Genomic DNA, 134545 nt, shown 5'->3' on the forward strand with positions numbered 1-134545 from the left:
CATCCTGAGTATCACAGCTGTGAGAGAGGGGTGCTGGTCTCTGATGTGGAGGCTTGGCTCATGTGGTCCCACTGGTCCAGCTGTCACTGGCACTTCCTGGCTCCTGCACAGGGCTCAGGACAACATAAAGTGCAATGCTGACAGCTGGACTGTGACAAGTCTGGCTCTCCCCATCACTGCAAATCTAACGTCATGATTTCCATCAGGAGAATCATCACAATGATAACTGCAAGCTGGAGTTACAGGGTATTGTCATGAACCAGTCACTGAAAGCAGAATACACCTATCAGTTTGAATTCTGAATCAACAAGCAAAAAGACTATCCTTGCTTAAGATAAAAGACTGACATCACGAGAGCTATTCTACACCATTTGACAGATTTTTCTTTATATTTGTGCAACCTTTTCCTTTCTTGAATTTTTTGCTTTTGCATCCAAAAGCAGAATTTTATAAAAGTTCTATTAAAGATGACTTTGAGTGAAAATGATTAATTTGTTTTGGAGCACTGTTAAGACCCATTTTCAGAAAGAATGGAATACAGTCATGACAAAAGAACTTTGAATGAAGACAAAGGTAAGCTCTTTGGGAGTGCAGCCAAAGCTCTGGGTGTGGGAATCACGTTCCCAGAAGTTCCTGCTTGACAGCTGGCTGCAAAAGACTGGAGCATGGGGAAAAACCAAAGACTAGTGTGCAAGAGCAACTAAAGGTCAGAGCAGCAAAGAAGGAATATGAAAATATGAGATCAATCTGTTGGGAGTTGTGTATTTATCAACGAAAGGCTTTGAGAAGGATTGTCAGGAAGATGAGGCATGCAGGGGAATTTGCTTGAGAGAGAAACAGGAAGAATCTTGTATTGAATTCGGAAAGAGTAGCACCACCATGTTGGTGACCATTTGGGTGGCAAAATGCTGGTGCATTCCCTACTACACTTATGCAGATAAAGGAGAAAAGCTGCTGCTATTATGATGACTGTTTTTATATTGGACACCTGAAATATTTATAAAAATGCAATCTTAGTTGCACTTCTTGTGGCATAGTTGATGTAAATTCTCTATAATGCCCTAAGTACTCAAAAAATACATAGGTTTGAGCTTAACCAGACATGATTTGGCCAGCATTACATCTGACCTCATTTCAATTAGAATAAGAGAAATTTCACAATAGAACCTTTCCTCTGTGTCTCACACTTACCAGTATTTAAAAATACAAGCAAAGCTCTCCATATGCACTAACAAGCAACAGAGTGGAAAAGACTACAAGATAAATATCTATAATAAAGAACTTGGTGCCTTCTCTCCAAAGTGTCTAATCAATCAAAATGTATTTTGCTCTTCATATTTGCCTATTATATTTGCTGACCTGTGTGAGTAAAGCTTATAAATATTGACAATCTTGTGCTTTTTGGGAAAGAAGGTTTCAAGTAAGGAGCCATCCATCATAGCATCAGCGCTTTTAGGAGCTGTTTAGAAATAAACTAGGACTTCTTGGGTTGTTCTGGGGGCCCTCAGTTATCACTTATCATTGTTATAGGCGATTACTGGATGTTTACCCTCAGTAAAAGAGTTTCTATCCCAGCACATGTAGCTTGGACATGATGCCAATAATTTGTCTATTCCCCATGCCCATCTTCCTTTATTTGCCTTTTTTGTGTGTTTGTTTGAGTTTGTTGCTTGGGTGTTTTTTTTTCATTGAATGCTAGCTTGTTAGAAAGCTGCACTCACAGGAAGCAGACAGGTTAAACACTAGTGGGAAGAGCTTATGTGGAGAGACTTGATTAAGGTCCGTCAGGAGCTGAAGTTGATACCCAGGCTGATTCCAAGTACCAGCAAGAGCCTCAGCTTTCCCTGAAGTTCATTTGCTGTTTGTCAGCAGCTGGTAGGATCAGGCCACGTTCCCGCAAGCTCTATTAACGTATAATTGGATATGTTCAATGGTGCTCCCAAAGAGCATTGTTTTATCTCTTGCCTTAGTTATCTTCCACGCATTTAACAGCTGGTTAAATGGCAGATACAGGCAAGAGGGAGCAATTCTGCTGGGGCCTGCCTGTGCTCTGCCCAGCTGCATGGCAGCAATCTGCCACCCACCGGCGCTCCCGCCCTCACACCAACACGAGCCGCCCTGAGACACAGAGGCCACAGCTCGTGTCTCTGTCTACTGCATCTGCATACTGCTTAGGAGGAAAAGCAGCTTAATTTTTTTCTGTTTGACATTTCTGAATGCAGTTGTTAATTCCATCAACTATTACATAACTACAGTATGATGATGTATAAAGCAATAATATAACTATATTATAAGCTAATATAACTAAACTATTATCTGGATTCTGCAAAAAAAGCTTGAAAATGTATTTATATACTGAAAGTGTTCTTGGAAAATGTGAAATCTCAAGGGAAATTTTGTGTAGGTATGGATGAATTGTAGCTTAGATGACCAGGACTTATGACACCTGTATTTTAATGATTCAAACTACTCTCTTCGTAGGATTTAAAAAAAAAAAAAGTCTTAGAAATGACCCATTTGGATAATATTTGCCTTTTTTCAGACTTTGCAGTGAAATTGAAAGCAGATCTCAGCAACAACCTAAGTTTTGACAAAAGTTATGAACTCTTTGGAAAACAACCCAAACCTTTCCGTATAGATGCAGTATATGATGCTTCTATTCTGCACTCTGTGTGTTAAAAATAAAAGATCTATCCTGAGATATAACCAGAAAGAGAATAAATGTTTCAAACTAACTGATAGCACGGAAATTTTCCTGACAAAATCTTATTTTAGACACCTTGTTTTCTGGAAAGCTACAAGTAACAGCTTAAAAAACAATAACATTTTATAATGTGGATAAGCTATTTGCTTAATTTTCAGCAACTTGTAGTAAGTTTTCCTAAAACCATAGACTTCAAAGGTAGGATTGACAACATGCAAGAGGCTATGTAACTATAATTGCTGAGATACAATTTTAAATTATTTGGAGTATCTGTTGATAGTCCTGAAAACTGACATTTTCTGGCAGTGCATATCTAATAAATTGAGAGCAACAGAAATAGCAATGGCTCAGTGTCTCTTCACTGCTCCCCCGTCCCTCTGGAAGGAAATCAGAGATCTTTTCTAAGCTCCTTTTACCTTACGCCATTTGAAATTATTGAAGGAGCTACCTACTCAAACCCAGTAGCCTGCAACTTGGGAGCTGCTGATTTTACTCCTGTATATTGCCATAATGTGGTGTTTAGTCTTGTGGATCCTATTCCACAAGACTAAATATTATTCAGGCAAAAATGTATTTACCCGTGTTTCAGTAGAAAACAGTTAACAATGGAAGATTTGAAGCAATCTGCATGAAAAAGAGAGAGAGGCAAAGACAGGGATAGTATGTGTCCTGAGCTACCTGAATTGTATGTCACGCTTTGACCTGCTGCTTTGGGCTCCTGAGACAGAGCCAAAGGGCATAACTGGCACAGCTACATGAAAGGCAGCTGGCCTTCTGAGGGGATCCTGCTGTCTTGTGCTTCTTACCTATAAAAGGCAGCTGAGCCTGCTCAGCTCCATCTCACAGACTGATGGAAAAATCCATGCTTTCCATTTCAGCCTTTATAGACCTCAGGCAAAAATAAAAGATACATGCAAGTGTTGTACAACCAAAATGATAAAATAAAGAATGAAATTTAATTTTTAAATGAAAACATTTATGGGTTTTTTTTGCACACGCAAAGTCTTCTCTGAGATCAGCTCTCCCTTTTTATGCCACTGTGAGTTTCTGTTGGTCTTTTTGGAATCCTTGAGCCAAGTCCCTCATGACATATGTGCTCTTAGTCTGGACCAGTGACATGACCAGTCTTCTGAGTCAGTGTCATCCCTTTGCTTTCACAACACAGTGCTTGCACTGCTGTCTTACTGAGGAAATGAGGTCACCCAGGACTCAGAGATTCCTAAATACAGATGCATGTTACTGTAGAGTAAGGCAGAAAAACCAGGATCAACTATAATCCCTGCACAGCCCTGTCACACAGGACACACCACCAGGATATACTTGAGCATGGTGCCATGTAGCAAGGCCCTAAACACAGGACATCTGTCAAGGAAATCTGTTTCTCTCCATAGGCCTCACCATAGGGGTGAGGAGGACAGAAAGGAGCTACAGCACTGTCCTGTACATGAAAATAATACCAGCACTGCAGTGTAGGAAAACACAAAACTGGGGCAAACAGTGGGGAGGGGAAAGCTGAAGGCACCTTACAATTTAATAAACTCATGCCTGATCAAAAAAGGAGCAAAAGCAAAAGCGAAAACCTTGCAGGCCTGCCTACACGAAGGGCTGGGGAAAAGCCTAAAGTAGGGCTAATCCCTTCACAAGCCCTTACAAGTCTTCTACTGCTCACTGAGTTCAAGACCCATTTAAACCTTATGCAAACAATTCCAGCCAGTGCTTTATGGACACCAGCTGCAGCCATGGCACTGACAGCCACGGTCACACTAGCCCTGGAGGCAGTGCCACCTGCCTCTCCTCCTCTGACAGATCCCACCTTGATTGAAGGTGGAATGCAGCAGAAGGTGGGATGGAGTTGCAGAAATTCAAAGCAGCAGCATGCAGAAAACAAAACCTGTAAGGTAAAAAGCAGAAGAATACACAGCCACTGAAAGAAAAAAGGCGGGGGTTATAGCAGCCTGGTAAATTGAAGAAGGAGGAGAAATCACAGAATTCCAGAATGGGTAAGGTTGGAAGGGATCACAGTGGCTCATTCAGTCCAAACTCCCTGCTCAGGCAGGGCCGTTCTAGAGCACATGGCACAGGATTGTGTTCAGATGGTTCCTGAGCATCTCCATGGAAGGAGCCTCCACTACCTCTTTGGGCAGCCTGTTCCAGAACCTGGTCACTCAGACAATAAAGACGTTATTTCTCACATTGATGAGGTCCCCTCTCAGTCATCTCTTCTCAGTGTTGAACAGGCTCAGCTCCCTCAGCCTTTCCTCCCAACAGAGGTGTTCCCTTCCCTTAATCATCCTCATAGCCCTCTGCTGCACCTGCTCCAGGAGCTCCATGTCTCTTTACTGAGGAGCCCAGAACTGGACACAGCACTCCAGATGCCCCTCACCAGGGCTGAGTAGAGGGGCAGGATCACCTCCCTTGACCTGCTGTCAGTGCTCTCCCTAATGCAGCCCAGGGTACCATTGGCTCTCTTGGCCACAAGGTCGCTGCTGGCTCATGGACACTTGGTGTCCACCAGGTCCTTCTTTGCAGAGCTGGGCTTTCCAGCACTTTGGCCCCAAGCCTGTGCTGGTCCCTGGGATTATTCTTCCCTAGGTGCAGGATCCTGCATTTGCCTTTGTGGAATTTCAGATGGTTCCTTTCTGCCCATCTCTCCAACCTGTCCAGGTCCTTCTGAAGGGCTGCACATCACTCAGAGGGATCAGCCCAAAGCTTCTCCCAGCTTTGTGTCATCCATGAACTTGCTGAGGAGGCATCTGGACCTTCATCCAAGTCATTAATGAATAAATTAAACAGTTCTGGGCCCAGTATTGAACCTTGGGGGACACCATTAGTGACAGGCCTCCAACTAGAGCCCGTGACACTGATTACAGCCCTCTGCTATCTGCTGTTCAGACAGTTCTCAATCCATCAGGAAGGAGGAACTGTTAGAAGACTGAGAAGATTTATCATTAAAAAAACCCCTCTGCTCTTCCCAATGTGTTTATTTTGAGAACACATTCATTGTGCATGTGCAGTTTATCTCTATAGCTCAGAGAAGAGAATAGATCAGCTCTCCACTGTCACTTTGACTGACAGACAGCTCTTGCTGTGGCAGAGCGACAGCTGAAAAGCCATGTGATTGATTCCAATGCCATCTTGCTCGATTGCAGCTAACAAGAGGCTTGTGTTCGCTCTACCTTTATTGAAGTGATTTCTTCTAATTGTCTATTTAACACATTAAAAAATACTGGGAGATACAGGTCAGTGCTCCAGTAAGCTGATGTTCAGGCAATGTTTTCCAGGTACAAATGAAGATTTGCTTATGCTCAACACAAAGGCTGAAGAGAAAAAAATTAATGATCTTATCAGGTAAAGCAGGTGTTGTGGTCACACCACCAAGGTCACTAGCATTAACAAAACACTTTGAAAACAGAGCTGTGGTGTGTTCCCAGCAAGGTGCTGGAGTGTTGTAGAGATAATATACTCAGCCTCGAGGGGAAAAAATATGATGCGCTAACACTCACTAACAGCTGTTAATGGCAGAGAATTGTGGACAGGAGAAGGATGTTTGACCTACCAGTCCTTTGGAGGAAGATGTAAACAACTGGCTTGATTCCCCACTGCCTTGCTCCTACTGTGGCCTTCTATGCTTATGCCAAGTAAAGGCAGCATATATGCTAAATGCTCTCACAGCAAAAGAGCTGAGATTTGCCACCACTTGCATGGTGTAAAAATCTACAAAAGCTGCAAGGTAGAGGAAAATTAGGACATGCACATGCAGGGAGAGGGGTTTTGCAAGAACAAAGCAAACAGGGATACTCAGAAATGCAGATATATAGCAACTAAATGAAAGTGTCATCTTTTAAGTCTGCTAAGTGGTGTCCCTGGAGTCCTGCATCACTGTTACTGCCTTCCATGACAAAATTACATTCTTACTGCCTCTTCTTGCTGAGCCCACTGCAGAGCCACCACATCAAGAGAAAACACCACTCCCTTCCGCATCAGCAGACTGGACAACCCAAAGCCATCTGCACACTTCACTTCTGCCTAGCTGGCACCTGCAGGAGGACCACTGCAGGCCCTGCCCCACTTGGCAGAGCACTGGCATTTCAGGATGCAGAGCACAAGGTGTGCCATCATCCGAGCTCAAACATCCTCAGCCCTGCTCCAGCGCACTAGCAGATCCACATGTGCCTCCCAGCCTTGCTTGAGGCAGCAGCAGTGTTTCACTTGCCATAACTCGTAATACTGAAAAGGGTGTAGGAGCAATAAAGAAGCATTTATACTGCCCATCTCAGTGCAAAAAGAGATGGAAAGCTATTTACCTGTAAAAGAGTATATGGATCCAGAAGTCACTGGGTGAAGCCAGCACAAGACACTGTGAAGAGCCCACAAAGACCTCCACTTTCTCAGTGAGTCACAGAGTCACTAAGAAATATCTTCCTTCAAGGGGCCTTGGATCAATGAGGCTGAAATTCCTATGCATGCCCCTGGAGATGGAAAATGAACTCTGCGGGGCCCAATGAAAACATGCACTGTGAGGTCAACATGTTGTGCATCTTTTCTGAAACTTGAAGTGATAACCTTTAGCAGATTTAGACACAGATTTAACATTCAGCTGAAATTTTTAGGAACAAAACCAAAGAAAAAAACAGAGCGTGACAGTTTGTGCCATCTGCATGGGATATGAGCATGAGTTTTAATGGCACCAGTTAAAACATTATTAAAAAAATATATTCAAATCCATTTACTGAGTATAAACCCTTTAACAAAAAAAAAGCTAGTGGCATGTGCACTTGCACCTGCTGCTGTTGTGTACTCCAGTTGACTTCTTGTATAGGAGGTTCTGCATCAGTGGAGATGGCAATTCACTGGTAGGCATTATTGCCCCCTCCCCATCCTTTTTCTGGTGCACTAGTACAGCAGAGTAAAAAAACTCACCCAAAATTACTCAGTGGGGTGAGGGGAGAACAGACTACCACAAATGCATAGTATTAGAGTAGGCTACTACTGTGATGAAATGAGAGCTACATTTTGACAGTATTCTCTGGTGCCTGTAAGGTGCAGGAGGTCAAGACATTACTATGTATACTCTGATCCTCCTGGAGACTCAGCACCTCCTCAGCTGCACAGCAAGCATTCCAGGTTATTTCTATTTTTATGAACTTTCTAGACACTTTCCTCATCTTCCATTTAAAAATGTGTCTTTACTGTATCCCAAGCCTCTCCACCCACTAAGCTATTTGCAATTCCTCTACCACTATTGAAATAGATACTGTGTAGAATCAGAAACCAGAAGACAATGAGAGTAGTAAGCAGATCTGTATTTAATCAAGAGTTTATACAGTATGTTGCAGTTTTTTAAAAAAGAATTTCTATAGAAAATAACAGAAATATTATTTTAGCACAACAGCTATATTTCTCAGTTTGACATACTGTAGATGAAACAAAGCTCTTTTCCCTTCTGCAGCTCCTCAGACTCCAGAAAGTTGCAGGTTTAACTCCTCAACAGTAGCTGTTGACTGCAAACTAGTTCTACTTCACGTGTGCTTGGTAGCCCAGTACCAAAGCAAAGCAGTAATGCTTTCCCCTACTGGGCACCAAATTCTCCTGCAGCCAGAGTTCAGGGCTGCACCCATGAACTACCAGCTGCAGTGCTGGAGCAGTGCACCCTGCCCAGGGCCTACACAGGTAGCTCAGAAATAGTTTAGGTAAGAGACAAGAATGTCTGCAAACATTCTTTACATGAGTTTCCATAGCAGTATGAGCTTTATACATCACAAGAGCCAAACAGATATAACCAATGTAGAAAGATTAAAAAATGTTGGAGACCTTGCTCCTTTTCCCTGTATTTTGGCCATGTGCTCCTCTGGTACACTTCAATTACAGGAAATTTGCCTCAGAAGGAGTTTTTGGAGAAAACAGATGAGTAGGAATGCTCACGAGTGTTCATCTTCAATTCCCAAGTAGTGTGTTCCTACTTGGGATGCCTAGAAAAAGATCAATAACACACCCACCTCTGCTGCTGTCATCACACATGTACATGACCAACGACACCTTCCGAACAGCAGTAGGTGTAAGATGGTAGCCTAGCATTTTCAGCCCTTTGAGAACAACTAATATGAAAGGTAGCACCCAGCTGAAACCACTGTATTCTTTCTATTCATGTTACATTAAAAATCAAATGGTTATAATTTGGCCACAACTGGCTCAGCCTGGATTGGAATACAGGATTCTAAGGGCAAGTTAAATTTCACCATCCACATTAAGAAATCAATTCAGCTTCTGAACTGGATCAACTTTGAATTTAGTTGAAATGCGGTTTGATGAAAGACTCCTGTCCAGCAGCAGATATAATTATCACACCCATCTTAATTAGATCATGAACTTGACTTTAGGATCCCCAAAGGAGTATTGAAAGCTTGGTCCAGTTACACTGAACTTGGTCCAGAACACTGAAGCTTATCCATCAAGATAAATATATTACCAGTTTTTTTATACAACAGATGCTTGATGAGTAATGGAGCAAATGCCTTTTTAACTATGGATTTTTAAAAGGATTATTAAACTGCACTAAAGTGTATGCTGTTATCTTTGAGGGGAAAAAAGTATATTACATGAAAAACAATTATTACAGAGCACATGGAACACAATTTTTCAAGCACTAGTTTCAGAAATAAAAACATTTGAACAAAGATTCTCTGTGGAGTGTAACTTTGTAACCAATTCAAGGTTTTAAATAGCTATTGTTTAAAAAAATTGTCAGCTATGGAAATTGTTTTCCCTTCAAATTCCAAATCCTGTCAGACCAGGGTGATTAAAACGTTGTGTTAAAAAAGAATGGGGGGATGGGAAAAGGCAATCTAATCTCCCCTTATAAAAGTAGAAGCAGCAACTCAATTTTTAAAGTATCATGAACAAAGGCTGTAGCCCATCTATCATTCACATATGGATCCATGTAATGATTCTTCAATTAGAATTATTATCTGTACAGCAGCTGAAGACTGAGAACTGCTGATACACTGCAGATGAGAACATTTGCTGGTCTCTGGGCTCCAGCCTTTCTTAAAAAATGATGATCACACAATATAGATTGCTCGGTTTATATGTGTATTAAGCTGCAATGCCAGCATTTACATTTGCAACATTACAATTTTGCTTTCTTAGGCTCAAGAGAATTTGCTGCATCTGGTAGATTTTATTTGCTTTGTATCTTAGGCAATTGTTATGAGCAAAGCACAAATAGGCAATATTATCGCTCCAAGTTCTTTGTTTTGTTGAATATCTCAGATATTATCAAAAAAAAAGTAAACTAAGAGTGGGCCTGTGAGATGGGTCATTCAGTGTCAGTTTACTTGCACTATATTATCCCAGTGCTATTTTTATAAGGCACAGCCATCTGCTCCCTCATTTCTTCCACCTGTATAGATCCAGAGAGCCTAAGATGCAATATCAGTGGGATAGAAAAACACCTCACACAACAGCTGGAGGCCTTGTAAGGGCGGAAAGTCACTTGGTAAATCAGACTGCAGCAACCTGAGCAGTCCCTACCTACCCTTGCACCCTAACAACATGCTGCGACCTAGAAAATGATGGAGAAAGGTACCTACATAAATAGTAGCTGTGAGACAGCCTTACTAAATGGGTATCTCTTCTTGATGTTTCTACTGAAGATTCCTGCTCTATGAACTCTGAGTATGTTCTGAAGCCCAGGCAGCCTTCCTAGAGGTCTCCCTCATAATGTAGAAGAGGCAGTGAGCTGGCTCTCACAGATTTTTGAGCCATGTGAAAGCCTTTAGTGATGTGTGTATGTAGAGATTAGAAAAACGGCTGCAGCTTAATTAAGAAGCTTTTCTAATTCACTGTACAATCTTGGAAAGATCTTTATAGAAGCCAAATAACTGCTAATGCATTGGGTATTTGTTTTACTCTGTGCAGTTTGATATATGCCCATGCCACTGCCATCTTTCACAGTACAACTTTAAGTGGGTGGGAGCTGCCACAGCCATGAAATCTCCCTGTAACTGTTATACAAAGGAAATGAAACCTCTGCTCATGAGTATATGCTCCAGTGTTATTTCACTACTTTATTATAGACATTACTGAATAGAGAATAAGAAATTTATACTCTTACTTGAAAAATACTTTTTATCCTCTACTGAATCTTCTGTTCCAAATATGCTGTAAAGAGCCCTGTCTTCTCCATTTACTTGGGAGGATATTGCCATTTGAATTACCTAAAATTTCCTTACATTTACGTGACATTATAGAATGGTTCTGTCTTTAAAAGATTAGTATTAATTAAAACTGAAGACATTTATGGGGATAAAGCAAGCAAATAAAACTGAACTGGTACAAAAGCTTACCAAAGCAATCTAACATGAATACTTGGTTCAAGAGTTTATACATTGTGGTGGAACACATTTATCAAAATATTATTGATTTTCTCATTTCAGGTGGCTTCACTAAGGTCTGTGAAGAATTTGAATGACACAAATTAAATTTTATATTTGTTTTCAATTAAAGTCATTGCCTTATTTTTTTTTAATAAAAAAGGTTTAAGAAATAAAAATCAAAAACTTCTTAGGTCTATGAGCTCTTGTTTAGAGCTTTCTTGAAATTTTCAGCTTTGATTGCAAATGAGAAACATTTCAAAGACAGAAAAAAACATTAATCAAGAAAGCAGTTAAATTTATATTAGAAGCGACTGAATTACTTTCAGCAGACAATTCATTATGAGACCAAAAAAGGCAGAAATGTCTTTCTCTCAGAGAAGCAACTGCTGTTTTCTTTATTCAGAATCAGAATACTACTCATCAAAATACTTATTTTAGCTGTTATCACACACCTCCCTAAACTCTTGTAATAGTAGTGCTAACATTCACATTCTGTGACTGGACATCTAAATCAGTAATTTATACTCATTCAGGCAATATCAAAAACCAGGAAGAAAGGTATCACTAAAACCTAGCAGTTTTCACTGGCTGCTCCAATATACCAAGTACTGAGGCAGTAAGCTGCAGAGATGTGACTCCAAAGTTTGTGGAAGTTTTACTGACTGGAAAAACTGAGGTAGAGCATGCTCTCATTAAAAAAAAAACAACAAACCCAGAAAAAACAGGGAAGGAGGGAGAGGAAGGAGAGAGAGAAAGAAAAGAAAAGACAAGCTATTTGCATCTCCTTACAGCCACAAGGGCTCAGTGGCCAAGTTACCTGACTTGTCTCCTAGGATGTGTTTGTACAGCAAACAACAATGGTGACTGCAGCCTGGGGAGCTGTACCTGCACAAGCTTTAATCAATCTAACATGTAACTCTAGCAGTAAAAATGTGGAAGCAGCAGTTCAACTTAAGCTGAAGATACCATGGACCTCATTAAGTGAGAGCACCTTCATGATGATTAGCACATTATTAACTCCCACATACTAGCGTCACCTCCTGTGTGAATTCACTTGAATGTGCTGGACAGACAATCTCTCAAAAGCATCACTATTCTGATTAAGTGATTTCCTGACTTCTAGAACTCATTAATTGTGGTGTCCTGAGCAATACTACATTACAAAGACAAAGAAAATGTATTTGAACATTATGCTTACTTTGAACAGTAAATTACATAGAAGCTATGTACAATGTAGTAACCACTTTTGAGAATAACTTGCACATTTTGCAACCTGCAGCACTGTCACTCCAGTGATATGGAACCCTTGTTTGAGGAACAGACTCTGAATCTATTGTTTGCTTAATGAATTCAAATCAGCAACTGCACAGATCCACAAAAGCAACAGTGCCAATGGCAAGAGACACTACAAAAATGGAAGTATATAAATTTCAACAACAGTGGTCTAAAAATGCCAAAATACTCTCATGTCTCACTGGCATCTTAAACTGATGCATTAGTCCTACATTGCATTCCTCCTTTTCAGTCAATTTTTGACCTGAACACCCTTTCAAATCGGAAGAATGAAAATAAAAAAAAAAAACAAAGCCAAAACCCCGCAATGACTGTACCTCTTCACAGCCCCTGACTTTCAGTATTAAAACTCCTTTGGGCTGCTGAACTATGCAAATGTTTTCAAGAGCTGCATACTGACAGGATATGAGGTACTCTAGGTTCCTCTTTGCCCCTGGAGGCTGACTAGTTCTAAGTAGTTCAGGACAGGTGAAAACACCTGAAAAACATTACTATTCCAACTCTGTCATTTACCCACACAGTCTGAACAAGGTATTTAGTAAGTGTTATCCCAACATTTGCATAAATCTTTGAAAAGAAATTAAAAGTGACACATTCACTGATGAAAAACAAAGTATTTTGAGAGCAGAGAAATGTGTTGCTTGGATGGTCTATATCTAGGAGGGAATTCAGTCACTGCCACAGACAATATTGTTAAACAAAAACATGTGAATAAACATACTGGGATTCAATAAACACTGGTCCAAATAGCCACACCCAAATTGAAAGGCAAACTCTTAAGTCTTTGTGAACATAAAGCTTTACTTTGGCAGATATTAACTGCATTTCATACATCACAAAAAACTTGTGTCTGGCCCTTTGTTCTTGGACAGAGTATCACCTACTTTCTTAAAGCTGAATTCCACCCAAATCTTTATTATTGTTTTCAATAACAAGAATATAAGATCAAGAATAAATTCCTGCACTGCAGATGCACAGTCCTAACCCAATACAAACCTGACATACTTCAGACAAAACCTCATCTTCCTGTGTTACTAAATCTGTATCTTCTAGTCTTCAAGCTGTTCTGTGGCTGCATTAGCATCATTGATTTCATTTATACTTTTTTCTTGCTTTGCTTCTTTTCTAAAAGTCTTCAAACACTTGTCAAGTCTTTTTAGGAATACATCTACATCTTGCTTTTTAATTCCAATTGCTGAGGCAGCATTGAGGTAAGCACAAGGATAGTCATTTGCATGTGACATAAAGCCTTTAAAAGTGTAGTTATTCACAGTTTGTACAGACCCACAAGGAACAACTCTGAAACAAACAAAATCACAATCCAGTTAAAGATGCCTTGACATTTTATGTTTTACCCTAGGTTGAACACAACTACACAAATTCCTACTGAGGTAGGGAGTTGCTATTCCTACCAGTAATGCACAGAACCAGCATAACTTAAAATCTGTTGAAATTCCAGGTCAAATAGTGCATACTACAAAAGAATTACTTATGTAACAAAGTAAAAAACCCAAAACCTTCACGTCAGACAAAGAATTTAAAAAACTGAAACTCTTGAACAATTTCAGCCAAAGATGGTTAAAATTACAGGACCAGCCAAGGTTAGGACAGGCAAATTAAAAAGAGCATCTAACCACAGTACATATAGATTCAGTGTCGTTCATCTGTGCAAGAAGAGGAATAATCACAGCTAATGAAGCATGCCTTCTGACGTGGAAACATTCAGCTCTGCCACAGAAAAATAACATTAAGTCTATGGCAGAAGTTAGCATGGCAGCAGAAATATTCAGACTAAGGAATGCTGCCAAAACAAATTTTAAATCATTCTCTTCTTCTAAAAGGTTTAAACCAAAATCATTAAAAATTATTTGGCTCACATTTCATTGTAACAGTATCTCCAAGAATAAATTCAGCTCAAACTGGCTCAGGTTATAGATTTTTAGTTTTTTAATTTTTTTAACACAGTTAGTTGCAGAAAGCAGAACTTATTTCCATTTGACAAAAAGCTATGTAGGATATTAAAAGCTTATTCCCTTGATATCCAGCATAACTGTATTTGTGCTGCAATAAACAAAACAAAGATCTTCTGTTGTAGCTTACACCTAAACTGTAAGATCAGACAACATCTGGAAACTAAATGAAATCAAGGGATAATAGGGAACAATGACAATAAATTAAATGGGCATAGATTATCTATTTAGGCTACCAAAGTAGACATAGAAAGCCTCACTGCTAACTCAGGCAGGGAGACATTTCTACTCTATAACAGTGATGAAGAAGGGTGATTACTCTCTAACTCGTTATTGTTAGACTGCCTTCTGTAATCACAACACAATTGGTATAAAACATTTCACAGAATTTCGTACAATATATGCTAATACACCCTCCCCACTCCCCCAATTTTTTTAATTCATAGTATCCTTACCTTGCTCCAGAAACTTGTCTTGTGAAAAGCATAGATCCAAGCTGGGTAACAGCAGCATCATTAGTTTCATTCAGATTCTTCAGCGACATGGCTAAAGTAACATAAGGTCAGGTTAAAACTGCTACAAAGCTGCTTTTCCTCCAAAGAACCACCACAAATGACAAGCTGTGTTCCAACAGCAAGAATGTAGCCAACTATTTGTGTTCACATTCAAAGAAAAAAAAGAAACACTACATATAATAATTTTTAATTTTTCCACAAGCTGTCATAGATTACTTTCTTGGTTAGACTGTATGCAGATTCTGCACAGGTGGAGAGTATTATGTTGGTGTTCAGCAGACTCTTGGGTTAGAACAAATACCTTGAGTAGGAATTCCATAATTTCTTTTACAACATGAAGATGATGAGTAATTATACTGTAATTTATTTTTAAATCTACTTTTTATGAAGTATTTCTTCAGCCTGTCTTGAATTAATTTCTGTCAAATTAATATGGTGGACAGGAGAAAAATAATGGATCCAAGTTACTACACTACTTTTATAGCAGATTACCTTATTGGTAACCTTACTGAATTATTATTCAATTTAGTAGCATATAGTGATGTTTAATATATAGGAATGGTATGTGGAAGTGCATTATGAATCCACAGTATATTAGATTTTTTTTTAAGTTAAAACCCCAACAATTACCTAAGGAAATGGGATTATGTGGTGTGTCTAACAGTCTCTCATTGTGGTTATCTGCCAGCTTCTTCAGCTCACTTGAAAGATACAAAAACATCTCCTGAAAAAAAGATGCAATATTTTTGTTATTAGCTATCAAACAGAGAAAACAGCACCTACTTCACAAAACTGTTACATCTTCATTACATCCTACAGGTGCTCAGCTGATTACCTTTTCACATGTACCAAGCAAGTGGATCAGACAATTCTCTGAAATAATTCCATAAAGGAACAGCTCCATTTCCTGAACACTGTTCTTATCTCTCAAACTGATACAAAAGTCTCTGCCTGCTCTAATATATGTGCTTGGGATGTCATTCATTCTCCCTGTGGCCCTGAAACCTAGGGAGGAAAAAAATCTTGAAGATATTCCCACTGCACAGCAGGTGTTACCCCACCCTACTTTTCAATAGCCTTCCCATGCCCTAGCCCCATAAGCCTCTGAGAATGACCATCACAGATGGTCACGTTTTGGCAAGTTGCTCCTTACTTTGTCTTCTCTCCTTTAATACATTCCAGACTAAAAGCAGTATATTTTGTTACCATGTATCACACAATAACATTTCCCCCTAGTGAGGAGATTTCTTTTTCTGTATGAGAATAGAACTCCAGTATCTTGAAGAGGCTATAACTACATATTTGGCTGTATTTTGTTTCAGACAATGTACATTCTCCTGAATACTCAGCTCTGTTGAGCAGTCTCTGTCTTTTTCCTAGGACCACCCTTCTGTTCAAGCTGACTATAAGAATGGAAATATCTGAATTTCTGCTATCATTTAATTGGATTGCACCTTTACTGTGAAAGTGTCGTAAGACTGAGATTCATAAATACTTTGGCTCAGATATAAGTCACATTGAACATAAAAGGCTGTTTCTCTTCCTCTGTATTTTATATCCTCCCTCTTCCCCAGTAGTAATCTATGATAATTGCTCATGCTCTTCCTCATTTTAATATATTCCTCTTCAGATATCAACTCAAAACACTTATGGACAGAGTGAGAATAAACAACATTCTTCTTCTTTAGCTTTTTTCCCATCCTTTCTAATGCTTAGTCTCTCATAAAAACTAGCAAAACCATACAGGCTCTACGTAGCCTTTTTAAAAGATATTAAACACCAGGCTTCTCCTCTTTCAGGCCATAAAAATTGTCCTGCTTATCTGCTTCAGTGTGACTGCCTGTTTAAGCATCCTCATCAATTTCTGGACCTGACAAGTGATTTTTCATTCTTTAAATAGAATTACCTCTTCTGTTTGTAGACCAGTATCTTGCTTTGACCTATGGACTCTGACAGGCATAAATTACAGCTTGTGATCAAAATTATGCTTTTGAACAGAACCTCTCCAAGGTCTTATGAAACCAAATGAGCTTTGTGGAACCTAAGTTAGAAGAATGTGACAGCTGCTTTTCTTGAGCCACTGCAGGAAATCTCGCATCCCTTCATGAGAGATTAAACAAATACAGCTCCCCACCTGTACTTCCTAGTATCACAGAATGAATTCAGATGGACAGAAAAAAGTACCCTCTTACTGTCTAAATGAATTAGGCTATTGATACAACTACCCACAAAAACATAAAACTTCTGTAATACTTGAAAAAAAAATAAATTTGGGAGGTATCTATGTTTAATTATCAGAACTTGAAATCTGTGAAAATCATTCTTATTTCTCATATATCAAATGATTTTATGGTTTCAGTTCAGAGTTTATTAACAGTTCACTCAAAGAAGCTGAAAAATACATTTCAAATGTTCAGACACTTCTGCCTTTCCTCTGGTTCCTCACTGTATATAAGCACATTATTAATTTATTACTTTCCATAATAAGCATCACTAATGTACTTTTATTAGTAGTTATTTTGGAATACAAATAATAAACTTATTTGTGCTCCCTCTGCTGGCTATTTACTTCTAAAACAGAAGTGAAATATTGTAGAAATACACATAAATTGTGCCTACTCTGGAGATATTACTGGTGAAATTAGTACTCAGAAAAAATATACTTGAAGAAGACCAATTTCCAAACAATTTTTGTGTGTTGTATCTAGGAAATCATCTGATAAACCTCTTACAGTATTACTGAAAGGATTGCTGAAAGGAAGCATTACCGAAACTTGGTATAAGAAGTTACCCACTGCATAAATATATTAAATTTAATTAAATTTATTAAATGAAATTATATTACTAGGTGAGCCTTTACATACATAGGAATTTGTTAAAACAAAGGAGAATGGAAAGATGGCAAAAAAAAAATCCATGTATTTTCATTACTTTGACTAAAGCTACATGAACACAAATTCAAAGTTCTCTGTTTTTATGAACACTATTTTGCATCTTTCCACTGGAAGCCCTCTAGATATTTCATAGTTTCAGAAGTTTGTTACAAAATAGATTAACTGCCTTTCCAAAAAAAGGATTAAAGCAATATTTTTCTGAGGTCAAATCTATAACCAACCTCCATTATAAAATATTTTTCTTACATGGAAAATTTATAAGCACCCTAAGCAATTATATATAATTGAGCTCTTACATAATAGATTTTCTGTAGCAGGCACTCAAGTTTTCTCCAATGAAGCCAACTATTATGCTAAAGTTACACTGAACAACTCAAGCACTAAATGTCCGTTAAGTTTCATTATTTAATTCACTCTTTTACCTTAGAAATGTATCACAAAACCTCATGAGGCTATGTCCTGGGGTGACTGCCCTAAACCAGGACAGGCTAGACAAATGAATGCTAAACTATGGGGAAATGTCTTTCATTTCTGGTTCTTCATGCATCTAAGCCAACAAAACACCTTAAAAAACAAAGAACAAGTCAACAACACTATGCATCAAATAACTCAATTGTCTGGATGAAACAGTCTACTTTCACATACATATACAAAAATATTTTCAAGAAGTGTTGTAACAATCACTAAAAATATTTGAATCATACTATATTTACACTATAAAACTACTTTTAATAGAACCTACACTAGTATGGGTACTCTTCATTAGTTGCTCCATTGTGATAGGTACTCTTCTTGCAAATGAAAATAACAGAGAAACAAGTAAGGGAAAAGCCAGTAACTCCAGAGAAAAAGACTGGGGTACTAAATAAGCCATCAGTCCCATACCAGCTGACAAAGAGGCAACTGATGAAGGCCAGAAAAGTTTTTGTGCAGGGTTGAAACTATCTTAGCTGGCTCTAACCACTCAGCTCGCTTACACTCTGATGTTGGGAAGGTAGAATTAGAAAGAAGTTATAAATATGACTCCTTAGCCAGAAAGGCTAAGGAAGAAATACAAATGATAGCACAGTTTGAATAATTCAAAGAAACTGGGCTGGTATGCCAGAACACATTCTTTCCTGCAGTAAAACCAAGCTGAGACCCCTCTTCCTAGCCTTATAAGGAAAGCTCTGAAGGACCCTGAGATAACGAAAAATATGCAAAACCAGCGATTTCTATAGGTTGCACACAAATGTTACTGTATTAGTATACTTAGACTCTTGTTTCTCTTAGTTCTCTTTGTCTCTCTTGTTTCTCTTGGTTTCTCAGTCTCTCTTAGCCCTCTTGCCTCACGCTTTCTGCACTCTTGACTCTCTTGCTACTCTTTTTTCCCCGGCTCTCTCACTTCTGTTCTGTTACTCTCTTTCTTAGCAATCTTAAGTCTTAAACTCATGTATTCATATTTTACCCCCTTTTGTATTGTTCTCTCTAAGCCCGCTTTGAGCTCTATCTACTGGCTCATAGCAGGCTCTCTCTCTCTCTCTCTCTCTTTATCCCACGCCCTGAAATAAACTTCTAACACCTAACTCGATTATAGAGGTCTTTGCCGTGTCTCTGACCGTCCCCAGAAAGCGTCTCCTACACTCTGCGTCTGTAACAATCTGCCTTCCTCCCTGTGTCACTCTCATCTGAAAAGATGAGCTGTCCTCAGGGAACAGCCACAGAGCTGCTTATGGTGCAGAAGAGGACACTGTGCAAGAGTCATTTTACAGCCTCTTCACCCTAGACACAGACTGCCAGCTCTCCTACGCTTGCCTGAGTCCGATCCGGTCCCATCTTACTTTGCAGCAGCAGCTGTTTTATAATGCAGCCATCACAGCCTCTCCTGCTTCGTGCCTCAGAAGGACCAGCTGCTTCTGAGCTGTGACCTGACCAGACTCCTTGGTGCACCACACACCCCACAGAGGAGCTGCAGTGCTGAGCACAGAGAGCTGCCAGCAGATGAGAGCCCAGAAGGAGGATCACCTTCTTGAAATGCGGCCAAACACATGACAAACTATATGTGTATGTGTGTGGCACTCGCATATACCAAACACCCTCCTAGGCAGATTTTCTTGCATTGCAGGAATTTTGTTACGGATATATATTAGAAAATTTTAAATCTTTATATAATCTGTAGCTAACATATTTGTAATCTAACAGAGAGCTCCCAGTAAGCCTTGCCAGTCTGATTTGGTAACACTAACATTCACATTTTTTTTTAAGGTCTTAATAACAGCAATCAACACATTTTTGCTTCAGCAGTTTTGAGACTTTGAGTTCAGGTTTTGTCACCCACACTTCTCCAACACAGGCTCTAAGTATGGAGGCCTCTCTGAAATTTCCATTCATGCTCAGCACTTGTTTAATTACACAACACCATTTAAAAATTTCATTTAAACTAATTTGCCTCCAACTATTCTAAAGTTTCAATATGGTTACATATACTTTGAATGAGGAAAATCCCCCAATTTTCTCATATTTGATATGCTACAGTGTAACAAGCTGACGAGAAAAAAAGAGGAGTAATAAATGTCTATCTTGCTTTGAGAATAGCTGATTTTTTATACATTTTTAATATCCTTCATTAAATGGCTTTCCTCTTCTTCCATCATAAGCGGAGCAGCAATACAAACTCACACTGAACTATACATGTAATTTATTCCAATCAGAACAACTTCAACAATAATAACTCATGAAACATAAACCCAGTATTATAATGAATTGTTAAATCCAAACAATTTCCTCCCACTCTGTATGATTTTAAATATTTTAGATACATGCTCCATAAGGACATAAAAATAACCCCAGTTTTACTCTCAGAAAGTATGCATACAGATGAATACCAATATAAAAAGCTCTATCACATCCCACACTAACGCAGAAATACATTTAAGAAAATGAGAATTATCTTGATTGTTAAGTCTAATGAGGAAATCTATCACTGCTGTAAACAAAATAAAACCATCACCTCTTTAATAATACTGGAATAATAATTAGTTAAGTGGATTAAAAGGATCAAATTGGATAATAGCAGGTATTAACCTGGCCTTTAGGGTTCTGAATGTAAACCCTGAATGTAGGGTTCTTGCTCTCCATAAAATTTGAGATAACAACAAAGCCTGTTGTTTATGCCATTACACAGTGCAATAACTACATTTATGTCACGTGGCCTGGCTTAGACACACACATACATATATGAAAATAGGAAAACTTTTATGACCTAGAAATGTAAAATATAGGACATAACATAACCTGTACTGAGGCATCAAAAGTTGCTATAAAAACACAACTTTTACATAAAGTTCTTTAAAAGCAAAGCTATTAACAAATTTGACTATGGACCAGCTGTTATCTGCATTGCAAAAGGACCCAGAATCACCTGAAATCAGAAAACCACTGTTCCAACTAACCATCACATAAATATATAAAAAGGAATTCTGAAAAGTCAGTACTCCTTCATAACACTACATATAATCTCATACTCTTGGACAATTGCACACTCCACAACTCAGCTTGTCAAAAAAAAAACCCATTCCATGCACATGCTCCTCTCCCTCATATATCCCTTCCTTTCCTGTATTAAATAGCTAATCTGTGTAAAAGAAAAACTGGACAGATTATTTTGTTCCTTGCTTGTGCAGGACTAATCTTTTTTCAGTAATATTCTGGTCTTTCTGGGCTAAGCTCAAATAACCCAAGTAGCACCCATGTGAATGAGGATCAGGTAAAAAGAGAAAGAAAAAAAAAAACACCTGAGGTTTTTTATAGCTGATTTTTTTTTTGTGTGAGTAGGTGCAGCTGCACCAATATAGAAAGGAGTACTCAATGTCAAACTATAAATAGTTCCTGCTGGAAGCTTAATAGCTCTGCCTCTGCTTCCTCAGAGCACAGGCAATAAACTATCACTATTGCATTTTTACAATTCAGGAACAAACAGATTTAAGCAAAAATGTTTCTATTTCTATAGCAAATCCAATAAAAGAAACATATTTATGCCATATATAAGGCTCTGTTTATAGAGTATATTCACATTTCAAATAAAAAGACCTGAAGCTGTAAAAATATAATAGTGTATTCACTTTAGAATTCTAATTCCAAGAAAATTAGATGACAAAAGTATACAACTATTCATTAAGATATTTATAAAAGAATTATTATTTATGACTCAGACAATATTTGTCATCCCCTTTATACACGTGCTACTAATAGAAATGTAACAACAAAATCAGCTGTGTAGAAAACAATAAATTCACTTGAGATTCTTTCGGACATAAGAGTAAAGGGATAAAAATACAATTTGATTTTAATGAAGACACAAAACATAAATGGCAATACATACAACAATCCAGAATAAAGTGCTACAGTAGAGGCAAAAGTGGTAATTACTTTCAGTGTTTCACAAGCTGTTTTCACTTTATTTGCACAGATCACTTCTTAGTCATTGTAAGGCTGCTAAGTTGGTTTGGTTTTCTATAGTCTAGTTATTCCTGTGGGATCTCAGTTCCAGCACAGAATTTATGGATGCCTCTATAAGCAGCTAGAAATAAGTCACAGCATCCAGAACTACTGCTCTGCCACATAATCGTAGACAGCAGCGAGATGTCAGCAGGAAACAATTGGCACATAGTTTTCAAATAAAAAAATGAAACAGATAATGCATAGCTTAAAATTATTAATTTAATAGTACTTAATTCACATCATTTCTTTATATAAAGCCTCTATAAAAACAATCTTCTGTATTACTATATAAAGAGAAAAATCAGGCATGTATTAGTTCCAGAATTAAGGATAACTCCAGATATACAAATTCCAACCTGATCCACTGGATTTTTGTGTATACCCAACTTAAAACCCATAGTCTGCGCAAAGCAGAGAAGAAACTTAGCTGTGTCTCTAGATAAATAACAAAAATTACAATATTTTCCTCTTTTTGTGGAGTTGTGATTCTCCAGACAATGTGGCACACAAGCATTCAATTAAGCATTATCATAGCACAAGGGCACAATAGAGACAAAAGAGAAAGAGCACAGACCCTGGGTTATTCTGACTGTCCTGGAAGCAGTGTGACCATGTTAAAACCGTATAGTACTTCTCCATTTAAGATTTTGTGGACAAGATTCTGCTATGTTAGTCACATTTAGGAACAACAAATATGAATACTGTAGAAGATAGTACAGGCCCTCTGTTCAGGCTCCCAGTTTGAACAAACAACAACATGGAAATCATGCATACTCATGAGCACCATTTAGATAAGAAGTAATTATATCATACTGACTTTCCAGATTCAGAGCTCTGAGCTCAGAGTAAGTTCAATGGCTTTCTAGACAGAAACTGGATTTACTTCACAAAGCAGTTTTGCAACAATGCTTTGTTAACAGCTGACTGCAAGAAAATACTGCTTGCCAAAAAACTTACCTTTCTCTCTTTCAGTAACTTTTTGTAGCCACTGGTTCCCAGAGACAGAAGTGTAATAAGGACGTCTAAAGAAGGGGACGCAGATGCTCTTCCTGAAAAAAAAAACCCAGCATACAGATTAAAGTGGCAAAAATAAATTTTATGTGAAAGAAAGCTGATAATCAAATTTTCTACAGTTATTCTGTATGGCTGAAATCAGCCCATGAACTAGTTACCTGGATACATTTTGCTGATGTCCTGAATGAAGGACTCGTTGAAGCCAGCAATGATAGCACCACCTACTGGAACCATAAAATTTTTGTCCAAGCTCTGAACAAAAGCATCTATTCTGCCAACTCGAGCACCCTTTATCAAAAAGGACAAAAAAAAAAATCCACAGTATGCATTAAGAAAAAAGGGAAACGTGATAGCATCTTAATTCTATAAAAGTGTAGCTAAAATATAATTCCTGAAATTCTCAGATATTGCATTTGTAATCAAAGCATAAAAAACATGGTTATTACCTCTTTTAGCACTGCTTACTATTAGTACCATTATCTGCCTAACATAGTACCTTACAAATTCCCATTTTCCTGTGATTTAAAATATCCGTTTTAGTTCCTTCAAGCCTAACTGTATCTCCTTTTCAGCAACAACCAAAAAGAAGCCACTCAAAATTTAATGGGAATTATGCAGTTAAAACTATTCAATCCTGAACACTTTTTACAACTCTCACAATAAAAGGCTACAAGTTAACATCTCATTAGCAAAGCTTTTTTCAATACATATATAAATTTTCATTACACAAACAGGCTAATTCCAGCACTCATCCTTCTAAGGCTGCTCTCATAATCAAGATTCAAGTAACTTCTTATAGCAGAAAACCCCCACATTCTTATACCTAACTACTCATATTTTCAAAGGAAAAAATGTAAATTCTGTAGTACACCTTCAATTTGAATAGCATGTAACTATGTGAACTGTACAATTAAAAAGCATGCAGCATAAGAGAACCTGAAAAGTGGGTTAAACCCCATACATATAAAAATACACATTTTTAAGAGTACATACTAAATGTAAGAAGTAGAAACAGAGTTAATATCTATGGCAAACAGATGGAAAAAAGCAGAGCCAACTAAATCCCATTTATTCGTTCTATGTTTTGATAGCTTAACACACAGGATTTAGGAAGAACACTCCAAGTTTGTCAGCTTTTTGTTGGGAACATTAATGCCAGCAGTTACCATTTGATTTAATTGACAGGAGACCACCAGAGGAAAAGCACAACATGAAATGGTCTCAAAAGCTTGCTAGTTGTATTCACACTGTGCTCAGCATGCACATATTCCGAAGTATTCATTAATAACTACTTTCTCATAAACAGAAATTTTTCTAGCACAAATAATACATTTTGTAAAAAAAAGCAAAATAAATCAGAGTTCAAATGTATACATTTGCATAAGTAAGGAACAAACAACCTATTGAGTCTAGAAAAAACACAGAAACAAACACAATAAAAATTCTATTTCTATTTTTTAAAATTCTATTATAGTCTGAAATGTTTATCATTAGAACATTTCATGCAGCAAAACCCAGCACTTCCACAGCCTCATTCATGTTAGTTTCTCCCTAAACTTGAGCAAGTTAAATACAGTAAACATGTACTAAGTACAGTACAAATAAAGCATATACCATTTCCTATTTCACAAATTCCCTCAGTCTGTCAAGGTTTAGAAATGCCAACATGATGTTCTTTCACAATTGTACATTAAGCTGGTCTGTGTCCTGTAAGTAATGTCTTAGCAATCAGAAAAAAAAGATGACCAGCATATTTTAAATTACTAATTGTTCAGGATCAACTGTATCCTATTAAAATATAAATCTCTATTCTTTTGAATAGGTAACAGAAAAGAGAATATTGAAGAACAATGCACACACAATATAATGAAGAAAAATGTAAGAATTCTGTTTCACGACTGATCTTAGATATCAAGCAACATCCTCTTCAAACTAAAAAGCAACAGAAATTAAACTTTTTGAACACTTAACTTAAAGCAGTCTCCTCAGCCATTCTCTGTGCCAACAATAGTTTAACAGTGACAACTTCCATCAAGTGCTGCTGTAGAACCCTGTACCTTCAATTAAAAATTGGTAACTCATTCTGTTGAAGGCTTAATTTCTACTCAAGTATGATCCATTATGTCACTTTCAGTCAACAACTTTAGGAAATATTTTAAGAAAGCTTATTTAGGATATTTTTCCATTATAAAGACACATGAACATATACAAAACCTAAATAAATTTAGGGTTACAAAAAATACACCACATAATAGAAATAATTACCATGCTTAAATTCTATTTCTGTCTGTTGTGTTTTCCCAATAAATTGTTCAAATATCAGACATGCATGGGATTACTCTCAAAGCTATGAAACATCTAGTCTGTCTAGAATGACAGATTTCCTTATACTTGCTTAAAAATATGATTGGAAATACACAGCTCCTACCTGCTGGATCAGATGCATACATTTTGAAGACTGAACTCCATATGCATTGTTGACAATATGTGGAATGTCATAACTAGCACAAATCACAGCCAGCTCCTCCAGTCTGTGAGCATAAAATTGTAATTTAGAGAAGCATTGATTACAGTAGCTCATCTTACAAGTCAGACCATTAAAAGACTGAAAGGTCTACAAGGAAGTCAGAATGAGAAAAGTAACTTTTTTGATTAGTACCTCAAGGCTGTATTTGTCATCTTAAGCTATAAAAGTTAAGATGAAAATTCTATTGGCTTTTACATATATTGCAAATTGTTGATCTATTCTGAGATTTTTCTTGCTTCACTTTAAGTTTTGTCTGGACACCAGTTAATATATCCCAAACCATTCTGCTTTAGATATAATTTTTTTTTTTTTTTTGCTGCTTTACTGTTAACTAACATAGCTTTAGCTAGTCAGTTCTTTTTCTTTTCTCTAATATTGACCATGAAGATAGTCTATAGTCATTTCAAGAGTGTATTGGGAATCAAAAGCATCCTATAACAGGAAGTTTTTACATGTTTCTGTTTATTTCAAAGAATTAGTACTTTGATCCTTTGGCTGGAATCTCACTTGCACATTTCAGATAAACTGATTGAGAGAAAAGAAATTCATTGAGAAATGGAGAGCCCTAAAATGTCTGAACATGGACATCAACAGATTGAAAATTTGTCCAGCTGTTTACTCTTCACTTGCCTTTAGAACTCCCTGAAATCACAGCAAGCTCAACCTGAATTGATTAATCAATCAGTCAAATTAAGATTTATGTGAGCACACTAATCATTTTAAGTAAGATCCTTCAGCATTTTAAACATACATATATGCAGTATCCTTTGCTGAAGCACTCCAATCATGCTATATTTTTTAAAAAAATTACTGATGATTTTCCCCAAACTTTTGAATCTATTTTAGAAATAGAATCTATTTGAAAAAAATTAAGCAATATAAAACAATTTAAAGTGATGATAAAGGTAATATTACCTTTAAAAGAAAAAATTAGGAAACTACATCCAATGCATTTTTACTCCTTCTCCTTCTGCACAGCCTCTCATTGTAATTTACTGACATACATATAAAATGTGACAGAGTATGAAAACATTTTCCAAGAGGTGACTTTCCTTTGCATACTATTTCTATTACATTGTCTACTGCTGTTCTTCAATGCAAAATTCTGCTGCAAGTGTCATATTAAATTTTACAAACATAAATTCTTAGGAAATCATCATCACCACAATATCCTTAAAAAAGAAACAGAAGTACTTTATGATTAGGGAACACCAGTAATATAATGTACATATTGATCTTCTACAGACAAGTTATTTGTCAGGACCTGCACTTGCAGTATTTTTTCACATTTATCAACACAATCATAAAATATTCTGAATTGGAAAGGACTCACAAGGATCATTGAGACCAACTCCTGGCTCTGCACAGCACAATTGCCAAGAGTCACACCATGAGCCTGAGAACATTGTCCAAATGCTTCTTGAACTCCGTCAGGCTTGGTACTGTGACCACTTCCCTGGGGAGCCTGTTCCAGTGCCCAACCTTTCTCTGGGTGAGGAACCTTTTCCTAATAGCCAACCTAAAGCTCCCCAGCTCAGCTTCAGCCCATTCCCTTGGGTCCTGTCAGTGGGACCATGCAGAAGAGATCAGGGCCTGCCCCTCCTCTTCCTCCACCACAAGGGAATTGTAACTGCAGTGAGTCTCCTCCAGAGTGAACATACCAAAGGACCTCAACTGCTCTTCATGTGGCTTCCCCTCATTAACAGAAATACTTGAGGAAACATAACATGCAGGGCAAAGCTTTTGCCTTCTGATCTGCTGATTCTTAATTAGATGCATTCCTCACCTTCTAGACAGACTCAAAGGAACAGTTTCTCTCTTACAGGCTTCTTTTCAAGTGCAGGCTGAGAATTTCACCAAACTAGAAACAGAGAGTGTACAGCTATGTATGCTCATCTTTCTCACCTTCTGAAAATTAAAGGAACAATAACCTATCTTCTATAAGTACTGAAAACAGCAAAGTATTTTTTTCCTAAAAATATTCTATTGAACAATTAGATCCATTTTGCAATACAGAATGAATGCTACAGTTTGAAGAGAATGTGTTAGTATGCAAGGGAAGCAAACGATGCACAGCACCTGTATGTACCTGCACCTGCTTCCAAGGCCTAGAATGCATCATTGAAAGTGCTAGTAATCATATCATAAAAATAAAGCATTAACATAAGTTGGCTACTTAAGTTCTTTCTTAGTCACAAATAGAGAAATATTTCCCAGTTTATTCTTCCTTTCTTTTTCTCCTGTTTGTTAAAGTTCATGAAAAGAAAGCTTTGTTCTTTTTTCTACTACTGATAGTAAAAAGATATGTAATACTGCTACGTACATAAACCAGCTGAAAAGGACACTTTCCCTTTAGTTCTCTTAAATATAGTAGTTTAAGAAACACCTTACAGCAACAGCAGGTAGAATACTGAGAAAGAGGGTTTATACACTAAAGAATTACTCCCACAGAGTTAAACAGTACTTCAAAGGAAAGCCATAGTTACAGCAGCCATAAAACGACTTAAAATACCACAACTAAATAAAGCCTTACAAATGCAGATATTTAAAAACAGACATTTAAAATTGCACCCTCCAGAAATGCTGTCAGGGTTTTCCTTCCTATAGGAAGATGAGGTTTATGGCCTTCAATAGTTGACAGCTTCTTTTAAACAGAAAGTGCATTCAAATCTTCCCATATCTATGGTATATCATAACATAATGCCACTACCTAATAATTCATCTCTTAGTTGTAGAGGACAAAACAATCGCAGCATGTCAAAAAGAGGAAGCAGATAAGGAGAAGATTCATTTACCCAAGCTATAAAACAGACCATTCAGTTTTGATAGCTGTGATTTAAGTTAGCCAATAAATCTGCAAGTCAACTTCAAGCAATGTTCATAGTATTCTGACAGAATTATATGGATTTAACTCCCATCTTTCCCTCTAGAAACTAGGTTAACCTATGATAAATACTGGGCTTTTTTTTAAGGTAGGAGAGGAGAGTGAAATATATTTTTACTTGCCACATTTCAGAGTCAATAACATTTATTTCCTATGCTTGTGAGAAGAAGAGTAGAAAAGGCAACAGTAACATTAAAACATGGCATTAGCTATGGAGCTACATTTCCTGGATTATGTTTCCATGAGAGTCTACTTTTACTACTTCCATGAAATTTTAAGAAAACCACCAGCAAAATGACATTAACTTCACCACAAGAGACAACATTAACCTCACTTATATGACAGAAGAAAAACCTTCTGTGTAATTCTCACTTTTAAAATATACTTTTCTGGAAGGGGATTAAAGAACCTTTACTAATTGTTGGCAGAAGCAATTTTAGGAAGATGGATGGTCAAAACATGGAGGTGTTGGTTGGCTGGGTTTTGTTGTTGTTGTTGGGAGGGTGGAGAGGATGTTTATTTGTTTTAACAGTAACAAATAACACACTTCTTACAAAGACTGATTACCTATCAGGTACCCTTGGAGCGAAGCAAGATGTTGTAGAATGCACACAAAGAATATTTTCAGCACCAAGAGCCTTGATTTTGGCCTCCACTGCTTCGAGGTCTGTCCGTAGCTCATCACCTTCTAATACATTTTCTATCACCACAGGCTCAAAACCTGACCAAAAAAAGCAAGAACTGAACGTAACTCAACAAGTCTCTGATTAATTGTGGGGGTTTAGTTCTGGTATGCATTTGAAAAACATTTCATGCTACTGTTGTTTTAATAGATTCTAACAGAAAAAACTGTGCACGTCAGACAGATTGTCACCTGCTGATCACAATTCCTAGGACACAAGTTTTTGCAAAAATTTGAGAGAGATTTCAACCATGAGCTTTGGTTTTACATAATTCTAAAGACAGCAAATTAGGCATCTTAGTCTGAGGGTGTACTGTAACTTGTTAGTATTGTGCTCTCACTTGACTCCCTTATATACCTCTGTACCACTACAAACACCTGCGTTTTTCAAGGCATTTGGAAGACAGCATGCATGTTTTAATTACATGTTAAAAATCAGGAGTGCATAAATGAAGCAGAACAACCATGTATTAGGCCTTTTTTGAATTTTACTACAGATTATGAATTGATCACTCTGATAGATGGAAATTTCATATCTGTTGGAAGAACACGCACTGTGTCATCCATCAGTTACTATCTTACCTGCAGTTATCATTGATTTAAAGCAAGATTTCTGGTCTATACGTGGCCAGATAATGTATTTTGCCTTTGGTCTCTTGTGCCTCAAAGTTAAAAAACAGAGAGTTAGACTCATGCCTGTTGCCATAGGAACCACAAAGCAACTCGTCACTGTCCGGACACCTGCACACAAAAAGCAAGTCAGAAATTAACATGAAGAATCCATTATGGAACTTCACGAACTAGTGAGATTTTTCAAATTTACACCTACCAGCCAGTTTTATAACATCCAGAACAACTGAATTAGTAAGTTTGTTCAAAAGGCTTGAACCTGCAGCTTTAGGCTGTACTGCAGAAATATCACCTGACCTTCCAATTCCATGGATCAACCTAAACAAAAGAAGTTGAAAACACACATCAATTTTTTTCACGTTGCAAAGCCATAATTCTTGCTAACTGAAGAGAATTTAATTTGATAAACAATTGTGGAAAACTTTGTACCCAATGCAACATCAATATCTGCCACAATCAATTCCATTTTAACAAACTACACATATTTGTATGAAATTTTGGGGTTTTTTTTTAACAGTAGATTAACAATGCTCCTGCATGCAAATAAAAACTTAGAGAAGACCCATAGCAGCAATACCTTTAGCATTTGGCAGGCTTCCTTTTAAGTACACCTCAGCACTTGATGTTTGCCGAAATAGCATTATAAATGCTGACATGTTCAGACAAACAACAAAAGAAAACAAAAATGAGTTGTCTATAGTTCAGTGTAGCATAGGCATAGTGGTATTATAGATACTCCCTTGACAAATGCTTCATCTCCATAAGGCAAGGAAATAATATATACAAAATGATACATAACTATATATACAAATATATATGTATCGCTTTGCCCATCTCATACATCTTCACTTCATCTATTATTTTGCTATTCAATGCTATCTATCATGGAATACTAAGTCTCTCTGCATTCTGTTTAAAAATTATGGTTATAAACTGCATTTATAAAAATTGAACATTATTTAGTTCAGGAGTGAGGGATCCTGAAATAATTTATAAAATACAAGCTTACAGAACTAATTTTATCCATGGCTGAAATGCAGCAGCTGCTCAAGTAAGCTAGTAACGGTATACACCTACTTATGGCTTTAATTCCATTTTTGTCTTGGCAACAGAATAAAATGCAGTCCAAAGAGTATATGACATCCAGAATTTCTTGGAGCATGTTTTTACAGCTTAAATTTATTTTCCTTTTTCAAGTTCTAAGTTGAAATCAACAAACACTTGATAATTAATTGAAACTTACATATAATCCTCACTCCACCTAAAATATTTTCTTTCCTCATTCCTGCTATGTTCTTAATAGCTGTCTCATACAAGTACTTTTTATTTTGTGCACACATGCACTGCTCCTCTAAGAAGCAATCCTCCCTAAGACTGACCCTTTATTAAGCTAAAAGGAGAGACAGCTAGAAAACCATCTCCTGCTACCTCCATCACTCCCCAACTCATCTGTAAAACTTTAAGACTTATTGAAGAAAAAAGAAGAGAGGAGGACACCTTGCTATTGCTGACACTCACCAGAGAAATGAGATGCCAGGTGACAGAGCTGCATTGGAACAGCAATAGTGAACACCAGTTCAAGCTCCCTCTGGCCAAAAGCCAAGGCATGCTTTCTCCAGCACTGTGCAAAAGCAGAACTTCCTCAGATATCCTCTCCACCCCTACCATGCATATTGTAGTTTACAGAGCTGTACACAAAACTAAAAAAGCTGAACTGATGTATGACTGGATTTCACCATGCATTTTTCATGGTACTGCAGGGCTTACAAAAGCCAACAAGCCTAACTCAACCTCTATATGGGAAAGCTTACTAAATTTCTGGCCTCTAATACTTTTTTGTGTTTATCTTTCAAGGAGAAACAGCCTGGAACTTTCACTTTGTTTCACTCCTGTTGCATAAAACATCACAGCAAAGTACTCGGCACAGAACTCAACACACACATATGAAAAAATATATTGATAAGGAAATTAATGCAAAGCCTCTAGAATTATAGCATCCAACATACCCATTGAGTAAGTGTCAGAAGGGCTACAAGCTAATAAAAGCTCTTTTTGTCTTTAGAGACCTCCCTACTTCATATAAAATCTATTACAGATGGACTGGAGTTTCATCTGCCTATCAACTAATCACATTATCAAGCAATTAACAAATATAACAAACTACAAATAGCTGTTCACTGTCAATGTTCAATATTGTGCAACTACAATGTACAGTAATTTTTAATAATATACAGATGAAAAGCTGCACATTGCTATAAAAGGCATGTAATGCATAGATTATTTTAAAACAGTAAGATGGCTGCTTCCCTTGTAGAGGACAGCTCAAAAATTTCAGCTTCTACAAATTCAGCATACAGGGCATAATCCTGTATGCATTTTTGCTCCTTTCAAGACTTTCTAATGATTTATTAATGAAAATTTAATATAGAAAGCTTTATCAATTCAATTATTGCATTATATTATTTTTCTCAAATGCTAGCAAGGTCTTAGATAAACAAAATCACCATAAGATATGCCATTGGAAAGCATTAATCATAAATCTGAATAATTCAAATAGTCAATAATTTGTACCTGTAATGCCTTCGGGCAACAAGTCCTGACACCACTCTTCCTTCCCTCTCACCAACACCACAGTTGCCCAGGAAGTTATTGCTATCCATTATAGCAAGTTCATGAAGAAACAATTCAATGGTGCTTTCATCCCATCCATCTTCAGGACATTTCCCCTTAATAATAATAATAGTAGCAATATAAATACAGAACTTGGAAATGAAAAATGAACAAAACTTTATGCAACTTGTTTAATTATTGTTACCCTTCTTTCTCATGCTAAGCAGCAGTTTGTACACTACTCTCTTTTATACTACCTAATGTTATGAACCTGTATTCAGAGAAAAATTAAATAATTATTTTTCCGTGAATTAAATATAATTACACTAGCACATCCCGACATTAAAACAATCAGGATATTTTTTACCTTCAAGGGTTCTCTCTGGTACACACAAAACCACTGCAGGGCATACATGTCAATTACTCCCAAAAAGACTATGGATTATTTGATGTATTCTCTAGACATGATGTACATGAACTACAAGAATTCAACAGTGAAAACGGCACAAAAGGGAAGATATTCAGGTATTAGAGAACAAAAAATATGAGCAGAAGGGAAATACAGTTTAAATCTAACACATCTTTCTACCTACACATTTTCCTTTCTAGTTATTATCTAACAGGGAAGGAAACCATTTCCAAAATATGTCAAAACCTGCAACCAGAAACATGCTCTTTTTTGTGCTCTTTATAGAATTAAGAACTACACCCATCTTTGCAAGCTGCAGACGAGATTCTCAAAGGACAGGGACCCATAAAACTATGAAGATTTTTTTTACGGGTCCAGAGGCTTTTCCACATGCCCCAGTAACAAAAGAGCCCTTTCAGAAAATCTAATTAGTTTCTGAGGTGTGGCATCAAAGTTAAGTTGGAAATAGTAGATGACGTGACTGAGGATACTCACGAACTGACACATTTGCTAATTCATTGACAATGATTTTTATACGCTAGAGGCAATGAAATACAGTGTTTTGGCACAAGTATCACTTTTTACCTCACGTAATAATCTGCTAAATCTTACTGTTTTAAAACATTTATTTAACTGTCCGCTGGGCCTTTCTCGGCAAATGCACAACCCAGGGCAGCGAATCTCTTTTCCTCCCAAACGCAGCCCTTCACTCTGGGGCTCCGTCTGGTCCCTGCCATGGGGGCAGCGGCTCGCCCGGGCCGGACACCGCGGTGGCGCCGTGCCCGAGGGCAGAGTCCGTGAGGCCGGCCGGCCTGCGCGCTCACGGGGCCGCGCGGCCCTGCCCGGCCCGGGGGGAGACTTCCCCGCCGAACCCGGCTGTTCACAGGCCCGGCGGGCGGCTCGGGGCCGCTCTGCCCGCTCGGACCCCGGTGCGCGGAGGGCGGGGGGGGCAGTTCTGCCCAGTGCGGACAGTGGTGCGTGGAGACGGAGCTGCTCCGGGGGCAGGGGCGGGAGGCGGCGGCCCCATTACCTGCTCCAGCAGCGCCCGCAGGCGCAGCTCGTGCGCGCGGCGGCCCTGCGCCCCCTGGCGCACATAGGCCCCCGGCACCAGCCGCTCGCTGCAGCCCTGGTTCTCCGCGTTCATGGCCGCGGCGCTCCCGCCACCGCCGCCGCACCCCCTCCGCCGAGCGGGCCCGTGCGAGCCGGGCACTTCCCGCCGGGAAGGGGCGGGCGGGGGCGGTGCGGCGCACAGAGCGCCGCGGAGCTCCAGGGCCCCGCCCCGCCGCCAGAGCCGCGCTGCGGGCAGCGTTCCGCGGGGCCGCCCCCGCCCGGCCCTTCCCGGCCGCTGGGCGGGACTGGGCCGCCCCCGGTGCAGGTGCTGGGCAGCAGGGGAGCGGGCCCGAGCTTGGGGTCTGTCGCGGGCTGCGTCCCGCTGTGAGAGGCAGCTCGCCAGAGCCCAGAGTGCTGGGTTGGGAAGAGCCTGTTGGTGGGCTAGTGTTCCCTGCCCCGCAGAATTTAGCATTAGGCTGTTGAGAACAGCGCGTACCTCCCCGCTGTTCCCGCCAGGACGAGGGCGTTCTTTGCTTCTCGCATGTGTCTGTGGGCACAGGTGCGTATGGGGCGCTCCTCTGGGAATAGCAGCAGCCTGCTAGGGCTGGGGGTGTAGCCCAAAACTGCATCACGGGGACAAAGACGTTACCCAGCGAGACCTAAGTTTTTTCTTTTTCTTTCACATCTTGGGGAATCAGAGTTACACCAGCAGGAGATCTGGGCCAAACTTTGTACCTTTACTAAGACGTACCAGTAAAGCCTCAGCAGGTGGACGCTTCCCTGTAGCACGGGCACCCGGCCGCCGTCGCTGTCCTTTGCCCCCCGGCGGCCACGGGGACTGGCAGGTTCCCATTCGCCTCCTTCAAATAACTAGTAGGGAGTGTGAAAAATTGAAGAGGCCCGTCAAGTACGCGGTGTGTTTGTTCCAATGTTTAATTATGACCCGCCTGTACCTGGTCAACTGAATCTGTTTATGAAATCTTATCTGATTCTTCTGTTTTACAGTTTTAAGCTCAGACGGCTAATTGGCGTGTGAAGTGTACGTAGCGACCGTCCCGCTTCTGTAAGTTTAGTTAACCTGATTAGGATCTTTTGGGCGTTTTGACAGAGTAATCTTACACACCTGTTTGAATTGTTGGCTCATACCATAATTAACACGGTTTCTTAGCCCTTTGAGCAGAAAAGAGCTCTACAAGGTGTCAGGAAAATTAATCCACAAACACCATAGGTTTATGTCCAAAAAGGAGACAGAGGAGTCCTTTTTCTTTATTCGAATAAAGGGAGAGGCCATGGGGCATTCCCCTGGGGTCTCTCAAATTTTTGGAGGGCGCAGACTCCTTTTTATCCTAATTCCCGGCCGCTTGTCCCTTCTCCCTTTCCCCATAGGCTGAGGTACTTGAGAGGTACAGGCTTCCTGGAACGCCTGATACCTGCGATACCTTCCCCCCCCCACCCCCAATGCATAATCCCTTCTTAACTTTTATGGAATTCATAGTGTTCTTTCAGTGCCTCTTTGATCTTCTACTGGAATCCATCCCATTGTTTCTGTTGTCTCTCACTGATAGCTGCATCTTATCAGCGGACCCACGGCTTGTTTGTAAAGACAAACCCATCATTCCTCTCAAAGGTAAACTCTTCCCCCTTCGAGGTGCCCGCAGTCATTTGCGTTGCTGGATGTGTCGTGCTGCTCCTGGTCTGTATCACAAGAGGGCGCTCACCTAAAGCGATAAGCGCACGATTGTTCGTGTAATCCCCTTTTTAACTTCTGTTTCTTCCACGCCAGTGTTCCGACACAGTGCTCAAATACATATAAGCAGATGACAAAGTCTGCTCTGTTGGTTAGAAGGATAGGGACAAAAGCACGAGGAAAATGACCCATCTTATTTACGTGATGCAATTCTTAGTAATTTTAATCCAGGTGGCTAATTGAAGAGCATTAGCTATTTGGAATTAAAATTAATGGTTTGTTAATTACTATGATGGTAGTGTGTATTTTTTTTAATTATGCACTCTCGTGGTGTTTGAACTCTGTGCTACTGAAGAGTGATGCAAAGTAAAGGCATTGTTAGATCAAGACCTGTGAGCAAGTTACAGGATTCTTATTGAAGCAGAAGATGAAAACTACCAGTTAACTGCATTTAGAAATACAGTAATATGTGTAGATGAACGCATAAACCAGAAAAAATAAGTTGTTTTTTTTTTTTTTTGCTGTGAGGTTGGTGAAACACTGGAACAGAGTGCCCATGGAAGTTGTGAATGCCATATCTCTGCAAGTGTATAAGGCCAGGTTCAGTAGAGGTCTGAACAACCTGGTTTAGTGGAAGGTATCTTTGTCCACAGCAGGGGAGTTGGAAGTAGATGATCTTTAAGGTCCCTTTCAACCCAGGCTTTTCTATGAAATAAGTAATAAGTTATTTCTTGTTTATTTTTTTCAAAAAAAATTACTATCTTTTTAGAAGCTTGTGAATTGATTGTTCAATGGAACATTATTGCAACAGCCAAAACTCACTTGTAACTAAAGGGAGGTGCACTATTACTTAACTCTGCTGGGAAAAATGTCAGACTTCTCTCTTTTAGTCTTATCTGTTTGTTTGCTTCGCACAGAAATTAACGTCCATATAATTTTCTGTACAGAAAATTACATCTAGTTGTAACCTTCATCTATGTGTTTACTAGGCATCAAGTGGCTATTCATTCACCGTTCACTGAGTTCACTTTTAATAGAAAGGAATAGGAACAGATATGCAAATGTGAATAAATTTTATCAAATATTACAGATATTAGTAGTTACATAAGTAAATGACACTCGGCTTAATTCCAAAGTCCACTGGCTGACAGGCAACCCAAGAAAAAACAAACAGAAGTCCAGCATTTCAGTAAGGTTGTATTTTGTCAGTAACCAAGAAAAGTGATTTTTTTTTTCCTTTAATCCAGATTATGCACGTTAAATTCTTATACCACACTCTTAACTGTCACCCTGAAAACTAAGCCTTCTGATCTTGTTTTCATAGTTTTAGTTACTTTCCCAGGAAAGTAACTATAAACATAAGTTGTTTACACATTCCTTCTAGAAACGTCCTTTGATGGACATTTTGCATGACCAGTGTGATTGGGAAGGTGGTAATTTAATTATCCAATCCCTGGTCATAGTCGAGAATCTATAAATACTGGAGTCAGAAAATAAAGTTACTTTTCCTGTCATACCACTGAGACATGTTTGTGTGGATCATTCTGTGTCCTTTAGTGACACTTAACTATGAGGATAATGAAAAATATATACAATTACCATTTTTAGCTGGGAACTGATTTGCTCCCAGTGTAACCCATAATCCCAATTCCATCCAATCCCAATTCATGTATGTATCTTTCTCCCATATTTCACCAAAACTTGAGGAAAACCCCTGTTCTATAGATAGGATTGGGAGAACGCATCCAGACTGAAATCTGATGCAGAATGTTGGGGTTATAGTTGTATTCTCTTTCTTCTTATTAACCTATGAATAGTGGGGGAACATGGAAATAATGGCAATCTATTCATATTGTTTTCTCTTATACTGTTTCTAGGCTTCGCTTTGGGGGTTACAGTGATGGTATAGAACAGTGTGCAAAGTTTGGGGAGGGAGAGCAGCTGGCAAGCGGTGGCCAGGAGGCAAGCCTGTTCCAGACATAGAACTAAGCCGGGTTTCAGGGACGTTTTTGTAAACGTCCAGCGCTGAAAGCTGCCGCCCGCTGTCTGGCCCGGAGCAGCCCTCGGAGCTGCTGGCGCAGCCGCGGCCCCTTTAAGGCAGGTGGCGGGGCGGGCGCGGGGCGCGCGCACGCGCGGGGCGGTGGAGCCGGAGCCGGAGCGGCGGGGGCGCCCCGAGCCCGCCCGGCCGCGCCGCCGCCTCCCCCCGCCGCGCTCTGCCCCGGCCCCGGCCGCCCATGGCAGAGCCGGGCGCGGAGGAGCCCGACGAGCGGCTGCTGCTCCTCGTGGAGCCGCCGCCGTCGCCGCCTCAGGCAGACTTGCCCCGGCGGGGGCCGCAGAGTGCGAGAGCCGCCCCCGGCGGAGCCGTGCGGCAGTGTGGGGAGCCGGGGCTGGAGGAGGTGGAGGACTCGGAGGACTCGGAGGACTCGGGGCCCGAAGGGGACGGAGAGGACGAACCTCTCCTGCGGGCGTCGGGCAGCGGGCGCAGGCGGCGAGCGGGCACCGCCTGGGACAAGGAGCGCCGCGCCGCCGCAGGTACGGCCCGGGGAGCGGCCGGGGCGGCAGCGAGGGTCGGGCCGCGGGCCTGGGGGCAGAGACAGCCCTTGCCTTGCTCTGTCCTTCCAGCGAGGCTGCAAAAATACCTGTCGGGACTGAAGTGCGCTCGATGTGCCGTGTCCGATGGTACAACATCGGTGAGGGGCAGAGGTGTGTTGTCCTCTGTCGACGTATGGGCTCGCTGACAGATAATGAAAGGAAGATGCTGCAAACGGATAGAACTTCGACTACTTTGTGTGCAGGGCTGGTCGAACTCCTGTATATTTTTATGAGTGTCTCCACTGTCACTTCTCCCCTCTCTACGTCTGCTGCTCTGTTGGGCCTTGCTTTGTTTCTGTCATGTTGTTTGAAACTTGTGGCTTTGCATGTTTTTATGGTACTGGCTGCTGCTTCTTGTACACTTGGAGAAGTGCCAAGTTTTCAGTTTGACTTGCCTATCCCACTAGCTATTTTTGTGATCCCCATCGTTTTATCTTGAAAAGAAATCAGTCTGTATTTATTTGTTTTACTCATATGCTCACTTTGTACCATCACATGCTTTAAGTGTGAGTTCTGCTGTCATATTTTTGGTTTACATAAAAATTCATCCTCTTTTCATATTTTCAAATCAGTTCTTGAAGAGAGAAATACAGTATAGAAGTCCAGAAATGCAAGAACTTAGTTATCAATTTGAAAAGAGACACAAGCGTACCCACTATCTAATCTAAATATACTGGCAAAATTATAAATTATATTTGTTGCTTACTTTCTTTTCTTTAGACTTTCAAGCTTTCTGATTATGTGTAAGTTTCTATGCAAGTATACATCTAGGATGGGTTTGCTGACAGAAATGTGTGGAGTTCTATCACTTCTTTGCTTTTGCTGTTGTAATTATACTGTAGGATTTCTTGCCAGACACTGGCAATGCTGTTTATTTTGCAACAATAGGGTACTTTAAAAAATCCAAACAAACCCCCACCATCAAATTTAACAAAATAAGTTGTGCTAATAATTCTGTTTTAGTAACTACAGAGAACTTCTTTGGCCATAAAGAGAGAAAAATCTCAACTTTTAAGCGCTGGTCTGAAATGTTGTCCATACCTGTAATGTAAACATGCCATTAAAATTAGAGTTTTCCTATCTTTTTCCTACAAGACTGGCAACCTGTTACGGAGATAGTACTTCTAGTAAAATTTTTCAAGAAGCTTTAAAAAATAAGTTGATGCTTCAGAGTGGAGGCTAGAGCTATGGATCTTGCACCACTGAAGCAATTAGGATGATGAATGCAGGATGGAATCTACCCCAGAAGTGTGTAAGAAATCTCAGGAACTGGTATTAATTACAGCATCTCATCCTCTGTTTCCTTGTTCTTACCTTTTCTGTATGTGTAACCCTTGAAGGTGCAGGATTGTTTCACATGTCAGGTGGAACCAACATGCACCAGATGTTAATTATGTATGCTATTGCAACACAGAATGTTTCTTTAATGGAGTTATGGTCAGAATAGGAGAAGATGGTTAAAGGGACTACCTTTAATGATGATAATGTTTAAAAAGTATAAATCTAGCTTAGTGCTGAAGGAGTTCATACATGTTGCACTGCAAAGTGTATTAGTTTAGCTTAGCTCGTGTCATGCTAACCTGATGCAAGAACAGCTTTGAGGTGCATATGTGGATGAGAGTATTTGTATCTTCTTTGGCAAGTCTTCATCATTCCAGTATAGCAGCTTCACAGACTTGGGGCTTATCCAAATTGATGTGAAAAAGGTTCTCAGGCTTGGTTGTTGAACTGTGTGTGTGTGAGCCCTGTCTCCTTAGTGGAAGTTTAATGAGAAGAGTAATTTTCAAGAGTAATTGCAAGAGAAACCTTAATTAGTTATAATTGTAAGTTTAGAGACTGTACTGGGAATAAGTTGTGACATAACATGCTTTCTCAGTGGAAAAATTGATTAAAATAATTTTAAAAAAAATAAACTAACTCAAAAAAACCCCAAACCGAAACTCTTCCACATTCAGCAAGTACTATCTTCAGTTAATACAGCTTATTTTCTTATGGAGAGTGTTGATAAACTCCTTAAAACTGCTAGTTTCTTTGTCAGCCTAAATGTTTTTGTACAGTCACATCACTGTTGTAACATGTTTACTAGCAGCACAGTAGCAATTCTGAGCAAATAATGAGTTTCAAAAATTATTTACATCTTCTTTCAGCATGCAGTGTAATGGATTTTTTGTTTTGGTTTTAATTTATTATTTCTGAAGTTATCTTTTATGTTAGAAAAGACATGGTTGAAGAATTTCCTCAGACAGTGAGACTACTTAGTGGTTCTAGATTCTAGAATAAATGTACAGAAATTAAAAACTGACCTCTGAGTCTTCCACATAGTCAGCTGCAATCCATGCGATACAAAGTTCATCTGTAGGTTTTCTTCATCTGGAAGATAACTGTGCAGGATGACTTAGCATGGATGTTGCACTTCATTTGGTAACAGTACAGTGCACAACCCTGATTTTGCTTTCACTGACAAAAATACGTTGTAGTTGGAGCTCAGTTGTGTGATGTAATGTAGATGTGTGGAGATATTTGAGGCTTGACTGTGAAATAAGAACCACTGATTTAAAGTGACTTTTCCATAAAAATAAGTTTATCGTGGATCTTTTGGTTTATTTCCCTAACTCATTGAAGTACTTTGTGGCAGGAAGACCTTTGAACTTCTTCCCTCCCTCTTGTTGTCATACTCTAAAGTCTTAAAGTGTAGTTTATCACAGCAGTATTGGCCAAATAGTTATAACAGCATCTGTTCCGATGGGCTGTAGCTGTTGATACTTAAGAATGATCTGCTGTTAGCTTTAGGGTTTCTCTTCTTTGTTGCCAACTTATACTAAGATTTTCCTATTTTTTAATGCTTTTTCACTATTTTTGTTTGGAGTCCCTGCTACTATTTGAAGTGGTACATGCAAGCAAGTGCTCTAAAAATCTTCAAAAACTGTCCTGTGCTACAAAATAATATGTGGTTGGTTTATTTATTTATTTATATAAATTTTACTCTTCACAAACTGTTAAGGAGTATCTTTTTTGAATGGATTCTGTCATTCCAGAAGGATGTATGTTAAATGTCTTCAATTGCTGAAATGGCAACAAAGCAACTTAATCTGTAAATGTTTAATTTAGAATAATTTAGCTGTTTGTTAATGCAGAAATGAGCCCTAATGCACAGGCCCATTAGAATACACCCAGTGAACATGGGTAACAACCCTAGCCTTAAAAGAAGGTATCAAAAGTATCAGAACTTGTGAAGAAATATTTAAAAACTTGAAAGTTCAGTAGTATTCTGGCACCTTCCTTTCTACTTGTCTTTCTAAATATTTGCATAGAGTCCTAGAGTTGCACATGTCTGCACAGACCTCATCTTCTGGTCCGTAGGCAAGGAAATGCTGCAAGTCGTTTTAAGTCTGGAATGGTGCTGGTGTACAGTACCTCACTGCTGTGTTGGTGCCACTTGTGAGTGCTACATGTAGCAGGTTATTCAGTGGATTAACTTCCTTGTGTTTTAGCTGATAATAAACATATTAGCCAAGCTCTTAAATGAATGGTACTAATAATAATAATAATAATAATACTAATACTAATCTAGTAGTGGGTAATGGGCAGGACACAAAAATAATAGGTAAAATCTTTCAAGCTTTTTTTACAGCTGTGACTTCAAACTTTTTTTTTTCCTTAGATTTGTTTAGTAAATAAATAGTTAAAAGTGAAATCCTTGAAAATTGTAAACACTTAGCAGTGGCAGTCTCAAATTTGTTGTTGCAGATTTGGCTGATTTACTTGAATCAAAAAGTTGATTAGACATGGATAAATCAGTGGAAAAACTTGCACTGATTAAATGGACCAGATTTTTCAGCCTGCTGTTGGATGGGTGTCAGCAAGGAAGGCTGTTGGCTTATCAGTGTGTTTGCTTATGCTTAATTTGTATTACAAGTTACACTTAAGACTGGTTGTTTTCTTGTTTTTCAGGGCATACGGGACATACTGCAGATATGAATATATTTTTAGATGATCCAGAATTTGCAGAAATTATTCTGAGAACAGAACAAGCTATAGAGTGTGGAGTTTTTCCAGAAAGAATCTCTCAAGGATCCAGTGGGAGTTACTTTGCTAAGGATCCAAAAGGGGTGAGCATGTTACTGTAAAGTCAGATACACCATCAGCAGCAAGTTGAAAATGGAAATTTAAAAATTCTATCTATATGCAAATTAATTTAAATAAGTTATTAAATAATTTATTGTATGCCAGAATTTATTTTGGAAAAATCAATGCAAGTAATACTTAGATTTCTAATTATGTCTTGCTGCATAAGATAAAGCAAAATAACTATTATTTCTGCTGCAGTTTTATTTCTTTTTTAATGATCTGCACCAAAAAAATATGCAGAGAATAAAAGGGGCTCTAACATATGAAGACAACCCAGGAATTCCCATGTGCAGAATTTTGTTCTTTGTGTGTTTTAATTGATTTTTGCTCGACTGAGCATCTGATTGCAATATGGTTTAAGTTTCTTTAGCTAAACCTCCTATATTTTTCTCTCTTTTCTTCTTAGATAGCCTTTTATTCAGGTCATGTCTCCTTTCTCATGTACGATTGGTAGATGGGCGAGAAGAGTGGTATTATCAAATCTACCTTTTAACTTGTACTGGTCTGCTGAAACTTAGCTGGAAGATTTGGTTTCCCCTCTGCAAGATTTGGTTTTCCCTTCTGTAGTTGGTAAATGGTACCTTGAACAGTGTTACTTTGAGACAGAGAAGTAGTAGTTACCTGAATCTCTCTCTTGAAAAGTAACGTGTTTAGCATTATTTAGTAAGAGGAAATGATGTCTCAGACATGCTTTCACCTTGTTTTCTTTAAATTAGAAATACTTTGCTACTGACCTGTTTCACCAAATAAGACCTCCAACTGCTCAACTTTTGTTAATTTGTTACATCTGATTTTATTTTAAGCTCAATCAGCAGTTTTTAGCTCTTAGGTAGATGCAGGTATTCATTAATCCTGAAGATCCCAGTTGTACTGGAAATGGAAGTTGGAACACTTTGAATGCCTAGGTTCTCAGAGCATGTTCAAGATTTTTGTCATTCCCATAATGGTAATTTCCCTTTCATCTAGGAGGTAGTATGGTTTTTGTTTAGCTTTTCATCATACAATAGGTCATTAGAAAATATATCCCTGTTTTACCAGTTAAACTTCGTAGTTTAGTTTGTTTTAATGGCAAATCTCTGGTGATAGTTTTTATGCCTTATTGAGTAAGTGGGTTTTTTTTGGTTTTTTTTTAGAGTAGTTACCTGACTTTAGTATAAATAAATATGTCAATTTATCATTTTATTTTTATGGAAAGTGGCAGAACCACCCCTTCAAAATCTTCTGAAAACTGCAGTTCATATGCCTGTGTTCCAGGAATATTTGTTAGTAATGATCCTCTTCATTCTGGTGGAGAAAATAAAAAGGAGGGTCTCTCTCTCCTTTTGAAACCTGAAGGAAATAAAATCTTTCTGTAATGGTTTTGTGGGATTCTTGGTGTCACATGCAGTGCTGTGAATATAAAAACTCCAAAGCTCCAGCTTCAGGTCGCTCTTTTTTAGTAGCTTAGATCTTTGTAGATTTTCTGGTTGTGTGCTTATATACACATATTCAAACCTTATGCTGTTTTAAAAGTGGTATTTTCAAGTGGGTTTATATCTTATTTAATACGCAGTAGGAAAAAAAAAAAGTAATAAGTCAAATACTGGTTTTAATAAATAGTTTTTCAAAATTCCTGTGCATGATGTATCTGAAGAATATTCTAGAGTGTCATGCTAAAAATGCTTTACAATTGATCAAATTTTTTGAATTTTTCTTACTGCTGTGTAATCAAGATTTTTTTATTCTCAGAAAATTGGTAGAGAAACCACTAGGGAAAAGAAATCATACCATATGTGCATATCTGTCTTGTCTGAAGCTTATCTAGATTGATTTTGCTGGGTTTTGGTCACTAGCAAATGCCTGAGGTACTCATTGAGCCCTGACGATGGTGAGAGAGTATTTATGCATCATTTTAGTATAAACATAACCATAGTATTTTGGCTGGGCCATATTATTCCTTGTTTCTTATGTGGTGATTTTCTTATTGGTTTTACTTTTATTTTGCTGTTGTTTTTGTTCCTAGTTAAGTTTCTAGTAGTGACTTGCCCTCCTCCCTTATGCAGGTCATAGGTTTGAATATAAGTATTTAGGAGAAACAAAGATTGAGAAGACTGTTTATGTTATATGGTTCATAAAAGATTCATTGCAAAATAGGAAAGTATTTGGGATATGGGAGTGTGAGAATCATACTGAATGCTTAGCAGACTTTAAATTCTGCTTTTATTCTTTGCTTTTGTTCTAGAGCTTATCTGTGTTTGCTATCCATATTAAAGGTTTGATAAAACTTCATTTTGTCAATAGTGCAACTTTCATGTGTAGAATGGATTTCAGATCCTGTTTGAGTATTGCATCATTCTACTTCAGACCGGTTCTGTCACCTGCTTTCTTCTATTCCTCTTGAGTAATCTCTTTCTTATGCTGGGAAGGAGCTCATTAAAGATGTGCTAGGCCTTTTTACTGCTAACATTCTGAAGTGTTTGCCCAAAATGAATACCAAATTACAGATAAAATAAGCCATTTCCATTAGGTCACCCTATGTGCTGATTTGGTTGTATCAGAAAGATAAACTTCAAATTGCGTAATTAAAATTAGCTTTTTGCATTTACTGGCAAAAGTTTTATAGTTGCATACTGAAATGGAGTTCACTACTTAAACAGCACTATTACAGAAGGCTTGAATATTTCTGCATTTGTTCATTGTGTAAGCAATAAATAAAAGACATTGTGTCTGTTACAAATTGTTCTGCAGTGTGTTCCTGACAGTTTCAACTAATTGCTAGTGTTAATGGAGTCAGTGTATAAGACTGGAAAAATTAAGACTGGCCTTGGTAGCTTCTACAGATTGAACTTTTTGGTTCTACTCTGGTCCTCAACAGCAGTGGCTCCGCAAAGTGTAGCAAGGTTCTAACTTCAGCAAAACCTTGAAAACCATATCTAGATTTGGCTGTATAGCACAGTACAGTCCAGGCTGGTAATAGAATGAGCTAAGCTCCTTTTTTAAATGGGCACTTACTAGGAAGTATTAGCCAGAGAGTGATTCAGAAGAGATAATTAAAGGTTTGGCATGTACTTGTACCCCAACGATTCCAACAAATGCAAAGCTGCTAGCTTTGTTTTAAGCAGGTAGATACATGTGATTCAATAGGAAAAAATTAAATAACTTTTCAATAATACTGAACTTAACATTAGGATTTTGACTAAAGTAATATACCAAGTGCTGTGATTTAAAAATAATAATGAATAGTGAAGTATTCAAAAAACATGCTGGCCCTTCCCATTTCATAGAATATTTATTGCATTTGTGTAGGTCTGAGTTGAATTTTGTCTGTGCAGTTGTGTTCAAGGTTTTGAATGAACCTTAGAATTACAGATAACAGCCTGCCAAATGCAGGAGAATTCTTGTCAATTTGCTTCCTGACTCTGTTGATAGGACACTAATTTTATAGTATGAGTGCAAGTAATGGTATTTTTTAACTTAGTTTTCCTTGCAGTTAATGGGAATTAATCAAAATAGATGGATGAGACAGATGATGCTACTAATGCCCGGTGTCTTGTGTATCTGTTTACAAACAGAATGAATTAAGTTTTCTATAGTTACTTAATCTTGGGCAATCTTGAAAAAAGCAAGATTGTCTTGGAAAAATTGGTTGAAAAATCTCTAGAAGCTAAAACAACTGGTGAGATCCATTCGCTAATCCAGCTGAATCAGCAGCTACTGAAGAATACTGCTGGTTTCTGACTGCCAGCAAATATGTTCATGACCTGAGTGTGAATCAGCTTTGAGTGTTGGTGCAACAATAGGCAGTGTTTAGCTTATTGAGATACTCACTTTTTTCATAAGGGTGTACTAAAGTAGTAATATGTGAAAATGCTTCTTAAACAGTTGTCCTTAAGTATTTATCAGGAAGAATTTGATTTACTTGCCATTGTCCAGTCAGAAGGGATGAAGATGCAGCATCTTTATAGTGTTCCGCTTGAGCTACAGAAGAGTCATTATGTGAACTTTAAACAAAGTTTATCACAAACAATTGAAAGGTTATATATTTTAATGTGGTAATAACCCTGTGGCTTGAGATTAACAAATATAGAACCCTGTGTAGAAGACACCTTGAGAAATTGCCAATTTAATGCTTGTGCTGTGGAGCAGTATTGTTTTAACCTGATTCTCGAGGAATGTCTAACTAACCTATTGTTAGTTGCACCCTGTTCTGAAGACTTGCAGAACCTGGCTGGTTGTTCCAGTATCGAGCTGCACTTAAGTTTCTAAAGGATCTCTTTTTTGCAGCTTATCTGCTGGATTTTGAGCCTGTCGTATCTGGGCTTGTTAACAGTTAAATGTGTTGTTGTTTTTGTTTTCTATAGCAACCTATTCCATTTTATTCCAGTTTATTGTGCCTCAGTTGTCTCTTAGCTTAATCATTTACTGTTCCTCCTGTCTTTCATTATTCACATATTATGTGCTTATTTTAATTTTTTTTCAGCTTTCTCCAATTTGTTAACAGATTTCTTGAAGTATAGTGTCCAAAACTAGACACAGAGCTCTGACTAATTTTAATATTTACTGTGTGTCTCTAATGTAAATGATGGCTGATGGTCATTTTGATCCATTCAAACTCAGGGTAGTAAGAAGAATAGATTTAAAAGGAAATAAATCAGTTGATTTTTAGTGTTATATATGTATGTCACTTTCCTGGAGCCATTACATCTCTGAAAGAGGTGGTCAGTGAGTTGTTGGTGGACTGAAAATTTTTTTTAAAGATAAATATATATATTTTAAAATGCAGTGCTTTTGAATTTTGATTAAATTTTTTTTAAAAGTAAATGTTGGTTTGGATTTTCTCTTATGAAGAGCTTATTTTGTATTTGTACTAATCCTAAAGAAACACTTCACAATAAATTTATTTGGAATTCAATTTTTTTAGTTTTATTATTTCATTTAAAAAGAGCAACTGTAAAACACAGTGGGTAAGATTTAACCAGTATTTTCAAATAACTGATTTTTAAACTAATTTTAATATTTTGCAGCTCAAAGTGTTCATATTTTAATTTTATATTATTTACCTTAGAAAATTATAGGAGTGTTCAAACCAAAATCCGAAGAGCCTTATGGACATCTAAATCCAAAATGGACCAAATATTTTCACAAAGTTTGTTGTCCTTGCTGCTTTGGCAGAGGCTGCCTTGTTACAAATCAGGGATATCTCTCTGAAGCTGGTGCCTATCTTGTGGATGAGAAACTGGGGCTTGGAGTTGTACCTAAAACTAAGGTAAAACACATAAATTACTGTATTAAAAAAAAAAAAGCCAATATATTTGTCAGTCTCTGAACTGTGGTTGTGTAGATAGCCTTGTATATTGTGTTATTTATGAGTCATTTGTAAACTATTCCAAGTACAAAGGCACAGTGATTTAATGTAGAAAAAGTGACTGTGATTCAATTGATTTAATTTATAGTTTTGAGATCTGAATTGAATCTCTTCTTTGAAACCAGTTTCTAGCATTTTCTGATACCTTCTGTGCCTATGTTTTGATGAGATACAAGTTGCAAAAATCAGCATATAAAATTCCCATCTTTGTTTAGGATATGTAAAATAGAGAATTATAACCTTTTCATATAAAATTTATCTGTTGAAAATGCCTAATGCTTGCTTCTTTTTTAATTTTTTTTTTATAACAGAGCATAACATTAACTGTAAATTTACAATTGAAATAATGAGAGATTCTGAGCTGTGTTTAACTTTGATATTTTAAGGTTGTCTGGCTTGTCAGCGAGACCTTTAATTACAGTGCAATAGATCGTGCAAAGTCAAGAGGAAAAAAATACGCTTTAGAGAAAGTGCCAAAAGTTGCTAAAAAATTTAATCGAATTGGACTACCTCCTAAGGTAAGATCAAAAATAAGTAATTTGTGCACTTCCTGATTCTTACATAAAACTTTTAAAAAATTATATTTATAAGCAACTTCAAAGATAGAAGAAAAACTTGCTGCTTGTTGAAAACTGTCTGAAATTCGATACAACTGTTTTCATACAACATGTATCCACTCTTACATCATTCCTTCTTTTGAACTATTTTAATAATCTTTTCACCTTTTGTTTTAGTTAACAGTCCAGTTTTCTGCTGGAGTAGTAACATATTAGTTGCATATCTCACTTTTGCTCTATTTATCAATTGCTTACTACCTGTCCTTTCAGTGTTACATTTTGGTATTGTCAGTCTGTTTTTTCCCTGCAATTTATCTAATTTTTTTGCCTTCTGTTCTTTTTATTCTTTCGGGTACCCTGCTGTTGTGTTCTTCCTACCTCCCCTTTGTCTTACATGAAGACTACACTGACTAAAAACCTCACATCTTACTTGCCTATTGAGCCTTATTGTGTCCCCAGATTATCACTACAGTGTTCTAATCCTAAGCCTTTAAAACGCAGGTTGCGTACAGTTTGGGTAATCCACTTGTGTCATTCCCAGCAGTTTAGATCCTTGTGACATTGGTTGTGCAATCTTTTATGAGCATAGTTATTCCACATGCTATGTGTTTATCTATCTGCATTTTAGGTCTCAAATACAAGTTCTTGCATTTCAATCTTGAGCACCTTTCACAGGTGTAAGGAGCCTATGCTAACTCTCATGTTCTTTCTTGGACTCTTTTGGGAAATGTATTTCAGTCATTTTTTGCAAAAAGCATCAGTCTTGAAGACAATGGTTAATGCTGCTGTTCTTATATCTTGTAATTTTTAGTGAGTGTTCTCTGAACTGTGAAATAAGTATTTCCAATGAAAAAGAATAGGTGTTACTTCTTTCTCTCTGTTCCATGTATTTCTTGTAATATTGACTGTTCATTTACACTGACCTGCCTAGCTATGCTTTATTCCTGATAAACTCACTGATTGTTTAAACAAATATTTTATAAAAACTACCATCAGAACCCCACCTTCACATGATTTGACTCTCAAGTTGTTCAAGAGTATAGGAATGAAAGAGAAATTTATTTATTACTTAATTTAATTTTTTTAGTGTCATACTTCCTATGCTCTGAACTTTGAAAGTATATAATTAATTTTTCTGTTAATGTTGAGATTACTTATGTGACCTACCCATGTGCATTTTCCAAATGCAGTTTCTTAATATTTCAGGTTGGCTCCTTCCAGCTGTTTGTTGAAGGATATAAGGAAGCTGACTACTGGCTCAGGAAGTTTGAAGCTGATCCTTTACCTGAAAACACAAGGAAAGAATTTCAGTCACAGTTTGAAAGATTGGTTATTTTGGATTATGTCATCAGAAATACAGGTATTTGTTAGTATCTCTTGGTATTTATCTATTTTTGTGAGGCAGAAAGCAATGCTGCCTGAAAGTTGCTGCTTAAGGCTTTTAATACATTTCAGATGCTTTCTCATGATTGAAGGCCATAAAGATACATTTTAAATTAAAAAAAAAAATTACTTTGTATTAATACATTAAATATTGCAGTATAAAAACAGTCCAAACAACTCTTCGATTGTTACTCACTATTTTTAAGCAATGTGAGAAGTCAAGGATAAATGCTTTCATTGTGCTTTAATTCTGTGCATAGGCAATTAACTGTTTCCCCCATTAGGATAAAGGATGGTGAGGTTTCAGGACTCATAAGAAAAGCTGTGACTACAATTCCTTTTATTTTAAACTGGAGCTGATAATAGCACAGTTTCACACCAGCTCACAATAGTTCATATTCCTTGTATGGACTCTGAGGTACCACTGCAATGTGGAGCTGTCAGTTCTCCATTCTTGTTTTTATCACTCAGAAGCTGGGATTCTTCTGTTGCTTATGTAGGTGAATTGTAGGTGAATTACTTCTTGAGGAATTCAAAGGCAGTTTTATATTTAAAATACTTAGTTTGCTGTTTTGACAGAGGTGGCATCTTTAGTTTTCTTCAGACATACCAGATCTAACTCATTTTCCTTTTCTCAATTCTCTTTATGGAAGCAAACTAGAAGAAAGTTTCATAAGAACATATTTGCTAGCTGTTGCTATGGTCTGCCAGCTTTATCAGATAAGCCTCAGTGTTTCCAAAGAGTTAGTGTTTTTTGACATTCTTGAAATTGTGAGGCAAATACTCAAAATGCAAAACCTCATTACATGGATGATTTTACCTTCATCTAATATATCTAATCATAGTTGAACATGAAAATCTGATGAAGATTAAACTTAACGGAGCACCTTAAATGGCAAAAGGTCCTACAAATCTGTGCAGTCATGCTCTGTCTGAAAGACCTTCTCAGAGTGTTTAATCTCTCAATTTTGTCTGAACAGTGCAGACATTTTCAGTTTCTTGCCCTTCTGTTTAGTTTTGCCCCTTCTCCATCTTTGTAGAGTCTGTTTTCTCCATATAGTCAAAGATCATATTATCTATAATTTTGGAGGTCTTCTCCATTTCCTCATCAGCATTAAAACAAGCTTAAATGTTTAAGTCATTGGGGTCTGATAGTGTTCTCCTAAGGAAAAATGCACACCAAAACCAATCTTCCTGCATAAAATGTATGAAGATACTTTATTTTGGACTTTTCTTCATATTTTGCTGCATATTTAGCCAGTTGGGGAATCTAAAGAAGTAATACATACTGAAGAACACGTGGTAAATTTGGTCTTTCCACTGAATTGGTTGCCTGTACATTTCAGTAAAACTAAACCATATGTGATGGGAAAAACCCTTTTTGAACAGTTTTGCCTAACTCCATGGGAAAATTGTCAGTTTACAATATTGTTGTATGTCACTCTAAATGTGAATTTCTTTATAAATGATGTGTTGTGACATGCATTTTCCTGTTTAAAGACAGAGGTAATGACAACTGGTTAATCAGGTACGAAAAACAAGATGATGGACTTGATCTGTCGGATAAGGTAAGAGAATTGTACTGTGAAACATATATTCTTTAAATTGTTTACTTTTGTAACTTGGTCTTGCTGGAGATTAAGGGCATATCCTTAATCCTGGTACGTGGTCTTAAGAAATATGCTAATTAAAAATTATTGTAGGCAAAATGAGTGGAAAAGCTATTTTGGTTAGATTAGGTAGAACAGTGCTAGAAATTATTTTTATTGGTCTGTATTTTGTTCTAGTAGCTTGGGCTATAATAACAGCAACAATGTCCACTGTTACTCAGGCACATTTCTCCATTCCTTTGTGTTCTGCTTATCTTGTGTTTGGGGAAGGGCTTCTCTTTAATGGTGGTAGAATAAGAAATTATATGTGGTGGAGTTTTTTTGGATAATGCTTTATATTGTTTAAGTTGAATTTAACCAGTGAAGCTACAAAGTATATTATTTAGTGTTTTTAATGTGTTTTGCTGGTTGTGTAAGCACGTTGGTATCACTTACTTCTTGAATATTCTTTCTGTAGGATAGCCAATGGACTATAACTAAAGAGTCTATTAAAATTGCTGCAATTGACAACGGTTTAGCATTTCCTTTTAAGCATCCTGATGAATGGAGGGCATGTAAGTACTGCATGCTTCAGTCATTTTCCTATGGGAGTGTAACTTCCTAAGAAGTAATTTTTATTTGTGTTGTTGTAGTAAGGAACTAAGAAATCATCACTGTAGCTATATATTGGACTTTTAAATAATGTACTCTTCTTTGAAAAGTTAGCAACAAATGCTATTTTTGCAATGACATGTGATTTGATTCTTGTTCATATTTTTTACCTTTAAACAGTATTAATACATGGACATTCATAAACATAGTACTGTAGATAATGGTGGAACTGGAAGAATTTAGCAACGTGTTTCTCACACTTGTTTTCTTGAAAAACATAGTGGAAAATAACTTAATTGCAAGAATTTTCAAGTTGTCCCTCTGTTGGCCAAATTTATATTTCAAAATGAAGGGTACTGTTGTAGGTGGACAAGCAGGCAAGTCGGTTTTTCTTGTTTTCAGCTTTAGTTTACTTTGTAGAAGTTAATATTTAGTTAGTCAATTTTCCGTCTGCTTGAAAATACTATTACTGTTAAAATGAGATTGTTTTTGACCACGTCTCTGACTACTTATCATTAGGAGGGAAGTGCCCAACAGGGCTTTCAATGACTTCTGTGGGTTATTACCCAGTCAGGTAATTCTGGCAGTTAAGTGTGGGCTAGTTACGCTGTCAAAAGGCTGCTTAAGTGCTCCACCCAGACCTCTGTGCAGTCTCTATCTTGATACTAAATAGATGCTGTCCTACATATCCCTTGGCTACAGTCACTTCTGGAGCTGTTCTAAAGACACAGCAATTATAGCTTATTTTATACCATCTTTACTTCAGCATCAAAAAGAATAAACTTGCATGATCCTTTAAAATTCTTTTGCAGATGGACAGGTGTGTGATAGTTTTGTAAAAGTAAACTTGTGGCATAATTTTTACAAATTGCAGTCTCTTACTCCTTAGATCTGCTTGGTCATTGAGGATAACCTTCTCAAAGCCAGAGAGCAGCATTTGCCAAAGTTAGGAAGTTGGTCCAGCATGGATGAACAGGGAAATCCTTGCTGAATTGGGATGCAAAATTTAAGTACATTTAAAAAAAAAAAAAAAAAAAAATGTATACACTTCCCTGAAAAATTAGAGAAATTTTCCAAAAGTGCAAGAATGGAGTTTGGAATGTCAAAGCTCATCTGGAATACAGCTGGCAGAGGACATAAAGAGCAACAAGAAAGGGCTGAGTAAATTAGAAGTGAGAGTGGGACTGAAGAAAACTGCAGTAAAGACATAAATGCATAAGAAAGAATGAGTTACTCAATGCTGACTTTGCCTCAGTTTTCACTTGTAGGATTTGCTCTCTTTTGGATCTCTAAGCTCATAAGTAGAGCCCCTGGGAAGGGGCTTTTCAGAAGAAGCAGAAGAAAGGGAGCACTTAAGGAAAATGGTCATACAGAAGTTCATAGGAGCCGGCTGATGCTGTTTGTAATGCAGTTTTCTCGTCACTCTTGAAAGAGTATAATAATGTGAGAGGTTGCTTCAGTCTTCATGAAGACTGTGGAATAAATCTTCCTGGAAGCTCTTTTGTTCAGAACAAGAAGGTGATGGGGAAGCCAGCATGGATTTGCCAGGGACAAACTGTCCATGATAACTAGGCAGCTTTTAATGATGTCTGCTTCAGTGGCTGAAGGGAGGGCAGTGAATACTGATTGTTTATTTCTTGACTTTGGCAAGGACTTCTACATACTCTGTCATAATATTATTGTAGGGAAACATGAGTTATGAACTGAACAGACTGTAAACTATGTGGAAAACTGGCTGGACTGTCAGACTGAAAGGAATGTGGGCATTGTGAGGAAGTTTAGAGGGTACTAATGCTTAGCACCCCCTGCTGCTAGTGACTTTTCTCAGCTCCTGCAATTAATAGTTTGGTGTCTTGTTCAACATCTGGTAATGTTAATTACTTTTGCAAAATAATTTGATAAAAGCTGTCTAATAGCAATTACATGAAAAGTTATGAATGCTTTTCTCTCAGTATGCTTAGAAGAAGGCATTTTAAAAAGAAATTAAAAATATATTAAAAATAGTAACTTTTTTGTTAATTCTTCCATATGAGTAGAATACCTGAAAGATTTCTATTTGATTGCAGCTATTTTTTTACTCCAAAGGAAACCGCCTTACTAAACTAGGGGAAGACCTCGACTGTTGCTTACAGTGTTTATTTTATATACCTTTTATTGCTTTAACTAAATATTCATTGCTTAATATATTTCACTGTTTGAAAAAAAATGGCTAAGCAGTTGTAAAGGTGCTCTGGTAACTGTAGCCAACAGGAATGTGTGGGGTAACAATGTTGGGAAAAAGGGATGTTACTGAGAACTTGCAGTAGGTAGTCCAGTACTTGACTCAGAATTTCATTTTTGCTTGTTTATCACTGAGTGCACTGTTTTTCATTAGATCCCTTTCACTGGGCTTGGCTTCCTCAAGCAAAAGTTCCTTTCTCTCAGGAGACAAGAGACCTAGTTCTTCCTCGCCTTTCTGATATGAACTTCGTACAGGACCTTTGTGAAGACCTCTATGAGCTATTTAAGGTGAATCAAGTGCTTCCTTGAATTGACTGTTACTGAAGTACCTGATATTTGTAAAGGGACAGTTAATATTCGTAAAAAGAATAACTATCTAACTTCTGAATGCAAAGATACTCTGCTATTTTACCTTTACTGCTATTTTACCTTTAACATTGGCATGGTAGAAAGGGTTTATGTAATTACAAGGAAACTGTCACCACTGTGGTTAATTGATAGTAGTTAGCTCATCTGAAAACACAAATTACCTATTCTAAATCCAAGTTTCACATAATCAGCTAAAGCTAGTTTACTCTTACAGTGCAGATCTGTGTAAAAACAGCATTTAGCATACCTATGTGGTGTGTATACACTTAAACTGTAGCAGCCTGAGGAAATAATGTATTTTATGTAACTTAAAGTACTTCCATACCTTTCACATACTTAATTTTATATGCATATATTGTGCTAAGCTGTTGCTGAAATCTTGATCGTATTGAAAGTCAAACTCACTTTAAAGATACTGAAACCATCTACAGTATTGACATGTAAAGGGTGTCCTTCTCTAAAACATTTTGTAAACATTTGTTTCAGATGTACAAGTGAAATAATCCAGTTAAGGATTGAAAGAATTGGAAATTTTAAACTTTTAATGAAAATGCAGCTGTAATGTCAAAACTAGATCCTGAAACACATTTTTGCTATATTTGCATCTCTGACTTATTTGTGTTCAAAATGTCTCTAGGTTTGTTAGTTAAGTAGTAGTAAATCTGAAGGAAGAAGTATTTTTCTGCTAGAGTCATTGTGAGAGAAAGGGCAGTGTGGCATTGTGTGATAATATTAAGTCTGGTATCTACCACCTGTTGGTATTTACCAATGCCCAAAAATGGTATCCATTGATGTATTTTATTTTATGATGTGGAACAGTCTTCATTTTCACATCTGTAAACTTGATGCAATAAATAGACCTTTTTGGGATTCATACTAGCATCCTATTTGGAGCTTTCAAAAATTATTATAGTGTGGGTAAATATGAATATGCATATTATGATATTGACGAATTTACATGCTAAATATATAGCTAAAAATAAATGGGTTATTTACTATAAACTGTTTGTTTTCTTAATAAAGACTGACAGAGGATTTGACAAGGCTACTTTCGAAAACCAGATGTCTGTTATGAGGGGGCAGGTAAGACTGCTTTTTTTATATTTTTATGTACTTAATTTGTGATCACTTCTCAGCTGCTTTCTTTAGAGGTACAAAAACTAGCTCCTACTACACTGAATGACATTTGAAGATCTTTTCATCTGAGAAGACTAAATTTCTTTCTAGAGTTAGTTCTTATTTGTGAATAGATGAAACAGCAGAAAGCGTAAGCTGATTTTTTAAAAAAATTTTTACAGAAATTACTTTTATTCTGATTTTGTTTTATTGTTTTTGTGGGAGATGAGGAGGACTTAACTGTATATTCTTAGCAGGTATTTTAAAAATCAAAAAGAGTTATAAATTTGGGTGGAAAATTTGATGTCTAATTTCATTATGCTATTAAAACAAATGTGACTTTATTTTAGAGGGTTGACTTCATTATTGAAATATTAGGTAATTAAATGTCTTCACCCTATCAAATATTGAAACCATACTTCAAAAAAGTCCAGCCATTTTCAGGTTAGAAATTTGATAATAGTTAAGTGCTGGGCTTGTTTTGTTTTGTGGGATTTTTTGTGGGTTTTTTTAAACACTAAAATAAGAGAGGAGGAGGCTTCTCCATCTTCCTCCTATTTTACAATTTATGACTGTGTCTTAGTTTAGGGCAAATTAGGAAGGAAAACTCTAAATGGGGATTTCCTCAGGGAAATGCCCCTCCCCACTAACTGGTCTGGGAAAAGAAAAAAAAATAAATTCTTTGGAGAGAAGTGGAAAAAGCTGTTTATTTAACAGAAATTGAGTAATATTAAATAATGAAACCTCTTGCTGTTCAATGGGATGGCAAATCTAGGAAGAAAAGTCCTTTTCATGTGGTGTAGCTCGGCTCGCTCAGGTTCTTATCAGTCCCTCTGCCGAGGCCCAGGCCCCGGTGGGCCACAGGCGTGAGCTCCCGGGGTTTGGCTGGGTGTTCAGTCCAGAGCAGGCTTGCACAGATCCAAGAAAATTGGGAAAAAAAAACAAACAAAGGTCCAGGGAACTCCTCTGCCTCAGCTAGCTAGAACTAACTAAAAGCCAGAGAGAAGCTCTGTCCCGCTGTCTGTCTGTGCTGCAGACACCACAGTCCAGGAGCGGGATGTGTGGGAGTGATGTTTTTCCTTAACACGAACTGTGGCTTCTTCTTCCCCTTCTCTTGCTCTCAAAGCCAGTCTTAAAGGTGCAGAACTTAATATATAACATAAACCAGACGATTGGGGATACCAGTATCATAAAGTCACCCCAGGACAGACTGGTATGAAACACTAGAGAAAAAGCTTTAGCTAAGAACAAGTTTAGTTCATTGTAGGCATAAAATAGTGATTTCTGCAAGTGTAAGGCAATTGGACTAGGCAAATTAATAGTCCCATTTGCCCCAAATTTATTGAAACTTAGTCCTTGTGTTCATAAATCAAACATGGACAGTTTTAAGCCAGATAATTCCTAGAGTGTCATAATTCAATGTTTTCTCCATATAATTTATTGTATCAAGATGTGCCTTGCACAAGACTGCAGCTCTGTATAATCGCAGTTAACATCTTTTGTGTGGTAGCTAAAAGACAGAAAACCTTATATACTAAAATTGAATTATAGGAGTTGTTTCTGAAATAACCCTTCTGAGAAGTTTGTATAGTCCCTGGAAGGTGGGTTCTTGAAGTACTCATGCGTTCTAAACTGTATTAAGTAGCTTTTTTCTGATGCGACAATTGGCTACAAGGAATGAGTTATTTAACAAAATGCTTGAGGAAAAACACGATTGATATAATTGGAAGTGATGTTGCTGAGGTTGTCAAAATTAATTTTCCACTATAAAGGCTGCATATGGACCCTTTCTTCACACACTGTCCCTCAGGAGGATTTTAGCAGAGATTTGTTTTAGTTTTGAGGTTTTATTTACCTCTCTCTACCTATATAAGAGTGTGTTTCACTGTGGAAAATGTCAGGTTGTCAGGCATGGGAGAAATGCAGATACCGAGTAATCCTTGGATGCCATTGGAAATACATTGCCAAACAATGCCTTTTAGCACCGATTTGAAACAAAGTTTTGGTGTAAAACCAAAGTATGTTACCAGTCCATTATGGAAGACTTGGCTATCTAGATCATATGCTAAGGGATTCATTCAGTTGGGATGAATTTGCAATATATCCAAAACTTCTAAATGCATCCTTAAAAATGAGAATTTCAGAATAAGAAAATGAAGAATCTAGATAAAGAAACTGTAGGGGGAACATATCTTGCATGGAAGAGTCAAGGTCAAATGTAAGAAACCAAACATAGTTGGAAGCCTATTTTTTCAAAGTGTAGGAGAAAATTTTGGGAAGGGTTTCAAACCCAAAAGAAACCATTCTCTCAAGAATGTAGAGTCTAAGCAACGGGTAACACATCTACAAAGGATTGCCTTAGAACTTTGAGAATGTAAATGTCAAGTGGAGTTGCTGGCAGAACCAAATTGCAGTAAATAATGAAAAATACTTTGTCGGGGTTCTTTGGCCATGAAAGAGCAGAATAAGCAGAGGATCAGTCTTACAAGGAAGAAAGGGCCATTGTGCAGGGGAAGAAAGACTTGATATTAAGGATAACGCAAATGTGTCACTAGAGCTAAATTGAATACTTGCCTCAGTTTTCTGCAGGATAACATTGAATATGGAGTAAGTTATGGGGGCAGTCCATGAGCACTGAAGTTTTGGAAGAGAGATAACAGACTCCTGGGAGCTGAGGGCTGAATTTGGGTCTTAGCCCTGGGTTTGGTATGAGCTAATTATATGGCTTCATATCTTATTAGGAAAATAATTTGTAGCTAAACTGCTGGTACATTCTATGGTAAATCATGTTGATTTCTTACAGGTATTTTTTCTCTAAAGGTGCAGCGCTTTCAAGAGATGTGCTACATTTAAAATGCTCTTAGATTTTTCACTCTTAGAATTTTCTGAAAATTTGGAGAGGGCTGCATGAAATAGTCAGGAAAAGAATGGAAGGGTAGACAGCAGTAGGATGTTTTCATGTTATCGAATAAGTAAAGTATTTCTGTTTGCAATAGGTACATTTTGAAACTAATTTATTCAGCAGTACAGTCCTCTACAGAATTGATTGAAGAGTGACTAAGCCTGTTAGCCGCAGTTTTATTTGTGCACTTTAATCTCACCTGCTTTTACCTGTGTTTACTCTTTTTAGATACTAAACCTTACTCAGGCGTTAAAGGATGAAAAGAGTCCCATTCAGCTTGTTCAGATGCCACGAGTGATTGTAGAGCGAAGTAGCACTGGGAGTCAGGGCCGAATTGTTCATCTGAGTAATGCATTCACACAGACTTTTCATAGCAGGAAGCCTTTCTTTTCCTCCTGGTAGCAACAAAAATACATGGGAAGAGTAAGTTTATCTTAACTTTAGAAAGCTACTTGTGTGTAAAGGCTCTGCAATAATGTCCTTCTGCTGTATACCAAGAGCTCTGACTGCCGACACCTCAAAACTTAAATTCTAAAGACTTAAGAAATGTATTTTGAATGTAATAAAAGTTTACAATTTTTGTGTCAAAATTGTGAATTCTTATGTCAGGGAATAAAAAGAATTTGTCAATACTGTATTTTTATAGGCTAAATTAATGTATTCTGAATAATATTCTGAATAAGGGAGACAGTTTGCATATACTGAGAAGCTAATTTTGAATACAGTGGGAATTTTTTGTTTAATATAAATGTGAGAATCCATACACTATCAATTTCTTTTTATATGGCCTTTAAAAAATAGTTCAGAATGTTACCTTTGCTTGTGAAAATGCTTTTCCTTGGAATTTCTTCCTGGTACTTTAAACTGGTTATAGATTTTTGTAGACTAGTTACTTGAAAAGTCATGCACTTAAAAAAAAAATAAATCAAACTGTCCTTGAAAAACAAAGAAAGGGAGTAAGGGAGAAGATGCTCCATGTAGGCTTTTTTGCACGCAGGGACCAAAAATAGTTAAACAGTTGAATTACAACAAAATTCAACCCAAGTGAATACACACAGTTTCTACTGTGACAAAATACGAGTGTGTGTTTCAGAGTTGAAATTTCACTGTAGTGTTTGGCACTTGTATATTTAAGCACATGTATGGAAATCTGTGATACTTCTTTGGAGATGCATCACGATGAAGTATTTGCACCATGTTGTTACAGGTTTATTTTGTCATTCGTGTAAAGATGTGTTCATCACTTGTCACCAGAGTGGGTCTTCTGCTAATGAGAGAGGCACTAATTTGTTCATTGGAAAGCCAGTCTACCTTCTAAATTTCTAGCTAAATGCAGTTTGGGGTTTTCTGACTGGAAAAAAAAAGAAAAAAATCCTGGAATATCTACAGCACAGAGAAATTACTTTTGTGCCCTGAATAATGTTGTGCTCATCTGCAAATTGCTATTTGCATTTATGTTTAAGTTACCTGGTTTAAGACTTGACAGTCATGTTTTCTAGGCCTATGACTTATGTAATGTGGCAAATATTTTTATTTTAATAATTTTCTGGACATTTAAGACTGGGAAGGGGAGAAAGATTGCTGCTTTTATGAAACCTTCAGTATTTCAGACATCGCTGTATTTTGTAATTCTAAGAAATATTGTTGAACTCAGAAATAATAAAATGCTTGTATTTATATAATTTTGAGTGGATGTAAATATTAATGTAGTGTGTCAGCAACTTCAATGTTTACGCGTTAAATGGCTGCCCCGGGCCGCCGTTCCGCTGGGGGGCGCCGTCCGCCCGCCGGCGCGGTGCCCGTCGGGAAGGAGGCGGTGTCATGGCGGCGGCGGGTCCGGAGCGGCCGCGGCCCGCAGCGCTCACCCTGCTCGGGCCGGCGCCCGGCGCGCCCAGCTGCCCTCACGGTGAGCCGGGCTCGGAGGGTACCTCCCGAGTGTCCCTGTGCTCGGCTCCGTGCCTGGGCTGTTCTGCAGCAGCCTTTGCGAAGGCCTTGTTCTGGAAGCTCGGCTCTTGCAGCGGAGCAGTGAAAGATCTGTAGGTGTTCCCTGTGTTATCGTACCCTCCATATTTGTCCCTAGGTCCTGCACTTCTGTTTGTGAAGACCAGCCAAGGAAAGGAGGAAGGAAGAAGATTCTATGCTTGTTCGGCTTGTAGGGATAGAAAAGAGTGTAACTTTTTTCAGTGGGAAGATGAGAAGGTAAGAGAGAGCACTGCTTGAGGCTATGCTAAAGACTCAGGGCCACGAAGGTGGTCAGAGGTCTGGATCACCGCTCCTATGAGGAAGGGGGGAGAGAGTTTGGGTTATTCAGCGTGGAAAAGAGAAGGCTCCGGGATGTCCTTATAGCAGTCTCCCAATACCTGAAGTGTGGGGCCTCCAAGAAATCTGGAGAGGGACTTTTTGCAAGGGCAAGTAGTGAAAGGACAAGGGGTGATGACTTTAAGCATTAAGAGGATAGATTTAGATGAGATATTAGGAGGAAATTATTTACTGTGAGGGTGGTGAGGCACTGGAAAAGTTGCCCAGATAAGCTGTGGATGCCCATCCCTGGAAATATTCAAGGCCAAGCTGCATGGGGTTTTGAGCTACTTGGTCTAGTGGGAGGTGCCCCTAGCCATGGCAGAAGGCTTGGAACTACATGTTCTTTAAGTCCCTTCCAACCCAAATCATTTTATGGTTTTATGGAACACTGGTGATTTTTTCCTGTATTTAACAATTTTAAAAGTATATTTTATTGTAAAAATCTCTGGCAAGTTCTATTTTCTATAATTTGTGTAATAGTTGATATTTAGCTGAGCACTTATTTCTGTCAGGAGAATGTATTTCAAGTATAGTTTTCAAGAAAGCCTGTGTACATTTTGAGCAAACCTAGCATTTGTTATTCTATTGCCAAAACATATAGGAAGTTTGCCAGTGCTATGTAATGTTGAACAAAATTGGGTACTTCTGATCCCAAGATTCCTTTGTTTCCCCCAGTAAAGATAGTGAAAATCTATTGGATACAAACAACAGTGGGATATGCAAAATGCTGAGATGGTGGGGCACAGCATGATACTTAGTATTCTCAGAATATCTGCAGCAATTTCTCTTTGTCATTCATTTTGAATATCACTTGTATTATGATGTCTTTTCTTGTACTATATTTTACTGTCTCCTCTTTTAAGCAAAACAGTTCCATAAGATTTGACCAAATGTCTTTGGAACTCTTGTGAAACCATGAGTATGTTTTGTGGGAACAAAGTAGAAGACTCAGAGGAGAGTGTGAGAGACTGAAGTGTTAAAGACTCAGGTGCAGATCGTAACAAGGAGCTGTCATGCTTTTAAAATGATTTCACACAAAAGACTTTGGCAATATTCGTACTTTCATCAGGTTTTCAGGACCAGGTCATAATTCTTCAGAGGGAACACAACTGCTGGCACACATTAATAGAAAGGATGGCTCTTTCTATCTGCCTCATTATCACCTGTTGAGTTTTTCTCTGAGTATTACAAGTAGTGGGAGAATGAAATGCACAGTTTAAATTCACAATGAGAGGCTTGTGTTGTTTTGTAGCATGCCCCTGTGCTGCAGACATACTTGTTCTTCTGAAATGGCAAATGTGGTTATTTTTCTTTGCAACAAAGTAGCTAAAGCATGAGATCTTTGATGCACCCTTTTTTCATGTTGAGATTTGATGTACAACACACAGTAGTAGCTGTTAGTTTTGTAACTTTCCATATATGCAAATTTTGCAGGTGTCAGAAACCAGGCTTGCAGCACGTGAAGAATATAATAGAAATCATCAGCCTTCTTTAACACACAGACAGAACATGGACAGGTATTGTTAATGTATATTTTCTTCAGTAAAGATGTAGAAATACAAGTTTAGGTACTCCGAATGTAGAGATAATATTTCAGGATTCTTTAAAGAAATGAGGAGAAATGAAAAGAGGAGTTTGGACAAATAAGAGCTGTTGTATGGCAATGGAAAGGAAATAGCATGAAACATTTAACTAGAGCACAGTATTTTCAAAACAGGAACTGGAGGGGTTAAGGATTTTTTTGGTGTGTGTATAGTCATTCTTATGTCATAATATGATTACAAGAGGTCAGTAGCAATTTCTGTTAAAAAAATTTATTTCTGACTTAAGTCTGCAAAAGTATCACACTTAACATTGTGAAAAGAAGCAAAGGTAACTTATTAACAAGTAATGCCTAAATTTTGTGTATAAACATATGGAACTTTGCTGATAGTTGATGGAGTCTTCACTCTGTAATCCAGTTATTTTATGGAGATTCCCAGTAAATTTGGAGACAATATTTTATGCATTTCAAAGTGTCCTTTGAATATTTTTTTAATAAATAATACTTCATTCTCATGGAGTTTTGCAAGAGCGATGTAAACTGCATTGTCTGTTTAAATGTCTGAACTCCTAAAATACAAAAAAACTCCTTCATAGCTCCCCTTCCTATTTTTGATACAGGCTTTTTTCAAACTTCGTTCCCTATCACTCTTTGTAGGTACAAGAATTTTGTTCTGTTGCCATTATCAAAGAGGAGGTTTTGCCAGGAATGCCAGCAATTGCTATTGCCAGCAGAATGGGAAGAACACTCGGATCACCAGTTCCTGTGTGATATCACCACTGCCCAGCTGAAAAGCCCAAGTCAACTTCTATATCCACTGGAGAATAAAAAAACAAATGCACAGTATTTATTTGCAGACAGAAGTTGCCACTTCCTACTGAATCTCCTTATAGATTTAGAATTCAGACGAGTGCTCTGTGTTGGAACACCCAGGTACATCAATGAGAATTCTTACACTTTCAAATAATATTTCTCTCTCAGAACAGTACAGCTTACTAGTGATTACATAGTCAATGATTCTCCCCTAATAAAAGGTTCACTATGCTTTAATTGGTTGGGATTATCCAAACATCTAGTGGAGTCTAGCTTTGAACTTAAAAGATATCTCTTATAAGAGAAGACTGTGGGAGCACTGCAGATAACACACATGCACACTTCAGATCCCTTTGGTACTTATGGAAGTGACGTTGAGTTTCTAACCTTATGCTTTTTTTGTGTGAGGTGGTCTGGTAGGCTCGACTGACTTCTCATCTTTTAAAATTAACCTATTTTTCTGACTTTGAGTACAGGCCAAATGGAATCACCCTAGTTTAGACTACTGTGTTTTCTCTATCTGTTTGGTTTATGTTAGTAAAGTACAAGACATTCTTGTCCTGCAAGATCGTTTCTGAAGTTGGTGATTATGTGTTAAATTTCTTTGTTCCAATTTTTCTTCAGGCTTCATGAAATGATCCATTCAAAAGCATCAGAAGAGGAAGAATTCAGTGTTAGAAGCCTTCTGCTAGATATTGATTTCAGGTAAGTTTTAACAAATGTTTATGTATCTGAAGAATGTATACAAAGATGTGTATTCTAAGTGCTTTAAGAGATAAATTGGTGGTTGTTTTCCCTTTCTTGTCTCTGCATCTCTGTTCCCGTACACATACACAAATGACATCCAGTGGATGAGAAAAGTAAGTATACTTAATATTTTCTCAGTATTGGTATGTGTTGTCAGTAATCAGAACCCAAAGATGATGTTTTTCTTGAGGCCTGTTTTTGCTCTGAGTACCTCTTAGGATAGACAGAATTACTCATATTTTTCTACTGCTGTCAAAACTTATTTTACAGGTATTCACAATTTTACACAGAGGATGAATTCTGCCACTACAACATGTTCAATCATCATTTTTTTGGTGGAGAGGTAAGGCCATTTATTTATTGAGTGTATTGGTAAAAAAGTGCATGTTGATGAAGAATTTTGTAAGAAACTCAAGACTAGACTGGTAGAAAACTTCATGGGAAAACATGAATTAAGAACATTTTAATAAAAGCAGCAATTAAGGTGTGTAAGGAACATTAGTTAGCATAACCGTAATAGCTTTGAAGTGAGTGGAAGAGAACTACTGGAAAGGAGGCAGTCTCATTCTTTGATTTTCAGTAATATTTTTATGTGTTAGCTGAACAGGACACTTGTTTTCAGTCCTTCAAATCTAGGTGTGTTTTTTGTGGTTTTTTTTTTTTCAATGCTACTCAAGAGGAAATTCACCTCCACAAGAGGGGAAAAAAGTTCTGTCCTCAAAGTTGAAACTTCCACAGCGATCAGTTTATTGCCAGAGACAATATTACCGTTTTTGAGTCATCATTTCTGGAAATTAACCTCTGTTTCTTACAGGCTGCACATGAAACATGCAGGAAATTCTTACATGAGGAGAATGGTGAAAGAGTCATTATGGTAACTGATCCCCCGTTTGGAGGTTTAGTGGAAGCACTGGCTTCTAGTTTTAAAAAACTGATGGCAATGTGGAAGGAGACAGAAAAAGAAGGTATATATTATAGCCAGATGGGTGGCTTCTGCTGTAACATCATTTTAAGGAAAAAGTACCTGTTTATAAGTCTCTGATTCTTATTTTTCAGGTGAATGTGAGCATACTCATGTTCTAACTTCTTAAGATGAATTACCATATATCTAATTTACTCTCCTGATATTTTTAATTCAGTAATGCCCAATTCTCAAAGCCTGCCTTAAAAACTTTTCCTATTTTTTTCAAATCTACTTTGCAATTAAAATAGACTGTAAAGGTAGAGAAAAATAAGCTATCAAACTGGTACTGTTTCTTAGCAACTTAAGCGGATGTCAAATGGGCTTACATGTGAAATGTACATTACATGTACAAAATAATACATGTAATGTAGAAAAAAAAATACATGGCTCCACATGTGAAATACGCCAAAACTTTCTGTTGCCTAAGAGAACTAGTTCATCTGCCCAACGTGACATACATATCTGTGTTTATATATTTGGAATGTTCACTGTAAATTTCTCATGCTCCATGTACTATGTTTTTGTCCTGTGTACACCAGTGTCTTTTCATTACTAGGTCATGACAACAAAGAGATGCCCATGTTCTGGATATTTCCGTACTTTTTTGAGTCTCGTATTCTTGACTTTTTCCCAAGCTTCAGTATGATGGATTACCAGGTATGGCTGAACCTAGTGAATCTGCTAAATACCAGTTGTGTGCAATGTGAAGAGGAATATGAGTGAAAGCAGGTGCAGTGGTAGCACTTCTCTGTAGCTGGGTCTAGCTCATGTGAAGCCTGGATTCTATATTTCTATTAGTTGTATTTGTGATAACTTGATCATGTTCCTGTTATGTATCTTTAACTCATCTGTCATTTATGCATGACCTTGTTTCTTCTGCCGGGCTTTCAGCATAACAAAATTTGCACTAATTCTGACAGGCGTTTGTTGCAGAGGTGAGAGGTAACTTGATGAAGAGTATTTAATTTTCCACAGATGTTGAAATGTCAGTGGGTAGTGCCCAGCCCTGGAAAAAAAAAAATCTATATTAAAAAATTAAGGTCTTTCATCTCCAAAACTGCTGGGATCAGAGTACAATTACAGTGATGGAAATTTTTGGAGTTACTTAATAAGTGAACTTGTCAGTGATAAAGCAATGAACTGGTATCAGCTTCTTCAATACCGTATCCATTCTCTGCACAGTTTAAGCAAACATACTTCAGCGTGTTTTGAGAGTTCAGTCATGGGTTTGTGATGCTAAAAGTTTATTTTTTCATGTAATGACTCTGCATGAATTTTGATACTGATGTTCTGAGCAATATATTTGTGTCTTGTAGAATGAAAATTTGTTGAAGAAAAGTGGAAACTCATGCTAGGCTAGACTGCATTCCTGCAGTGTTCAGAGCTGAGAGTTTTTGTGACAAGTCTCTGAAGGCAGTGCTGGAAAAAGCAGGCTAATCAGATTTGCAGTTTTGTAATTATTCTGAGATGGGTTTAGATGTCATTTCTTGTGTTGACAAACCAAATTCTATATATCCTTTTCTTTTAGCAGGATGCTCTTGTCAACAGCAGCAATGTTATCCCATGCAAATGAGCAAAAATTAATAAGTACAATATAACTATTGAAGTATTGTCAGTCTAGCCTAATACTATGTTTGCACAAATTTACAAGTAAATGAGACAAAAAAACTTGATGTAGAATTTGTGATCTGATTTGGGGTTAGAGTCTTTTATATGAACATGAACATTTCATAAGGCACTTATAAAGATAATAAATATGTAAATAGCTTTGCCTGTGCTGAGCATTCAGTTTAAGACTCATTTTTATGGTTTTATTTTTCTAGGTAGACTATGATAATCATGCACTGTATAAACACGGCAAGACAGGTCGTAGACAGTCTCCTGTCCGTATTTTCACGAACCTTACCCCAAGTATGATTGTGCTTCCTGAAGAAGAGGGATATAGGTAAGATGTATTAATTATCAGGTGACTTAAAATAGTGTCTTTGTTTTTAATTAGGGCATAAAGTCTCCCAAGGAGACAAAAGAGAGTTTGGGATGGTGCTGTTCAGTAGTGTCTTGCCTAACTTGGATGCCAGGCTTAAGACCACATTTTTCTGTCTCATTCTAAAGTTGCATTTTATATAAACAATGTGTAGGAGAACTGAAATGTCTAAAAAGACATTTAAGTTTTCCAGTGTGGAATGATGAGATTCCTTATTTTGTCTGTAGGAAATATTGTCTACATCTACAAAAGAGATTTACAGCCATGTCTGATAATCGGCTATTAATACAATAGTAAAAAAATCAACTTGTAAGAGAAGCATCAAGGACAGAGGAATTTAATTTCATTTATTACTGATACTGTTGATAATTTAACCTGAATTTTACTATGTGGATGTACTGAGTGTAAATGGCCTAAGTGATCATCATTTATGCAGCAAAGATATAATTCTTAATTCAACACAGTGATTTTGCAGTCCTTATATTGGTTGTTAAGGTTGTATAAAATTAATTGTTTTGTGAGCAAACAGTGGACCAGTACATCTTTTTTTCCCAGATTTTGCACTGTATGTCAGCGATACGTTAGTTCTGGTAACCAGCACTGTGAGATATGCAATTCATGTACATCAAAAGTAAGTATTTTCACTTCTTTCTGAATGGAAGTTTTAGCCGTAGTCAGATAACAACCTCTGGAATACTTGCTTGGTAAAAACCTGTTCTGATACAGAGTTCCATGGGAAACCCACTGCAGTTCACTTTCATAGACTTATTACCTTCACAGTACATCTTCCATAACCCACTGGGAATTTCTCTTTCCCTAATTCCTTTGTGTTGGAAAGAGGACAGGACAAGTTTGCTGCTTGCCACTTAGACCACAACTTAGCCAGATGTGATCTGTTGACACATGTATTTTTTCTTATGCTCTGAAGTTGTAGAACTTGATAATTTCAAAATTTCATCTGTGGTTTTCACAAATTCTCAAGGCTGTTGTTTCTGAGTTACAGTCCTTCCTACAGATGAGTTGTTCCTGTAAGCAGTGGGGACAAGTAGTTCTGTTTTAAAATAGAATCAGTGGGGGACGGTTCAGTAAACCGTTTATTTACCTTTTGTAGGATGGCAGACGATGGAAACATTGTGTTCTTTGCAAAAAATGTGTAAAACCCTGTAAGTACAGAAAAATATTTTCTAAATAGAAGTGTACTTAGTCCAAAGAAACTGAGATTCCAAAACAGAAGAGAAAATAGTCTATGAAATAAGTAAAATGTGGTAATTCAGAAGACATAGAATAAATGAAAAGTTTCAATTTCACACAAGTTGCTATTTGTTAATTTAGGTGTACTTGCACTGTGTGGAAAGGTAATAAATTGTTGTCAAAGCAATATATATCCCATTTATATTTATCATGGCAAAAAAGAAATATTTCCATTTGTCATGTAAGTGTTTTCTAATTTTGTAAACTTTGACTTTCACAAACAAATAGGCAATTACAAAAATTTTTGAGAGATCATAATAAAATTGTTTCATGCACAAATGTAGTTGTGATTATACCTCTGTATAAATAGCTGAAGCAGTTATTTTTGTTACTGTTACAAAAATAAAAATCTTTAAGTACATTGTAACATCTGCACTATTTCCTTTTGAAGATGACACACAGGATAAAAGTTCTAATGGCAAAATAATTAACACATAATTAATTGCACGGTATGTCTAGTAATGTGATAAGGGACCAGAAAGCGCGTACATCCATCTCTGTAAAGCTAATCCAGAATTAAAAACCTGGTCATGTGGCCTGTATTAAAGCTTAGCTTCAGAATGTTTGTTTTAAACTTTTCCAAGGTGATAAATCACGTTATATATTTTGCAGCTTGGTTTCACTGTAACAATTGCAACTGCTGTACTCTTCAAAAGCACAGCTGTGAGAAGACTGATGTTGGCTGTTTTGTTTGTGGCGAGGCAGGTCACAAGCGCAGTGCCTGTCCCAGTCTCTCCCGCACCAGAGCAGCTTGTCAGTAAGTGCGATATTGCATTAACACAGTAAAATACAGCATTCAGATGAGATGAGATCTTATGTCATGGAATCAGTTCAGAAGATGATTTTTGGCTTTAGGTGCTGATGTCAGCTTTCACTATTGCCCACTTGCTGCATTGCTGGGGAGTATATACTGAAGGGTGGGTATGATGAGAGACAGGTCATTTACTGGGGCTCCCAATTCCCTATCTGTGGGTTTTCTTTCGAAACTGATCTATATGGATCACAAACTTGGTGACTGGTGCATAGAGCTCTGTCAAGATGACTGAAAATTGAAGTAATGGAACACTTTTATCCCCTTTGAATTCCTCGTGAATGGGGCAGAGAAAAGAGTCACTATAATGGTTTTATTGCTTCCTGTCTCTTTTGGTTTGTTGTAGCATCTTTTGCTTTTTTCCTTGTGGTATTTTGGGTGCTTTTTGTAGTATGATCTAAATCTCCATCATTAGTGAGTATCACATTGAGTACTGTTATTCTTCCATGATTGTCCTTTTGTTACATACCAACACTGTACACATAACTGTGTGTATCAAAGAGCCAAGTAAATGATGTGTGATTGTCTTCAGGTGGAACTAACTGAAAAGAGGAAAAGGGATTTGCTAAGAGATGATCCAGCAGATGGCTCAGTCTTTCCAGTTCGGGATAAGTGATTGCATTTTTATAAATTCCTCTCCAGAGTAATGGGAGTGATCAATTTCTGTGATTCTGCACTTGAATGGCTGTTGCAGTGGAAGGCAAATTTTCCCTTCCAAAAGCTATACCTATGTTACAAAGTGAGACTCAGACAATTACCCTCTTGGATCAATATCCGGAGACTCACCAGGTGCCTGCTGGATGGCAGATGGGTAGAAGTGTATTGCTTCATGTCCTACTGATATTAAACCAGGTTTTGCTTAGGGAGTATTAGACACAAAAGGTAGCAATGTTTCATTTTATATCTCTCTCATAAAGATTCCATCTCTTAATGTTTATTTTTCCTTTGCTAAAAAAATTAAGAAGGATGCTAAAAGAATTTCATGAAATCCCATCTGTTTTTTCTGTCAAGGAAGATGCTGTTTTGTCAGTTGTACCAGAATGGTTTTAGTACTTTCAGGCCATCAGTTACTTGTTTTGCTGATTCATTGCAGAAGATAACTTAGATTTCTTTTTCTAATAAAATTTTTGTGTGTTTTGTTATAATTCAGCGTTTTGCATTATGACATCTTTTGTAAGAAATGGAAAACAATCCACTTGCTAGTTGTATTTAGGTCCTGTACTAATTGCAGGATGCTTTCTAATGGTGTTCATGTACTTTCTTCTAAGTCTTTCTATTACATATTCATGCATTATATATTCAGCATGAAACTCTGTGTGTGCTTTTTTGTGCTTGGTGGTGAGTTTCTCGTTTTCAATATCTGTGTAAATTTAAATGCTGAATAAATATATAAAAAGTATGTATAATGGCAATAAAGTGGACAGGTTTGTGAAGTTGAAAGATCATAACATTTTGAGATGGAATGTTCCTTGTACTTTTTGTGACAGTACTTCACATACTGTCACAAATTCATATACTGATTTAAAATAGCAGCAAACTTATTTGTACAGAGAAGTGTGTTCTTCATTTTATTCTAATCTCTGTGTTCCTTTTTTTTTGCTTTACAGACCTGACAAAAAGAAAAGGCTGAAAACTCGAAAGAGAGTAAAAACGGGGATCTGTAAAAGATTAGCTATGAAACATGCCATATTCTCCAAGAGGAAAGTAAAGAATAAGAAAAAAAAGTCATGACTTGTCTTACTGCTACATAGTTGCTTATTTATTTTTTATTGTCACCCTTTTGTTCCATTTTCTAAAAATGTAAGTGCTAACATCCAGAATAAAACCTAATTGAATTAAGTGGCAATTCCTTTATTATACATCATTACTGGTATAAAAAAAAACCAACAACCCCAAAACAACTAAGTGAACTACTACTTAGCCCTTACCATGTATTTGCATAATGTGATAAATTTTGTATTTAGGATTAGCTATTTATCTAATTTGGTGGGTGTTGGACGTTAAGGGGCTTACTGCTGAGAGGTGAGGTACTGGCAGATGCTCTGATTTTATGTTAGTATTGAAGGACGTGGGGTAAGGGAGGAAGTGAGGGTAGGTGATGGAAAAGCACGAGTTCTAGGAATTCAGTCTGTTAGTTAAACTCGCCTCACAGGATGGCTTGTGACTTTTTAAAAATTTCTCTCCAAATGGAAAACGGGCATCAAAAAGAAAAAAGTAATTTATTTAGTAGGAAATAGTAAGTGAGCGGAGGGGGAAGAGCCTGACCTGCCTCCCTGCGCCCGCCCGGCCTCGGTGCTGCGGTGGTCCCGCTGCCGGGGCCCGCCCCGCTCCAGGGATTACCCTCACGGCTGCCGGAGCCCGCCCCGCTCCAGGGATTACCCTCAGGGCTGCCGGAGCCCGCCCCGCTCCAGGGATTACCCTCACGGCTCCCGAGGCCCGCCCCGCTGCCGGGATCACCCGCACGGCTCCGCCCCGCAGCCAGGCCCGGCCCGCTCCTTGCCGCCCTCGCCGCGGCGGGAAGTGCCGCCCCCGGAAGCGGGAGCCGAGGCGCGCCGGGTCCCGGCCGAGCTCCGCAGCCATGCCCGCCTTCAGGCAGGTGGGCGAGAAGCAGCTGCCACAGGAGGTCGTGTTCATGTCCTGGTCCCCCAAAAGGGACCTCATCGCCCTGGCTAACCGAGCGGGGGAGGTGAGTGCGGGTGCCGGGGAAGGAGCACGGGATGGACGGGTGCTGCCTCTTCCTGCAGGCCCAGATGCCTTTGCTGTTACTTGGGGCATGTTTCTCGTAAGGCTGACCAGGCATTTAGGGATAGCAATTTTTAAAATCAAGCGTCTTAATACGTACTGCTCCTTCATTTTTTTTGCATTCGGATTTCCGGACAAATTCACATATGATGTGCGCGTTGCTTGTTTGTGAGCTTTTAAAGTGCATGAACGTTCCTATTCAAATTAAATCTACTTTTGAGTAGTTTTTCCCCTGGAGCTGCAATATGTGATCAGGCATAAAGACAAGACTTGTGCTTTCGGGCTCTTTGCTAGAGAGGTGATGGGTAACCCTTGTTGATTAGGAGGTTTTATTCTTATGCAAGGCTCAACTTATTTCTCTGTACTGCTGTAAACCGTGTGCTGCCCTCTAGAATAACATAGGAGTGAATCATTTGTTACAGAAGCAGATGGTGCTTAAGACACAGTAATTAAAAACTGGTAAAAAACTGTGCATCTTGAACTGATTTACAAACTTTTATTAAGGGGAGAATGTGGTTTAAGTTTGTCTTTAATGCATTTGCTTTGTAGGTTTTACTTCATCGACTTGCAAACTTTCAACGTGTGTGGAGTTTGCCTCCAAATGAAAATACAGGAAAAGAAGTGACTGCTCTTGCTTGGAGACCAGATGGCAAAAGTAATGTCAAGTATATGAGGTGATATGGTGCGATAAAACCCCATGGGAAATCATGAAGGATGATACTTCTCATCTTTGAAGGAAATTTTCAAGTAAACTGTGTTTGAAGAAAAGGGTGGCTTAATTTTATGTAGGTTCATTCACAGTACTAGAGAGATTAACACTGTTGAATGCAATTGCAAGAAAGATTTGTGAGCCAGATTTATGTCCCAAATGCTGCTTTTCAGGGTATAGCAAAAGTTTAACCTCCTAACTAAACAGGATATTTTGTATGAACTACAAAGTTTATTGAGAAAGAAGCTGTCTGATCAGGATTGATTGAAGAGTTTAGCTTACTTAGCATAGGCAAACCTTCATAGGCTAAAATTGCTCTAATTCTAGACCAGAGAAGAAAAAAAAAGCCTTTTCCTTATTAATAGAAATAATGTTGAAATTAGTAGCTCAATAAACTTATGCCAGAAATCAGTTAATTTTTTATTCACTGGAGGTGGGAGAATGGGAGCAATCTTCTTCCATGACATGTGGATAAAAACTACCCATATTGTTTTATGATGGCATCTGAAGAGTTTAAGAAACTTCTTTTTAAGCTGATTTCCTGTGATTATAAGGGAGTACATACAGAAACCTCTGCCTGTTTGCTATTATGGATGAACAAAGTGCTGCAAAAGTTGCTCAGCAACTTGTAATTTGTGATTTTTGTCCACCAAACCTTTCTGCTGGACAATGTTATATATAGTATTGGACTCAAATCTGCAAAATTGGAGGCCTCTATCAGAACTATTGTTAGAAGTGTTAGAAGCATGTTGAGTTCTAGGTCAGGGTCAGATACAGAGTTTTGCACATTGGTTATTTATACATGTTACTTGTCTTTCTGTAGTTTTGGCTTTTGGCCTTGCTGATACCAAGCGGATTATTCTGTGTGATGTAGAAAAACCTGAAAGCTTGCACTCCTTCTCTGTGGACTTATCTATTACATACATGCATTGGATGGAAGTAACTGAGGAAAGCAGGTGAGTCTGAAAAGAAGTAAATCATAGGGTATGTAATGCCACCCTACTGATAATTTATACTTGAAATGTTACAAGCAGTCACATAAAGTAATATGGTCCACAGCTGTGGGTTTTTTTCATCACTTGGCTAAAATTTTCAATTTTTTAGAATAGACACTTTTCATATTTTTATGAATATGCTTATTTTTAGTGCTAATACCTTAGTCTTGTGGTTCTTTGGGTGATACATTAAATTTCAGCATGATCTTGTGCTTCTCTTTAAGAGCTGCTTAATCTGAATGTTAAGTTAGCATGTACAGTCTATCTTATGATCCAGTTTGCTTCAATATCAATCAATTTATTAAACTAAGTATAGAAATGATATGTTCATCTATTTTGTTAGTCAGAATAAGTATTATATTTAAATCTTTCTCCTGTGTTTTCAAGATCATTATTTTGGTGTTTATGTCTTTCACGTTTTGTCTTTTTGTTACATCCAATTCCATTGGCAATTCTGTTGTTCAGGAAGTCAGAGTATCCCTAGTGACCATGAACTCTGTGTGATTGAACAATTCTCAGCAGCACTTGTGACCTGGAGGACATCATGGTCCCTATTTCTGGTGTCTTAAAGAAACCTCTGATATTGACCTCATGGCAATGTGAGAACGCAGTTAAATAAAACATTTATTTAAAGGAGGCAGATGATGTAAGCTCCTGACTTGAAGATGTCCCCCCCACACCTCCAGTAAGCATCAGTCTTAAAATAGCAAGAAACCACTGTCTTAAACCACACTAACATTCTTCTCCTGGCAGGGATAGGCTTAAATTCATATGGGGAATCTCATCCTTCTGACATGTCTAAGATGTGATATGAAGTATTGTGCTTTGATCTTCCTCTAGCTGCAATATGTCTTTAGCTGTTTTGAGGTATGGGTAGGTTGTAGTGCAGGTTTGGAGAGAGTTTAAACAGAAAGCCTCTGACAGTAACAGCATTTCAGGTAATGAAGGATGCGGTGACAAGCCTCTGAGCCAGCAGATATAAACCTTGTTCACTGGAAATAAAAATAAGATTTTCAGTTCTTTTGTTAATTTGATCACTTGATAAGTTATTGAAGGTCCCATAAATACTGAAATTACAAATATCCTCTGATATTTGTAATTTCAGTATGCATAATGCATTGAGTTATGTACTTACAGTTGCTTATATATTAATTATGATATATATAATATAATTATATATTAACATAATAGTATAATTATATTATACTCTTAACTCTGGAGTTGAAAAGAAAGCCTCTTCTCATTTTTACAGCTTGGGCAATAAAGACAGTATTATGTCTTTTTCAGTGTTCTCACTTCCTTTTACAATGCTGAAGATGAATCAAACCTCCTTTTGCCTAAATTACCAGCACTACCAAAAAAGTAAGTGTTACACTAGTAAGCTTGAGGAAATACCATTTGTCATTTGTTGTCATTATTTTGGGTGTTCATCCTTAATGCTCTACAGACATCTGATCATTGTTACTGAGAGTAATTATTTTCTTTTCAGTTACAGTACCACTGCAAAAATTTTCAGGTAAGAAATTGTCATGTTATAACTCTCTATTTTTAAATTTTATTTTGTTTTCTGGTATTGAGACAAACTACATAAGCCCTAATCACATGTTTTGTATTTTCAGTGAAGAAAAGTCAGATGAGATTATGAAGCTTTTGGGTGATGTCAGGTAAATTCTGGTTGTGGGTTGTTGGTTGAGGTTTTTTGTTTGGTGGCTTTTTTAGAGGTGTAAAATAATGGATAATTGAGTTTACTGTTAAGTTATTCATAATTGTTTTTAAAGTCTCAGAGAAATTATATGGAATGTGTTTTTTTTAAGTACAGAGATAAAGTTCAAAGTCTATATTAAAGTTTCCATCAGTCACCTTTTCCCCTTGGTTTAGAGGGATTATAAGGCACTTTATCAGCAACTGCTGTTGGTGTCATATCTTCTTTTTCTTAGCAGATTTCTTGGGGTGCATTTGAAGGCTGATTTATGTGTTACATAAGCTGGTCTTGTAGACATTTGTGAATGCTTGTTCTATACAGAGAATTTGTGGGGTTTTGCATGAGTGTGACAAATCTAAATTTAAAAGTAGCTCTGAAATTAGCCATATCAGTGTTACTTTAGACTAAGCATCTGTTATTAGGAAACACATGAAGGGCAGCTGGTGGAAGTGTAATTTTACAGAGACTTGCTTTGTGCAGTGCCTTGTACTGCTTTTTTGATGAGGGCACTTAATGTCTCTGCCTTGTTTTTACTATTTCACTGTTCCTTACAGTCTCACCACTCAGAACCACCCTCCTTAATTCAAATCTGCATCTCTATCACCAGTTACTCCTTTTTAAAACTTGGTAGCACTTCTTACAGTAGGATATCCTTGCTTGAGAGAGAGTGAGCTGCTTATGGTGATGAGCTTTGTGAATTCTCTGTTCCCTTCATCTGCTCAGTTAATCAAACCAAAAGTTTTTAAGATACTGTTTTTCTCAGTTAATCAAACCAAAAGTTTTTGAGATACTGTTTTTCTAAGTTCTGTGTTGGCTTTAGCAGAAACATTCTGCTTCAATGTATATTTATTTAGATATGTAACAGGTAGAAGTTGATTTTCTGGTATTTGTAGGCTTTTTCCCAAGCCATTGTATAACATATGTGTTAATAAGTGAGCAAAACATAGACCTGTCTGTCTCAGATTGTATTCTTTGAACTGGATTTCTGTTTCTGATGCTGTTGTTACTCCTGTGGCTGTTACTGCTGCTGGATCTATTTCAAATGTTCATTGCCTTTGAGGTGCTGAGGAGTACCACTGGGTGAGTGTGACAAACTCACTCTGCATATAATCAGAGTAATTCAAAGTAGCTATCTAATAATGCTTTCCAGCCGGCTTTGGTAAGGGGAGGGTCGCTAGAGATTTATTACTTTCAGTGAAAAAGGACTCTCTGACTAAACTGTACTATTTTTTCCCTATTCTCTCGGTGTAGTAATTGGTACTCTTAATATAAATGTTAGAGGCAGGTTTTATCAATAAAATCTGAGCTAATTTGTTCATTTGTTTTTAAATTTCTTGAATTGCGAGTGTTTCCTTTATGCAGTGATTCTTTAGAGGAACATTATTAAAGGGATGGTGTTTAAGTATTAAGAATTGTATCTGTGTGCATTCAAATTTTTTTCAGTATGCTGATCGACACATTCTTCTATTTTTATAGACTTAATGCTCTTGTTCTTGGTGGCAGCTCAGGATTTATTGAGATACATGCTTATGGAATGTTCAAGATTGCTACAGTGAATGGGGTATGCTTGGTTCCTTTACATATTTTTTCTTCATAATATAACAAACTACTGCTTAATTGAGTAAAAATATACCTGTGCTTACTTACACATAAGTGAAACTGCTGAAATTAAAGAAACTAATTGATTGGGTTGTTGGTTATTGATGGAAAGACATAACTGTAACTTTTAACTAGGGAATTTAGCACCTTGTTTCAAAGTTTGCTGTTAATACGCAATAAAGAGAGTGGGTTTGTTCCTGAGCAATAGGTGAAAATTACACTTCATTTTTACATGTCATTGACCACAGTCATCTTTGTATGTCAATGTGTTAGAGAAGTAAATATGTCTTAGAGAAAACTGAATGTTTTATTAACTGGTAAACTGGATTCCTTCAGGTGGCAGGGTCTTGTCGTGGACTGTGTTTGTCTAGTGATTTGAAATCACTGTCAGTTATTACAGAGATACAAAGCTCTTCAGACAGCGAAGCAGAGATAACGTATTTTCAGGCAAGTAAAGTAATTTTAAAATATTTTTTAAAGTAAAACTTCTTTTAAAATTACATCCTGGTAGCTTTATTGCTCTCCCATTATTTGCAGAAAAAAACCAAAAACTACTAGTTCCAGTCATTCTGAAATTAGCTCCAGTTTAGCTTTTGAATTTATGATGTTAACATACAGTTTCACTGATGAGACTGACAGTGGTGATCTGGGGCATTCTTTTGAAATACTACTTTTAGAATAACATAAATTTATTCAACTACAGTTACAATTATTCAGATTTTCTTCATTCTGCACACAAAGGCATAACAGCAATGCTTTTGATTATTCTATCAGTCATCCTTAAAACTCCTACTGTTAGAGCTCCAAAATGTGGGACCTTATCAGATGTATTAAACTTTATAGATGTATTAAAAATAGTTATTGCTTCTTTGAATTAAATGCATTTTCCTCTTAAAATCAACCTTAAGGAATTGAGAACTAAGAGATTTTCTGTGGGTCCTTCTGTCTGTCTTTTAATTTCTGTAATCTATATATTGTTAAAAGACAAATCATCTGTTAACCATTGCTTTTTTCATTTGTTATAGTTGGACACTAGTCTATTATCAAGTTACTTACCTGAGGTAACTCGAATGGCCCGGAAGTTTACTCACATTTCAACTCTGTTACAGGTACAATTGTGTTACACCATCCTTTCAGTCTTGTGGTTCTGCAGGCTTTGATGTTCTAATGCAAGTGAATTAAATGTTTTCTAGTGAGAAGCTTGAGTTTATTTTAAGTAAATGTAAAGCTCCAACTTGGAATTTGATAATAAATTGTATGTAAGATCTACAGTATATCTTCCCTTTATATTGTAACAACCATTTTTTGAAAGTGTTGTTGAAGGGGAGGAAGGAAATAATACTAATCCCAGTTTCTGTATTACAGTATATAAAGCTGTCATTGACATGCATGTGTGAAGCATGGGAAGAAATACTGATGCAGATGGACTCACGACTAACAAAGTTTGTACAGGTACTGTAGGATTAACCATCCTTTAGGAAAAACACTTTTTGCAGTAGTTCTGTTCTTGTTAGTCTACTGCATATCTTAATGTTTAAGCATGATGCCTCCAGATAACAATCTCTAAGTCCAGGGATGGCCTGGAAGCTCTTGTGTGTCAAGTGCTCTGATGCTGAAGGTACCTCTGTACAATCAAGCAAAATTGTCTTGTGATACTTTTATTTATTCAGAATTTTTAAAAATCACAGCTTTCAGCTTTCCCAGCTGTTGATCAGTTGTTTTGTATTTAAGGTTGTGCTCTTTGTACTTAAGTAATTGGTAAACTGATTACTGTAAATGGTCAGTAACAACACTTGCAGCCTAGTTCAGTAGAACACATATAATTATCCATGTTTAAGATGCAATTGGATTTGCTTAAATTTTGTGTTCATTGACCATGGCCAGAAGTTAATGAATCATGTAATTTATTTATTTTTTAAAATAGATTATTGGTGATGGTAAACTGTTTAGAATTTTTATTGGGTAATGCAGCTGAAAAAGAACTTAAAATCCTAGAAGAATTTCAGTGATCAGAAAATTTTCAGTGATCAGTAGTCTGATTTCAACATTCGAAGATATGGATGGGTTCTTTGAAATACTTTATATGGAGTGTTTGTGAGATAATTTGGTAGCCTGGATTTAATCTCTTCACCAATCTTATTTCAATCATTTTGACTGACAGGAAAAGAATACAACCACTTCTGTTCAGGATGAGTTTATGCAGCTGTTGTTCTGGGGAAAAGCAAGGTAGTTACTGTTGTTTTATCAGAGTTTGCCTTTGCACTTGATGTTGAAACACAAAATTAAATGCCTACTTGGTTCTCTCCCCACCTTCTTCAGTCTGGAACTTCAGGCATTACTAATGAACCAACTGACAGTAAAGGTATGTTAACATATTTTTAAACATACTAAACGAATCTATTTCAATATCTTTTAATAACTTTTATGTTAACAGAACATTAGTATATGATTGTATTTCTTTATTAACAGGGTTTAAAAAAACTTGGTCAGTCCATAGAGTCTTCCTATTCCAGTATACAAAAGTTGGTTATAAGTCATTTGCAGAGGTAAGTCACAGAATTTCCAATGAATTATAGATAAAATGGCATATTATATGCTCCGCTAAAAGACAATATGCTGTCTTGGCAGTGCTTTTTATGTAGGTGTGCTGGTATGGAGACTGTAATCATGGGAAAATGTATTCTTTTACTATTGCATAGTAGAGAACTAATGAAGTATTTTGAGCAATCTCCATGATGCATCACCTGTAAATTGCTGCCTGGTGTGTTTTATGGGATCTATGCCAAATATTCACACTAAGTTTGTGTCATTGGGACAATACCTACTTTTCTCTGAAATGATACCTTACCTCTTGTTCGTGTCAACTACCTTATAAAGCTTTGCACTTCACGCATTAGATGATAAAAATGTAGCATGCAGCAGAGCACTGGATTTCCAGAGGGTGAATAAAATGTCATACTTCTTTCCTCTGCCTTCCTAGCGGCTCTGAGGCACTTTTATACCACTTGAGTGAATTGAAAGGAATGGCTTTATGGAAACAAAAATACGAGTCTCTGGGATTAGATGCAGCTGGAATTGACGGTACAGTAGTGTGTGCTACCTACCTGCTCTGATTTCACTTTTGAAAGCTTAATAATAATAGTTAGCTTCTTTTACAGAGGCTATCACTGCTGTTGGTTCTTTCATCCTGAAGGCAAATGAGCTGCTTCAGTAAGTATAAAGTCTGGAGAGTTTACAAATCATTCCTATTCAGTCTTGTATTGGAGGAGATTGATGGGCTGGGAACTGAGGAGGTTGGGAGAGCATGACTCCTGTGTTGGTGGTGAGCTTTCATCTTGTCTCACTGCGTGTCAGACTCATACCAGAAGAATAGTCTTGAAACATTGCATTGGGCATTTTGAGAAAAACTGACAGTGCTTGTGGCCTTTCCTCTGTTAAGCCTTGAACAGCTTGTGACAGTCAGATATTGTAATTTCTTTTCTTGTTTTTCATGTTTAGAGTGATCGACAGTAGTATGAAAAACTTCAAGGCATTTTTTCGATGGCTCTATGTTGGTAAGATTGATCATATAGTAATCATCCAGTATCTGTTTTATATTGAAATGCAGGCAAGTAACTAGGCCAGTCTTAGTTATAACCATCTATTTTTTGCTATCATAGAAAATTTCTGGACATGTAAAGGAATATAGTTGATGAGGCAAGAGTAATTACAATATTTAAGACAGATTTGATTATAAATTCTCAGTTTCTCAATTAAATTTAGTATATGTAGATTGGGTATTGTATATACTTGACCTGGTATGCTGCTCCAAACTTTTCTGCTTCATGAGCAATTTGCTGATCTTGATTTAGAGAAAAATAAAGGACTTTTTTTAGTCTACACCAGATTTTTGAAGTAAAGACTAATTCTCTTTTACTCTGTTACTTGCTATTTTCTTCTGTGGCAGCCTAGTTACTTGTAAGCTTCTGCACAGCTTTAAACAGTCTCAGAATGTCCCCATGCACTTAGTAGCCACCTTCAATTGTGTCTATGTAGCTGCAGAAAAAATGTTAAAAGGAAATGAAGCACGCTGTATTTTACACTGCTTGTTTTTATAAAGTATTTATGAATAAGTTTATAACTTCTGTTTGATCTTTTTAGAACTATTTTACAAAAACTAAGTGGTATTACCAGATACTGTAAAAGCATCAGATAAGCAGTGTTAGCAGTTAGTAGCAGGAATATAATAGTTCTAATTTTAAGAATTGCAGAAAGCAGAACTATTGAAGTTCTCCATCGTAATGTTTTTTTTACTGTTTGTTTGGTTTCAGACTAGATAGAGAACTTTATCCAAGCCTTGCAGATTTAAAATTAATTCTGTGCAATTCTCTTAAAACACACTTTTCTGAGCATGACAGTTTTCATGTATTTTACATATACCCATTTTAATACTCTTAGTATGGACATGAACAAATTCTTATGAGCCCTTTTTGTAATAATTTTGTTTCAGTCTTGTACAGGGCAGAATGCGGTTGGAAAAGATTAAAGATAAAAATTCTTCAAGATTTGTAATGTAAGATAGTGAGACTAGAGAGACTTAATTTCAGTCTCAGTTTGTAATTCTTCATTCCAGGCTCCTCTGCTTCTAGTGAATTAATCTTTTTTAACAGCAGAGTCTTATTACATACACGGGAAAAATTAAGAATATTAGGAAAACATTATTAAAGTATTAATAAAACTAATTTTTTTAAAAAAATTAAAATTAAAAAATAAAAACAGTATTAAAATATTAATGCAATAAGAATATAATTTTTCCCTCAGCCATGTTGAGGATGTCAGAAGATCATGTGCTTCCAGAACTGAACAAGGTAATAGTAACATTTTCTGATAAATGGTGATATCCTCAATATTCTGCTCATCTTGAAAGCGGAATTAAAGGTTTCTTTTTGTTCCAGAACTTGAAGGGCAGTGTCTGTGTCATTTTTTTGAGAAAGTTGATGCCTGCACATTCACACTAATATGCTGTTGTGCATAAATTACTTTTTCTGTTTCCTTTGTTAACACTACTGTATTTAGTACTCTGGGTATGCAAGGCCTCTGTATAGCAGCTCTTTATGTGCACTAAATGATGAAGTTAACCAGAGTGAGATTTTAATGTCTTTATCAATGCCCCAGTAGTGGAGAGGGAATATAAAATAACACAATAATATAGTAATATAATACCTGCATCAAATCTGCAGCCACCATCACCCTGCCCTTACTTGAGGGCAGAGGTAACTTCCAGAAATAGATAGGCTGGAGGAATGGACAGGTAGGGACCTCCTGCAGTTCATGAATGAGAAAATGCAAGTTTCTGTTGTGGGGTGGGCTAACCCCCTGTGAGTGCAGTGCTGGAGCCCATGCAGCTGGGAAGATGTCAGTTTTGCCAAGATGATGTGGGATGCACGCTGGGCATGAGCCAGTAGTGTCCTGACAAAGGGCAGGGGAGAATGACCACAGCTGCAGTAATGAGAACGTGGCCAGGAGGTCAGGGGAAGTAGTTACTGTCCTTATTTAGCACTTGTTGGTTACATCTCCAGTTTGGGACCATCCTGTACAAGACAGGAATGATCTGGGATGAGTTCAGTGAGCATTCCCAAATAGGTTGGAGGCTGGAACATTTGCCCTGTGAGTACAGGCTGAGGGAGCTGTGCTTGTGCAGCCTATAGAATGTGTGTTCTGTGCTCATTGAAATGTATTTCTTACCCTTTGCTTTTCTCCCTGTTTTTTTCCTTTTAGATGACTCAAAAAGATATCACTTTTGTTGCTGATTTTCTTACTGAGCACTTCAATGAGGTCAGTGATACTGGTTTTCAAAGTACATGATTTGACTGTATTTTTGCTGACAATAGCTGCATCTAAAAAATCCTAGACTAAAATAATTTGATCATCTTTTTGTTCACTACTTCTTATTATTTTTATATTTAAATAATGGGTTTGTTTGCATTATTTTTTTAGGCACCAGAACTTTACAATCGTAAAGGAAAATACTTCAATGTGGAGAGAGTCGGCCAGGTAAAGAATTAAGGAATAAATACAAAAAGAATAAATGAGAAAATCCTTAGATAGAGAAGCTTTTAAAGCTGTGTCCACTTTTCTTCCCTGGCCCTTTTGCTCTGTGTTGTACATACCAGTAATGGTAAAAGAGAGTAAATTGTTTCCCCTTATTATTATGGAAATGAGGGTTTAAAACCCTGTAGTTTCACTTTACACATACTGTATTTTTAGGAAAAGACAAAAACGTTTTGCAGCAGTAAAACTCTAAAAGCCAGCTTCAGCAAAACTGATGTGTTTGTTGTCTGTATGGCATTAGTCACTGCATTTCAAAACATTTGTGTTCAGACTTGATTTAAAAATCAGTTTCTTAGGAAAGTACCAGCATGTGATCTTAAACAGCAGTTGATTTTTCTTATTGTCTCTAGTTGGAGTGCAATATTTAGTTTTAAGACTATGGCATGTTAGTTTAACAGGAAATGTTTATTATATTCACTAGGGGCAATAGTGAAGGTGAATCCTAATGTTCCCTATTCTTCAATTGCCATCTTAAAAATATGTGTTTCTCTTCTAGTACTTGAAAGATGAAGATGATGACCTTGTATCACCACCTAATACAGAGGGAAACCAGTGGTTTAACTTTCTTAAAGATAGTACTCATCTTAAAGGTAATATGCTTTCATGAAAAAGAAGTGAATGCAAGATACGTGTAGAAAGTAACAAATGTAGAAGAGTTATCTTTTTTCATGCTTATGAGTTCCTTCTGTAGTGTTACTCATTCATCTTTATCTGAGTGGAATAAAATAAATGGGCCTTGTTATTTTGCACAGGGTTTATGTAGCTGCTTACCCAGTCAGTTACCATTTTGTGGATACTGGGAGTTCCCCATCTTTTCTGTACCCATCTCAGAAGTGTTGGCTCAGAAGGAATCCCAGAGGAGGTCTATTTTAGGATATCTTAATTCCAATTCAAGAAAGTAATAGTTGTGCTTAGGTTATACCTGGGGGGAGTCCTAACTTGTTCCCTTTCACTGGAGTCAGAGACTGTTTTGTTAATTTGTGGTGAAAAAGAAGTAAGAGACTATAATGAGCAGATGTTGACAATTATTCTAGTTTAACTCTAGAAACCAAAGACTCTAAAACCTTGACAGCAGAAGCTGCTTATGATAGAATTTGCCACAGTTACCTTTTTCTGCCTATTTATTTCAATAAAAAGGGGGAAAATGGCAGCATTTTGTTTGGAAAACAGTCTTTAGAAAATCTAGTTTTAGAGATAAAAATGGTATAATATGTTTTTATAGAGACACAACCATTTTTAAAATTGACTTTGTCTATTTACAGAAAGCCCACTTCTGTTTCCCTACTATCCTGAGAAATCACTGCATTTTGTCAAAAGGCAAATGGAAGGAGTCATTGATCAGTGTTTACAAAAGCCAGCAGTAAGTTCAGTTTTTAAAAATTACTTTCTTTTAGGGATGGTAGTCAACTGAAGGTAGCAGTCATGCTTTGCAAGGCCTGAAGCTTTAATCTTTGCCTTTGAGTGCCTACAGTTAAGGTATAGTCCAGCTTCACTGCTGGGGTATCTCAAGCCCTTGGCCAGGGAAAGCACAATGGGGGATTTTTTAGTTTAACATATACTGTTCACACAATTTTGGGATCTGGTTTTAATGTTTATTATGTGTGTGTATGTGCTGTGTAGCAATTAACTGTCTTAGTTGGCAATACATTAGTCTAACATGGAGAAACATGAAACAAGTATATGAAGTGACAGTAGTGTTTGCATTAGGGATATTTATTCCAGGATAAATATTGGTGGAATTTTCTTTCAGATGTACTCAGAGCTTGCTGGTTGGTTGTTTGGTTGATTTGGGTTTTTTTTTGTCTTAAAAAGATGTATAATTATGAATAATTGCCTGTATTTTATGGCCTATTTTTATTATATTTGTTAGGATGTAATTGGAAAGTCAGTGCATCAAGCAGTCTGCATGTCTCTCTACAAAATTTCTCAAAGGTATTTCATTACTAAAAGCAGCTAAAGAAATTTGCAACTGAAACTCATGCATGAGTAGCATTTTATAAACTGCTTTGTCTTTCCTTTGCAGTGAAGATTCCACACCTCAGTTATTTAAATTACCATTTCTGTAAGTATGATGCTATTCTTGTTCCATGTAGTTCACCAGTTATTAAAACTTGATCTAAATTTTCATTTCTTCCCCCACATTGCAGGTGGAACGACAAAACATCTAATTTACATTATGTTCTCTTCACCATGTTAGAAAATTCTATTTCTAAAATACACATTTTGAGGAGACATACTGATACTTCCAGGTGAGACAAAAGGAGGGTGAGCTTTGCCACATTTGTACAGTCAGTTGCAATTCAAATCTATTTGTAAAAATAAGGAATGAGTACCATGAATAGAGTCTTTCTTGAATACTAGAGAAAATGAGGAGTGCATTAAGAAGTGCAGCAGGAAACTGCAGCAGAAATTTGTGTTTTATCAGACTCAGAAAATCTAATCTCAAGACCCAAGATGGTTCTGGGATAAGGAAAAATTCAGACTCCATTAGATTACTGCTCACAGAATTACTTATTTATGCAAACTTCTGAAAAATTACTGGGAATCCTGCTTCCAGTGTTGCTTTGTCTTACTTTGTCTTACTGTAAATAGTATTCTTTGATTAATGCCTTGCAGTCTGCAGTTTAATACTTTTGGAAATACGGGGACTGCTCTCAGAGGTGCATTAAATAGAGTGCATCTCTTCTGGGGTATGGATCTGTGTACCTTCAGGAGTTTGTATACCTTGATGTGATTTGTTACACTATGATGGTGCTGATGCAACTGTTCAAGCTGCATTCTATCAGTGGGATGGCTGAAGTAAGCTAGGTTTAAAAACAACAAAAACTCCTCCTCTCTGTAAAATACTGATTTTTATAATCTGCCATTTAATTTGAGGAGACAGTGAATTGGGTGAGACTGCGATGGAGTGGGAATTTGTAAAGTACTTTTACTGCTAAGGAAAGCTCATGGTGAAACTGTCTTTTGTGTTGCCAGTTCAAAGCTGCTGATGACAGAATTACTGCCTTGTGGTGACTTCTAGTTTCTCTCTCATCGATTCCTAAAACAGTCTAACTTCTTTTGCTGTGGATTAACAAGAAACATAATGAACCTGAGAGTAGGACAATTGAGGAATTCAGTAAAAGAACTGTATCTCATAAGCTAGATGTAGTTTTCCATTTTAGTCCATTAGTCACTTTTTTTCTGAGGAGCAGAAGAATCTAAAGGGTTCCCATCCACCAATCACATAATTTTGGCATGGAGACATGTATTGTGCTAAGTTTAGAGAGGGTTTTTCACCATCTTGTACCACAGTTGCCATTAGAGATTTTGGATTCTTAGTGAAGGAAAAGGTTTTTGTCACTGAGATAATTAAATCTGTTGTTCTAGGTCTGTCAGTAATGGGATTCTTGCAGTAGAGTTTGGAAACTTCTTGAACAACAGCATAAATGAGAGCTCAGACTCCAGGTCAGTGTATTTGATTTTTCTTGTAAATTGCTGAATTAAAGATCATATTTCCTAGTGATTTTCTTTTGTTTGCATTGTTACCTTTGAAGTTCACTCACCTGGGTGAATCAGGGTGTAAGAAATGGCAAAGGTGCATGAAGCTGCAGAGTTGTGTGAATCTTACTTTGCACTTCATCTCAAGGTCAAGTAAATTTTAGTTTTCCAGCTGAAAACTAAAGCTTTAACACATCTTGAAACACATTTGTTGCAAGAAACAAATATAGCTGTAAACAAGTATTGTTTATCTCTGTGATGTTCTTTAAGCAGGATAAAACTTGGTGTGCCTGAATGTAGCCATCTTACAAGGCATATGATAGACTAAACTTGTCCTTTTCATGTAGGAAAGCCAGATGTGATTTGCCCTCAGTACCTTCAGCTGTATTTCTAAATTTTCTTTGGTATTTATGTTTACTGTTCCTTATGTTTCATCTGAAATGTGAAGGTTGCTAGTAAGGATTTTTTGTGAGTTGCTTTTATTTTCTGTTCAGAATAATTTTTCCTGCATGATACAGCAGTCTGCCAACTTACAGCTATTGTTCAATGTCATAGCTGCACAACTGACCTCTTTTATTATTTACAATAAAGCTCATTGTTAAGTACTGAATACTTTTTAACATGAGTGCTGTGCAACTTTAAAATATTTTAGTTCTGCATTCTCTTATATTACTTGATGCTTTCTAAATTATTTTCCTGTAGATGCTACAGTTGTTTGGATGCTCACTTCTATGATGATGAAACTGTAACTGTAGTTCTGAAAGAGAGTGTTCAACAAGAGGGGAAGGAGAGAGTCTTGGCTCAGCTGCCTTTATCTTCAGTATATACCGATGAGCACCAAGATGGGAAATTCATTTGGAATTCTATGGAAAGGTATTGAAAAACCTTGAGCAAATCTGAAAGTACGGAACTGAAAAGCAAATTAAGCAAATATTGTAACTGTGTACAGTTACTCACACTTTGTATGTGTGTAAATATTTTAAGGACAGATACTCTTTTTTGTGCCAGAAGACTAGGATGGGGGAGATGGAAGCTTCCTAAATAGTTTGTTTTGTAGTTTTTGGGAGCTTGGGTTTGGGTTTTTTATCCTGATGCTACTTCTGTATCTGGTTGTCATGAAATGCAAGAATCAGCCAAAGACACCTTGTAGAATCAGAAATCTTCTTTTCTTTAGAAGATGCTGACTTTGCTAGTCAGAATACTTCAATTTAGGATGTTTTCTGCATTATGCTCATATACCTCTGCCTTGTAATAAGAATACACAGGTGTTTCTTGATCTTTCCCTGGTGGTCACCCTTACAAATATTGTCAGATGAACCTTAAAACATCAGAACTGCTACCACTGTCTGCGTTGGCATAGGTGGAGGAGAGTATCATGTGAAAGTGAACACACACACACAAAGGCCAATGTAGTTCAAGCAGCAAATCCAGTATTTTAGTTTTCTCCCATTCTTCTCTGGTGGTTTGCTTAAGATGTGTTTGTATTTCAAAATAAAGAGCCACACTGAACTGTAAATTAACTTTTTTATGCCACAAAGATATTGTGTATTAAAGAATGAGCAGAAAATATTAAGAGCAAATTCAAACTAAGCCTGGCTGCTGTTAAGAGGTAGGGAGTGTCTTCATGCAATCCCTGTGAGTGGGGTAGTGATGCATATTTGAAAGGTCATGGAGGCCAAACTTCTGTGTAAGGGGTGGCACTGCATCCAGGACTGTGCTCAGAAACTCCTCTTTGTGCAGAGGAGAGGTTTGAGGAAAAGCCACCCACATCCTGTTATAGCTGTTTTTGTGGGAATATCAGATTTTACAACTCCCTTCTCACCTGCTGTAATGTTTTTAACTCAATTGGAACATGCTGTGTCTCTACAGTTGGGTCTCCTGCTCTAGAGTATTGTAGCAGCATTATGATGGTTTCAGAGGCTTATCTGCTTGTTGCATATGATGAAATTTAGGCTCAAGAAACAGAAGTTTTTTCTTAGAACTGCAGTTGTTTGTTGTGAACCAGCTTTGTGCTTTTCTCCTTGCAGGCTGGATGAGCGAAGTGGTGAGATACCCACACGTGCTGTCTTCTTGGAGGGTCAGTGGAGAGTGCTGGAGAATATGAAAGCTCAGTATGTTTCTGTAAATGGCATTAGAAAAGTTTCTTGTGTGGTAAGTGCAGTATCTCTGAAAAATCCTGTCTGTTAAAGGAAGTGTGCTGACTGAAGTGGTAACCTAAAAGTTACCTTTTTTTTTTTTTTTAACAAATAGATTATTTTCTCATAATTTGCTACTACTGTGTCATTCATACCTGTCTAATAGCACAGGATGGAAAACTTTAACAGAAGGTAATAGATCTGCTTGCTTTACTTCTCAGCCTGTAAAGCAATAAAAATTTGCTAATTCCCTTGAAACCTCCATTTCAAAGATAGGTTATTTTCAAAGCTATTGTCCAACAATTAAAATGCTGTTGCTGTTTTTACTTATTTAGTCATTAACAGGAACTTCTTACTGTCTCCATAGCTAAGTTCAAACCTTCGCCACATCAGGGTGTTTGAGATGGATGTAGAGGATGATGGGGAAGTTGAGGAAGAAGAGGAAGAAGAAACAACTCAGATTGCAGCTGGGGAACCTAATGAGCCAAATCAGCCTGCAGATGGCCAGGACAATGTGTGTGATGCGTCTGCTGAAGAACTACCTGATGAAACTGAAGAACATGAGACAAGTCTGGATCCTTGAAACAGACTTTGGTAATAGTAAAGGGACAGAACCAAACTGTAAATAGTTTTTAATGGCATGAAGAAATTGTATATTGAAGAATGAACAGAAAATGTTAAAAGCAAGTTCAAACTCATCCTGGCTGCTATATTAAGCAGGGGCATTATCCATACTGTCCCTGGGACTGGGAGTGATGTGGAGTGATACATTTCAAAGGTTATCTAACTAGTTAGTAATTTGACTTCAGGCTGCTGAGATGATGGATCCCATACCTCCTCAAGCAGCTGAATCAAGTTGGAATTCTGTATTGCTTCTCAGCTAAGACTGTGTTCTAGAGTACCTTTATTGACTCCTTTTTGTCTGGCACATGGTTTGGTACCAGCTAAAGCTTTGAAAGCTTTTCTATTTGCCATTTTTAATACGTGTGGAGAAGAAGAAATACCAGCTGAAGTTTTTGTAGCTAGGCTATTCAGTCCTGAATACTGTTACAAAGATAAAATAAAGTTATATATAATACCAATAAAACTTGGGGCCTAATTTTTTTGCTTCTCAGACTTTGTGTTCTAATAACAGGTATGAAAGTTTTCTGTAGAACCAAACTGTAAGATTGCAAATCAGTGTAGGGCTAGTTGAACAACAAAATTTAGCAACTGTTAATGAAATGTATAGTTTTAAAAGCTCTTTGGAACTTTATCTGTCCTTGGTAACACAGCATTTCAATCTATGCAGTTCTTTTAGTCCTCAGTGTAATATGTGTGTGCAGTGCACGATTTTTCAAATGTTTGCATGTCTCAGCCTGCCTAGTTTCTGTGAATTTGTTCCTGAAAGCCTGTCTTATCAATCTGGAAATTTTTGTAATGAAAAATTTCAAGAGAGTATAATTTTTCACTCTGATTTAGCATTGGAGGTTGTGCATAGCCCTCAGCATAATCATGTCACTTGCAATTTTCATATTACTGTAGGCATGATGTAGTGCTAAGCAGTATAAACTAGAAACAGTGTTTAGAAATCTAGACTACTTTCTTCCCTACTAGCTGTCATTCTTAACTGACTTTAAACTCTGCTCTTTGAATGAACGATGCTGCTTAATGCATGATCTTCCTTCAGAACAGTGAGTGTACCTTGTATTTGTGAAGAGGACCAAGTTTCCATTCTGTGCTTTAAAAATAAATCTTTTGAAATTGCTATTTGGCATTGCAAAATTTGAATACGAAACTTATCCTCTTGTTTTGAAGTAGACTATTTTTAAGTAACTTTTTTAAAGTGGACTTCTGAAGGTGTTGATCTCTTGGGGAGACCCTGGTAAAACAAGCTTTCAGTTTTGAAAGACTGATTTTTTTTCCCTTTCCTAACAACCTCCTTGAAAGCTGCTTGCTGTTCATCATTCTCATCCAGCAGAAGGTCGTGTTTCAAGGCATAGTGAAGCTGTAGGACAGGAAGGGCAGAAATGCCTATCCAGAAATGCTGTGATTTTCTATGTAGAGAAGATAATTCTTACTAAGACATTGATGTTACAACAGAGCCCACTCAGCTTAAACCTGGCCTTGTGTTCTTCTGGGAAATTTTTGCTTCTGATCTAACTCAGAGTTGTCATATCAAGGTCTTAAAGGTAATGTTCTGCTGTGCTTTGTGCTACATAGTTTTAATCCATGAGCATATGGAAATTTGATCTATTCTGCCCTAGTAATTCCTAAATTTGTGTTAGTAGTAGGTGTGTCCCATGTCATAGGGGCATGTCTTTCAGACATCTCCCTCAGGTTATTCTGTGCACATTTCTGGTGCAGTCTTGGATAAACTTGAGTCAGTGGGAGCTTTGTGTCAGGCTTGGATAAGGCCATGAGCACATTGTACATTTCACAGTGACACGGTACAGGCATACCAGTGGCACACAAATGGTCAGTGCTTCTGAGTGCATTGCTGGTTCCTCCTGACAAGCTTTTTTAAAATTTGATTTGCTGCCAGATTTCTATAATATTAAATATGTCAGTAATGTGTTTATGCGCCTGTTTTCAAAAGTGTGATAAGTATTTGATCTAGAAGTATTTTAGGATTTTGGTGGTGTCTGAGTGTGGTGGTTTCTCACCATTTTGATCTCTCTTATGCTGAGGGCTCAGTCAACCTTTTTCTGTGGGGACTTGTCATAATTTACTGATAATTTTGTAGACAAAGAAAATTATACTCAGCAAGCATGCACACAATCCACTCTAATACAAATCTTTAGGTCTCTAAGAAACATTTACTGCTGCCTCTTTATAAATATCTGTTTTGCATTTGGCGTTACTATTTTTTTTAAAAAAAGATCTTAACACAACATTTATTTTCTGCTGTTTACCTATGTAATCCCTTTTCCAGACCATTTGCCCCTACCTGTTCTGCCTGATCTCTTCAAAGTTTGTCCCATTGCCAAGTGTGTGCTTCGGTCCCTCACCAGCTGGTGCTGTTGTGCTTCCCAGCCTGGACATGCTGTGGTACCATTGGCTCCCACTTAATAGATTTTGAGGCACATTTGCACCTTCCTTCAAAAAGACAGGAGATGGTTGTAGAGCAATAGTGAACAAAAGCTTGCTTTATTATGCATTTATATTTGCAGAGGGGACAAGGGATGTGTAGCTTTGTGACAAAAACTACAGCTGGTCCTAATGCTCCTTGACTTAAAAAACCTACCAAAAAAATGCCTTAAACCCCATTTGTAAACCTTGACAAAATGGGAAATCCATCTCTGTAAGCACAGAAATTCCTTAGTAAGTGGCCTGTATTTAATATCTGTAGTCATAATTGGTTCATGTGTCTTGTTACCTGCTGCAGCGGTAACATCTGAGATCCCTCATGCTACCTGGAACTAGCTGTTGCCTTTGGAGTTTTGGCTATAATCTGGCTCTTAATTTCTTGCTTCACAAGCTGGTTTAGGGGAAGACCTGTCTTAGTTTGTGCCATAGAGCAATGGTAGCTATCTAAAAAGCCCATATTGGAGAGGGGAATAAATAATTCATCATGGATCACATTATAAAGCAGTAGGAGGAACAAGAGAGAGGCAAAATGACATAGGGATCTCTAGGGAGAATGCCCTGTTAAGGAGTTCCAAGAAAAAAGCCAAAATTACATGCCACCTCTGTAAGCTGAAGAGAAGAAAGGCCACTTGTAAGTGAATAAAATGCATTTAACTATTCCTTTAGATTAAGTAATGTTGCTGTGAGGAAACACCATTGGTGCCAGCACCATTGGTGCCAGCAAAGCCCAGGGTTGAAGGAAGTTGCAATGGGATGTAAGTGTCCCATGGTGTTTGGCATTCTGCCACAGAGATATGGCTTCTGTTCCCAGCTGGCAGTGTCCCAGCTCTGCAATTATGTAATCACGCTTGCTCCTGCTTTTACACAGTTCTCATGCTTAACTTGCAGGATAAAGTGAAGAGTCCTATCAGGTTTAATTCTGAAGTTGCCCCCAGGAGCCCTGTCTCCTAGAGTGAGCCTGTTCTTGCTGACATTATAGCTGGTATCCCTTTTTCTCTGTTGTCACAAGGAGTCCTGAGCAGACCTGGATTCAGGAGTCTACCACCTGAATTTTGTGCAAACTATCTGGGCATGCACATTCAGGTGCTTATGAGTATGTGGATGTGAGGGTGTGAGTGAATGAAATTGGTTCTAAATTAAAATGAAATTGCCTTCCCTTTCACTGCCTGAATTTATGGTTTGCTCTGTTGCTGCTGTTGATTATGTAGGAAATAAGGGCAAAGAGATATAGCCAGTGCCTTTTAGCACTTGAAAGGATGGACCCAGTCTAAAGAGAATATTAAGGGAAGGTAGAGAGAAAAAGCTAGTATTTTTAGCAATGTATCTGATGCCTTCTTCCACAAGCTGTTCAAGACCAAGTTGGATGGTGCCCTGGCAACCTCATTGAGGGAATGGCATCTCTGCCATGGTAGGGGTGTTGGAATTAGATGATCCTTAAAGTTCCTTCCAACCCAGACCATTTGATGATTCTATGATTCTGGAAGACTTAAAATACCAGTCCAGGGTTTAGGGGCATGTTGATTTATCTGTGGCGTATTAAGGATTTTTATGCTTAATTTAAATTGAGGGATCTGATGGCTTGCTCAGGAAGAGTGACACTGAGAGTGGGTTTGGCTTGACTTTCAGAGACGTCATAGAAATTGCAGGCAGAAGAGAATGAAGAGACATTCTGTTCCCACTTCTGTCTCTCCAGTGCATTTTATCTTTGTAGATTACTGATATTTCCTTGACCTGAAACTTGATTGCTCAGTATTTAGTGAAGAAGCAGCCTTATCTGTCATGGTTGAGGATATTGACGTTTGATTGGCACAATCTCAGCTCTAGCCAAAGTCCTGTGCCACCCTGTCCTTAACCCAGCAAAGCCAATCAGGGTTAGCCTTTGGTTCTAAAGTCCTGGTCAAAGGAGTTCCCCCAGGAAGGGAGACTGCTTCCCTCCTCTCCTCTCTCCTAGCTTAATACTGAGCTACTAATAAAAGCAGATTGGAAGATGTCAGTAAACATGCTCATCTGATTCACTTCACAGCATTAACAGGAGTAATATGCATGTCTTTACACTCAAAGAGGAGCAGTAAACAAAAGAAAGAAAAATGTTTACAATTTGTTGAAATGAAGTGCATCAGCAAAAGTGCCAATTACATACTTTGCAGAACAAATCCAGCAGGAACTCTTAATTACAAAGGCTATCTCTTAAAGTGAAGCTGTGCCAAAATCTCTTTAGCCATGCTGGAATTAGGTTGCCTCAAAGTGAACCAAGGCAGAACTTCAAAGGAGGTATCTCCCAGTTAATTATAGCTGCAGGGAGGGAAGAGTGTCCCAAAAAAGTAAGTAAAATTTGCACCTTCCATTTTCCCTCAATGTTTATTGACTATATTTTTCTTTTCCTGTATCTCAACTAGAGTCTTTCAGATTTAAGGTCTTGTAATAAACCCAATCTGTTCTTTCAGTTTCTCAACTTGCATTAGAGATTGCATTACTTTTTATTCCATAATGCCTCTCAGATGTACTAACATGCATGTACTCATGGCAACAGAACATTCAACACAGCTATTGCTGTGTTGAGTTTGTAGTCTGTGTTGAATTTTACTTCCTAGAGTAGGATTGTCCAGTCTTTGGTGAGCCAACTTTCAGTAAAACACCAGCGGCACTAATTCAGTTTGTTATGGCTGCCTTCCCTTTCTACTGCACAAAGTAGATACAGGGAGTATTCCAGAGGGGAAGAAAGGTTCTGAGTGCAGTCAGATCTGGCTGTAAGTGACATTGCTGACTTGGCAGGTCATATTCAAGTTGGGCAAGGTGAAGTCTGTTTTAATTGAACAGCATCCTTCAGTGTTTCTCCTGTTCATCTGTTCTGGTTCATGGGTGGGACTTTGCAGTGTCTGGGGTTGAAGAGCTGTGCTCAGCCCTGCAGTTCCAAAGCAGTGCTAGTGACAGGATAAACTCACAAGGGAGCTCTTATATCCTCAGGCTATTTCTGAGTGTAATATTTTGTTTGTGTGAAAAGCTGCAGGTAACTTAGTGAACAAAATATCCTACCTACACACATCTGCAAATGCTTTTAACAGAAACCTGTCTCCGGTGTTCTCAATTCTGTCTCAGACTGGGATCCTCCAACAGTGTGAGACTGGACTGGACTCCGTGCACACTTTGTGCCTAGGGGAGATAACCAAAGTTTGTATTTAAGTAACAGAATTTTAAAACAAGCTATTGACTTTACATCAAAGAAAGGATTAAAGTTTTATTCTTGTTTCCCTTCCAAAGGACTCCAAGGAATGCATGCAAATTCAGACCAATTGATCAGCTTGACTTTTGCAAAATCAGCGCTTGATGGGTGTTCAATCAGATCCAAATTTATACCCTGTTTTGAGTATTACTAGTTATTGACAATATGTTTTCTTACATTTTGATGCCATGTTGTTTTGAACATCATAGGATACTTGAAGTACAGAATCTTAGACTCATGGAATGGTTGGGTTGGAAGGTACCTCAAGGATATTCCTAGTTCCAGCTGCCTGCATGGGCAGGGACACGTTCCATTAGACCAGAGCAACTTAATTTTATGGAAGTGTTCTGTGAAGGTTGGAAGACAGAGGCTGGGAGGGGTGTTTTTAGTGTGTAATTCATTGATTTCTGGTTTGGTTTCTTTTTAAATCTAAATTACTTTTTATTGGCCATTATAGTTTTGTGATCTAGTTTTATGGATTTATAGCATACATGTTTTATCAGGTAGTTTAGTGGCTTAATTTTCAAATGTACTATAAGGGAGGTGTGATAGCTTTAACAACCCTTAAAAGGTATTTGGGGGGAATTTTATAGCAAACTACTGTAATCTCATAAACCAAGACTGGAGTGAGGGAGTTGAACAAGACACTTCTAGGTGCGACACAGAACACCACTGGTGTTATAAGGGGATAGCATTTTTCCCTGAGTCCTTGCTGAAAACTCCTTACTTTGCTTTGGCAACCACTTTATTTTTACAAGCCCTTCATAACTGCCTTCTTTTTTGTTACCATCTCTTCTGGAATTAATTTTCTTGCTGTTCCTTAGCTGATTTCTTGCAGTTAGTATTGCTTATACAACTTCCTATCCAGCATAAGCTGCTCCAGGTATCTTTTCTCACCAAAACATTTCTGCTGCTTTTTCTCTAAAAGCAGTAATAAACAATTGCTCAATTTAGTCTGTGCTCAATTTAGAGTCCCAAGAAGGTGCCAAACTAGGCAGTAAACTAAAGCTTCAGCGCAGTATCATGTCTCTGAGATGTCAGCACTGGGAAGTGGTGCCTGTTGAGGTGGTTCCCTGAAGCTCTATCTTCCAAGAGTGTTTTATCAATCTCTTCACAAAGTACATTTTGAGTTACTAGCCTCATGTGTCAGCACTTCAACAACATTGGAAAATCCCATCACTCTGCAACAGGGTGAGGTCAGAAAGTATGATTGTAAGTTTTGCATGATGAGAAACAACTGGCAGGATATGGATCCTGCCACACATTGCACTCCTTGTCTTTTATTCTTCCACTGCTGACTTAATATGGCAGATTTTCTACAGTGAAAATCTGCTGCTCAAACCAGCCCTTAATATGAGGTGAGAATTGGCCTTCTCTAACATCCTACCATCTAACTTGCCCATAGGGAAGCAGCAAGTAGTGGAAACTCTGTACTGGTTTCTGCAGTCAGAATGCTGGATTGCAGTTGTTTATCAAATCTTTGGAGACCGCTTCCACTGTGATAAGACCTTAATTTTATTTATTTTATTTTTATAACTATGTCAAACTTCATAGTTATTTACAGCAATCACAGAATCACAGAATGGCTTGGGTTATGGAAGGGACCTTAAAGATGATCTAGTTCCAATCCCTATCATAAGCAGGGACACCTTCCACCAGACCAGGTTGCTCAGAGCTCCATCCAGCCTGGCCTTGAACACTGCCAGGGATGGGGCATCCACAGCTTCTCTGGGAAACCTGTGCCAGTGCCTCACCACCCTCACAGTAAGGAACTTAATAATATTTCCAAGTACCACGCATCATGATTGTTAATGTATTACATCATGGGCTGTGATTTTTTTTGTTTGTTTTTAATTTAAATTCTCAGATTCTTCCTGCACATTTAAAAGCCCATGTAAAATGTGGGGCAGATGTAAGGTGCTGTAGCTTCATGATAGTCAGAGGTCTGTTTTGAGGTGTGAGGGAATGTATTATTCATAGGTAGCCAGCAAAAATTTCAGGCACTGACTTAAAAAAAATACTCTTGCAGATGTTTTGTAAGATGCATGGGTAACATTCTTCTTTCAACTTTGTTCACTAATTCTGTAGAAAATTGAGAAAATAGTATATGACAAAACTAACTATACAGTATTTTTTTAAAATCTAATAGGTTCCTTAGTTAACTTAAACTTTTGGTTAGAGGCAAAACTCAGTTCTGATTTTTTTCTGCATACTACATATTCATGTTCTCTAATTTTAGCACATGTAATAGTAGGGACATGCTTATATAATTGCATCATTGACAAAGCTCTTAATCTGATGTTTAATTTTAAATCCTTGCAGTTCTACAATAGATGATTTTGAAAGAGCTGGCTGTTAATGTGACCAAGGCTGCATTTTTGTTTTCAAAGAGCATCCTGTTAGATCAGAACTGTGGCTTACTTTAAATATAATCATTTGCATGATCTTGTTTTCTCAGTTTAGGAAAGTGTTTTCAATAAAATGGGAAATATTTGGTAGTGTCAGTTAGACTAAGCAGTGGAGGACAAAAAAGCATTTTCATTCTAGTAGGCTTTCCAAGTGTTATTTAAAAATATTTTATCCAGAGTTCAGAAATTCTCTAAAAATAGTTTTGTTTTTCTAAAGCAAGAAAAAATTTGGAAGCTTTGAGAAGAATAGATAAGTGAAAACATACCTGAGAAATGAAACTGAGTACAGTCTATCTTCCTACACTTATGTTATCTACATTATGGTAAAAGAGTTTTTGTTCCAAATGTTGCCATCCTCCCAGTGTCTTTCATTTCTCCTTGTGATTCCTGATTATGGGATCACTTTTAGACACTTACTGAAGTAAAAATGTAAGGGAGGCACTATTTTTGTTACACATTGCTGGAAGTTGCTTCATTGTTTGGATGGAATTTGCCTAATATTTCTCAGCCATATAAACATTTGAACAAATATTTATAGTTTCAAATAACTCAGAATCATTTAGCTAATAGAAGAAGAACTTCTTACCAGAAAAAGTTGATTCTTTCCCAGAAGCTTGCAGCAAGGAATGTTACAGATTCCTGAAACACACGTTGGAGATTCACGATCATCACTTGTGCTGCAGGGGCCTTATGGAGACTGGAATTAGTAAATTAAGTCCTTTTTGTCCATGCTTACACACTTTGGATTGTTTTTTAGTTTCAAGAGGAGTAGTAAATGCACATTCCTCTCATTATGTACCCATGTCTTTGAAGCTGTGATTTTTTCAAAAAATATAACCTACAGGCCAAAGACGAGATAAATAGAAAAAGCTGTTATTCTAATCAAGGAATTTCTGTTTGACTTGATATTTTGAAAGGGAAGGAAAGTGAAAAGAAACATGTATGTATCAAATATGTATCAAGCTTTCACTTTTATTGAAAATCAAACCCCAGTTTTGTCACTTGGTAAAAAAGAATGTGGTGAAAGTTTTTGCTTTTCCTTTTGCTAACAAAGTATTTATCTGTATTGTTTGTGTGCAACCAAACATGTGCCAGACAAAGGATCAGACACAAAGTAAGGTACCTATCACTTCCTGTTTTCTACATATTCCCATAATTTTTAACAGTGGAGTGTTTTTCAGAACAGAAGTTTTCTGAGTGCCCTTGATGAAGGGTAAATATTTGGCTAAGAGGTTGTTTCTATTAGTGTGGGTGGGATGTAAGAAAGTTCACATTTGGGAGTGGATAAAAAATCCAAAAGGGCCAGTCATCAGTAATTTGGGCAGAACATGGAGATTGGGAGGTGAGTGTGAGAGGAAATGGGAGAGACAGGTGGAGACAATGTTGGGCAAAGCTGATGAGATGAGATCTTGTGCCTTGGCAGTGTGAGCCAATGAAGAATTCTGGAGCAGCCCCAGCTTGAAAGATTCAAGAGGACATTTTGTGTCAGAGCAGTGTGGTTCCAGTGTGGAGTGTAGCCAGAGAGCTACTTGTGTTTTCTGGCTTTTTCCACATTCAAAATTACAATTAAAAAAAAGAGAAAGAAATAAAAGAAAAAAACCCTAGTAATTTCCTTTTGCAGACTTCCAGCAAGCAGGAGGTCCAAACACCTTGCTGTTCTTATCAATGTTGATACAATTGTGTCAGCAATTTCGCAGATTTTTTTTTTATCTAACAGAATGTTAGATAAGCTTGCTAAGGTGCACCATTTGTTGCATTGGAATTGTAGGCACAGTATAAAGCTGACCTGCATCTAAAAATAGAAGTACCTGGCAGAATGCAAGTGGAAATCTGCGTCATACATTTTTATTTGAACAAAACTAATTGTAAATCAGATATGGGCATAAGAAATGATTCGTCTTAAAATTAGCACAGGGTTCCTGTTTGAAGGACTATATCTGTAAATCATGTCTGGACATAATGAAAGGTTTATTTTCAAACTGTTGTAGGCAAATGCCGATAATGCTAATGCAGCGCCAAGTATGTAATGCCTTTTAAAAAAAAATCTACCTGAAGTTTTTTATCTACTTGAAAAAAGTGAATTAAAACAAAGCACACCTTGTTGGTTACTCCCAATATTGTTTCTACATGCTAATAAGGCCACCTCTCATTAGCTGAGCTCAAAAGTTTCACGTAGGCAGATGGGGCTGTGCTTTAAAAGTCCTGTACTGTATCACTTAATAACAAAAGAAGATCTATACAGTCATCCTTGTGATATAAGTAGTGACTTGACATAATCGTGCCTTGTGTCAATCCATTAAATATTTATCAGCTAAGCTAGAGGCCTGAGTTCATTTAAAAGCCTGGATGGATGGATGGATGGATACAGACATGGACCCACAAAGAAGATAACGGTGTAAGTTCTGGGTTTATAGGAATAAGCTGCTGAGTGCCTGCCCACAGGACTCGCAGCCCTGGTGCAGGAGCCACCCTGCAGTGAGAGCACCGTGTGAGGAGGGCACACTCAAGGGCAGCTTCTGTGAAATGCTGGGTGTGTGCTGTAAATCCACACCCTGCCTCAGCTCACAGCAACTCAGTTAGTAGTCATGTCTTCATATCTTTCTATCAAATAGAATTGTTTTTGGTGAAAGAACAACTGGAACCTTCTTTTTTAATATAATTGTGATGAGCACAGTCAGATTATGTGCAGAAAAAAACCATCCAGGACCGACTAGATGGTTCATGTGACTGTGCAAGGTTCTGCACACCAGGAAAGTACCTCTGAAAATCTGAGCTTCAGTCAGAAAAAGTTTCCTGAGAATGGGACTGAAGCATCTGGGCATATGCTGCTGTTGTTATGTGCACATCTGAAATATAGACCTGATGCATCCTCACAACAGATTAGTGAGAGGCTTGATGTTTACTGTCTCTGGATAAAAAATTTGCTGGCCCTCAACCTGCTTGCAGTGACTGTGCACACATTTTAAGGCTGGCCTGTAAATGCAGCGTGACCATGTGTCAAGAATCCCTAGATACTTGAGAGCCCCATTGGAGCAGCAGCTACCTCATATTCAGAAAACAAGGAGAAATGGACAAAGTACTTAAAGGGGAAAAGAGGGTATGTGTGGGTTGAAGGCCTCAGAAGTTTGGTGACTACTTCCTGACTGCTGGATAATTTGCACATTTTAGTACATAAAGGACTGTAATTATGTTAAAGGTCCAGGTGCTTGACTTATTCATTGCTTTCTCAAAGCCCAACTTTAACTCTGTACCAAGGGGCAGACACCATAGAAGGTTTTCAATGCTGGTTTTTTTCCTTTGTCTTTTCTGTTTCAGATGAAAACAATGTCTATGACTTAAGATTTCTGAATAAACCTGTGCTTTCCCATTTCCATACTTCTGATGTGACACTATAGGAATATTACCATGCCTTCTTGGCTGGTCCTCCAGTCATTAGACCCAGCTAGGAGTGGTTAGATCTGGGATGGTTAAGAGTGTTAGAGCCCAACTGGAGAAGAAAGAAGCATTTTTCTCTTTGAGTAACTGAAGTTGTTTAAGAAGAAGCCAGAGCTCCGTTATCTATCTTTAAACAGGAGAGGTGGGGAAAAGAGGAATTATATTGTGAAGTCTGACTTCAGAAACTCTCCGAAGTGGGTTTCCTGTACTTTTGAGGAGACTAGGAGCTAGTGGAGCATGTGACTGAAGTGAGTATGGACCTTAAGAAGACAGCTTTACCCATTAGTCTTATTACTTATACACGCTGACTACACAGAATGGCTTTTCCTTTTTTATCCCCTTTATTCGTTTAGGTTATGCCTGTTCAGCCTGCCTTCAGTCTGTGTATGTCCTACTCTACATATGAAGCAATCTCTTTGTAGTAATTGTTTAAAAGTAATTTTCTAAGAATATTCCATCTATTTAGATTGTTTCCAACAGTGAGAACAGAGAGCAAATGCACAAAATGAGAGCACAGATTAAGTGGATTTGTTTTTAAATTAAATGAGTGGAAAATATTTATGGGATTCATTGTTCTCTAACTGTAAAAGCTGCTATTGAATTCCTGTTTGTCTTAAGTAAACACTTATTCCTGGAGCCTTCAAGCAATGTTTTTCTTTATATCAGGTGCACACTTCCAGTGGCAATGTCTTCTGCTTAATGACCTGCCAGAGTCCTCATTACACTTTCTCTATTGTCCTAATCATCATGTTAGGGAATATTCTGATACAAGGCTGTGCAGGTCAGCCAGTGTCAGGAATCTTGCCCCATACTTTGACCATTTGGAGTTCATCCTCAAAGTGCTTTGGGGAAATGTACTTTGCTCACTAAGAACTTAATTTGGCCTATTAAAATTTGCACTGTGTTTGTACAATCTGAAATGCCGTATCTGTATTATTGGCACTTCAGAAATCCAGGTTTAATGTTTCCTCAGAATTGAACCTAAAATGATTCCTTAGTATCAAACCTGTTCATTTGTTGTAGAGGTAGTTTTGATATGTTGGTGGTGTTATGAAAGGCAGTATTTATAGAAAGAGATCATTATATTTTATCAGATCAACAGATTTAGCTTGAAAAACCCCCAAGCTGCATTAAGAAACAGAAGTACTTCTCAGTCTTCAAAAGTTTGTTGCAGCAACAGATTGGTTGAAAAGCACCAAAATATTGCTTCTCTCTATAAAACCATTTAGCTTTTGCTTTGAAAAAGATTAGTGACTTACTTCTGGCTCATGACCTGAGAATATTATAACCTGCTACTCCACAAAATAATAACTCTAACTGAAAGTGGGACTTGTCTGATTTCCCTGGATCAAGAGGGGAGACTACTGCTAAAAGGATTCAGGTGAAATAGTGTGATTTTTGTGAATGTTTCATTAACCTCAGGTTCCCTAAACTTGTGTCTGATTCAGCTGTCTGGTTGCTGTCTCAAGGTGCTTTTCAGAAGAAGCCTGAAAGATCCTGAAGTAGTGTGCTGTGTGCTAGCCCAGACTTGTGGGGGTCCAGAAATGAGAACAGAGATGGGAACACAGACCATACTCCTTTCCTGTCTTTCACTTGCACAGGGATTTACCTTCTAAGCCATGGCAAGAAGGCCACTATTTTTCAGTCTTCGCTGTATTTCTATAGTCTTTGTGAGCAGTGCTGCCTCAGAGATGAGCACTAGACAGGTAACAGGAAGAGAGATGAGCCAGTTTTCCTATTGCAGAAACCCTACTATGCTGCAGCTCATTCACCTTTTGCTGCTGTAGCTGGAATAATAAAGCACCCTTTGGCTGAATCTCTTTGCTGTCTCCAAAAAAGAAAGATTGGGAAAATATTGCTGCATTCATTCTGCTGTCCTTTCTGCCAAGATTAGTGGGCAGCGTGTGCTGAAAGAGAGTTTGGACCAAAGCAAAGGAGAAACTTGCATAAGAAACTAAATATTGGTTAAACCCTCATCACAGCTGACTATTGAACTTACTTCTGAAACCCATCCAGTACAAATCTCTGCTGAAATATGATCTTTTGAGTGGATTAATTATTCTCTCTGTTAGAAGTTCCTAAATTAAAAATACGAGCAGCCTTTCAATAATCAGGAAACCAGGAAATACAGGAGAATTGCTAGAACTGTTTCAAAGAGAAGAATTTGATTACCCATCACTGTAATAACTTTAGCCATTTTAAATACTTTCAAAATCTCTCTTAATTGCTTTCTAAACTTTTTAGGTTACTGTATTTATTAATTTAGTTGAATTCTATATAAATTAATTTAAAAATAAGATGATTAGAGAAGCTTTTTCTTTCTTTCCTGATAGAAACAATAGGGGATCTCAGCCTTATTATAAGGCTTGCTTTGAAAATATCTAATAATTATGAGTGAACAACTTTTAATTGCACATTTATGATGCCTCACCTGGATTTGCTTTTTCCTCTGAAGCCTCATTTGGATCTAAATTAATTAGATGACTAATTAAAGGAAGGCCTTTGATTTGAGATCAGGAAAGCATGTTTGAATGAAGGCTACACCCTCTTCTTTATCTGGTAGCATCCTTGAATATTAGCAGCATGTAATAATTAGGCGTGTCAAGTTATGAGTTGATTCATCTTCTTTAAGTGGTCCCAGAGGAAGAGGTGGAGGACGATCATTCTCCAAAGGAGGCTGGAGAGAGTAAGATGCATAATGTATCCTCAGTTCCTGATACTTCCTCAGAATATGTAGCTGCTAATATTTAAGTTCTTGAGCTCTACAACATCCCTGAAGTGCAGACATGAATTAAAAAGTAGGAGTATGAGCAGAAACACAGCTTGTTCAAGAAAATAATGTTACCTGTGTTGAGAAAGCAGTCCAAAATTAGTTCATTTTATAGAGGTAAAACCAAAATCTTTGACAGACCAGTTGGTGAAGCACTTCCATCCCTTCCACCTGTTTTGTACAGTTGTTTCAGTGAGCATAAACTATCAGTCCCTCCTGTGACTGGTAAATGTAATCTGTGTACTTTTTGTATATGGAGTCCCAAACACCACAAGCTTTATGAATTATTTATTCCAGGAGGGTATTTTCCAGAGCTGCTAACCATTGTTGATCCAAAATTGAATTCATGATTGAAGCTAACTATGTTCTTTAAGTCTGATGAATTGCAATCTACCTAAGTGCAGGTGCAAGTGCATCCTGAAAAGTAGTGCTGTTAAATATAGAGCAGACTCAAAACACAAAGTCACGGCCTTGGTTCCCCATTCTGTAACAGACTATTTTAGCAACAGTCAAACTGACAGCCCAAGCAAAAACTTAGTCTGGAGTCCTGTGCCTGTGCCAGTCTCTCATGGTGGTCTTCATACCACTGATGTGACATCAGCAGCTCTGGTGCTAGAGAGGGAGAAGGAGCTACAAGTGTGTAGGAGAGATGATGGCAAGCTCCTACCTACCATAAATAAGTAAAAGCTCAAAGACTTCATCACAGGAAGATGGTTAAACATGAAAAAAAAATCACATATAATTTTGCTAATATTTTGAACCTGTAACTATTGTGATATGAAAAAATGATGATAGGATGAAGGCATATGTCAAGGATATCAGAACTGCTGCTGTTAAACAATGACCTCAGAAATAAAGCTAAGTCCAGTAATATCCTGTATATGAGGTCAGGATTCAGTTTTCAGGTGATTCAATATGACAGTAAGGTGTAGGCCCTATTTAACAGTCATAAAGCAGAGAGAGATAGAGTCTTCTAGCGAGTTTCTTCGTTCTTCCAAAGCAAAACTAGCAACTTCTTCATCTTATCTTTAAGATGTTAATTATAAACCCAGTAAGGGAACTCTGAAAGCTGACATAGAAATAATTGCTAAGCAGCTTTATCAATATTAATGCTATTTGTACTAAGAAAGTGATACTAAATGGAAATTGCAATTCTAATGCTGATTGTAAAATTGATGGAGGGAGGAGAAGACAGGACCAAACATTCTCTCCTCCTCCAACTTTCCCTACAAAATTTCAGAACTTGGCCCACATCTGGCTGGCACACTGGGCTATGAAACTTGTGTTCCCAGCTCAAGCTAATGGGCTATGTCTGGGAACTCTCAGGTAAGGGAGGCAAAAGGAACTCTACTTTGAGGGGACTGCATTATCCTCATCTGGTTTTAGCAAAAAATGCATCAGTGCAGGTTAGTGAGGAAATTATTTTTTTTATGGTTGCTGTTTAGTTTGGTTTTGTCTTTCCTGAAATATAACAATCTGAACATGCAGCTATCAAGCAGCCTTTTCCAAAGAATACTTGTGCATGAGTATGTAAGCATCTGTGTAGTAAAAATATACTTATTCACATCCAAAAAACCAAATTGTTTTTTGTGAGCACTGTTTCTATTAGCAGATGTAAGTTGTACATCCCAAGAATAACAGGAATATTGTGTCCTTAGACTATAATTTTGTAGTCTTAAATTATTACGAAGTTTTCTTTCCTAAATGCAAATGAAATGTTGGGGGTTTTTTTCTGCTAGTGAAACAATTCTATATAATACCCACCCTCTAAAGCACAGATAGGAGTGATTGGAATGCAGATCTACAGTTGCTGGAGAAGCTGATTGTTAAATTCAGGAAACTGATCATTGTGTTCCATGGGGTCAGTCTTCATTTCTAGTGTGCACTGATCTGAGAACATGTTATCACTGCAGTGTTGCCCTGTCCTCCCTGCACTGGCTGTATGTTCTTACCCTGTAGCTAGATGCTGGTGGCATAATGGCCAGACCAGAGAGACAATCAACAAAAAGTACACAGATTACTTTTACCAGTCACAGGAGGGATTGATAGTTTATGCTCACTGAAACAACTGTACAAAACAGGTGGAAGGGATGTCTAATTGTCCAGTTTCAGATGACTTCTTCTGAGCTCAATTTCATCTTTGTTAAAAACAGTGATTTAGAAGAGCTTTCCTACTTTGATAACAGTATTTGTTACTGCACTAATGAAATTAGTAATCAGATTTGATTAATTATACTTTAATATTTTTCTAAACTTGAAATAATGTGAAAAAGTTTGCAGAAGTCAACTGTCTGGAATTATCTCTCATGGCCAACCAGCTGCTGAAATACACTTAATGAGTTCTACAGCTTCCTAAAACAGGTTTGATGAATTATTAGATAATATTGATGTTCCTTGTTCATAGTTGCTCAAGCTCTGTGTTCTTGTTTCCTAAAATGAGTGTTAGTATAATTAACAGCATTATATTTAGGTTAAACCCCACTGCTCAGAGATCAGAAGGGGATGTACAAAAAGATGTTCAACTTTCTTGTAGCAGACTGTAGCTGCTTCTGGGCTAGGAGGTGGTTAATAACGTGATATTAACTCTCATTCCTGCAGGCACTCCTCTTCAAAGCAAGTGTGCCGCTTTGAAATAGAAAGTAACATTGTAGTTTGGACATGGGGAAAGGCTGAAAAAGGTCCTGAGTGCAGGATTGTATCCCAGGGGATGAAGAAAGCTGTGTACTTGGTGGCACAGACTCAAATATTTCTTCATTTCCTCCCTCTCCCCAAGCTGCTCATGTTCTCTCTTCAGCTCTACAATCTGAGTTGGACCTATCCCTGTCCCTTGTGCACCCTGATTGATTTGCCATCTCCTCTGCTCTCTTTAGGAATCTTCAGCCAAGCACAGATGTCACCCTGAGCTCACCATGGAAATCACTACCCAAGCTCTTTGAGATTCCTACCTGCAAATCTCTTCCCCTCCTCAGATACTGCTCTCCTTTCTGGGCCTCTACAGGTGTCCTTGTTCTGTCTCCCATCAGTGCCCCAAGACCTTTTTACCATTTTGTTTGTGTAGCTGATTCCTATTGCAGTCTCGATAGCAACTGTGAAATAAAATGCCTTTTCCCCTAACCTTTCCCTCCCTCTCAATTGTAAATTCTTATCCCAGTCCACCCTTCCATTCAAAGCTTTCCTGTTTTCTGTCTCTGTCTCACACTCTTTACCAACCTTACCAGTACTCCTCTTCAGGTTTGCCTTCCTCCTTTGTCATTCTAGACAATTCATCAATTTCTAAACCCTAATCTCCTTATCTAGCCAGCCCTGATGACCAGCTATGACTGCAACTTCTCACCCTTGGATAATGAGTTCATGCCAGACTCTAAATCTGTTTCCTCTCCCAATCTGTTGTGTCTACAGACTTTTGTTCAGGTGAAATGGCACTCCTGGTGGTGGGCAGTGTCACTGAGGCCATCACAAGATCAGGAAACCAGGTTTCCCCGTTCCTGTCTGCAGTGCTGTTTCCACCTGCTGTCGCTCCTGCCGCTTTGGGCTGATGCAGGCTTTGCAGTGGTGGAGCACAAAGTCTAGGAGTTGTGCTAAGATAAAGCCATCCCCAAAGACCTCCTATATAAAAAAATTACTGCTTTTTATTGTTGGTGTTTTTAAGAGCTGTTATGTTGTTCTGCTCTTTTTGGAAGTGCTTGTGGTTACAGAAATTCTCCCGAGTGCGGACTGTACAAAGGCCATCAACCTTCAAAAATAGGCTACACTCAGTTCAAACATGATGACAAAAGGGCAGCTGGAGTTGTCAGTAGAGATTTTGACACTTGTTTCACAAGGGCCAAGAACTGTCTCACAATGCATGTAACTTCTTATTTCCATGCTCATAATGCCCAGAGCAGGGCACTTGACAGCTATCTCTGTAGGTAACCTGCAGATGTGCTTCTCAAGGAATTATATGAAAAGATAAAAAGCTTCATAAGCCAAAGAACAGCTATGTTAAATATGCATGTGTAAAAGTTATGCTGCTTCTTTTTTACTTGTAAGTCTTTGTTATATACCATATAATTTCTTAAATAATATGCTACCAGGTCATGTTTTGTTCTCCAACTTTTTGGACTCTAGGATGCTTATGGCTCCCTCCCAACTCCAGATATTCTTTGATTCTAGGAAATTGAAGTGCATATTTTAAGAACAGAAATTAATTCAGCTCAGCAGTAGCTCTGGCTTGGTTGATTTTTATACTGTATATAAAAGTTTAGGGAAGTCATACACAGCACCAGTCATCAAAACACGGGAGAAGCTCTCTGATACAAGATGCTATCTCTATTTTGTGAATGAGGCTAACTTAAAAAAAAATGTAAGACTTTCCTCTACCTCTAACACTTCCGTGCTAAGAACATTGTACCTATAATTTGTTTGCACTTGGGATTCTGGGAGAAATTATTGAAGGTGAAGAGAAAGAAATCAAGGTCAAAGATCTGTAGGATGCTAATAGAAAGTGGAGGAGAGTTGCAGAGAATTTGAAAAGGCAAGCACCTTTTATGAAAACTGTAGGAGAGTTAAAGAAAAAGCAGAAGTCTGGCAGTGAAGGGAAAGGAAGGCAACATAACTCAGCAGAAGAGCAGGCATCTATGTCAAAGGAAGATGGGAATGCAGCACCTCAGCTGAGGTCATTGCAGACTTTGGCAAGACAGGTTTCGTGAAATTAGATGTTGCATTACATCTGAATGTCACCTAGCATGAGGTAGGGTGTGGCCCAATACCTTTTGTTTAGTAAGTGTAGACATAACAGAAACAAGTCTGAGAAATCCTTTTTCTGGAGTAGCCAACCTTTCACAAACCTGGGGCTGCAGCACTGCCACTGGAGTGGGACCACCCCTTACCCCTTCCTTTGCCTGCTCACCCATGACAGGGATCAACCTGGATGGCTGCTCTGCTGCATGTGGTGGAGTTCTTGGTCTGTGCCACTGCAGCTTCTGGAGTTGCAGGGTGCTTGGCAGGTGCTGTGCAGGGCAGGCTGGGTGCCTGTGCTGGGGGGCAGAACTGCAGCACCACGGGCTCCAGCCCCACCACTCTCCTGCATGGGGGCAAGGGCAGCTCTCACACCCTTTGTCTCCTCTGGGGAACCTGTGCATAACCTGGCTCTCCTTATTACTGAACACCCTCTTGATTTATGTATGTAAAAACTTCCTGGAAAGAACAAAGCTTAAAAAAGCAAATACAGTGAAAAAAACAGTGCTTGGTTGTCATCCGTTGTTTTACAGAAATTCACGGTTAGGCAAAATTATTACATTATATCTATGGCAACTGATTTGCTCTTTCTGGTAGGAATATGCAGGCTTTCAGTGCATCTCTGGATGTTATAACCAAGGTAAGGTGAACAGAGCTGAGTGTGAGCAAGGTTTGTGTGATCCAGTTTGCCTGTGGGGAAGTAAATCTTTGACTATCAGCCAGCATAGGTGATATCAGATGGTCACAGATGATGCAGTTTCAAATGTAAATACATAGTGGAGATGAATTAAAACTTTACCAGCTACAGGAAAAGGGTGTTTGTACACATACCTATTGTCAGCCACTGCTGTCATATTCTTCAATGTAAACACATTTGCTTGACATGGGAAAGGTAGTAGTAATGTGTAAGGCAAATAATGGAGGAGAAACCATAGGAATAAACAAATAGACATAGAAATTATTCTTTAATTTTTGCAATGTTTTTTCTTCCACATTATAGCATAATTTATATTTCTCACCTGTGAATGTCTGTGATTTAAAAGCCATTAAAATTTATCTTCTAATTATAAGCATAGTAGAATGAATACAGAAAATTAAAAGTTGATTTGTACGTGAATTTGACCACAGCTTTCAGTTCTGAAGTAAAAAAATTATCCTGGAAAAACTGCTTTCTCTGCCCTTAAATTCCTTTTTTTCCCAACTTTTTTTTAGTTTGGCAGGTTGTCAGACACAGTTATCAGTATGCTCAAACCAGAATTCGATTAGTACCAGCTACTTAATTTCATTGTATGGGGGAAAAATATTCAGCTCTTAATGATGGACAGAGAGGCTTTGTGTGTCATTCAAGTTTTTAACTGAGGATCATTTACCTGAAAATGGTCAATTCAAACACTTACTGGCTTTTTCATCTTCTAGTCTCTTTGTCCAAGATTAAGTATTTTCTATGTACTAGATATTTCAACTTAATCTAAAATTATGGGTTTGATGATAAGTTATTTGGTCAAGTTCACAAACTGCTGCTGCGCAAATCAGAAGAGACAATAAATAAAAATTTCCTCTTACATCTATACTAAAATTTTCCTCAATTGTTGCATTTATGGAGCTCAACACTTTCTTGAATGTATTTCAGGATTATAGTGCATGTTCTCAGGCACTGAGACAACAAAAACTATCTTCACAACTAAGCAATGAGGCCTGGCAGATGTAGTCTCTGGTTTGGAGGAGAAAGCAGAGTGGATGGCAGTCTCTAACTTATTAATAAACTAGTGCCAGTGCCATTGCTTCCTTCTCCACCAGGGAAAAATCACCCAGTGTTTTGCTGGTTCTCCTTTCCTGAGTTTTTAAGAGACTGTTTCATCTTGTCTTTCTGGAGCAGGTCCAGGCCTACAGATGGAAAATACATCTATTATATTCTAATATTTATGTTGAGATAGCTTTTCTATAGGCCAGCTGATTTATCTCTACTCTAGTGAGAGCTGTTTACTTTGAGTGAGGAAATTAAACTGCAGCCTTTCACTAGCCCCTCTTTCCTGCAATGTCTGCTATGCAAACCAATGCTTGCTAGTTTGTACTCCCTCAACTTTCTCAATTTTCCAAAATAAGACCTATACTTTAGGCATCCTGAGCATGCAGCACTTAATTGGTCAAAATTGCAAGTACCTGCAGTGCTGAGTATTATACCAATTTAAAACCTGCTGTTTGTTTGTTGTTGTTCTCAAAGTAGTTTCTTGCAAAGGCTGTTTTATCCTGAGCTGTCTCTCTTGATATTTTTTCCTTCTGAAGGAGGAAGCTCCAGCTCTTCCCTGAGAAATCAGTGGGTGGGGAGACGGTGTTGCTGACTGAAAACCATGCCTTTTGATCAATGGCCCAGGAATCAAGACAGCTGGGGCCAGTTCTATGCCAGCTTGTACCTGAACATGTCTGGTCAAGGCACAGTACCTGCAAACTTCACAGAGGGTATTATTCATTTACTTGGACTCAACTCTTCCCAAACTAGGAGCTAGGCTGAGGTGCTGTATTGTATGACTTTCCTTTCCTTGTAGGAATGTGATGCTGCTTGTTTCTTTATTATTCAAAGAAGCATGTGGCTGGTGCTAAAAATAGTAATGAATAATCATGACTTTACAGCCAAAGAAAACAAAGGGAGAATCTGGGAACCCGGAATATGTAAGTCTTCTTATTTGGCTGGTGTTTGCTTAGCCTTTTTATTTTGTCTATCTTTTTTGCAATCAAATAAAACTTTAATAGATAGGTTTTCATCTAAGCTGACTCTCTCTGGGAGGCTAACAAGCTTTCCAAACAAAACAATTTTTTTAATGAGATCATAAAGCTGTCTCCTCAGGAATGAAGCAAGGTTAGATGTTCAAGGCTTAGTCTGCAGGATCTGACATTTTCAGAGGCCAGAAAAAGCTGAGGCTTCTCAGCTTTTGTCTTTGTGGTTGAGTGCCATCTCCTCTGGAGGCATTTGGTCATTCAGATACTGCAAAGTAGAAGTAGGGCTGAGGTGAAAAATTATGTTCTGGCACTCCTTTTTCATGTTCTTTTCCCATTGTGTGAAATGTGGGAGTCCAGCAACATCACTCTTCTGCTGGAGCTCTACTTCAGCTCCATCTGTTTTGTTGGCTATGAGGTTATTAACACAGAGGAGAAAACACAAAAGCAAAACAAGTTGCTCTTAGCAAAGTCTTCTAGGCATGAGTATTATAAATGAGGGTGAAAATTTACTACCTGTGTTTGGTGAAAATCTTAACAAGTGAATAGCCAAGCATAGAGCCACAGAAAAGTAGAGAGATGGTTCTACAGGAGTTTTGTGCTGAAGTGCAAGTGTATGGAGCCCACATTACAGTATTTAACACTGTTAGTGCCTCAGAGGTTAAGCCTCTTGTCAGCTAATTATGAGCATCCTCTGTGGCTCTGGAAATTGCACAACTGCCAGGGGTAATTCTGGAGCCCTGCTGCCCATGCAACAAAGGTCTGGAGATCTGTTCCTCACAGCCTGCAATCCCATCCCTGCCTTTTCTCTTACAAGGATAACTTTTATTTTTATTTTGTTAAATTTTTTAAATGTAACTCCTTCATATTATGTATTATGTATTATGTATTATGTATTATGTATTATGTATTATGTATTATGTATTATGTATTATACATATATGTATATTATTGTTACTATACAGTTTTATTAGATATTTTAATTATATTTAGACACATGAAAACTGCTGGTTATCAACCACATGAACAGCTAAGAGAATAAGGGACACTGAAGAAGTACTTTGAAACATGCATGGTTGTGGTTCCTCAAGTATGCCTGTAACTTGTCTGTTCATCTTCTGCAGAAGATGAGTGTCATACTAAAATTAAGCCTTTGGTAATGTCAAAAACAGTCTCATTAGATGTGTGTGGAATTTGGGTTTCTAAGTCACAGAGGATGGGCCTGCCCCAGACACCGAGTGATGGCACAAGAAAGACTTGAATAGCGCCAGCTCAAGCTCATCTGTTCATAAAGAGTGCTTTTACACAGAGCTGTGTGTTTGGAGCCAAAATCAAGGCAGCTGCGCTACAGGAATGCTGCACCCCATCGTGTACTACCTGTTAGTTCAGACACTGCCTAGCACTGGTGTGGTGGCATCACCAACCGCTCTGAACTTCTGCTCTATCCCAGCAGTTCATGGAGACTAACATGAGCAATGCAAGCAAAGCACCTGAGACATGCTGCTGTTCAGCAGCTGGTAAAAATATCTATTCAAAGCCTTAATGTTAATATGGAATAAAAGAAACTGCTTTAGAAGGCAAGTTGAATTTTGAGGGTAGTTAAAAATAAGCATAAAAGAATCTTTCAACATATGCATAGATTCAGAGCAACAGGTACAGATCCTTAAAAGCATATGAACTTCTTTCAGGTTCTTTTAGAAATACCAGAAATTAACCACAGAAAATTCAACCTAGAAACCTGAGCTAGTGCAAACACTGAAACTGGGCTACCCTTTACATTGACCAGGAGCCTGTTATGCCTTTTGATTTTTTAAAAACTAAAAGGTTGCACTATTGCAGAAAGATGAACACAGTGGAGTTAGAACAGAAACTCATATTTTAGGGTGTCTTTATTTTAAATTTAGTCTTCCTCTCACTTCCTTGAGTTGAGGGGATATTGGTTAGGTTTGGCTTGAGTTTGGATCTTAACTGTATAGAAATGTAATTCTCTGATTAAAAGGGAAAGAAACATTATTTTTAAAAGTAACATCTAATTTATCCTTTTTTTTCTCTTTCAGTCACGGGAAGCTGGCTTGTAATCTCCCCATTCCTTGCGTGCTGTTTGTCTCCAGAGGCAAAGTTGAGGTTTCTGTAGTATGTACAATCAACAGTCAGATGAGAGTTCCTGAGTATTTAGCCTGTTTAAATATCCCATGACATTTCTTTCCTGAACTGTGTAAATGAAAAGTCAACATCCAATATTTATTCACCGTGCCGAAAAGTGGTGATGTTTGCCAAGCACTCTGCATCATCCTAGCTGAGCTCTCCAAGAGAAATCAGTGTGGCTCGATGCCCTAATGTGGCCACAGTGCAGGGCTCCCAGAGAGTATGGCTGCTGTAGGATGGGATTATGCCCAGACTAACTACAATGTCCTCTCTGCAGCACTACTTGCAAGGTGCTGTTGCACTGTTTCAGTTCTGGAGCTGGTTTGGCAGTAGGCTAAAAAACCTAAATATTGACTCCACTGAACACATAAATATGTCTCAGACCTCTGCGAAGGTCATTTGTAGACACTGAGTTCAGACTGTGGTCTGAACTGTAGCCTAGATCCTAACTGGAGCCATGGTGTGTATTTACACCCCTTTACTTTTCCTCTTCTTCAGTGATCATCTCCTAATATTCATAGCACTCCTCTTTTCCTGTGCTCTGGCCTTACTCCACTGCCTTTGCTCAGGAAGCCCCATCTTGCCAAGGAGAAGACTCACCACTGTTGTGTCCAAAGTCATCAAGTCCTTAGCCTAGTCCAGTGGACAGGAAAGATACTTATCATTCCCTTCTGGGAGCTCAAGATACCAAAGTTCTTGTCCTGATATAACCCATCTGTCAGCAGAGGTCACAGTGTACTGGTTAAGTCCAGAAAATGAGTTTAGGGAAAGAATTCAAATAGGCGCTTTTGTAAGCTGCCTCTTCAATTAGCAGAGAAAAAAAAAGCTGTTTTTGTAAGAGTACTGTGGTATGTTGCTACCTTCTGAACACCTTCTGGAAAAGCCGGTCCCTCACTGTTGATTGTGAAGGACTAAAAACTAAAAATAAAGGTTTTACAGAGAGGCTGCATTTTTCTAAAGAGAGAAAGTTAAGATCAGCACTAGAAAGGCAATGTACTGTCTTGTTGGTCTGTGTCATTAGAAATACCAGCTGTTAATAATGCCATTAAGTTCTATAGATCTCTGAGTTGTTTGATAATACTCATCACATCTATAAGTACTTTTTACTTTTTCTTGGCAATTGCTTGCTATTGTTACAGTCACTGCTAGATCTAATCAAGTTTAAACATCTGAATTGTAAAAATATAAGAGCAGTAGTCTAGAGAAAAGGGAATTTTAATGTAAATTAATGCTCAAAGAAAGGTGTCATTGTCATGTGACTTTGCTTTTGTGTCTGAAATATATGGCAAGCAACAGCATGAGGGAGGTGTTTCCATAGGAGCATCTCTTAAAAGTGTTGTCCTCAAATTACTCCTGTGAGTCAGTATAAGAGACATGTTTAAGGAAATGATCAAAATTGGAAATGGCTTTGTACATCTGTTTATTTTTGGGCTATTTAAAAGCACAGTAAGCTTTGTATTTAAATACCTTCTTCATATGGTACTGTAATTATTTGCTATACCCATTATTTTTCTCCTCCCTTCCTTGCCTTCTTTGAACTTCTAACTTTTAAACTTCCATTTATTATGACCTTTGTTTTGTTTTTCTATAAATGTTTGGGTTAAAAAAAAAAAACAACCTTTGCTGTGGCTTGCTATTATTAGAATGAAGAATTGTAGACATGGATCCTCGGTATCCTCAAAGAGTGATACACATCTGATATGGGCAACCATTTTCTGATCACAAGGTTAATAAAAAAAAATACATTTCTAATTTATTATGTTTCATTTGTAGTCTTACTGACTAGGCAAACTGGTGTTTGGTGTCAAACATAAAAATTTGATACTCTGATTACTATTAAAATTTTTGGTCACTTCTTATTGTATGAAGGGCAACCAGGTTAGCTAAATGAGGGGCATCTTCAGGCCCCTGACAGATGGCTGTCTCTGCTCCAAAGCCACTTCTGCTGCACAGTGGCTTGGATTTTCAACTCCTAATCTTTTCAAGTGAAAATTATCTCAAGTAGCTCTTGACCCCAGTAGTTGCTCTTCCAGTGACCCCGTCCATAGGTGTTTGCATGGACAGCCGTGGTTAGAAGAGAATGTACAATCCATCCTTACTGGGAGCTACTCATGAACTAAATTTCTGGCCTCACATCCCACAAATCTTGACTCTTTTTTGAACAACACAGCAATTTTCCATCCAAGAACCTTTCCTTCAGAAGCTTTATTGCTATAAAAAGTATGAATCACAAAGAGTTTTGATGAATCAGCATTCTCTAATAAGTTGAAGGTCCCAAACACCTACCTCCACCTCTAACCTCCTTTCCTGACTCCTTGGGTTTTAAGGAATACTTCAGAAAGGCAGCTTGAGTGATCTGTTCTCGTTTCTCTTGAAGTACACAAATGACAAACCCCTGAATATATGGCCAATAAGACACTGAATTATTATGTTGTTCCATCAAGCTGTGATGATCATCTTTATGTACTTAATTTCCATTCCAATTTCCTGATTAGATTTATTGCTGAATACAAGTCCATGTTTACTGTGCTGGCCTTCTACAAAATCTAAGTAATAAATTACACAAGATGTTTTGAATCAAATGTGGAAAACCCAAAGTTAATTGAAAGGGCTTAAGGCTAGGGGGATTTAGAGTTGTTTCCTTCTTCTCAGAATTTCTGAGAGCTGACATACTGCTTTTCCTATCCAGTGACTTCTGTATGAGACAAGGATCAAGTTGTGCTGGCAAGCCTGAGCAAGATTCCAGGAAAGGTGAGAGCTATGAGCTTTTTCACCTTCTGGTTTTATATTCAAGGTCTATGGAGTATCTTCCTCCTCCTTGGAGGAGGAAAGGCCTCTGCCGTGACCTTTTCATTTCAGGGTGGGTGTAGAAGACCTGTGGCTGCAGGTTTAGCAGCCATCCTGAGCTGGCTCTGGTTGCTGTGACTTTGGCTGTGAGCAGTGTCCTGATCTGAGCCACTTCCAGAGGTGTGACTGTGTGACTTGGCACAAGATGAAGGCTGCACCAGCTGAAGGCTACGCAGCTGCTCTGAGTGACACACTTCAATAAAATTTCTCTGCTGTCAGGTAGGAAAGTATTATGTACTGCAATGACTAAAAGCAAGCCCCATTTTGCTTCTCAGGCATTTTTTTCCCCAGGAAACACTGTTTTTTATGCAATTGCATTGGGTGAATACTGGTGAGTTCCATGCTGCACGTGCAATCCCAAATACAGTGTGATCTTACAAGCTATTGTGTGATGTAATGACAGCTGAGGTGATGACATGCTCTGTAAGGCAGTTCTTACCTTCAAGGTCTACTTAAAGAAAGGGGATTTAAGAATAAATTTTTTATAAAGTATTGCTTTATGTTCAAAAGCCTAGAACCTCAAAGAGCTCGTGAGTATAAAACAATAAATCCTTCATACAAGCTTTTTCTGTCTGTGAAAATGAGGTCTTTAAATAGCAGATAGTTTGTCTTTGCTTATACCCCTAGACAGAGAAGATCTACTCCAGGATGTGCTTTGGGTAATTTCATTTGTTAAACATGCCTCAAATGGTCTCTTCCTTTCTTTACCACTAAAAGGAATGCGGGTATGTGGGTATCTGTGTCCTGTCGATTACCAGGTTTATGGTGCATATTTGAGGGGAAAAAGAAAAAGAGATTTCCAGGGGGAAAACACAGGGCAGTAATTAGGGCCAGGAGTGTGGGAATATATAGACCACACCTGAAATGGCTACAGTACATATAAGATGGGGAGGCTGGTCATTTGGGAGAAGAAATTCTGTAATAAAGGTCAGAGGGAATGTAGGTCAGATGGCTTAAATGGCTGCCAGCCTAGGAGAGAGATAATGAGATGGGAAATAGCAAGTGTAGCATGTTATCCATGAAAGAAGGGAGAAAATCGTGACTAAAACAAGGCAGGTATGCAGGTGTGCAAGGCCTCAGAAAAAAAATTGAGACAAGAACTATGGACATATAGAGGTTGATAAAACAGAAAGCTGGGTGCAGGTGGGGTATGTTAACCTATAAATGTTTTGAATAAAAACATCTGTTGTCTAGTCTTGCTGAATTCTTTGTGTTCCTGTGAAACTGTGAATGTATTTTCAGAAAAAAAGTAATACTAAATCTGCAGAAGTATTGGTGTGAGGAGTGTGATGCTGGTGAAGACGTATCTGGCAGATATTTATCAGTCACTTGGTATTGGTCCTGAGTATCATACCAAAAAAACACGAGGACTTCAATACTATAAATCAGTATAAATATATATACTCACACAAAATGAGTGGATGGCAAGAGTATTAGCAGTCAACCATTGTTTGCTTTAGCCAGAGAAAGGAGAGTGGTTTAGGAGAAGGGTAGTAGGGAGAGCAGCAGGGAGGGTAGTTTATCCAGCTATTTCTGGCTCCCTGCCTTCTGTAGCATGGAAGGCGTCATGTCCCAGTGCTAGAAACTCTGTTGTAGCCCTAATGCCAGATTTTAACTCTTTGAATCTCAGGCCAAGCCTAAAATTCTTTTAGTGAAACTTGTTTTGCCTGATGGGGTTAATATTGTGGCAGAAATGGCATTAGCATCCAGACTGTTCTACTTTAGAACAGAAAAAATAAAGATAAGATAGGGGTTATCTCGCAAAACATATCTTGCAATTCCTGCAAACCAAAGCCCACAAAAAACCCTGTGCATTTTCTTATCTGTGAAGAATTTACTGTATCGCCAGGATCTACGGACTAGACTAAGCATGTGCAAGTTACACCCTGAACCTCCAGGCCTGTGAGCTTTCATTTCTACTGGCAAGTTGTAAACCCTTTGAGGAGGATGAGAGCTGCACATCTCACCCTGTTCTTTAGAGCTGGTGCATGTTTCTGTGTGGCAGCAGACCACAGCACATCTGCATTTGCCGGTGGCTGGGGGTGAGGACAACTCCTACACTAACAGCAGAGAGCACCCCAGCCTCCTTCCCCGCCATCCCTTCTGCATGCCTGGCCGTGCAGAGCAGTTTGCACACTGTGAGTGCAGAGCACAGTTTGCACTGTGAGTGCAGAGCAGTTTGCACTGTGAGTGCAGAGCAGTTTGTACACTGTGAGTGCAGAGCAGTTTGCACACTGTGAGTGCAGAGCAGTTTGCACACTGTGAGTGCAGAGCAGTTTGCACTGTGAGTGCAGAGCAGTTTGCACACTGTGAGTGCAGAGCACAGTTGTGTGTACACTGTGTGTGCAGAGCACAGTTTGCACTGTCCGAGCAGAGCACAGTTTACACACTGTCCGAGCAGAGCACAGTCTCCCTGCCAGATGTGCAGTACTGAGTGACCCTTCTGTGTCATTCCCCGGCTCTGCCAGTTCCTCCTCATCCCCGAGCTTGCTCCCAGAGGATGGTGTCCCTCGGCCGGTGCTGGCACATTATGCCGGGACAACTGCGCGGAGTGAGCAGCAGCGATGTGCTGGGCTGCTCCTGCATCCTTCGGAGCAGCAGTCTCCCCTGCGCCTGGAGCAGTGTGAGTTCCATGTGTTCCCATGCACGGAGTTCTCTTCCCTTGGAATGCCGGAGGCTGTGGCTGCTGTACTCAGGCTGCCCTGGGAGGGGGTGAGGCGTGGGCAGGAGCAGGAGGAAGGGGTTTGATGGTGGAGTTCTCTGCATTGAAGGTGTTCTGGGGGGTCCAGTTCAAAGTAAAGCATCCCAACAAGGACTGAGCAGGAAGGTTTTCACCGTTACCTTAAACTTGTGTAAACCCAAATATTGTTTCAAATCACTGCAGCAGGGGCTGGGGTGCTGCAGGCAGGGGACCGAGGGGCCACTGGGCGTCAGAGGAAGCTGCTCCACTGGTGGAGATGATATGATGCTGTCACCTGACTGCAAGATGGTACATTTTGAAGAATTCAGCAGGAAGTTTGTCAGCCATCTCAAATTGGCCACTCCAGTGCTCCTGCACTTACTGGCCTGGATAAAACTGCCACTGAACCACTTCTTTTAAGAAAGTATTTCAAGAGCAGAAAATTCTCAGAAATGTTTTTCAGATGGGCACCTCCCTATCTTCACTTTCAAAGAACAATTTTAAGCTCAGGAGCACCTGAAGCAGGAAACTTTAAAACAAAGATTTCAGAGATGTGTCAATATCTTGTGTAAGGTATGGCAGCCATCTCAGGCTACGTTATCTTGCCCTTCACCAGAAATTGCTCTTAATCATTTATAGCTATCTTATACATGCATCTTGCATCTTCAACAGATCAATTCCCTTTAATGTGAAATGCACAATTCAAAAATCAGGTATTATTATACTGTTATCAGGCATAATTAGCCTTATGTATTTTGTTTACAGATTACACTGAAACTGTTTGTATGCCTTCTGAACAGATCATGCTGGCTTTGTATTAATGGCATTTTATGGTCTGCTTTAATTTTCAAAATGCAAGACCAGTAGTTGAATCTGCCACACAGGAAATATGACATCTTTCAGAAACTATGGGATTAAGAAAAAGTCGGTGACCTTCCAGAGGAAATATCAGTAAGTCAGTAAAAGGCAGACAATAGCATGCTTGATATTACAAATAAATGGCTTATAAAAGCTGTTTCTCCTTCTTCATATTACCCTTTGCTGTGATGGTTTGCTGTCTTCATCTCTGTAATATCCAGCTACAGAAGAGTCCTTCCAGCTTTGCAGGCAAGTGCATGATGCATCACACGCGTGAAAGACACATTGCAACTGGAAACAGTATTTATGTGGACTGCTCCTATGTGTAAAAGGAGAGCTGGATCGAGCCTTGTGCACTTGCTTGGTGTGTGCAATCATACTGTAAACTGTACCAGAAACCTTGGCAGTTTGCTCTCTTCCTGTTTTCCAATTTTTTTAGGGCTTGTATTTCATGACACTATCTATTCCTGAGAATTTACTCCTGAGAAACAGCCATGTGTTTCCCAAGGCACCACATCTAGAAGTGGATGCTCAGCTGCTGCCAGGACCTAGTAGTGTACCTGCTGGAGTGTGTTTGTCATCCTTGAGGGAGCAGGGACATGTCCATGTCCTGAGGGCAGGTGGGCAGCTCTGTCCCATCTGCACCCCCATCGTGCCTGTCTCAGCAGACTGCCACTCACAGTGGGTGCCTCAGACAGGCTTTCATTCCAGGCACTGTGCTCCCTGTTGCCCTTAATGCACCTGGGCTGAAAAAGGATCCTGGTTGTTATTCCTGCTGCTAAGTTTCAGTGAAAAGAACAGCCGCAAGCATGGAACAATTACATCTGATCAAGGGCTTGAGACTTTGGAAAAGTCACACATAATAATTATTCTGAAATGTCTGCTTTGACTATCTCTGAATATCACAAGCTCTCTACTTCATCCTTTTTTTTATTTTATTCAACAGTATTTTTCAAATAGAGAACCAAACTCACCTAATAAGGAAAGAATGTGCTCTGTGGTGTATGACATGTGCAAACCCTTGCTGTGACTGACAGGGGAGAAAGCTGGTGGGTCAAATCTTGTTTCCTGGTTTCTTGGAACCAGTAACAGTTTACGAGGCCTGTGGAGACAGAGCTGATTAAAAAATAGCAGACCAATCCAAGCGTGGTGTGAGGATCAAGGACAGCACGTAATGTATTGTAAATGGGCTATATATTATTTATATAAATTAGCATAAAGTTACAGTTTTACAACTCTGAAAGTCTTAAGTTACACATCAGCTGTAACAGAAGCACCTCTTTAAATCTTAATATATGCAAAATGACACTTGTTACCTTCAGGTTTAAAAAAACAACTTCTTCCAGCACAATTAAGAAGCAATTCTTGTCTTCTCGCTGAACTAATTTATGCTCATTACTTAAACAAAGAAACACTTAATTTGAAAGTAATGGAAATCATAGGTTTGCAATAGTATAATTTTTATTGAAAGTGCAGAAATGTCAATGAAAATGTATTAAATGATTATTAAGACTGTGTTTCTGCTAACTGATAGAGATACTTAGCAAGACTTAAGAACAAGAGCTTAATTAGGTCACATTATGCCAGAAAATTCCAGTTTATCAATAAGCATAATATTTAGGCCTAAGTTTGAAGAGGTTTTAAAGAACAGTCAAACTATATAGCCAGTGATTCATGAATTGATTTTTAGAGAGATAAAATTATATTTTCCTGAGCAGAGGAATCGTTCATAATGCTTTTAAAAGCTAACATGATCCACTCTTTAAATCAAGAAGATGGTCTTTGCTGTAGTATTTTCTCCTTCGACTTGAGCAACCAGCCAAAGTTTAGATCTGTTTCCTTTAAGAAAGATAGTTAATGATGTATTCAGATATCCTTGAAGTATTGCTGTGTATTTCCAATAAATGTTCAAATTCCTATTTCATTAATTCAGCTTAAGAACAGGACAGAGAATATTTTGTCGTGAGCTTTTGTTGGCATTTTTCTTCCATCACTGTGCCCAAAGGTTCGGATATTTATTCAATACCCTGGAGTTCTGCTTTGTGTACTCAGTAGGAAAAGCTGTTATAGATACCAGATAAAAAGGAGGGAGAGGGATTTTACACAAGCAGAAGGTGACAGGACAAGGGACAATGGTTTTAAAATGAAACAGAGCAGCTCTACATTAGATGTTAGGAGGAAATTCTTTCCCATGAGGGTGGTGAGGCAATGGAACAGGTTGCCCAGAGAAGCTGTGGATACCTCATCCCTGAAGGTGTTCAAGGTCAGGTTGGATGGGGCTTTGAGAAACCTGGTCTAATTAAATGTGTCCCTGCCTATGGCAGAGAGGTGGGAGCTAGGCCCCACCTTTAAGGTTCTTCCAACTCAAATCACTCTATGATTCTATGATTTTCCATATAAAGAGACACAGCTGCAATAAAAGCACATCACTCTCTGTCCTTTAAGGGAAGCAAACAGCAAAAACCCTGCACAAGAGGAAATGCTTTCTGTCTTGGGTTCCCCTTCAGGTTTGCCTTGTGTCTATTACAACCTTCCTTTGTAAAAGCAAGTATTGGTCTTGTTACTCCCTTAAGTACCCCTTATAAAGCTAAAAATATTTGTGTAAAAGAGTGAACTGTAAACAGCTAAAAAGCAGCTATTGCCTGCATGCCTTGGTCAATATAATGCCTTACACACATATATTTACACTTCTGAGTCAATAGGAACTGTAATTGTGTGTGAATAGAAGATTTCATCTTTCTAAAGTTTACAAGAAGTTATGTCTTCTTATTCTAGTGAAGTCACGCATTGCATGTATCTTGATGGGCACCTGAAGTCTACAGAAAGTCCTGGAGATAATATTTAAAGGAAAAAAACCTTGCATTTCTTCATGTGTGACTTAAGGCTGAGGACTTGTATCAAATTTATACTGCAAAGAGAGTGGGAATGGTTCTTGCACGATGTACAATGCCATGTTTCCAAGAATAAAATCCTCCTAAAGAATCCACATTTTCAATGGCTGACAGCATGACTGGATCAAAACTGTTTATGTGGCGTGGGTATCACTGAGAGAAATTGCTGTGAAAGAGGAGACAATTCTTCTGATGTTTAGCACACTCCTAATTGCAAGATCTCTCAACTATGCAGCAAGACTAGTTTGCCTAATGCAGTAAGAAAATTACTGCAGTGCTCACACCTGACTTGACTTGGATTCCTTTCCTGATTATCCTGGCGGGAAATAGAATAGAATAGAATAGAATAGAATAGAATAGAATAGAATAGAATAGAATAGAATAGAATAGAATAGAATAGAATAGAATAGAATAGAATAGAATAGAATAGAATAGAATAGAATAGGACTCAGTTGGAAGAGACCTATAATGCTCACCTAGTCCAACTGCCTGACCAATTCAGGGCTGACCAAAAGTTAAAGCATGTTGTTTAGGCATTGTCTACATGTCTCTTAAATGCTGACATGACTTGGGCATTGACCACCTCTCTAAGAAGTCTGATCTGGGGTTTGACCTCCCTTTTGTTAAAGAAATGCCTCCTAGTGTCCTGTCTAAACCTTTCCTGGTGCAGCTTTGAACCATTCCCATGACTCCTATCCCTGGATCCCAAGGAGAACGGATCAACTCTCTCTTTCTCTCTCTCTCACTCTCTCTCTCTCTCTCTCTCTCTCTCTCTCTATCCTTCCCCTCCTCAGGAAGCTACAGAGAGCAATAAAGTCACACCTCAGCCTCCTTTTCTTCTACATGGACAAACCCAGAATCCTCAGCATCTGCTCACAAGATATACCTTCCAGACTTTCACCATCTTTGATGCCCTTCTCCAGACACATTCAAACACCTTGGTATTAGATGATAATCATGGGTAATTGATTATAAACTATACATTAAGGAAAGTTACTCTGTTTGATATTTATTAAATACCAGATGGTTTCATTTTGCTGTTATTTTTGCAGATCTAGTTGACTTGTACAGTCTAAGTAAGTTGGACAATCAGTTCAATTTCAAAGAAAAGAGATTTATTCCCTCACCTTATGGCAACAGATCACCTTTAGGTAATTCACCTAGAATTGTCCAAAAGCTGTTTCATGCATGAAGGCTCAGAAAGAAGATACTGTCGAGATTTTTACAACAATAAATACAGAACAGTGTCATTGATGAAACAATTTGTAACTTTTCACCTGGAGTTTGGGGTATTTCGTACTTTATTTGGAATGTACATTTTTGTACAGATTTAGTGCATATGGCCTTTGAATGAGTAGCATGTCCTTGGGACACTATTTTGTCAAAAATCCTCATTTTATATCACCCTCAAATCTGCCTTTTTGGCAGAATTCATTTGGGGAGAAGGTAAATAAGCGTGGGTGTGGAACCTGAGCAGCTGCTCCGCAGGCAGCATGCAGAGGCCAGCAGGCTGCACAACGCAGGCGCAGAAGGAGTGCACAGGTGGGAAAGGTGAGATGAAGCTTCTCCTCTCTGCAGTCATGCTCAGCTGGCTGCCAGTAATTATACTTTCTTGTCCTGCTACCAGCAACACCATGCCCAGTGTCAGCCAAGAGTTAACAAATCATGTAGGAAGAAAACAATGGATTTCTTAAAATTAAACATATCTTTAAACTGTCTGTGAATAATAAAGGAGCCAGCATCACTTACTTTCCCAAAGCACTTGAATCTGTAAATTAAGGTTTGCCTAAGAGTGTGAATATTATTACTTATTTAAGAGCTCTCACATTTCCCTTCACTTCCCTTCCTCTTCCCCATTACTTGTTTCTTGGGAAGGTGCTACTTGCATTCATGTCCAAAGTGGGAGGCAGCCAAAGGCTGTGGAATATAGGATTGGTTGAGAGAGTGAACAGGAGTGGGAAAAGAGGGGTGTGGTGTCGAGGCAAGGTAAGGGGAGAGACTATTAAAAGTGTAAGGAAAGGTTAGCAGAAGGGGAATAATATTGGGTTTCTTTCGTGATTAAAAATTTCTGACCCCAAAGCATCACCAGGTCTTTGTTTTGGAGATTGTTTTTTAATGAATTATCTTAACCTTTAGTTAAACTTTTTTGTTATACACTCCAGACAAGAAGTAAAGGTTTAAAACAGCTGTGGTAAGCAAAGTGTTAAAAATTTCTCTGGGATTTAGTGGTCAAAGCAAATAACATGATCCAAATTTTTAGCATTTTTGCTAAAATCAAATGCGGGCTACTATTGGTACTTTTTTTTCACATGCCCTGCTTTAGCCTGTGCCTTGTTGCCTCTGGCCATGCCTCCCCTGGGCGAGGGTCAGAAGCTGTGGTGCCTGGTTGCTGCAGGGCTAAGCAGAGCTGCCCCTGCTCTGAACCCCTCACCCCCAACACCTGGACTGCAGGCTCCAGATGAGCAGTCCCTTACATGCCAGTAAATGTTGAGAATGGTGCAATTTAGTAGCAGAACATCAACTAAATAGGACGTTAAAATAAGATACTTCAGGAACAATAAAAACAACTGTAATAAGTGACATGAATGGAAAACATAGCTGTAATGGAAAATGTGAACAAAATAACCCCCTTAACTCATGTCCAAGGATGCATTTGTACTGATAAAAAATTTGAGACACAGTGGTAATGAGTATAAACTAATTTTATACTGAAGGAGGTGCTTAGTTATTATAAGACCAAAAGAGATTTCCTTTTTTTCCTTTCAACACTTCTGTCTAAAATTGCTTGTCATATAATTGCTTCATAAAAATTATTTCCCCTCTTTTGAAATATTTATTTTCCTTTGTATATCTGAAAGCCCTTCCTGTAGTTTTTTCCTTTGTGACTCCTTTGTTTCACATTTTATTTCCCCCTTCCATTCCTGGCACTGGTTCTGTTGAATGCTGTCTCTTTATGACTTTATTCATTACTCAGTTCTGGAAGTATGTTACCTACCATAACTCCATTAACTTTTTGCATACCATTCATGCTAGATGAAATACACAGTATTGTAATACAGAACCATGTGACAGGATCCAGTTTCTTTTTACATTGAATTAGGGGTTTTCTTATTCATGTCAAAGTAGACTAAGGAGTTATTCTATATTATTCCCAACTATAGCAGAAATTTAGGAAAAAAGTTCTGAGTATGTATTACAGTAATAGGCAGAAGAGTGCAGGGTAGCTAAAAGCCAATGATTTCCTTCAAAGACAAATTTACACTTCTTAATGGAAAATAAATTAATTAGTGAACAGAAAAGTTGTTAGCACTTACCCTCTGTTATAAAATCAAAGCATCTGATATAGTGTCAGGGTCAAAGTCTGCTACAAATGTTGTTTCTAAATAAATACACAGCTGGGTACCACTATGGAAGTTCATACTCAAAAAACACATCTGGCTGGGTGTTTTCATTAATAAACTTCACTGCTAAAATGTTTATAGGCAGAAAACTTTTCAGACAATAGATAAAGCCAAGGACTTAAATTTTTCCAGGTAACTGCACAAAGACAGAAAATATTCTTCAGCTGAATGGGTGTAAGTCCTTAACCATGTAACTCTTCTGGCTATAATTCCTGATGAAATCAGCACTGCCTCTCTCTTTAATGAACAGTACTTTGTGTTTTCCATATCTATAAGAGGGAGGGCTGACTTACACTCATGTTGTTCCCAAATGTAGACAACTAGATTTGTTGAAGGTTTCAGAACAAGATATAATAGATACTTTTGTTTCCAAATGACAGAAACAGTACCTGTTCCCTTCAGGCTCTGAAGAGCCATATAGCTGTTTTCTAGATTTTGAATGTACATTGTTTGGTGCATTCTTTGGATCTGTGGAAAATTAAAAATTAAATTAAAATGTGTGAGAGAGAGTTTTTCTCCTGATGTTAGCTGAGAGCCATGCTCATGATTGCTGCCTTTTGACACTGGATTGACTAAAACAGCAAACCTCATCATGTTAGTACTACCATTAGTGAAAATTTAGGTCTTAAAGATGGATGGGGTTGACACTTGCACAGCAGGTATCCCTCTTGTGGGGGATATCTGCAAGGGAGCTTGTAGCACAGATATTATGTAGGCAATTTTCTTCTCTCTGTCATAACTTCTTGCAACATATAACAGTGTCTGGACAGATTTCACCTCTCACAGAATTTGCACATGCTAGGAATTTTTTCTTATTCTGTGTTTATGACATTTTCTGTGTTTTTACTTCCTGCTAAATGCTAGACATTCACAGGTATTATTCCAAATAGCTGCAGAGTTATCCAGCACCTATGTTAGAGGAAACCCTTGGAATTTGCTTGCTTTACTTTTTAGGTGTTTCCTGTCCATTTTTTTTTTTTTTTTAAATTAGCTCAGTTGTTTCGAAGTAAACTTTGAAATGGGAAGATAGAGCATTGCCTTATACTTCCTGGGCAACAGCAGCATCTTTTGAACATGTGCCAGACAAGCACTTTGAACTATCACTCTGCCTGCCCTGGTGTTCTGGGAAGAACATCAGCTTCTTCTCCTCTGATTTTGAATGAAGGGAAGTCTTCTGAAACAAATAACACCCACCTTCATCCCTTGTGACAAGCTTCTTATGAAGGCTCTTTCAGAGTGGCTCTGCAGAAGATTCACCCTGGACTTCCAAAGACAGACTGTAGATTGTCTGCCTTTGTGTAAATGACTGCTTTTTTCTTTCCTAATGTTTTGTTGTTTTTTTTCACTACAATAGGTCTGATATAGAATTTTTCTCTTTTTAAAATGTTAACTTGGTCAGCACTTAGGATTGTGTTTAGCAAATGGAATGAGCAATGTTGAAATAAAAACACTGCAGAAGACATCACCACGTTCTGTTTGAGCCATGACAGGGTACTTGGGTACTTGAAATGTGCACATCTCATACCTTCTCACCCAGAAGAGATGGGTTTTACAACCAGTGACCCAGAAGAGAATAAGACATAACTCAAAGAAATAGAAGTATTCCCAAGTGAAAGATTTCTGACTTCCTACATGTTGGGCATCACTTAAAACGTACTATTTTGAGATGTAATGTTAAAGTACACTTCTGCTAAGAAAACTGAGCCTGTGAACCACCAAGGTAGATCTTGGGTCCTTTTTCCACTACTTCTTTCCATTTTTGGGCAATTGTCCACTTCACACAGAAGAAAAATTAGTTTATTTTCCATCCTTTCCACCTCTGTGCAAACTGCAAGTGGGGAGAGAGGCAGGGCTGGCGCTTCCGTCCTTGGGCTACACCACCAGCCCTGCCCAGTCCAGTGTGGGCAGCGGGGTCGGCACCAGCAGAGCCACTTGCAGGTAGGGGAGGTGCTTGGTGGTTCTGCTGCCAGGATGTGATGCTGTGCACAGGGCTGCAGAGGCTCTCATGGGCACTGCTTATTAAACATTTCTGACGCAGGCTCAGGAGAAGGGGAAGTAGTGACTCACCACTCCAAAGGCTGGGCATCTCCACGGGACTGAAAGGTGCAAAAAGCAAGAGTTTGACTTTACTAAGTTACTAAGTCACTAAGCTGCTGGGAGATATGACTGCATACAAGCAGACAAAGCAGATCTGCTGGTTAGATGGCTCGTTTACGGCTTATTTTCTCAACGTAAGTTGCCTACTGAAACAGAAAAAATTCAAAGATAATAAAGCTGCAGTGCCTAATGCAGCCCACCCCCCATCCAGCTGCCTGTTAAGATCAGCACTAAAGCAGACAGCAGTGCTGGTGGCTGCTTTGTCTAATCTATAGTACCACACTGTTTTATTGAATAACTTATCTCTTTGTCATCTATTTGTCTTCATCTCTAGCGTTCTGAATGTGATTATCAAAGGTGTCCTTACACCTTTAAATCTACTTTGGAAGTAGCTCTACAGCCAAAATGCTAATGAGCTTGCCTTAATTGTAAACATTGAGCACTGATAAGAATGAAACTCCATCCTCTGTTCTAAGGAGTTCTTACGTGTTTCCTACTTACACCGTTTTTTATCTGATTCTCCTTCACTTCTGTTCTTAGGCAGATTAATAGGCACCTGAACAGACAAATAACAGTACTACATCTCCTTCACACCCTTTTGACAGACTTTTGAGACTGCAAAATATTTTTGGAAAATTATTATTGGAAAAAAAGATTACTGAATGATCAGGAGGACGGCAATTTTTCAGGCTGGAACAATCCGTTCCCCAGCACTCACATGAACACATTTGTAACTTGTGCTTAAATGCTGATGGGACATTTTTTAGAATGTGATAAGTGTGAAATAGCCCATAGTTTTATCAGTGTTGGTTGCTGCCCACTCCTGCAAAAAGAGTTTTATTGTGATCATTAAGTTGCAGGTAGGCAGTGCCTCTGGACTGTAAAATAGGAATGTTAGTGTGCAGTGATGAAAGCAGACTTTGCTCAACACCTGTCTATATATATTGCAGGTTTCAGTGGCTGCCCAGTCGATCCGTTCACTCTATTGTCTCGGAATTAAGTTGTGGTAAGTAAAAGCAACTAAGACTGAGTTTTCTTCTCTTTTGAACTTTTTTAGCTTGCAAGTCTAAACCTCTTCTTTTGCAGTTCAAGAAATGACAAGAGAGAGGTAATGTGGGGTACTGGAGTCGCACTTGAAATGTCATCCTCTTGTTAACTTTTTCACCTTGTTTTCCTTTAACTGCATCTATACTTTAAGGAAGTGATAAAAAAAACCAACATAGGTCTGAAAACAAACTGTGCTTTTTTTTCTGCAATTAGCCTAGGTTATTTTTATGAAATATGATAAAGAAATAAAGTATTTTGTTAGCAGCTGCCAAAACACCACTCCACCAAAAGAAGTGCCTATAGCAAAAGAAAGTATTTGTTTAACTACTATTTGAAAATAAGTGAGATTTTAAGTCATAGTAACCAGTGGTATTGGATACCGGAAAATGTCTAGGATATGATTAATGAAACATTGGAAGGAAATACGGTCAGTTCATGTGTTAGCATAGATCTTCTGTAAAGCCTGTGTGCCTCACCACGGCCGTGTCAGGCTATTCTCGATGGAAACATTTTCTTATGCTAATTTGGTTTGATACACGGAGGTAAAAGGAATACATTAGAGTCTAATGTAGTTTGCTCAACTAATGTGGCAGTAGGCAGAAATCAGCTGGTTTCTCAGTAACTTTTATTATCAGCTCTTCCATTAGATCAGTAAGTCTATTTAATGTCATTATTTTTTCCTCTCATTATTCTCTACTATGTGTTTTGTCTATGAGATGGGGTAGATCTGTACTATTTTGTTGTTGGTGGGGTTATTGATTTTCTTGGCATTTTATTCTGAAAAAGCAATTGTTTTATTTAAATACCTACTAGGCATTTCAAGTAGTTCACTGGTATTTCCTGGCTCTGGTTCCTCAGTGGCAGTTTTTAGTGCTTTGCTTGGCTGTGAATTCAAAAATAAATCTTTGGGATTTGTTCTCTCTCTGCACATACCTAGATATTAGTTCTCTTTTCTAGTTTGTGTTGTGTGGTTTTTTTAGTTTTGCTGTGTGTTAGATCCAGGCTTGTGAGCAATGACTCTTACAGATCCATAGGAATTAAATTGAGCACAGTGCTCTGTTTTTGTAGCTTTCACATATCTCCTTTTGCCTTTACTACTGCATGAGTTGAAAGTTTACATCCCTGCTAAGTCTGCTGACTTACTCCAAGAAAAAGCCCCAAGGAAGCAGCTGGTGCCAGAGCAAAGACAAGACTTGGTCCTAGCAAGGTTGAATCATTGCTGGTGTTTATTTAAGTTGTTACTGGTTCTGTTGCACCTGGGGCTTTGTGGCTGCCATGGAACAGGTTCTGGGGCAAATCTATCAGCTGATGTAAAGGTACAGAATGAATTTGTGCTGGCTGAGGAACTTTCTTTTCCTAGCTCTACATAGAGTGCTTCTATGTTGCAAGTGGTACAGTTTGAGGGGAAAAAGACAGTATTTCTTCAAACTTTGTACAAGAAAGGCTAATACATAGCTTGGTATTTATTCCTATGAAGTATGTGTGATAAATATTCATATTTACTAAGTCATATACTTGGATATCAGATTAGATAATAAATCCCTCTTTGAGATAAAAAACTTTAGTGCTGTGGTGAATGATAAGGAGGTGATGTATTTTTATAGAAAAGCTGAGACAGAAGGAGGGAGCAGGAGGGAGAGAGAACGGGGAAAGCCTGGCTGAACCCAAAATCTGATATGGAGCTGCTTAAGCAGCCTGTAGGTGCATGTATGGTCACGTTGGCGGTTGTAGTTACTATCAGGTTTAAAAATACTGCTCTTTTCTTCAGTACTTTCTATTTTAACTTGTTTTGACTGAGTCTGTCCTCCAGGAGTGAGATTTCTTTAAGGCTTACTGCTCCGTAGTTCTTATGTCAGGCAAGTGTCGCCTCTTGGTGAGCGGTCACGGGTGGGGAGGTAGGAACAATGCTGGCCAGGCACACGCAGGTGGTAGTTCATTTAGCTGTGTTAAGTCCAACAAAACAAAGAGATTGACAACTGTTTCTGATTTAGAACTGCAAAGCACAGAGAGTGCAGCTCTGCAACAGAGGCAAAGCTGTTAGAGCCCTGTGAGTCACTGAGGAATGCAATATAGGGCAACTGCATGACACCTAGTGTTGCTCAGATAATTCCCCAGAGACTTTAACTCTTTGAAATGCTGTAGTGAGAGAGTATGGACATAAAAACCACAGGAGGCCACTTTGGCTCTGAGTTTTTCTCTCTCACACTTTATTTCAGAATTTGAATGCCATTGATTTTTCCCATCTATCTCCCTCTTAGGAGGGGGAGGGTTCAGTTTCTTTTGAAGTTAAAAGGATGTCACACACAGTTAGCATTTTCCAAAGGCAAGGAAAGATTATACTCACAACGAAAGAAGCACACACAATGGTGTGAGAGGATTTGCCACAAGGTTCACTGAAACAGACTGGATTACATCTTGCACAGGCATTGGTTTTCAGACCTTTGCAATATGCATAGCATATTGTGACCTGGCACTTTGAGGAGGAAATTAGCTCCCATTTCAGTACTGCTCCCAGCAGGTGGATATCCAAAGCACCAGTGCATGTCCTGACGTGAGCTCCATGACTTCACCCTGAGCGCAGGCACCCTGGCTGGTGTCCTGCCAGCCAAGGTGGGAACTGGATGCACGGCACCGAGACACCTGGGCTGGCACAGGGGGTGGGCAGGGCTCATCACTCCAGCACCTCATCCAGCAATTGTGGCTATCCTGCCTTTGGACCTGGACCGGTGCGTCCAGCTGGACACAGCAAACTGTTGCAGTGTGCGTTGTCATTGGCCTGTTCTGTAATATGTTCCTTTGAATGTAGTTGTCTTTGGTGCTCAGAAGTAAACCACTATTAGGGTTTTCATTGTCACTGATACCTTGCATCAGCAATGTTTTCTGCCACACCTGACGTCAGCCTTCCCGAAGGTGCGTGTGAGCTGCCAGGGAGCGATGCGGTCACTTTGCTACCCCACTGCTCTGATCCTCCACAGCACACAGATTGTCTTCTGAGGGTTTTCTCAAGGTGTCAATGTCTGCATTTGGGCCAAGGAAGAATTCTTCAATGGGAAAACTATAGAATGTAGATTATCTTTGTAGCACAGTGATTAATTAACAGTAAGTAGCTGTGGCTAGGACTCCAGCAGAGAGTATCAGGTGTCTCTCCTGATCTCACTATCTTCTCAGCTGTTCCTCTTAACAAGAGCTGGGATCTGGGAAAGCTGGCAACTTTGGTAGGACTTGAAGGGTATAGATAGTTCTGTTAGCATCAGTCCTTGATACTGCTCACACAGCATGGACTGTTCTAGTAATACCCCTGCAAACCCAAATGCTCAGGACAAATGTTGTAATTCCAGCAGTTCCAGTAATTCCAACCAGTATTCAAGTCTACCTTCTCAGATCAGAGGTTGGCTAGGGCTCGTATAAATGACTTTATATATATACCTATAAAAAACTTCCTCTACAGAGGTGATTAACTCTCATTCTATGATGTTTAATCACATAGAGCAAAACCAAGAATAATACATGACGTACCTGTGGGATCCTGAGCACCTCAGGAACACGGGAGAAACTTATTATGGAAAAATGCTCTGCCGAATTCTTGTTTGGGGAGAGTTTATTTAGGAGATGTAGAGGCTGTTTGTCTGCTGAAGTTTTCAAGCTCCAGTTTCTCCACTGAATGCATCAACTCAGTTTCCATACAGTAATCATGCGGGCTGAATCCTTAATTTCCATACTAAGCGTAACAGAAGAGCTGTAGTACTGATGGCATCTCTAGGTATGGTGGTGTCCAGCATATTCTGTGTCTCCATGGTTGGAATAAGTTGCAACTTCACATCAGATTTTCCAGTATATTTTCATGATTACATTTCACTTAAGAATCACTTGTGCAGAGCAGTTATTTTTTTAATAGCTCTTTAAATGCTGAACATATATAAATGAAACTTGTTTAACAAGATGGAGGTGTTTTTGCCTGGGTGGGGCCAGAGGTTGTTTTGGCATGGATGAAAAAGAGAGAATTTGCTTCAAGCAAATGGAAATCCTTGTTGAAACAAGCAAGAGTGACTTTCTTTCATCTGTTTGAAGATCTTTGTGTATCTTGGGAGCTGCTCTGGGTCTTACACCACAGATAAAGAATGTGAAACTTGTAGTTTTTGCTAATGTAATTGTAGAATAACATATCCTGGTAATGTGGAAGGAGAGATGCACTTTTCTTCGTGGAGTGCCAGAAAACAATACCCACCTGTGTTACAGTAAGACACAAGGGATTTTGTCTGTGACTTTTCCTTCCCAGCTAAAGGAGGATGTGTGGCTTACTGATGTGGGCAGGGACAAAACATTTCACCATCAGCTACATAAAGGATTATGATTAAATGAATGATTAATTATACTTCCTTAGAGTGACTACTAAATGCCAGTGAACCTTGTTTATGGGAGCATGATACCAGCTCTGACTTTTGGAGGCTGGGCACAGAGGCTCTGTTTATGAGGAGCATAGGAGGCAAATTTGCAGACCAGTGTTTCAGCCATGTGGGTGCCAGATGTGCTGGTCATGGGGCAGCTCTGACTGCAGCACTGACTGTGACTTGTGTGGCAGAGAGGGTGGAAGAAACAGACCTGAAGGTGAGGCTTTCCTGGACAGGGTTCACTTCTCCCATCCTTTCCACAGAGTTTTTGGATGTGCTGGCTGATGTCATCAAATCTGTAAAGGAAGAAACATTGTGGTACATATTGGCTCATCTTTCCATAGTCACTTTCCCTCTCTTTCATGTCTCTCCCTCTGGCTTCCAATATTGGTGAAGTAAATAGGGAGGACTTTTCCAGGCTTGGCCTCATCTTTTGCCTGGACCAGGTCTGTCATATGTGCTTGCCCCCATACTGGCAGGATTTGGACATGTGATGTCTTACTTATAAAGTTATTATTTATTAATATCACAGTGCATGTCAAATGTGCCTAAAAAGGGGTCAGGAAGGAACAGACTCAGAGAGAGAGCCTATGTGAGATGGGTGAGCTGGACCTTGCTGCTACCAGCTTCATTTGCAGCATCAGTCTTGAGTTACAGGCAAATACAGACCTGCAAATGGCCGCTGCTCTCTAATTGTCCTCTTCTCCAGGCATTCAGCACGCTCAAAACCCTGGGCTCTTCTTCCACCTTGTCCAGGATTCTCCTCTTCATGATTCCATGGGAATGAGCTAATAAAGGCAACAAGGCTTTGTGTTTAACATTCATGACCCAAACTAAGCAGTGCTTTAGGGAAGAATTTTTTTTTGCTAAGAAAATTTCTGTGTATTGAATTACCAGGTAAAGGTAATTTACCTGAATTACCAGACAGTTGCTTAAACCCAGAAGGTGGAAGAAAGTAAAATAATTCTCTGACTTTCGTTGAAAGGAGTTAAAATTAATTAAAGAGAAGAAATTCCAACCTTTTGGAAAGCAGAGGAATCTTTGCTTTCATGACGGTTAAAAGTGCATGATGTGAGATGTGAGATGGAAACAATTTTTTAAATTGTGTGCACAAATAAAAAACAATTGAGAAATCAACTTCCCAAATAGAAGAATAAATCATAAAGTTTAGTAAAAAATTGTGTTCGAGGGAAAGTAGTTTATATTTAATTTTCATCTCCTTTGCTCTTTAATCTTATCATATTTCTTGCATATACCCTCGTAAGGTGAATGTTTTGACTGCACTTGCATTTCAATCAACACTACTTTGTTAGTCACAGATCATGGCTCCCTGGCCGGAGGTAGAAAAGCCTGAAACCAATAACTATATTGGGGACTCTTCCAAACAAAACCAGAACATGGCTGGGAAAGAAGGAGAAAATCACAAAGGTAATGTGCTCACTCGTGAATTATAAAAATAT

The 134545-nt window shown here is 38.3% G+C and overlaps 5 protein-coding genes across 10 annotated transcripts in view; 4 read left to right on the forward strand and 1 right to left on the reverse strand.

Annotated features, from left to right (window-relative positions):
* Positions 1-8173: 8173 nt before the first annotated feature.
* SEPSECS (Sep (O-phosphoserine) tRNA:Sec (selenocysteine) tRNA synthase) lies at positions 8174-34913 on the reverse strand. 3 transcript variants are annotated; one of them, XM_088056147.1, is made up of 11 exons: positions 34788-34913; positions 32539-32693; positions 30167-30285; positions 29920-30078; positions 29223-29376; positions 25673-25775; positions 23403-23532; positions 23188-23279; positions 15488-15581; positions 14798-14888; positions 8174-13671 (listed from the first exon to the last, which is right to left on the reverse strand). In XM_088056147.1, the coding sequence occupies exons 1-11, from the start codon at positions 34887-34889 to the stop codon at positions 13422-13424; spliced, it is 1449 nt and encodes a 482-aa protein (XP_087912273.1). In that variant the 5' UTR covers positions 34890-34913; the 3' UTR covers positions 8174-13421. The 3 variants fall into 3 exon arrangements, with proteins under 3 accessions (XP_087912273.1, XP_005517853.2, XP_014114718.2); XM_005517796.3 differs by lacking the exon at positions 34788-34913 and adding an exon at positions 34017-34186; XM_014259243.2 differs by lacking the exons at positions 8174-13671; positions 34788-34913 and adding exons at positions 13714-14100; positions 34017-34186.
* A 3000-nt stretch (positions 34914-37913) lies between these two features.
* On the forward strand, positions 37914-60217 carry PI4K2B (phosphatidylinositol 4-kinase type 2 beta). Its single transcript, XM_005517795.3, has 10 exons — positions 37914-38255; positions 42267-42424; positions 47488-47688; positions 48174-48305; positions 49551-49704; positions 51228-51295; positions 51795-51891; positions 54303-54436; positions 55541-55600; positions 58764-60217. Exons 1-10 carry the CDS (start codon positions 37958-37960, stop codon positions 58935-58937), a joined length of 1476 nt encoding a protein of 491 aa, XP_005517852.2. The 5' UTR covers positions 37914-37957; the 3' UTR covers positions 58938-60217.
* A 125-nt stretch (positions 60218-60342) lies between these two features.
* ZCCHC4 (zinc finger CCHC-type containing 4) lies at positions 60343-70788 on the forward strand. Of its 3 annotated transcripts, XM_005518038.2 has the most exons (13): positions 60343-60441; positions 60616-60734; positions 62271-62353; positions 63037-63312; positions 63817-63897; positions 64210-64282; positions 64754-64904; positions 65460-65560; positions 66727-66848; positions 67443-67518; positions 67999-68050; positions 68751-68895; positions 70557-70788. In XM_005518038.2, exons 1-13 carry the CDS (start codon positions 60357-60359, stop codon positions 70678-70680), a joined length of 1488 nt encoding a protein of 495 aa, XP_005518095.1. In that variant the 5' UTR covers positions 60343-60356; the 3' UTR covers positions 70681-70788. The 3 variants fall into 3 exon arrangements, with proteins under 3 accessions (XP_005518095.1, XP_087913058.1, XP_087913057.1); XM_088056932.1 differs by lacking the exon at positions 67999-68050; XM_088056931.1 differs by lacking the exon at positions 67999-68050 and having other exon boundaries at positions 68751-70788.
* A 702-nt stretch (positions 70789-71490) lies between these two features.
* ANAPC4 (anaphase promoting complex subunit 4) lies at positions 71491-90032 on the forward strand. Of its 2 annotated transcripts, XM_005517794.2 has the most exons (28): positions 71491-71635; positions 72241-72346; positions 73224-73356; positions 74683-74757; positions 74885-74911; positions 75015-75059; positions 76574-76658; positions 77033-77143; positions 77722-77805; positions 78062-78148; positions 78858-78922; positions 79016-79058; positions 79166-79242; positions 79677-79777; positions 79855-79906; positions 80195-80250; positions 81497-81543; positions 82454-82510; positions 82673-82729; positions 83283-83376; positions 84049-84146; positions 84657-84718; positions 84810-84848; positions 84934-85035; positions 86156-86233; positions 86969-87139; positions 88294-88417; positions 88769-90031. In XM_005517794.2, exons 1-28 carry the CDS (start codon positions 71528-71530, stop codon positions 88982-88984), a joined length of 2400 nt encoding a protein of 799 aa, XP_005517851.2. In that variant the 5' UTR covers positions 71491-71527; the 3' UTR covers positions 88985-90031. The 2 variants fall into 2 exon arrangements, with proteins under 2 accessions (XP_005517851.2, XP_014114525.2); XM_014259050.2 differs by lacking the exons at positions 71491-71635; positions 72241-72346 and adding an exon at positions 73861-74080 and having other exon boundaries at positions 73227-73356; positions 88769-90032.
* A 38488-nt stretch (positions 90033-128520) lies between these two features.
* Positions 128521-134545, forward strand: part of SLC34A2 (solute carrier family 34 member 2) — a 17529-nt gene continuing 11504 nt past the window's right edge. Inside the window, exons 1-2 of the mRNA XM_005517793.3 lie at positions 128521-128656; positions 134399-134513. Of these exons, the coding sequence (XP_005517850.2) occupies positions 134408-134513 (106 nt within the window). The 5' untranslated portion in view covers positions 128521-128656; positions 134399-134407. The remainder of the gene's footprint in view (positions 128657-134398; positions 134514-134545) is intronic.

Source organism: Pseudopodoces humilis, chromosome 6 (genome assembly GCF_049639895.1).
Source record: "Pseudopodoces humilis isolate 2021_Gansu_Grassland_sample_001 chromosome 6, ASM4963989v1, whole genome shotgun sequence".
Taxonomy (NCBI): Eukaryota; Metazoa; Chordata; class Aves; order Passeriformes; family Paridae; genus Pseudopodoces; species Pseudopodoces humilis.

Excerpts from the sequence above, each read along its gene's own strand:
- SEPSECS (XM_005517796.3), bottom strand. The coding sequence starts at position 34,130 with ATGAACGCGGAGAACCAGGGCTGCAGCGAGCGGCTGGTGCCGGGGGCC. Across the intron at positions 32,694-34,016 it reads TGCGGGCGCTGCTGGAGCAG|GGGAAATGTCCTGAAGATGG; the intron begins GTAATGGGGCCG and ends ATTATTATTAAG. Across the intron at positions 29,377-29,919 it reads TAAATCAATGATAACTGCAG|GTTTTGAGCCTGTGGTGATA; the intron begins GTAAGATAGTAA and ends TTTTTTGGTCAG.
- PI4K2B (XM_005517795.3), top strand. The coding sequence starts at position 37,958 with ATGGCAGAGCCGGGCGCGGAGGAGCCCGACGAGCGGCTGCTGCTCCTC. Across the intron at positions 51,892-54,302 it reads TCCTGATGAATGGAGGGCAT|ATCCCTTTCACTGGGCTTGG; the intron begins GTAAGTACTGCA and ends GTTTTTCATTAG. Across the intron at positions 55,601-58,763 it reads TGTCTGTTATGAGGGGGCAG|ATACTAAACCTTACTCAGGC; the intron begins GTAAGACTGCTT and ends TACTCTTTTTAG.
- ZCCHC4 (XM_005518038.2), top strand. The coding sequence starts at position 60,357 with ATGGCGGCGGCGGGTCCGGAGCGGCCGCGGCCCGCAGCGCTCACCCTG. Across the intron at positions 60,442-60,615 it reads CGCGCCCAGCTGCCCTCACG|GTCCTGCACTTCTGTTTGTG; the intron begins GTGAGCCGGGCT and ends ATTTGTCCCTAG. Across the intron at positions 60,735-62,270 it reads TTCAGTGGGAAGATGAGAAG|GTGTCAGAAACCAGGCTTGC; the intron begins GTAAGAGAGAGC and ends CAAATTTTGCAG.
- ANAPC4 (XM_005517794.2), top strand. The coding sequence starts at position 71,528 with ATGCCCGCCTTCAGGCAGGTGGGCGAGAAGCAGCTGCCACAGGAGGTC. Across the intron at positions 79,907-80,194 it reads AAGGCAAATGAGCTGCTTCA|AGTGATCGACAGTAGTATGA; the intron begins GTAAGTATAAAG and ends TTTCATGTTTAG. Across the intron at positions 86,234-86,968 it reads AATGAGAGCTCAGACTCCAG|ATGCTACAGTTGTTTGGATG; the intron begins GTCAGTGTATTT and ends ATTTTCCTGTAG.